The sequence below is a fragment of the Trachemys scripta genome, chromosome 1, assembly GCF_013100865.1.
Source record: "Trachemys scripta elegans isolate TJP31775 chromosome 1, CAS_Tse_1.0, whole genome shotgun sequence".
NCBI lineage: Eukaryota > Metazoa > Chordata > Testudines > Emydidae > Trachemys > Trachemys scripta.
The window spans coordinates 34,513,343-34,657,521 of NC_048298.1; positions in this window are offsets into that span (position 1 = coordinate 34,513,343).

Sequence of the window (144,179 nt, forward strand, 5' to 3'; positions counted from 1 at the left end):
CACACAAGAGAGAGTCCCCAGGGGCTTACTCATGCCAAAGACATTAAATCATTAGAGAGGTCAGGATTACAGGGATTCAACCTTCCACTGACACCTGATTTTTCTTTTGGGGTTTTATCCATTTATCGCCATGATGAACTTCTATAAAGACTTCAAAACATCCCCTAATCCTGATGGTGGAAAATATTATTGCTCATGTATGGAAAAAGAGTTCCCCACTAGAGACTAGTCCTGCAAGGTGCTGAGTGGTCTCAAATCCTATTGACTTCAGCAAGTGTTAAGAGTGTGCAACACTAGTTTAAAGGATCCAGTCAGCTATTTGCTGGACTGGACCCCTACAGCCCATTGACGTCTAAAGTCCCATTGATTTCAATGGGCTTTGGATCAGGCCCTTAGTGAATCAGAATGCATAGGGTATCTTGAAAATCAAACTTATGTCATCGTAGTGAAACTCTGTTTTCATGTATTAGTCTCTGTAGTGAAAATGTATTTTGCTTACCAAATTGATTTTTAAGGAAACATCAAGGAATGAAATAGAGCAGCACAGGCTTATTAAAACAAATGTGAATATGACCAGCCCTGTACCCAATCTATTACTGTCACTACAACTCTCTGTGTCCACCATTCTTATCCTACATGTCAACCTACAGATACACAAAAGTAAGAAGAAAACTTCAAGTAGGTTAAAGTAAGCAATATTGCTCCTGGATATTTATTGTACAATATAAATATGGTTATGTACCTATATTAATGCTAAAGCATGTGTTGTACACCTCTACCTCAATATAACGCTGTCCTCGGGAGCCAAAAAATCTTACCATGTTATAGGTGAAACCGCATTATATCGAACTTCCTTTGATCCACCGGAGTGTGCAGCCCCGCCCCCCTGGAGCACTGCTTTACCGCTTTATATTCGAATTCATGTTATATAGGGTCGCATTATATCGGGGTACAGGTGTATTTATGCTTAACATTTGGGCATTGGGAGTTTAATCTCTTTTTTTTGGATCATTAAAAAAACAGGTTTACATGGTAATTCTGCATTAAATATAGTGTTAGTAGAGATCTATTTTATTTCCAAATTTACCATTATGCCACACTGCCTGTTGAGACACATACATAAAGAGTAACTATCACAGGCTTCCACCCACAAGAAATACATGTAAGTAGGTTATAGCACTGGACTGAAACTGTTTTTAGAATTCTATGACTTCATCAATCTTTAAGAATTCATAATGGGCATCAGCTTGCAAATGAATAGATATCTGATGAAGTGCGAGTTCTCCCCTTAGCACCACCAGTCTCTAGCAAGTAGGGTTTACCACCATAAATGTGCACAGTTGACAGTGTTTTCTTAGTTCAGGCTTCTTATGGAGACTAAGGCTATGGCTACACTACAGAGTTTACAGCAGCAATGCAGCTGTAGCGTTGCTAGTGCAGATGCTCCAGGCTGAAGGGAGAGAGCTCACTGGTCAACTTAATTACTCCAGCCTCCAAGAGCAGCAGTTGCTATGTCAGTGGGAGAAGCTTTCCCACCAACATAGCGCTGTCCACATCAGCGCTTAGGTCAGTGTAATTTACATCACTCAGGGGTGGCTTATTCACACATTTGAGCGATGTAAGTTATATTGCAGTAAGTGGTAGGATGTACATAACCTGAGTCTCTTCTCAATAATGCAAAAAATTATATCCATGCAGGTAAGGGTTAAGGTAATTGGTGAAGAATTATAGGGGAAGCTGACACAGCAATCAGCAGCCAAAATGAAGTGTGAATAAATATATAACTTATTGCCCTCAGTACATTCTCTTCAACAGCTGCATGTGGAGACTACAGACTCTTTCAGACCAGAGTAAAGGTTTGGTAAACATAGTATTGTTAAAGCAGTATGGTTCCCACAATATTATTGTTCCACAATATGAAAATGCTGCTGACATATTTTATTCAGAGTGCATTTTAGGAGAGAAGAGCTTAGAAATATGGAATTTACATTTTAAAACGTTTTACAAATAATCTATAAAAATGAAGTAATTTAAAAAAAAAACGATTAGAGGAACATCAGTTGTTGTTAGTGAAAAAATTAGAACAGTTAAGCTTACAGGAAAAGTTAAGAATGTGTGACCGATGTGATTTATGAAGCATGGACTGTGTAATCTATTTAAAGTTTGGTGCTGCTATGTATTGCTAAATCAATTGTTCTCACACAAACTATGACCTGAAAAAGCAGTAATGTCATTTACTAATAGTTTCTAACAAGGGGTTCTAGAGAAACAAGTTTGTGACTCTTAAAATAACCATCTCAGTAACGTTAAATAACAGTATGGTAGACACAGTGATTAGGTAGTGCTAACTGTAGATCATGAGATGAAATTATCACCTCATCTGAAAATTCAAGTGGACATCAAATGACTGTTTTATAATATATAGCAGGGATCGGCAACCTTTGGCTTGCGGCTCACCAGGGTAAGCACCCTGGTGAGCCAGGCCGGTTTGTTTACTTGCCGCGTCCACAGGTTCGGCCGATCGCTGCTCCCATTGGCCTGGGATGTGCTGGCCGTGGCTTCACGCAGCCCCCATTGGCCTGGAGAGGTGCTTACCCTGGCGAGCCGCATGCCAAAGGTTGCCGATCCCTGATATACAGGAAAATACCTGGGGGCAAGCTGATTTTTAAGATGTGCAGAGATTCATGAGCTTAAGGCCTTGTCTACACTACACAGTTTTGTTGACAAAAGGCAGCTTTTGTCAACAAAACAGTGGAGGTGTACACACTGCAATGCTCCTGCTGCCGATTTAACGCTCCTGCTATGCCAACGTAGTAAAACCACATAGACGAAAGACATAGAATACACAAGAGGGCGTGGATCTCCTTGGTCTGTGGCTGGGACTGTGGGGAGAAATCACTCTAGGAAGGCAGGGGAGAGAATCACAAGGACCTCCCTACACTCTCCCACCCCCTTCCATGTATCTTCCAGGCCCACAGCAGTACCCAGGGCACTCCACCCTGTGAGAGATTAAACACAATGACAGTGGCACATGCATAGGGCCCTAGGAAATCTGCATTAAGGAGAACACAGATGGAATCACGGAATCAAAACATTAACACAGAATCCTGCCCTCCCCAGCATTCAGACCGCAGCAGCAGGCAGGGTGGGCTGCAGTGCTGAGCAATGTGCAGTCACACTTAAGAGCGTCAAACTGCTCCGGGGTTGGGAGCCTCCTGTGCTGTGCCGAGCTGGGTCAGGGGGGTTGATGTTGGGATGTCCCCCTCCCCCCACCAGTGTACCCAGTCTCCACTGAGCTGGGGTGGAAGGGCTGAGGGGCGCCTGTCTGTGCGCCAGCCTCTGGCTCAGGAGTGGTTGCTGCTGGCAGCTTTCCAAACAAGTGTGCAGGCTGGTGAGTGCTCTACTTAAAGAGACAGCGTGCGGACACACTCACTCAGGCACACACATACTCCCCCCAATACACACACTCCCCCCAATACACATACACACACACTCCTCCCCAACACATACACATACTTCTGTGGACTTCTTGTGATACCATTCAGCAATGTTAGTTTGGTGATATTACCGAGTGCTACTTTAAAAAGTGATTTAAAATGTGTTACTTTTTGGGCACACACAGCAATCATTCCAAGGTTCATAGCATGGTGAAAACAAACAATGCCAGACTCTACACTACAGCAACACACATTACTGTGACTCAGTGTTAAAATGCTCCTTCAAGGCCTCCCTCAGCTGAATATCCCCCCCCCCCATACACATTCACACAGACACACGCAAACACATACACTGAGCTCTTCTGTAGCCTTGTGTTCATAATGCACGGGACAATACTGAAGAGCAGTGCAGGATCCATGCTTTCTGACAGAGATGGCTGGCTCATAAGATACCAGAGCAGTTGAAAAGGCTGGAATCCTAGTAGGATGCCCATAGAATGGTGGGATTAAGAAACTTGCATCATGTGACTCTGTACCTGCCCCATGAAGCGGTTGCACAGTGGGATAGCTACCCATGGTTCACTGCTCTCTGTGTCGATACAAGAGCTACTACTGTGGATGTGCTCCACCAAAACAAGGGGCATAGAGTGGACATGCAACAGCAGTTTAATTACAGCAGTGGCTGTACATCAACATAACTTAAGTTGACTTAACTTCGTAGTGTAGATATAACCTAATATTGTGCTCTAGAAAATGAGTCTATATTCCTAACATTTATTTTATATAGCATCTTTTAAGTACTGCTGGACATAGACTGTTACAATGCTTTAGGAGTTCACATTTGTTACCGGGTTGGTGAAATCTAATTATAGAACATAAAAGCAGTTTGGGGTGTCTGTCCTGCTTTTTGACAGGGTGCCTTGAGATTGGCACTGATGGTCATGAACCACTGCATATAGTGTGACATGTTTTCTGCTTAGCCCGGTGACAACACATGAAATGCAACCACTTCCTCTGAAAACAAATCTCAGAATTAGAGCTGATTGGGAAACAACTTTTTTCCCTGTGAAGGTTTTGATTAAAATGAAATATTTTCAGATTTATCAACATTCTTAGAAATGTTTATTTGTTTTTTAATTAGAAAACCAAAAACCCCCAACTTGAAAAAAATTAGGTTTTTGGTAGCAAAAACAGGTTTTCCTTTTTGATGAAACCCCAAAATGTTTTGACAAACAGACATTTCATTACCATTTTGTCAAAAAAGCTAATTTCCTTTAGGTCATTGGCCTGCTAAACCCAGGGTTGTGAGTTCAATCCTTGAGGGGGCCACTTAGGGATCTGGGGAAAAATCAGTACTTGGTCCTGCTAGTGAAGGCGGGGGCTGGACTCAATGACCTTTCAGGGTCCCTTCCAGTTCTATGAGATAGGTATATCTCCATATATTAAAGCAAACAACTTAAACATTACCTTATAGCAGGGGATAAAGATATTCTAACTGCGATTAATGCATACAGCAACTTACAAGCATTTCATAAAGTCTAAACACTGAACACATTGTTTTAAGTTCAAGGTCCATATTAACCATACTAGCACACAGGACTGATTTCCACCAATTAATTTGTCAGTGCTTGGCTGAGGCACCTGCTTCACCAGCATCACAAATGTAGGGTGAGAATTTCAAAAGATTCCAGTCAGAACTCATTTATCTGAATTTTCATTAACCAAAACTCTCCATTATGCAAAGGCAGACTCTGCCCCCTAAGTCTTTTTGAAGCTTTAGTCCTGTGGAGCATATGTACTCCCATCCTGTGCTGTTCCTAAAAAGCTACACAGAACAGAAGATATAGTCCTGCAGAGCTTATCAGCATGGTGAGTCAAACAGCAGTAGATCAAAATGCACCATGGAACTTCTAGTGTGCATTAGCAGGGCTCCCTCAGACAGAATAGTGCACTGTAGATGTACACCCTATCTTGCACTCATTAACTGTCCATAAAGACAAGCCCTCAGAAGCTCCTTTGAACTGAACAAGGATTGTAAAGTAGCATTGGAGCTTTTGAACTCCATAAGACTGAGCTATTCAAGACCTCCAATCCTGAGGTCTTTGTACAACTCAAACCTGCAACGCTCTGAGGCCTGGTCCACAGTGAGAGTTAAATCTTTTTTTCCAGAGGAATATTCTTAACATTTTACCTGAAGGCATGATGCCCACTCCTGGTCACTGCATGCATCATGACTTCAGCCACTGTCACTCATATTGTCACAGCCCCAAGGATATCTGTCACAATATGGGGCTCCATGGTTTAGAGTTGCCTACCTTGATGAGCGCAAATAGTGGAGTAGTTACCATGTTGCAATAGTATATGGATAACATTATGGCTGTGATGCTGTTCTGTGAAATACTGTAATTAGCATCCTGCTACTAAGTGGATCCATTAGTATTTAAATCAGTTCACAAATAGTTTCCATGAAATTAATGCTTATCTAAGCTTTACATCTAGTCATAGTAATGCTATGATTTTGTACCTGATATATGAATATGCAGCTTAACAAGGGGAAACTTTCTAAGGAAAAGGTAAATACATATTGATGTTTAAATTTAGTCAAAGGAAACTAATTTGAAAAAGAATTCAGGTTTCAAAATCTGGCCTCTATTTATACATGATTTGCACATACAACTTCTGTGCAATCTAATTTCTGCACACAAACTACAGCATTGATAGAAGCAACACTCATTTATTTGCATGCCCAAATATGAGTTCAAATTACTACAAATTACAAATTTGTGCACATAAATTCTGTAATTCATATTTAGAAGTGTCAGTACAAAACAATTGCACACACAGGTGATTTGCTGGCAGAGTTACATACAAATGAGACTGAGCTGAAAGCATGGCCCTATGTTTCAGGCTTATTAAAAGAGTTAATCCAGAAGAAGGGGCATGTTCATTTGAGAGGAGTTTCCTTTTCAGAATTTCAATTAATTCATTTAGAACTAGATTGTTTCTGGGCCTCTGTGGCCATCCAAAGGAGTAAAAATCCATGAGCTAAACCCTAAAAAATAGCCCATTGGTACCATTTTGTGGGCAAAATCTCTTCCTTCATCTTGAATAGCACCATGTCAACCGATGATAAAGTTATGGTGGATCTTCCTGTAGACTAGCTTAGTGGTAGTTGTTAGCCGTCAATTTTTGGGAAAAAAATCTAATATGCAGATTTTTATTATATAATGACTCAAATGAAAGGAAATAGACTTTAGTTATATTTTATTCAACACATTGTAAGCAAAAAGGAGCATTTTGGTATCATGTTAAAGACATTCATTTCAAATGTAAATCTACAAAATATATAATTAAACCATTCCCGCCACCTAAATACGTCATAATGTAATAGAATTGTCTCACCCCACATTTTTGAAGATTTTGCAGTTCTACTAATGTTATTGTAACTTTAGCACCCACGTGGCCAAGATGGAGTCTGCTCTGCAGGCAGCTCTGGCCAAGAGAAGGCGCACGCAGGAATGCAGCAGGAGAAATCCCTTCCACCCCAGGGGCACCTGTTCCAAACACCCCAGAGTGAACACACACACACACCGGAAAAGTACAGTGGATATAACAAGGGAAATATTTATTTACAGAGGGATGAGAGGAGGAAAACAACAAGGGGAAATATAGGGGGAGCAGTAAGACAGGGCTGCATCCAAGCCAAGGCCCCACAGGCCCAGTGGTAGCACAGTCTGGAAGGGCAGACACTGAGCAATGTGTCTGCACACAGAGTTCAGGAGTCCTTAGCAAAGTTCCAGTCCAGTGGTGAGTCTTGGGTGCTCCTGGTCGTCTTCGGCGCCAGTGAACTTTCCCCCAACAAACCCCTCCGGTGCCCTCTTCTGCCGCTCTCTGCAAAGTCACACAGAGCGACCACCTCCCCACTTAACTATCTAGCAACCTCCCTCATTGTTCCCAATGCAGAGTCACAAGCCCCAGTACTCACAGCCCCATGCAGCTCTGGGCAGCCGTGATACTGGGTTCAGCTCCGGCCTGTCCTTCTCGGGCGATTCCTCCCTGGCACAGTGCTCCTCTTGGCTCCTGTCCTGGGCTGTCCCCGATCAGCCCTGTCCTTCCCAGGCTTCCGGCAGGTTCTCTGCTGCTTCACTTTTCCAGGGCCTCAGGCTGCCTCTCCCGCTTCCTGGAGTTCCAGCGCTGCCCCCTGGAGTTTCCCTCCTTTTTTCTTATCCCCCTTCCCCCTTAGGAAAAAGGTTTAAAGGCCCATGCTCTCTAAACCCCAAAGGGGTTACATTATTGTATTTTCTGCCATAACTACGTTGAAGAGGGGCATATCAAGCCACAATAATATAAAAGGAATAACCCACTAACAATCAAGTATTCAACTGCTCACCAGAATGTCATCTCCATTTGTATCATCATCCAAACTATCACATCCTCCTTATCCTCATTCATGTTCTCACACATTTGTAGCCTACATGCTGGAGAGCATTCAAGGCCATTTGCAAGGCACTGACAATCAGGTAGTTTACATTTTTGGTGCATTTACAAGCCGTCAACTGCAAGTCTAACTCAAGGGCAGGAGGGCCTTTCATCCATTGTATTGTTCGCTCCTGCCCTGTTTCAGAGCTGAGTATGACAGGAAACGTCTCCAGGTTTCTATCCCAGACAGCAGTCTGGTAACTGGAACACAGAGCATGCAGGTAGCAGCAATCTTTGCAAGGAGACAGCTGGTCAGATTCACCATGTCCCTTCTTAGCTTGAAACAGCTGATATCTTAGCTTATTAACCTCTGTCATATTTGACTGAGCTGCATATATTCTACAGGTGAATTGAAAAAGAAGGAGAAGAGAAGGTCTGCAGATAAGACTCAGTGTTGCCTTAGCTCTGCCAGTGGTCTCTGAAGATTTTCTTTTCTGGTGATCAACTTTAGGCCAGTCACTTTGCCATGTCCTGCAAATGCACTAACAGAATCACACCAAGTGAATATGTACATTTCTAACAGGGTTGTGCAGACTTCCTTTCCTAGTGATGTGTCAAGTTTGCTTACATTTAGGTACCTCATTCAATTTTTGGTACCAGATCTTACATAGATTTTGCCAATGTTCCTGAAGAAAGCAAGGAATTATAACATCAGTGCCCTCAGATACAATAATAACTGACTCGTGGTTCTTTGATGCATGTTTTGCATGCAGCATTATCCAAGGGTCTGCTTCTTCTTGTGAAGAGGATAAGTTCAGAAAGTTTGAATCTCCTTCTCTGGTAAGCTTGTTACAATATTCCTGACATATCATACACACATTGTTTTCTCATCTAGTTACTCCAAGAAATAGTTTTTTTTCCCCCATTCATCACATATGAACTCAATGAGAGTAGTCTTGCGGTAGAACATCCAAGAATGCACCTCCATTGTTGAAGCTTGTGGCCGGATACAATGTTGTTCAATAGCACTCCAGAGCTTGACCTTCTATTTTCCCTCTCTGAATTTTTAGTGGAAATGTCTTTGTACACATCAAAGATCACATCTATCCTGTCACTGCCAGTTACATCTTCAAGGTCAACATAAAGATGGTCTCTGACAGATCGCTCTATGTTTTGTTCTCAACATTTATTTTGTGTACAAGAGCCATTCCATCCATGGTGCAGGCAGAAGGACTAGGGACTGTGTAAGCTGTTACTGATTTCTCAAGATTCTTTGCCACGGCTGATTTGCCTGTCTCCTTCATGGTCCCATCAACATTGGCAAGAGCCCAGGGCAGTGATCCTAAGGGATGCTGCAACACTTCCCTCATGTGCAGATTCCTACTTGCTGATACCAAACATATGGCCAAAAAATCTTGTGATCCACCTTTAATATAACCTCCTTGTCTGAGGCTTTTATTTTCCTGCATTTCCTTATGTCACTGAAAGGCTGCCAAAGCAAAAACTGCGGACAATCATAGAAGTTCTGGGTTGGTGCTGTTTCTAGACTGTTATGTCTGAATGCTGTGTAATCACCTTCTCCTTTCCCTGTAACAGATCCTCTCAAACATCTGAAGAAGCTACAGAACCAGTGGAGAGACAGACTAATTCATTTGATTCTGAAAAGGGATTGATCCAAGTCTTTTCCTCTGTATATGTCAGTGACTGCACATCTTTTTCATCTCTGTATCACTGATGGTTCAAGACCTGCATGAAATATGCCAGGTGTCTGGACTCATACCATTTTGCTAAGACAAGTGCTTCTGTATTCCGCAGTTAGGTAATATCCTGTTCATTGCCCCAGACTTAAGAGTGAATCCTGAACCTGCTGTCTGTGTATCTTTATTGACCATCTTCTCAATTACCTGATCTACAGAAATTTTTCCAAATGGGTTTGATGAGCCCATGGGTACAGAGAAGCCTCCATTTTAGTATGATCATACACCTCAGGATATTCTATTTCCAACCATGTCATTTGTGTGTAGTACACTGGCCGATATCTTGCATAATTATGTTTGTTGTAAGCAAAACACCCGGTAAGATTTTATCATGACTACATTAAGAAACCAGTCACCTTCTCAGGATGCTCAAATAAGCCCAACAACCACATCAACCAATGTAATTCATCCAGAATGATGATAGGTCACCGTTTTTATGCCTCAGGAAGTTCTGGTATGTGTTGAAGAGCTGAAAGATCCAAACACAGGATGAATTTTTGAGGACATCATTCAACTGGTCCTGTGCAATATGGCCAGTCAGCTTCTCTTTCTGGATTAGTGTGTCATTGAGGCTTTGGAGGAAAACCACTTGGTTGACTTGCATCCAGGTTTAAAAGCCTTTCCAGGTTAATCTCAGCAGGTTCTTCCAGTACACTGTTGATGGAACCTTCAGCAATAATACCGTACTCAACTGGAAGACCTCTGAGACCAGCATCTTGGAATCTTTTCCCAATGATTGATATCATATTGAATATTGTATGAAATGCTCCCATTCTGATATTTATGGATTTGAATGTTTTGTTATTCTTCCACAGTATTTCTGAAGCCTTGGCATACAGGGCTTGGTCAAAGACATGCATTCTCTTTTTCAAATCATGTTTTTCCAATATTTTACAGAGTCTGATTAGGGATTTCACAGGCCAAGAATACCTCCATTGCTGGCACATTCATGATCAGCAAATTCCCAACACTGTCCTGAGTCATACTGATCTTGTTGTATGTCTGGATGTTGAAGCCAATCCAGGAGCTGACTGTCTGGTTATTTACATTTGTTTGCCTGACCAGCGACCAAACTTGATGCTTAACCCCGAATGGCCTCTTCATATTCTATCGCCACTGGTTCCATCACAGGAGGGCCAACTCGGTTACCAGCATTATAGGGAGAAAGCAGTAATAGCAGAGGAGTGATCCTGAATTTTTTTCATTTTTTTGGTCAGCATCTGGAGGTTTCTTGGGTTGTCCAAAAACTGGTACCTGAGGCTGCACTGCAATACCATTTATTCTGCACCAGTGAGTGTCTCCTCACGTCTGTCAATGTTAACGTATGCCAAAGTTGTAGGCATGCAAGGCAGAATGTTGGCTGGTATTACCACACCTGACTCATCCTCATTAGCTAGCTTCTGTAGACCGAGATCAGTGTCCATTTCCTCTAGCTGACTATAGGATATCCCATGACCTACTCAGCTGAGTATCTTAATCAACTCTGCATTACCTGTGAAGGATTACACCACCCATGGTAACAGGGTGTGCTTGTCAGGTTTCTGCAAACCTCCATCACTGGGATATATGTAATCTTCGGGAAAGGACTGTATGAATCTTTGAATTCATGAGGATGGTGTAGGCTCTTTTGTGTCTCCGGTTAAGAATACTTTGAGGAAGTCCATGAGAGATTTTGGCATTGGGATGTAATCATTATCAAGCCTTTCTGGTTGTGGAGTCCATGATTGATAAGTGTTGGATTTCTTCAAAACCAACCATATGACCGTGGCACATAACTTCAAAACCTGATCAGGGTCTTCTGACAAAAGTTAATCCAGATGAGAGGCCACTTAGAGTCTCCTTGACTAACATTGCTTTACACATGTTGTCGGGTATCATCACAATTTTGCCATTATCTTCTGATATAATCTCCGGACTAGTATGAAATTCTGCTTCTTATTTTCTCCAAATGTGTGCTTTTCTTTGTGACTTGCATAGTTGTCTGGTTCATAAGAACTCCCATTTCCCCCATGGAACGGGTGGGGAATAGGCAGAACCACAGCTCCACCCTAGCACTCCCACAAACTCACTGAAAAGTACAGCTGTGTCAATGAAGGGTGTGGAGGTTACTAATTTACAGATTATATAATCCAGCACCAAATTCTTAAGTCTCCAGAGCAAGAAGGAAACAGAGGAGGAATTGTGGCTCAGGGTACGTCCAGACTACCCGCCGTATCGGCGGGTAGCGATCGATTTATCAGGGATCAATATATCGTGTCTCGTTAAAATGCAATATATCGATTCCTGAACGCGCTCCCCGTCGACTCCGGAATTCTACCGGAGCGAGCGGCGGTAGCGGAGTCGACGGGGGAGCCACGGCCGTCGATCCCGCACCGTGTGGACCCCAGGTAAATCGATCTAAGATACTTTGACTTCAGCTACGCTATTCACATAGCTGAAGTTGCGTATCTTAGATCGATCCCCCTCCCGCCCCCCAGTGTAGACCAGCCCTCAGAGACACAATGCAGCACAGGGCTGTTCCGGGGGTGATGCAGATTATGTCCTGCTCATCACGCAAGACTGTGTCTAGAGTTGCAGTCTAACCTTTGATCAGGGCAGAAGAGCTGTACTCTAAATGAAGCAGGCAGGGTGAAATCCTGACCAAACTGAAGTTAATGGAAATTTTGCTATTGGCTTCAATAGAGTCAGTATTTCACCGCCTAAGTATAAAAACAAAGCAGACAAAATGAGATCGAGAGCAATGGTTCATTGTGCCTGCATATAACTACTGAGATATGCCTTTTTATTTTATTTAGGGCTGATGAAGGGATTAGCCTAAAATCCAGTAAGTAATCAGAATGACATAGAGTATTATTTATGTCACTCCATTGCTATCAAAAAATTGCACTTTTTTTAACCCTTAAGACTCTCTATTTTGAGATAGTCTCCTCAGAGTGTCCTTCCCAGTCCTTCATGACAGCAATAATTTTAAAAGATATAGGAAGGGAACTAGGCAGTCAGTATACACATTTATTTTATTTTATTTTCAAGTATCTACAAATACTTTCGATGCTCCAGGCACAGCAGCTTTCATCAAAGGCAAAATCTTTATATCAGATGGAACCCTTTCAAATGCAGAACTCATTGTACTCCATAGCTAATTTTATTTAAATCCACCGCTGTTACAACAATGGTGCTCTGATCAGTATTAAATATTTTAATTGGGTTTATATCTTATTGCCACCATTGCCATATAGCACTTTCCTATGCACTTCGATCTACTAATTGTTCTGAATCTGCAAGTCTTTTGTTTAGCTTCAATATTGTTGCACAGAGTCAACAATAACATACAGCAGTGGAAACTTAATGAATTCTGATTTCTTTGTTTTGTGCTGCCAATATTTCTTCTCACTAAGCTTTTATATTTTTTTTCAACAGTTAATTTATTGCACTGGTGACCTGTTTGATCCTAATTGCTGCCGAAATGTTTAATCATTTTGAAAGACAACATTTTTTAGCCATTCCTTACACTGAGGATATTGTTAATGTTTACTGTACCTTACATGCACTGCTTGTTTAATTAAAGACTAAAGGGTAAATACATCCTGCCCCAACCAAAATGGGTATGGAGGTCCACTGGAAAGCAAATTCAATGTGTTTCCACTGCACAAAGGGGACCAGTATTTGGAGAAACTGTGTTAGACTGTTTCACCTCCTTGCACAATGCAAAATTCAACAACTCCCAGCTTGCTTGTGTTCAAGTGGACTGTGGGTAGGTCAGGAAAGGGACAAGGCTGGAGGATCCGATGTTATATAGAGCATCCCCCACTCCCATGAAAGGGGTCACCTTAGGGCTATGGACAGATATTTCCGGGACTCATCCCTGTGCTCTAGTATGAGAGATTTGGTTCTAAGAGCTACACCCTGAACATCTTGGTCAGTTTTTATTCAGTCCTGGCCCAGGCCTAGTCTTGGTCCAGGCAAGCTCTAATTTTGTTAAGGTCTACATATGCTTTTTATTGCAGTTAACAGAAAGTGCAGTTCATTCACTATTATATTTTAAAGTATATTAATTCACTTACATTTGAAATTGAAATCTAAAATCTAGTACTACCATTAAAATTTGATAATCCAGAAGAATGTTCTTCTAAAATGGATGACATACAGGCATTTTGGGTGACAGAGATGTCTAACTGTGGGTGTCGCAGGGCAAGTACACCCTGTCCCCTTTTGGAACAGGGGGAAGGGTGTTATAGCCCTGTGGCTGAGTCGCCTGACCACCCTTAGCCTCAGGGCTGCATGGCCTAGTAGCCAGAGTCAATGTGACTGCTCTGTCTTGCAGGGTTGCACAGCCTAATGGCCAGAATCAATACAGCTTCCCTCCTTAGCAGGGCTGCAGGGCCTACTGGCCGGAGTCAATATGACTGTCCTTCCTCACAAGGCTGCATGGCCTTGTGGCCAGAGTCAATATGGTTGTCTTCCTTAGCAGGGCTGTGCTGTTTGATGGCCAGAGGAGGGATGGGCCACCACCCAGGTCGGGGGGAGTGGCCAGGATATGGGGACTCATGCCCTCCCTACTTCACTAGGTCCCAGCTCAGGGCCCTGTCAGCAGCGAGTGTACTCACCACTGGGTTAGCAGGGATCTGACCAAAACACACTGACTTAGTGCCCGGTCCTACACCCAGATCAATGGCTAGTCCCCCCAGGCTACTTCCTACCATGTCTTCCAGTGGCATCGTCCACACATCTCCTGGGTCTCCAGCCTGTGAAGCTCCCAATGGTTCCAATGTCTCCTGCGTGTCTGTAGGTAGCTGAGTATCCACCTGGGTCTTGGCAGACTTGGCCTCCACGGTCTTGGCTCTAGTAACTCCCAGGCAGAAGCCTGCAGTGTGCCTCCTCTCTTTTCAATGGTCCACCCTGACTGAGTTGGGTTGCTCCCTTTTATACTGACACTCCAGTGAGGCAGTGTGGCGTCCTCTGCCCAAAGTAATGGAATAACCCCTCCTTGTCCATTGCGGGGCAAGTACACTGTGTCACAGTGCGATTCATAAAAATCAGGGTTCTACTTTATGCACTTTTAAACCACAAGAAATATGTACTCCATGGTTCTCCAGTTGAGGAATCCTGTCATGGGAGGGAACCAATGAGACATGGAAGAACAAATGCCCTTAGTTAGGAATCATCCTCTGATAGAAACAGAGAAAGCTCATTAGTCCTCATTCACTGAGGAGGTCACTTCAGTTACATTAGACAGGATTGAAAAATTACAGATATAAACTCTCATGCTTCAGGGCATAAACCAACCTATGACTGATGGGTTTAGGAGAAAATGTCCATGTTATTCTATAATTGCCACTTAAGGAGGCTGTTGCACCTTCCTGTAAGGTATGGTCACTAACAGAGACAGAATACTGAAATAGATGGACCTTGGGATGTTCTTGTGCTCCTATTTTAGTTTTGTTTAAGCTAATTAAGGATAAGTTAAGAAAGATTGTTTGGCTATACCAAAAGGAGGACAGGAGACATTACATATGGTTTTAATCAGGCCACAATTTTATTATTAGATGTCTGGAATTACCTGGCAGATAAAAGTGTACAGTGCAGGTAACCTCGTGTTCATTTAATAACTTCCCGGGGGGCTTCCACCAGTCCCTCCCCCCCTCTTTTTCAATCCAGGTCCCCCAGCCAACCCATTGCTGGGACCTTACAATCCATTTACCCCCGCTCATAGGAGGGTTAAGGTAGTTATAAGAAAGGGGGGGTTGCTCCCTTCTGGACCAATCATAGAAGTCCCTCCCACATTCCATTCCTTTAACCAACACCTCCCCTTTAAGTCCTTTACCAAGCCATTTATCTGCCACTCTACAGCTTCCCTATGGAGTACCTGCACTGGACATCGACCACAAGGAAGCCTCAGCCATTGACTCGGCTGACGTGTGAAAGGGGGCTTCATCACATGGGCAGCAGTTTGACCTCTCTCTCTCTCCTCCCCAGCCATAAAGCACTGTTCCCTTCATTTGGCTAGCTAGATAAATCCCCCTGCCCCCTGCTTAAAGGTGCGGTGTGGTAAACATGCTGTTAATAGTTTGAAGTGCTCTGGTTTAAGGCTTTAAGAAAGAGGGAAGCATTTTCTAGTGTCCTGAGCACAGCACATAAGGGCAGAAATTCACAATTTCTAATCCTTGTTTGGACGGACTCCTCCAATTTCCTTGGGCAAATCATCTAACCTCTCTCCTTCATCTTCCTTTTCTGTACAATGGAAATAATAATATTTACCTCAGGATGCATTGTGAGAATGAAGTTGCCAATTTTTGTATAGCATCTTATAAATGAAAGAGGTTCTGAGTAGAATTTTTAATTTGGGGAAGTTGCAGCAATGTAGAGGTACTGTGCCCTATTTTTGTTTTGTTTTTCAGCTAGCCCTCTCTTTCTCTTGCTAGTACTAGGTAAGACTACAGTGCCTAAAACAGGGTTATTTTACAGTGCGTTATAGCTCTTTTACTGTAGGCTGGAGAGCCTCTTGACTAGAGAACCATCATTTTATCATTCTTTTGATTGAGCAGCTACTAGCTGAGGATATCTCAGAGGTGCATTACTTTCTACTATCCATTTTAAATAATGGCTTGAAACATATTCAGGGAAAGAAAAAAAATGTTGCAGTGGATTGCGAGTCCAAACCCCAAAGATGCCAGCAATCTTTCTCTAAACCCGCTGAAAAGTCATAAGATATTATTTAAAATTAAAATACTTTCAAGAATTACAGCAAAAATGAAATACACAGTATAAAGGAAAAAAGAAAGGTATAAAGGGGCACCAGTATTTACCATTTACACAATGTATGTTAATCCTGGAGTCATTTTGAGGTTAATTACTCAAAAGCTACAAGTGGGGTTAAAGCTGCTTTTAGAATTATTGATTCCAAATGCTTTTTACTTGCCACATTCTTTAAATTAAGGTTCTGGGAAGGAGTTTCATTCTAACCCAGTTGGTGACTTTTTCATTTTCAGTTATCTTCTTTTGTATGTTGACAAAAGGTATTTAAGAAGTGTCATGGAGAAATCCAGTCTCTCAGAAGATGATCGATTATCCAGGGCCCGATGAGCTGGTATGCCATGCACAATTTTATCTTGTTTAGCGGACATCTACCCAACACCAATAGAGCACATAACATTCTGGAGATGAATTATATGAAGGAGTTTGGGCAGATCTATCAGTTATTGTATGTCCCATTTGGCAGGCATTGATTCATCAAACTGAGGGACTATCAGAATATGACTCAGGCTTTTGTTAGTGGAATACAGCACAACTGAGTATGGGATGTAGAGTTGAGCAAATGACAAAATTAAGCCCATCACTCATCAAATACTGAATGATCTTCACACTGTTAGGGGCCCAATCCTACCAGATGTGAACCTTCTGTGACATGCTGAACATCCTCAGTTCCTTTTGCATCAACAGGAGTGTTCAGCAGCACCTGGTAGGATTAAATACTGGAACCCTGAAAAGAGCTTTCACTTTCTAATGAGTAACAGACTTCGTCTTATTTGCTTATCCCCTACCAGCCTTTTCCTCACATGTTCCATCAGTGTGTGGCTTTAGAGGATGCTAAACCAGCTACCTTCCAAATGATAAACTAAACCTAGGTGGCTCATATTTACAAATTATGTGTAATAAATGTATGTAGTGAGTTAAGAGTGGTTTAGGAAGGGCAGCATGAGTGGGTTATATTATGCAGGGCAGCAAATATCATTTTTGGTCCTGAATAGCTGTTACCTGACTGCATGCTACAATGATAACAAGTACATTAGCTAAATTCTCATTGGTATGCACAGACATGGAATGCCAACAAAATTATTGCTGTTTAAAGGCCCTGATTCACCAAGATACTTAAGTATGTGTGTAACCGTAAGCTTTTGAAAAGTTCCATTGATTTCAATGAAAAAACTATTGTGGCAAGGATCAGTGTCAATTATCGTGTTTATGGGATATATCCAATTATGATTGAGATGCACATTTAATCTGTGCAATCAGAGTTATCATGGTATAATTAAGAATTTCCTTTGTACCAGAAAACAAGTCAAATTTCTAGCTACAGTGCTCCAAATACATTCCAAATTACTGAGGCACAGGTAACATTTATTACAACTGTTGTTTAAAACTTCAGCTTTTTGAAATTGAATTATTTGCATGGGTTTGTCAGCCTATTTCAGTGACAGCACTGTTTGAAAGAGGGACAAGCACTCGTGTATCTTATGTTAGACCTTAAACCCAATTTTGAGCTAGGGCATGCAATCTCTCCATTGTAGTGGGGCTGCTAACTCCCATCCTACTTCAATGTGCTGAGCGTGTCACCTTGTGTTGCTCCTCATATCCAATGCCTGCAAGTCCCAAAGGCATAAACAAACGGGTATCTCTCAAATTAATGTAATTTCCTGTCAGACCATGACACCATCCTATCTTATTGTATCGTCTCCTCCTTGCTGTGACAGTTACATTGTATTAGTTTCACATTCCGTTATCCATCTGGAGAAACCTTAAATCAAATAATTGCCTCCTGAGGTAATTCTTTGATGCCAATGGAGTTACACCAGAGATGAATTTGTATCAAAATATATAATCTTAATATGTATTTATAAATGTATAACACTGAACCTGTACTCATTGATTCTGGGGTGTAACTTTTGTAACTGAAACAATTCAATATAAAAATATGAATTTATAAGCACAGTCCTCATGTTCCCCTAGATTTTGCTTGAGAGCAGGACATTTAAGTCATCAGATCCCTGGTTTTTAACTTGGTATGACATGTTTTCACAGCAAATGCATTTGAAAAAGGAAGAGTACGTATTCTGTCCCAATTATTGCAAATGTTTGTCCTTAGTTGTTTCCAAAACATTTTTGTTTATTCCATGGCACCAGACAGGATACATTAACTGTCACCTGCAATAGCAAATACAAAGTAAATCACGGATGGAAATGGTTTATAACAATTACTCAAGTGTCAGATGGGGAATAAAGCCATGAGTAGGCGGTGGAAAATCTGAAGAGGACATTATGCTTTGGCAGAGATGCGAATACTGCCAAATTGAACCTTTTTAATATTCCTCCTATTTTTAGGAATGAAATAAAATAATCCAAGTGCATAGAAAGTGTCCTGTCATTGACAATAATTGCCATCAGCTCTTGACTGCTGTGTTCCTTTTACTTTTGTTTTACTTAGTCATTTGACAGACACTTATCCTGTATTGAGAGATACCATACATAGACAACTGCACCTTTCAAAAGGAATAGCAGATTGGATTAACTTCCTTGCAGATATCCAAAATAAATACCAGGCAGTGAGGGACCTGTGACCACTGAAAAGTCATTTTAGTGCAGTTTAGTTCAGGGACTTTGCCACAGTTAAATCCCATATGGATATACCCCTGAATACTGTGGCTTCTCAGCAAAAATAAAGTTGCAAGAGCATTTTTCTAGCAGCAAAGCATAGGCTTGATTGACTTGTACTGATCTGGCTCATCTTGCAGTCATCCAGACTGTAAGTGCTTGAGGAAAGGATTGTAGATGTCTATAAAGCACTCATAGCTCAATTCAACATGATGCTGAGCACTGTGCCTCTGATTTAGCGAAGCACTTAAACATGTGCTTAACCTTAAGCACGTGAGTAGTCCTTTTGTTAAAGGACAGCATGAGTGTTTTGCTGGATCAGGGGCAGAATGCTCAGCACGTTGCAAAATCAAACACATTGTTGATAATATACAGGCAATAAATATCACACCGTTTTACTACAGAAATCTATGGAACTGATCTAGATTGAAACAACTGCCAATACCAAAAAACCACCAGGCTGCAGTGTAGGTAAGGACTCTATCTGTTGCTATTGCTGTAGAGCTTTAGCTTCATTTTCTTTCTGAGAACTATCATGGTCTATATTGCTAAAGCTCTCTTGGACTTGGAATTATAAAACAAAATCCTTCCCAGAGCTGTGGTGCAGGCAGGCTGCATTAATGCACAATGAATTAAAAGCATGAATTGAAATACTGCCTTATCTGCTATGTTAATTGATGCACATTTGGTTTTCAAACCAAAGAAAAACATTTTAGAGAGTCTTGATATCATGTGCTCTTTTTTGCTTCATCCTCCCCTTTTCATTGGCTTACGTTCTGTTTTAACAAGTCCTATATTTCTAGGCATGTAGTTCCGCACTGGGGACTCTGGGTGCTTAGGGTAACCTCTCTGTCCATGCAACCCAATTTTGAAGATTTAGAAAAGCTAATTTTCTAAAATTGAGATCCTTGCTACCCTAGGAACCAATCTCAGCCAGTTTCTTATCCTGAAGTGCCCCCTTGTGTTTTGCTAATGGAAGCAACCGTTCCCAGTTTCACTGTGTGACATGCAGAGGCTGGTGGTAGGCAAATATTTATCAAAACACCTGCTGGCATCTTTTGAAAACAGTGTTAAATCATAGCTCGGTGAATATAGTTACACTGTATGGTTTTTGTATAACTAGAAGCTACATATGCTGCCATTCTCATAATAAGTGTGCTTTACCATGGCATACGACTCGGAGTGTTTATTCTGACTCTACACAGATACAAAGATTTTAGAGATGCCATAAGGTTTCGGTCCACAATATGTAAGGATGAGGGTTATCATCAGTTTGAACTATAGTGATAAATTTCCATCAGTACACATAAGCTTCTCTTCTGTGAATCAATAGCAGGGAATTTAGAAGATTAAGTGTGTTCAATGAATTGCACATTAGAGTTAATCTCACAGTCTCTAGTAAACCTTTTTCTAGCTAATAACATGTTCCCTCAATGAAAGTAAAATCAGTGCTAACACAGCATAGCTGCTCTTGATGAAGGAATCTCGAGAACAGAAATGGATGAAATAATTTTTTTTAAAAGTGCTAAAAATACTATGAGCTATGCTGTTCTTGTTTCATTTCTGGTCACCCAAAACTGGTCTTGAGGTGCGTCAGCACATCAGACACACCCTGAAGAGATAGTGGGGATCTTCTGGCTATCTGCTAATGCAACAGAGAGAAGAAGGTGCCAACCACCCATTTCCTATGTAAAACAAAGAGGAGGTTCAGACCTGTCAGCTCTTCCTCATGTTAGATTGCTCAGGAAAGGGGTGAGGTGCAAGAATTGACCCTGAAAATGCCAGAAACACATACAAGTTTGAGGATGGTAGAGGATGACACAGGTCACTACCTTCCCACACCTGCAGAGCACAATAACAGTTGGGGGTCTGTTGAGGAAAGAGGGGTTGGAGGTGGAAAGGAAACATGGGCCACTGGGACTCATAGACTATAAGGCTAGAAGGGACCATCATGATCATCTTCTCTGACCTCCTGCACATAGCAGGCCACAGAACCTCACCCACCCACTCCCGTAATAGACTCCTAACCTCTGGCTGAGTTACTAGAGTCCTCAAATCATGATTTAAAGACTTCAGGTTACAGAGAATCCACCATTTACACTAGTTTAAATTTGCAAGTGACCCGTGCTCCATGCTGCAGAAGAAGGCAAAAAAAAAAAAAAAAAACCCAGGGTCTCTGCCAGTCTGACTAGAGGAAAATTCCTTCCCCACCCCAAATATGACTCTTTCAAAGGTTTGGATTATTTGGAGCATTGGAGAAATAGCTGAAATTGGATTGTAAGCAATCTGAAACAAAGATATTCTTTTGTGTGTGCGTGGTGGGGAAGCATACAGTGCCAAGTGCCATGGGACCCTTATTAGAGTCTCTAGTCTAGACACTACTGCAATATTAGAATAATAATAAATAAACTTTTCAGCTCATATCCAGACAAAACTGACTTTCTGGAACCTCAGTCATTGCCTCTTGTAGTTTAAAAAAAAAAAAAAGACTTTATTATAAAGAAAGAAAAAGTAAAAGAATCACCTCTGTAAAATCAGTATGGTAAGTACTTTACAGAATAACAAAAGATTCAAAAACACAGAGGATTTCCCCTCTAGGCAAAACTTTAAAGTTACAAAAGCAGGGATAAACCTCCCTCTTAGCACAGGAAAAATTCACAAGCTAAAACAAAAGATAATCTAACTCATTTCTTTGCTATTACTTACTATTTCTACAATACTAGATGCTTAATCCAGATATGCATAAGGAGATGTATTTTTCCTGCCCTGGTTCCCTGCTGACTCGAAGAGAACAAACCAAAGTTACAAACAAAAACCTTCCCCCACAGATTTGAAAGTATCTTCTCCCCTTATTGGTCCTTTTGGTGAGATGCCAACCAGGTTATCTGAGCTTCTTAACCCTTTAGAGGTAAAAGAGGAATTAACCGTTTACAGGGTAAAGAGGGATTTTATGCTACCCTTAGTTGTATGTTTATGACAGGGGCAATTGAGGCTAATCGCCACTAATAACACCACTGTTGTCAGCCACATTGTAGACACAGGGAAGTGGGGCTAGATGTATGGCAGAATTCAGTACCAACCGCAGCCACCAGGGGATTTCTGGTCTGACAATAGCTGCTCCAACAATTGGAGGTTGGAATACACACCTGGCTGCCACAGTGGTCTCCTGGCCTTGCAGTACAGGCAGCAGAGGGAAGAAGTTCTGTGGAGCTGTTTCCCATTAGCTCCATAGAGTCAGAAAAATGGGCTTCTCCAGCTACAGTCTTACCCAGCTGCCTCTGCTCTCTGCCTCTCAATGTCTAGGAACATCTAGGTGGGTTCTGAGCAGGGCTGGGGTTGTGATCTAGGGAACAGGGGAGCTTCTCAGCCTGGTGATGGCGGATGGCAGGGATTCTGAGCCCAGGGAAGTTTTTTTCTGAACCTGGAGGATTTGGGAGAGATCTGGGGTGAGCCTGGGGGAGTCAGACAAAAGAGGTTTCTGAGCTGTTAAGAAGTTAGGTAGGAAGAGGAGAAGCTCTTAGGGTATAGTTATGTGGGGATGTTTCTGAACAGGCTAGGGTCAGACTGAAGGGAGAGGAGGGCCTGCGGAAACTTTAAGTCAAGGAAGGGATGGATTAGTGGGGAAGGTTTGAGTTTAGGGAGAATGCAATCAATTGGTGAATGAGGGCATGGGTGAACTAGTGCTGTAGGACAGCAGGAGGACACAGGAGAGTAAAGACTAGATTGGAGAAGATGGAACTAGGAGAGAACCCTGGTGGCCTCACAAAATATTAAACTCTGCCCTTTCCTGTAAACCATCCCAGGTTTTCTTTCTGAAATAGGAATGACATGGCAGATGGGAGAAGGCACAATTTTTCTTCACACCTCAGCCCTCCCTCCAGTCACCAGTTGAGTCCACCCCCCTTCCAGAGTAACAGAGTCCAGTAAAATGTACATCCAAAGTTTCCATAAGAGAGTCTTCAGCCCACCTCCATCTCCCTGTGGGCTGCACACCCATGCCTCAGGGCTTATAATGTCTCTGTCCCCCTTATCTCTGGGGCAGAAAGGGTGCCCCATTCATGGGGGTTGGCAGATTGGCAAGAAAGCTCAGGTCCTCCCTCTCTACTGAATTTCAACCCAGGGCTCTATGAAGGCAGTGATAGAAAAACAACCAGGAGTGCTTCAGGGCTGCCTCTCAGGGCCATTTCCTACAACTTACTTTCCCTGTCCAGGGTATGGTCAAAGTCTCAGAAACCATTCAGCAGATGATGGAATACAGAATTTCCTAGTCCTATGGAAAGCCTAGAACCTTCTCGAGGGCCTGGAGTACCTGCCACTTGCAGACTTCTACCCTACAGCCAGGACTCCTCCTGTACCCTTACTCAGACACTCTCAAGAAAGGTCTGTTCTATCTTGTCTACCCCTCTTCTGAGCTGTCCCCCCACTTTTAAGCCCCTCCTCCAGCTGGAGCAGGCTCTGCAGGTGCAGCGGGGTGGGGTGGGGCTGGCTGGCCCCAGAAATGATCCTTATCCCCTTCTGTCCCAGTGTGGGATTTGTATACACCATCACATTTCCTTATTCCTCTACCAATAAAATTTCTTGTGACCCTCCGACCATCCCCAATCACAATGTCCCCCAGTTTTTCACTTTGACAATATATTCAGCCTGTAGGAGGTATATGTTTGGAGGGACGGGTGGGAAGGGTCAGACTGCATTGGTGGCTGGTGCCCAAAATAAGTGGTGGTCACTTCAGGAAGCAATGTGTATACACCTAGGATCAGTGCACTTTGCGGGTAGATTGATACATTCTTTGCTGATGTGATTCATCTTCATGGGTCTCTCAAAAAAAATCACATGTCTACAACACATGAAACAAAAATTGTATTCTGTTAACTTGTCAGCTGCCAAATTGTTCTGGCAGGTTTAAAGCGGATTAGGTCTCTTGAAATCTACACATAACAACAGCAGTTACATTTAGGGGGGAAATTTTGCTCCCATTTACACCAGAGGAGTTACTCTGAATTTACACCAATGTAAATGAGAGCCAAATTTGGCCCCTAGCATCTACTGCTAATGAGATATTCCTTGGCACACAGTATGATACGAAAATATTTTGGTGTTAACATAGGGGAAAGTGCAAAACCATGTGTTAATAGGGAACTTGGAATAAAATTCATTGGAAGTCTTTATGCCAAATATGAAAATGGGAAGACAGAGAAGCAGTGAAAAGACTAAACTTGACTAGCACCCAATTAGACTAAGAATTAATGGGGCAAATTAACAATGACGAAACCTCTTCAACTAGGAATGAGAAAAGATTATTAAAACAGATCTCTGTTAAGTGAAAGGTATAGATCCTGCTAATGCAAAATAGATGGTAAAGAAATAAACCTGAGGAGCCCATATTTTGAAAAAGGGAGTCTTAATAAAATGTCCAAATTCTCCATTAAGTGGCTCAGAATGGCCTCATGAATGACCATTCTATGCACGTAAGTGCAGATTGTAGTTACCAGGTGTGAGATTTGAATGCCTTGCAAGAGATCTCATGTTTGAAAATTAGGTCATGTTTAGCAGTAATTTAATTGTGTGAGAAATGTGTATGAATTTTACCCGTTTAAGAGCATTCACCTGGTGTTAACACTTTTGATATAGTACTTTTTGTCTCATCCTCCACCCTCACTTTTCTGCCTTCCTTTCTTTATTTTAAAAGTCATTACTTAATGGCAAAAAAGCTCTGGTTTTATACAATTTTTCAGAAACATCAATCCTCTCCTACTTTCACAGTCATTATCATAGACAATATTAGTGTCAGAAACTTTATTTGATCTATGTTCCAGTCTATTTTAACAGGACTTTAATTAAGTGTACATTGCCATTGCTCTATGGTCTTCTAGTAAAATATTCATGATGGATCCCAATCTATTTGATTATTTTAATGTACAATGAGGAGGCTATTACATATGAGTCTTGGAGGTGGAAGCTACCATGTACAATAATAATTATTAAAACAAATAATAATAAGGCACAAACTCAAAATGTACCAAAGAAAGTCTTCTGAGTCCCATATAATGCAATCATACTGGGGCAATTCTCAACAGGCACAGAGCTTACCCCTTTCATCCCCAAGAGCAAACAGGTGGATTTGGGAAGGAAAGCAGAAGACTGGCCCCATATGCAGTGCTGGGTCCAACTGCACCGCAATTGCCTGTAACATACAGAGGCTGGTGGGGAAGCAGAGGAGGAACAGGAGATGATCTGGAAGATTCACCAATATGTAGATCCTTTAGTTTGTTGCCATGCCAAGGGGCAGATAGGTGCTGCAGAGCAAAAGATTTATACGATCTGAAGAGAAACCAGAGTAACCCAGAAACCAGTCTGGGATGAACTTCATGAGGTGACTGTGATCATTCTATATCCTGAAGAGGGAAGGGAGCTGCATACTGGGGCTCTAGCATTGCTGGCCCACAACAAAGAGAGCCTGAGATGTCAGCCTTTGAGAACTGTGCTCTTTCTGATCCTTTTAAATATATTTTTTTCAGTCTTCTCATCTGATCCTGGAAAATGACAGCGGTTTTCTCTGATTATACCTTTCTCGTATGTTTCATTTTGCTCAAAGCCATCTCTGCTGTAGTAACTCAGCTACACATGCCATTCCTTTCTTCAGGCAAAATATCCAGCCTTCCTTTTAAGCAAAAATTCCTATGTGAGGATCCTACAGCTGGATATTTAAGTCCCAGTCATTTTCCAGCCAAGTTTTAATCAGTGAAATGCTAGAATTTAAAAACTTAGTGCTCATTAACAACAGAGAAATTGCAAAACCCTTATACTGCTCTGTAAAGAAATATGGGGGAGAAGAAGGGAATACATTTGAGATTTGTCTGGTAAAAACATGTCAGTTTCCTAGGTTTGACATTCTGCAGCATCTATTGAACTATCTGTCTAGTCACACAGTTAGGCCTGTAGTATCTGAATACTTCACAATTCTAAAGTTATATTAAAAAATGTCTCCAAGTTGCTTTAGTATGCATACTGCATACATTATTTGTATTTTTATGCTGATATAATATTTCAAGATAATATATGTATTGTACTGTCTTCTCTTTCCTCCCCCCACCCCCCGTTACTTTGTAACTGCAATGTATTTGAGAGCACTGAAGATGATGAAGTTCCTGGTCATTCTAATCTCCTAAACTTCATAGTCCTGGGCCATCTGCTTAGAAAGGTGAATTTTCCAGGTTCTTCTCACATTTGTGAGAGACATTTCCATTGTTCCTGAAAAACATAACTGCCATGGGAGAGCATGGTCACAGAGAAAGAAGGGGTCCCTCTGGTTGGTTGAGCCATCTCATAGAAGGCTCTTTAACATGAGGATAGAGATGCTGAATGTGGTCTTTTATTCAATGAACAGTCAGTGAATTAAGTGGAGTACCAGGCTTCTGAGTTGCTAGGTAAGCAGGATGTTAAAGCATTTGGCACTTTTTCAGACTTGGCATTTTCATTTCTTTATACAACATATTGCTACAGTCAGGCTAGATGGGTCAGACTCAGTCTTTGCCTCAGAGGAAAGGGCATATTCACCAGGTCTGGTGAGAATGAAACAAATCATTCCTCTCCACTGTAGCAATATTTGCATCCAGGAAAAATGGGAAATCCAGCATGACTGCTTTGACAATCTGTAATCTTGGCACGGTTAGGGTATAGGCAAGTTCCTTGAACTGTTTCCCCCTTCCCACCAACATCACTTCTGGTTTTGCTGGACTGAAGTAACATGTCATAAAGATAGTATCATGAGGTAACACACCATCATGCTATGTGTTCCACCGTGTAACACATTGGTACAAATGCATTGTCTGGGTACTGTAACTCCACTAAAATCATATTAGAGACACAGTTGGGTGTGGTAATATCTTTTATTGGACCAACATCTAATAACAAATTGGTCCAATAAAAGATATTACATCACTCACCTTGTCTCTAATATCCTGGGGTCAACATGGCTCCCACAACAGTGCAAAATAACCAAAGTCATATGGGATTTGTCATATTGGGCTAAATTCAGCCCCAGTGTAACTCCATTGAAGTAAATGGAATTATACCAATGATGATTTGGTCCAGTAGACTGGCATGAGAAGTTCTTTAGGTGACAAACCATCAAATAATTCTTTTAAAAGAAAGAATTTTTATTTTTATCAAAGCAAATTATAGAATGCCTGAAACTGGTCTAAAATTTAGAATTACAATAGCATTAGCAATCAGTGCACAAAATAATTCCCATTAACAAGGTATAATAGCAAGTGGTCCTCTGAAAATAGAAAGAAACAAATTAGTTCCAACCTTAAAACTGTTATTGCCAATGGCTATGGATGCAGAGATTGACTTCAAGCCATTCTATCAAGAAATGATGCTGTTTTCAAGTAAAAGGGAAAAAAAGGTTAGTTTCTATCAACAGAAAAATCTGGTTCTATTGCTTCCTGAGAATGGCTTGCTGAAAGGTCTCAATGCTGTTATTTTATACAAGACACAGAAAGATCCGATTATTTGGGCTACACCTAGAAACATTTTCATAGTAATTGGGAAATGATGCCATAGGTGAAGTGATGGCAGAAATGTGTTAAGTTACCAGTGGGAAATTAAGCTGCCTCCAGATGTGGCACAACCCAAACCTGCCAACAGCAGGTGTACATGTGAGCATGAAAAATGAACAATCACCTCTTTATTCCACTCCTGTCTGCTAAAGTAAATCTGAGCAACACAAACAACATCAAAATATGTGAGTGCAGAAATGGATTTTCATTCATTTCTGATGTATAACGGAGGATTACAACCAGCATTATAAAATAAGGTGATTCACATACTGCCGTATACATGTACTTTATAAAATACAATATATTTTGCAGCCCTGAGGGTGCAGTAGCAGCCACAGAATGGTTCCCCACTCTTGCTGCAGCTTGGGGAAAAGGAATGATTCCCCTCCTGCCCACCAGAGAACTGTACTGCACACAGGATGGTTGGTTGGATTATGTGTGCACAAATGAAAACTGCTTTTTCATATGACCCTCATGCTGGGATAATATGTCCCTCATGGGGGCATTATGGCTTAGTGAAAGGAGTACAGGACTGAGAAAAACTATGTTATATTCCTTTCTTTGCCACTAGGTGACATTGTGAAAATCTCTTCAGTGCTCCGTGCCTCAATTTCCCCATCTGTAAAATGGGGATAATGATCCTGACCTTCCTTTGAAAAACACTTTGATGAAAAGTGCTATGTAAGAGCTAGGCATTATGATGTATGAGACAAATAATTTTGTTTCTAATACAAACAAAGGGTGAATGGAGTCTATTTAATTACAAAGGGGAAATCCTTGTGTCCCCTCCTTCCTCTGCCGCTTTGGTTACAGAGGGACTTGACCTCTGCACAAGTGGAGTGGTTCCACTGTACAAAGGATTAGGAGGGGATATAATACAGCAACTGTGCAGAGGACAGCTATTCCTAAACTTCCTGCAACTCATCATGGAACGTAGTAGAAGTTAGGGGCATGTGGGTCAATGGATCTGTAACTACTGGATTCAATTGTCAGTCCTCTTCCTGTGAAGGTGGGGAGAGACACCAACTACAGGGGCTACTGCAGCCCTGAGGCCATAGTAAGGCTGCAGAGCAGCCCTACTAACTGGCCATGACCTGAAGAATAAGATTTCCCCCTCCTAACTCCCACAGAATGCCCCAGTGCACAGAGTACATGCTGGGATGAGGATTGCACACACAGTTTTTATCCACTCAAAATATTCCTCATTCCCACTGCACCTGAAATGTACATTTTTCAGGAGTGGTACAGCAAAAACCTGGGAGCACAGAGCCAACACACCAGGAGAGAAGCATAGAACATAAGAACGGCCGTACCAGGTCAGACCAATGGTCCATCCAGCCCAGTATCCTGTCTATCGACAGTGGCCAATGCCAGGTGCCCCAGAGGGAGTGAACCTAACAGGTAATGATCAAGTGCTCTCTCCTGCCAGCCATCCGCACCCTCTGACAAGCAGAGGCTATTAGCCATTCCTTAGCCATCCTGGCTAATAACCATTAACGGACTTAACCTCCATGAATTTATCCAGTTCTCTTTTAAACGCTATTATAGTCCTAGCCTTCACAACTTCCTCAGGCAAGGAGTTCCACAAGTTGACTGTGTGCTGTGTGAAGAAGAACTTCCTTTTATTTGTTTTAAACCTGCTGCCCATTAATTTCATTTGGTGGCCCCTAGTTCTTCTATTATGGGAATAAGTAAATAACTTTTCCTTATCTACTTTCTCCACATAACTCATGATTTTATACACCTCTATCATATCCCCCCTTAGTCTCCTCTTTTCCAAACTGAAAAGTCCTAGCCTCTTTAATCTCTCCTCATATGGGACCCATTCCAAACCCCTAATCATTTTAGTTGCCCTTCTCTGAACCTTTTCTAGTGCCAGTATATCTTTTTTGAGATGAGAAGACCACATCTGTATGCAGTATTCAAGATGTGGGCGTACCATCGATTTATATAAGGGCAATAATATATTCTTTGTCTTATTCTCTATCCCGTTTGCTTTTTTTGACCACCTCTGCACACTGCATGGACGTCTTCAGAGAACTATCCACGATGACTCCAAGATCTTTTTCCTGATTTGTTGTATCTAAATTAGCCCCCATCGTATTGTATGTATAGTTGGGGTTATTTTTTCCAACGTGCATTACTTTACATTTATCCACATTATATTTCATTTGCCATTTTGTTGCCCAATCACTTAGTTTTGTGAGATCTTTTTGAAGTTCTTCACAGTCTGCTTTGGTCCTAACTATCTTGAGCAGTTTAGTATCATCTGCAAACTTTGCCACCTCACTTTTTACCCCTTTTCCCAGATCATTTATGAATAAGTTGAATAGGATTGGTCCCAGGACAGACCCTTGGGGAACACCACTAGTTATCCCTCTCCATTCTGAGAATTTACCATTTATTCCTACCCTTTTTCCCTGTCTTTTAACCAGTTCTCAATCCATGAAAGGACCTTCTCTTTTATCCCATGACAACTTAATTTACGTAAGAGCCTTTGTCAAAGGCTTTCTGGAAATCTAAGTACACTAGGTCCACTGGATCCCCCTTGCCACATGTTTGTTGACCCCTTCAAAGAACTCTAATAGATTAGTAAGACACAATTTCCCTTTACAGAAACCATGTTGACTTTTGCCCAACAATTCACGTTCTTCTAGGTGTCCGACAATTTTATTCTTTACTATTGTTTCAACTAATTTGCCCGGTACTGACGTTAGACTTACCGGTCTGCAATTGCCGGGATCACCTCTAGAGCCCTTTTTAAATATTGACGTTACATTAGCTATCTTCCAGTCATTGGGTACAGAAACTGATTTAAAGGACAGGTTACAAACCCTAGTTAATAGTTCCGCAACTTTCATATTTGAGTTCTTTCAGAACTCTTGGGTGAATGCCATCTGGTCCCGGTGACTTGTTAATGTTAAATTTATCAATTAATTCCAAAACCTCCTCTAGTGACACTTCAATCTGTGACAGTTCCTCAGATTTGTCACCTACAAAAGCCTGCTCAGGTTTGGGAACCTCCCGAACATCCTCAGCCGTGAAGACTGAAGCAAAGAATTCATTTAGTTTCTCTGCCATGACTTTATTGTCTTTAAGTGCGCCTTTTGTATCTCAATCGTCATGGGGCCCCACTGGTTGTTTAGCAGTTTCCTGCTTCTGATGTACTTAAAAACATTTTGTTATTACCTTTTGAGTTTTTGGCTAGCCGTTCTTCAAATTCCTCTTTGGCTTTTCTTATTACATTTTTATACTTAATTTGGCAGTGTTTATGCTCCTTTAAGAGTAGGTTAGATAAATGTCTATCAGGGATGGTCTAGACGGTATTTGGTCCTGCCATGCGGGCAGGGGACTGGACTCGATGACCTCTCGAGGTCCCTTCCAGTCCTAGAATCTATGAATCTATGAATCTTTATATTTACCTCACTAGGATTTGACTTCCACTTTTAAAAGATGCCTTTTCACCTCTCGCTGCTTCTTTTACATGGTTGTTAAGCCACTGTGGGAACCAACAACCAGGGAAGCCAAGTATGTTATTCGGTGAATTGGTAATGGGATAGCAGAGCTAAGACATTCTGAATGAAAGTGAGTCTGAACCTGTTCAACAGCTAGCCCTGCTGAACCAAAATTATATTCCTTAAACAGGGCAATTTCTTTACTGGGTATTCATAGCAGAAGGTTCTTCTGTTTTATGAAGTGTTTCATGGACAAGAAAGCAAGATCATGGATTTAACACTTCTGACTCTATGGTCCAACAGACTGAGCATTGAATTAACAGGCAGGAAATTCTAATTTCCAGCCATAATTGTGATGCTGACTTGCTGTGTGGCTTTGGGCAACTCATTCCACTTCTCCACATTTCTTCATTTTACCCATTTGTAAAAGGGGACAATATCTGCTCACCCCACAGGGTGAAAGTTAATCATTTAGAGCCTGGTTATCGCTCCATGACTCACATTCAGTATTACCTTTCCCCAAAAGTAGAGAGTATTTGCAGATTAAGGTCCTAACAAATATGAACAAAGACAGCAAAATCTGTCCCTAAATGTTGATAGAATGCTTTGAAAATGTAAAATGCTAAATATCATCATTTCTATTAATGTGCAGCATGGAAAATGTTAATGACAAAGAAGGAGAAGTCAGATCATAAGAAAAGCTTCCAGATCTTTTTGGAAACTCTCAAGAGAATGATATGCTTTTAATGGAGGTGAGACTATATATTTTACAGATTACAACATGCTGCTAGATAAGACTAGAATTCAAAGAAGACAAATGCCTTAATGTAAAATAACTGAAGAAAAGGCAGACACCATTGCTCAGTATATTGTGCTGTACTCTATAAATGGTTCCAAAAGACCTTTGCTTAGATGAAAATATAAAAAACAAGACTTCTTAAAAATATAATATCCCGAATCCTTACTAAGAAAACAAAAAGCACAAACACATAATGGCATGTTGGAAGTTTGGTTGGGGTGTGATCAGAATGAAAGAAGGCATAACTGATGATATGTGCCTGTTGCTCTGCAACACAGCTTGAGATCCAAAAGCTATCAAACATGCAACTGCATTTTCAACTACTAAACATGACCTTCTCAAAAACTTCAGTGCACAGACCAAAGCATAACAAATGCCTTCAAGGTCCACATTAACATGTACATGTTACCAAAGGTTTCAAAAGCTCCAAATCAAAGCAAAACCTTTGGTGTAACAGGCCTTAATGCCCTGGATACCTTTATTTTAATTCTCTGTCAAAACAGTTAAATGCTTCAAAATGGCTGGGTTTTTTGATACTTAGAGAAAGTCCCAAAACCACAGAGCTTGAATCCAGAACCAAACTTTTCCAACATTAAGGGATGTTTGCACCTGGGTATTGATACAGTCTATTGTTGATTATTATTTACTATTTGTATTACTGTAGCACCTAGTCATGCACCAGGACCCCCATTGTGCCAGGAGCTGTACAAACACAGAACAAAAGAGCTTACAATTTAAATATAAGATGCGACAACAGATGGAGACAGACAGGGAGAACATAAGAACGGCCCTACTGGGTCAGACCAAAGGTCCATCTAGCCCAGTATCTTATCTTCCGACAGTGGCCAATGCCAGATGCCCCAAGGAAATGAACAGAACAGGTAATCATCAAGTGATCCATCACGTCGCCCATTCCCAGATTCTGGCAAACAGAGGCTAGGGTCAAAAGAATAATAATGAGACACCATTGATCAGCAGAGCACACAAGCAGCCTAGTGTTGTCAAGTTTTCGTCAGCATCACAGGAAAAGAGTTTTGAAGAGGGATATGAAGGCGGATAGTGAGGTAGCCAGGTGGGCATTTATGGGGAGTTTCTCCCAAGCATGAGGGGCAGCATTTAGTTGCCTTGATAAACTGAAGTTATATGTAAAAATCCTTTAAGTTAAACTCCGCATAGTCTCCTCTCCCAGCTGCACAATGGAGGAGCTGCAGCTCTGATTCCAGCCTCATGCCATGCTACATTACAGTGCAGATTCTCCAGAGATATAAGTGATGCAAGAAGAAGGAAAGGAGGAACTGGTATTCCTGATAAGATGAATATAAAAACCTTCCTTTAAAAATGCTTCCTGCAGTTCCAACACTTGCAATGGAAGCACAGCTTCACCTAGATGTGGATTCAGAGGTCGCTCCCCGCCATGGGCAGCGGGTGGAGCCCCCCTTAGGGGACGCTAGCCCAACTCTGCCCCTCCCACCCATGGACCCCCATATATAGCTGAAGCCCTGAGACCCTCTGCCCCTCCCCCGTGGCCGGAGCCATGAGTTCCCCCACCACCACCTGAGTGCCCCACCCCACCTTGACCAGAGAAGCGCCAGGCTGGTTGGAGGCCCTAACACTTCCCTCCCCTTGGCCGGAGGAACCCAGGCAGGCTGGAGGAGTGCCCCCCGACTCGGCTGGAGGAGCCCTGGGCCCTGAAACCTATATGGGGCATCATAAAGCAAACCTTCCCACCAAAACCCTGCAACCGGGAATTCAACAGCTGAGCCTCCCCTGGCCTATTATACCCACCGCCCATGCTCCCTCCATGACTGATCAACTCTGCCAACTAATACAGAGAAAAGGGAAAGGGGTGGCTCTGCCCCTCTAAGCTCCTTCTGAGGTGGCTTATACCATACTTATACTATACTTATATAGGCAGGGGCAGGCCAGAAGAGAACATTGAAAGCAATTGTGGCTGGCCCCTGAGTGAGTGGGGGGGGGGAAATTTGGATAAAGCAACATTTTATCTCCCCCTTGCACACCTGTGCAGCTGCTGGCTGTAATCTAGCTCTGTATTGGCCCTTCCAGAGAAGTCGTACAGGACTAGTGAGACTTCCACAGCCTCACATCTTCAGCAACAACTACACAGGGGCAATCCCACAACCAACTTGTGGCATGGAGAAAGATTTTTTTTCCCCTCTCAGACCCTTTTTGTAGAAGCAGAAAAAAATATGGTTTTGTTCCTTCATTTACAGTTGTGCTTCTAACATCCCCAAACCTTTCTCAATCCCTTGTTAAATTTAGATATTTTTTCTAACAGAACTTAAAAACTAGTTACTTTCCACAATTATTTATTATTGGTCTATTAACTTGTAAAGACTCTACCTTTATATCAAGGCCAAATCACTAAAATGTGGAGCAATCATTCTAAATGCAATTTGAAAAAAACAATTTTCAGATGACCTTTAAAAATAGAAAAAGCAATATTAAATGGAAGTGTGTTTCATTGGCTAAGTGCAAATTGCCTCAGGATTCTAGTTATTGCATAAGGTTCTAACTAGTAGTAAGTCAAATATCCAAAGTACATCATATGAGTGAGAGCAGAAATATTGCATGGGCACCAAATGTAAAAGTTTAAACTTCATTATACTTTTCATCTCTCATGAGGTTAATAACAACCTCAACAAATTACTGCGACATTTAACTTTGTATGAATCATTTAATGGCACATATAAAGCAATTTTTGTTATTCTTAAGGAAATGCTCTGGCTATAATCAATACCTGGGTACATTCAGAAATGGTACTGGTTTAGTACAAATATTATCTATTCCTCTATGGCCAGCACACCACCACTCTCTGGGAGAATGTATCCATTTCTCATTTATAGGGTGGAAGAGAGCATTTTTATGGTGAATAATCTAATAAATGTTAAAGGTCATTAAAATTCTTAGCAGATTTTAAAAAGGCCAAAGTGATATGAAAGGGAAAGTTTTTACTAAAGTAACAACATCATACTAGTTTCAGCAATAGAGAAAAAAGTGGGTAACACTGGAAAGGTTACACTTTTGGAACCATGATAACAATATATGATTCTGCAAACTTTTACACTTGCTTACTTGGTCCTTACTCACATGAATAGACCCATGGAAGCCATGTAAGTATTCATGTAAGTATAGGCTTTCAGGATCTAACCCGTTGTATCTGGTTCAAGAAGGTTGACCTTATACAGGATATTGGCGAGCGGAGAAAATCCTACAGAGCTGTGCATCAAACGTAATTAAAAATAAATCTCTCTAGGGAGAACTTTCAGATCCTGAAACTTTAGAGGAGGTTCTGAATCTGACAGATAAAGATAAAGAGACTTCTTTTAAAAAATGCCTTTGTGGTTAGCAGAAACAAAAAAGAAACTTTCGGCAAAGAGAAGGCAAGGAAGGGCCTCAAAATATATTTCATGTACAGAATAAGAGTGTAGCCACTTCTTCCCTTGCAAAAGCTGTTAGCACTGGAGTTTCTCTAAGGAGTATAATTGCTGGGGAACAAAGTTGCCAGGGCACTACAGTATAGCACAGAGGGAAGCCTAGTGTTTAAAAACACCTTCTTACATGGATTTTCTGTATGAAATGTATATCTTATTATTGGTAATTTCCCCAGCATTTATAAGAGCTAAGGACACATCAAGAAAATGACTTACATTTTAATGTGTTATAGATTCTATGACAGAAACGGTTGCAAAGTATTAGTAGATTTGGTTTAGCGATGAAGACTTTAAGCACCATCAGCCATTTAATGTCAAGAAAATAGCTGCTGCAGTAAAACTACTGAAAAATGGAACTCATGGCAGCTATCTAACAAATGAGGGAGTGTGGATTTCTCTGATGCAGTACTATCAGGAGTAGCACCCTACTGATCTTACAAGTCTCCCCATGTCCACATTGACCATAGCCAGAATACTTGCAGCACTCTTTCTAGGTCCTACCGTTCTATCTCTTTGACTAAATGTTTAGCCCACTGCCTCACACTTTCTTTTTGCTCCCTTGAGGCCCAATGTCCATTTCTTTCTCTTCAGGTAGGGTGACCAGATGTCCCAATTTTATAGGGACAGTCCCGATTTTTGGGTCTTTTTCTTATATAGGCTCCTATTACCCCCTACCCCCCTGTCCTGATTTTTCACACTTGCTGTCTGGTCACCCTATCTTCAGGACACCTGACAGTGTTGATTCCCACTCACAAGCATCACAATTACAGTGGAAATAATGCCAAGCGTATTAGAAAAACATAAGAGAAAATTCACAAAATAAGTGACAATATAAACATGTTTCAGATTAATACTGTTACAAATATTGCTAGACAGGCAAACAAGTATGTTATGTTATGCGGTATGATAGCATTGATGATAGAATGATTACAGCTCCAGCGTGGCTCTTCTGGAAACCACATGGCTGACTAATGAACACATCAATTCGCAAACAAAGCTGACAAATCCAGAGGCAGTGCAAGCCCATTTGGGGCTCAAAATAGGAATATTTTGGTCCCCTCCCTTTTCCCTCACCCATCCCCTAAAAATACTAATTCCATTATTTCCACAATTACATGATTTAGTTGGGGTTGGTCCTGCTTTGAGCAGGGGACAAGATGACCTCCTGAGGTCTCTTCCAACCCTGATATTCTATGATTAAAAGAAACCAAAAAATACGTCAACAAAACACATGCTAGTATTCTCATTAAAAAAGGCATGTTAAATAAGATGAATGGTATTGGGGGGTGGGTCATACTACATCAGGGCCCCCCTTGAGATACTTTGGGCCCTAAGCAATTGCTTAGTCTGCCTATGTCTAGTGCTATCACTGCACAAATCAGACCACAGACAGTAAACATGCTTGCTATTCAACAGTTCTGAAGCAGTGGATGAAGATGATATACACACCACGGTACCCAGCTGAGCACCTCAGTACATTTTTCACGGCTTATTTGCTTTGACATTAGCTGCACAAATAATGACCTTCAAGCCCCGAAAACATGAACTCAATTTAAAAACCCAGAGCAGATAGTTATGAAGTCTAAAAAAAATCTAAGAGGAGCTAGCTTATGTACAAATTATCTTCGTTCTTATTTCTTTAATAACGTATGGTAAAGAAAATTAGTACACAGATTCAAAAAGAGAGTGTAATCAGATACCCTGTTCTTCTTGCCTTCTTCATAGGATTCAGTGCTTAAAAGATTTCAGACCAGAGAGTTTTATACCCAAATATTAAATTCCAAGAACCAGAAACAACTAAACAGAAGCACAAATCCAATTTAAAATTACACCTTGGTTGGAGACTTCAGAGAAACAATCTGTTATAGAAGCATTGCCTGGCCATGCCACAAGAAAAACAGGAGGCCTTGGGTGTGGCTTAATTAGACTGCAACTTTATTCACTTAAAATATCTGGGAATATCCAGCAACAAATTATACAGTACAGGACATCGTTGTTTCCTTAATCATTTCTATATAATCCCCAACCAGGTCCCAGCTATCCTGCTGCTGGGACCCTGCCATCCTCCCTTCACAAGAGGTGAAAGGCAGCTAGGAAAAGGAGGGGCATCAGCTTCCTGCTGTACAAGATGTAGGAATCCCAAAGCCCCCTTATTTAGCTCCCTTAAGAGATGTTTTCCCTCAAATCCTTTTCCAATCCATTTTATGCAATAACCATATGCCTTCCATACCAAGTACCTGCACTGGCTATCTGCTACAAGTTTTACGTAGTAATTTGCGACATTATAACCTAACTAACCCACTCCACCTTGGCCAATCTAGCAATAAATGAAAAATTCCTTTCCAGCCCCCAAGGGAAAAGGCAACTAGTGTAGTGACCACAGCAGGTCAAGAGGAGGCCCGATCCTTTCACCAAATTAACAGGTTGATGGGTGGGTGCGGCCAGCCCTATGCCAATAAAAGAGGGCCTCTCCATGGCTGCATGAGGTATAAATACCCTCCCCATACTCTTCCTTTTAGTAGAGTGACCTGACCCAAACTGTTCCAGACCTTCCTGGCCAACCCCATAAGCTTTCCCACTCAGCCACCCTTTGTAGGAAAGCCCTGAAGGGGGCAATGCCCATTTTCTTCCAGCTAGCTAGACAAAGATGCCCCATATGGAAAGTTGCAGTGATGACATTTTAAAATATTTTCCACTGTAAGTGAGGGGCAAAGGCAGCCTGCCACCTGCTTAAAACTTTGGCTGGACAGGATAAAACAAAGAAATTGTCACCTTTTTGATACCCTTTGAAGTATATGAGCCTGAAGATTTACCCAAAGGAGACCGAGTTTGTCATGGAAATGGGAAGGATTTAATAGAACATATGACACTTTCTCTTAATAACAAATGTTGAAAAAATCTGTGTTCTGAAATCAAGCAAGAACTGGATCTGTCAGATTAATAATTTATATACATCTCAAATAGCAAGAAGTTTCTAAGAATGAACTTAAAAGCCTTTAATAGTCTAAGGATCCCAATCTTGCAAATCCTTCTTCATGCTGATAACCACACTCCCCCTTGCAAGAGTTTTCAGCTAGAGCCCCAGGAATCCTATTGTGCTTCCAGGTTTTAAATTTCCAGCATAAAGTCTAATAGCATTCAAGTGCTGTATGCCCTCCAGGAAGGAGGCACCCATCTACATAACACTAAATGGGATGAAAGGTCATTGTTCACATTCAAACATCTACCATTGGTGTTCCTTTTGGCTATGTCTACACTGTCGCTTGTCGTGGCAAAGCTTTTGTCTTTCAGAGGTGTTAAAACCCACCCCCGAAAGACAAAAGTTTTGCCACAACAAGTGCCAGTGTTAACAGCGCATTGTCAGCATGAATGCTCTCCTGCCGACAACGCAAACTCCACTCGTTGGGGGTGGAAGATTTTTGTCAGCAGGAGAGACGAAAAACAGCAGCTACACTGCACGACCTTTAGCAGCATGGCTGTAGCAACACAGCCATGGCTTGAAAGATTTCACTGGTTTGAAAGATTCTACTGTTTCCTGCAGAGTTCCTCATTTTAAAAATAGGGAATATATCCAGAAGTTCCATTTCTTTGAAAGAGTCTGCCAAAGTGTGTATACTCCATATAATGTTGTAGTTGAACATATTGTAATAAAGATGGATGGAAGGACTGTAGAACTGACTAATTAAATGCATCATTAATGTGCAGTGTACTTCTAAAACATAACCTTTCTGCTCACAGTTGTGCCTCCTGAAGTAGAATCCTATGAGGCACAGTTAGATCGCTATTGTTGATGCTTTTATAAAAGGGCCATCAGCCATCAGTGAAAGCAAAATTGAAGCATAATCTATTTATTGATGAATTACATGAAGTCTCTTACATACATGCAGGATAAGGGATTTTCTAGGCTAACACTGGAAAACATTTCTTTCAGCAAAATATAGCTAATCTCTCAAAAGACAAACTTCCATAGCTTATGACCAGAGCTTTGTATTTCCCTTCATGAACTTCACTGCACCACTATTACACCTCAGGGTCATGGAAAATTAAATTTGGACTCTGACAATCCAAAGATCCCATCATTTCATAAAACTGGTCAGCTATGACAGCACTAACCATCAATTCAGAAAAGTAAGCTTCTCTGCCATAGCTGGTATCTGCAGTACATTAAGTGAAATGAGGAAGTACCTGTCTGTCAATGAGTTTTCAGTATATAAAACAGTGATAAGATATTAAAACTGTATCTTTTCCATTCATTTGCTGTGAATTAGGAGATGTTCCAAATTACCCAAAGTCATTTGTTTGACCAGAATATTGTAATATCTACAACTTCAAGGATGCTGAACAGGACCATGCCCCCTTCATTGCAGTTCCATAAATAACTATCAGCTATTTGTGACATTCTGTACCTTGGGAGAGAATCCTGTAACCCCCATATTCTTCATTTTCATATAATCGTTATCTTACATATAAAGCATGCCTTGTAACGTATCAGGGGAAAGGTCATAATCTGGTGAAAGTCATTTCTCTATCCATATATGTATATCATTCATACATATGAAGTTATGAGAATTGTGTTGTATGGTTGTCACTAAAATATGCTGTAAATTGGGGAATCAGCCAAATATTAGCTCCCCAGAGGCAAGAACAAGGAAAGTAACCAACACCCGGGTGAGGTGTCAATCAACCCATCAACAAATATTCTCTCGCAAGGGAGCTACAATGCAATGACTCATCTGCTTGAGGCCACACCAGGGGAATTGCTCAACCTTGCCTGGAGACTCAGCAATGCCCCCCGGACATGCCTGGACTTGTGTTTTTCAAGCACATGGATGGAGGGTATAAAACCGAACACAGCGGGCCCATGCTGGGCCTTTCTCCTTCACCCACCTATATTGCAAGCAACAAGGACATTCTGAAGACTCCAACTGAGGAGACTGGCCCAGATTTCAAGGGTGAAATCTCTGTACTATGAACTGCAATATCCAGTGGGATGAGAAAAACTGCTTAGTCTAGTTGTTACCCGGTCTAATAGGGTTGAGAGTTTAGACTGCGTGCTTATGTTTTATTTCTTTTGGTAACTAACTCTGACTTTTTGTCTGTCACTTAATATCACTTAAAATCTATCTGTTGCAGTCAATAAATTTGTTTTATTGTTTATCTTTACCAGTGAGTTTGTATGAAGTGTGGCAAATCTGCTCATGTTTTGCAAAGGCTGGTGGATGTCCACTTTCCATTGATGAAGTGGTGAACCAACTGATAAATTTGCACTACTCGTCTTGAGCAGTGGAAGACGGTATATTCCTGAGGTACTGTGCTGGGAGCTGGTGGGATTTGGCTCTGGTGCCTTTCTCTATGTGATTCATGAGTGGCTTTGGGAGCATTCATGCAATATAGCTGGGTGTGGGGCCCCACATGTGGTTGTGCTGTATGATCACAGAGCCTGGAGGGGCTTGCTGCTTGTCACTAGCAAAGCATTGCAAGAGACAGCCCAGGCTGGAGAGAGTTCAGGGGCACAGCAGTCCCACAGTTCCAGGTTGAACCCCGGGGATCCCATCCCACTATTGTTATACATATTCCTAGGAATTATCAACCCCCAAACAAATGTTAAACATAGTAGATTATCAGCGGAGAGTATATCAGGAAATTGCATTATAAAATCAAAATAGTATAAAATGTAAAACACTTCAGTTTGCAGCTATGGTACCTTAGTTACCAGAAAACTGTGTAGTTCATCTCTACTTTTGAAATACTCGAGGTTACATTTTCCATGTGTTGTGTGAGAAATGAGGCATGCATCTCCCATCAATGTTAATGGCAGTTGAACAGATAGTTCCTAGTACAATGAACTGAAAAGATACCCTCTGGAATAAAGACTTAACTCCTGGCTGATTTATTAGAGCTCTGGAATATTAGCAGATATTTTGAATCCATGGTTAATTCACATACTGTAATTCTCTTTGTGACTCACAGATGTTCTGAATTTAAAAGTGCTAACTCGTAGCACTGCTGCTGTATTTGCAGTTAGCAGCACTAAATTCTGACTCCCAGCCTCTTAGGAAATCAGTCTTCAATCCCACTGTGAAAGTTATTCACCTGGGTTTGAGTTTTAAATGTGTGGAAATATCAGCCCATATTCTTTTTTTTTTTTTAAAGCCATGCTCCAAGGATGCTCATATTGAAACAACCTGTGATTTCCCAGCTGTCTTTCAACACCTTTCCCCCAAACCAAACTTCCCCCTTCACATGAGATTTCCACCTTGAAAGTTAGAGTTCATCCTCAAGAAAATGTACAAAGATTGGTTTACTTTCAAAACTGTTTAGGTTAATCATGGCTATAAAGACTAAGGAGCTTCAGAGAGGCATCAAAAAGCTACGTCCATAGGTAATGGTGCAATGACAGATGAAATTCAGCATAGACAAATGCAAGGTAATGCACATTGGAAGGAATAATTTGAACTGCTTAAAACATTGTGAAGTTCTAAATTAACTGTAACCACTGTGATCCTAAGAACACCCCAATGCCAGTTGTCACATCGTTGTCATGATACATACCCAAAAGATAGTAATATATCATTGGAAAACTAATAACTCACTGATCATTAATATTCTTGTGTCATATATGTATGGTAAATCCCCAAAGCACTTTATAGATACGTGCTGGAAATAGGTTCTTCAAATGTATTTGGCAAGCAGTGCCTAAGCCATGCCTGTTCCAGATAAAGGAATGTGATTCCACCTACTTGAAAGTGTTTCCTATGTAAATTAAGCAAGGTGTGACCAATATAAAGAAAAGCACATTTACATGCAAGGTAAATAAAGCCATCTGGAGAGCAAGTGGGGAAAGATGACCACTTAACAAACTTGTCAGAGGATGGAGATTGCCCCCCCTCCCTCCCCAGCATGCATTCCTGCCTCTTGAAGCAGGGTCAGTCAACTTTGGGAAGATATGAAAACAATGAAAAAGACATTTTGGAATCCTTCATGTGAAGAGACAAAATAACCAAGCACTTTGAGTTGTGTGAAGGGTTCTGTCAGGAAGTCTGGTCAACCATATTGGAAAAGAGACTTGGTGAGAAGCATTTCTTTGAACAAAAAACCGTAGCTTTTTAAATCAGGTTTTAGTCTTAAAAGTCCTAATTTTGTTTATTGCTAATGTTTCAAGCAACCAAACACATTTAAGCAACCCATTTTTTTTCTGGAAATATGGGCATTTTGACATTAAATTGAACATAACAAGAGCAAAAAGAACAGGAGTACTTGTTGCACCTTAGAGACTAACAAATTTATTAGAGCATAAGCTTTCGTGGGCTACAGCCCACTTCTTCGGATGCATATAGAGTGGAACATATATTGAGGAGATATATATAAACACATACAGAGAGCATGAACAGGTGGGAGTTGTCTTACCAACTCTGAGAGGCCAATTAAGTAAGAGAAAAAAACTTTTGAAGTGATAATCAAGATAGCCCAGTACAGACAGTTTGATAAGAAGTGTGAGAATACTTACAAGGGGAGATAGATTCAATGTTTGTAATGGCTCAGCCATTCCCAGTCCTTATTCAATCCTGAGTTGATTGTGTCTAGTTTGCATATCAATTCCAGCTCAGCAGTCTCTCGTTGGAGTCTGTTTTTGAAGTTTTTCTGTTGTAAGATAGCCACCCGCAGGTCTGTCATTGAATGGCCAGACAGGTTAAAGTGTTCTCCCACTGGTTTTTGAGTATTATGATTCCTGATGTCAGATTTGTGTCCATTAATTCTTTTGCATAGAGACTGTCCGGTTTGGCCAATGTACAAGGCAGAGGGGCATTGCTGGCACATGATGGCATATATCACATTGGTAGATGTGCAGGTGAACGAGCCCCTGATGGTATGGCTGATGTGATTAGGTCCTATGATGATGTCACTTGAATAGATATGTAGAAGCAGATAGTTGTTACTAATTATGCAACATCTTTGCATGGTTATATTGCTCATCAGCAGAATAAAAATCCTAAATAATTAACAGAACTTCTTTAAAATGTATGATGGATCATATATCAAAGACAGATCCTCTGTAATGTTGTTTGCCTCTTAAAGATAAGTATTATCTTAACATAAAAGGCCATGTCTTTTTTCCACTAAGCAGATTTGCTTTTTCTTAGCTGGAAGCCTTTGTTCTGAATGTTTTATCATGATGAAATGTCCTGTAATGAATCTGGCATTTTGGTATTTTTATACATTAGATTACCCATTGTCTTAGCTATTGTCTGCAAGAAGTGTTGCTAAAAGTGCAGGATTCAAATTGTTGTTCAAAGCATTTTAAACTGTATGTGGCTGGTTTTTGATGAGCTGTCTTTTCTTTTAATTTGCTGGACATTTACTGCAAAGACGTGAATGTCAAAACCTCTTTCTTTTCTGACCCAGTATGGCAGTGGAAATTAAAAGTCCATCTCTCAGAGAGGTTTTCTCCTGCAGTATTTTAGATATATGGGGGGAAAATTGGTTGATTAAAATGTCAGTACATTTATTTTAATAGATTTTGTTTAAAATATAATGCAGGGGACTGACTGCTGCAGGAGATTTGTGATCAGATAGGCAGTCTTTCACCTGTAGGTTGCCAGTTTTAGTTCGGCCCATGTGAGCAATGATCAGATGTTGGCAGATATGAAGTGAGCTGGTGTTTTTAATCCAGCTCCTGCTAAATACTTGCCCATATTAAAATATATATATATATATATACCACCACAAATGGCAAACCTAGAAACCGAACTCTCCCATTGAGGGCAGAGCCCTCCTCATGAGGCTTGAGAAATACTAGCAAAATCACATGGCGTGCACCAGCAATGCTGTAACCTTTTCTTTTGCAAACTGTTTCTACGTACACAACTTTAGTTCTTGTGAATGTTCCTGTAGCTACATCCCTGAAGACTGATGTCCTCTATGTACTCACAGAACAAGTAGGGCACAAGCAGAAGCAGTACACATTTTCTCACCCCTGTGCCGGAGCCTTGGATTGGTGGCATCCATCTATAGAGCTGAAAGGGTGATTCAGAATCACCCATCAACTCAGAGCTGAGCAAGCTGAGGCTTCTTGACCGAGACTGAGTGCATGGGTTCCAATTAGTACCAGAAGAATGAGACAGTGAGTATCACTATCAGTCAGGAAGTGGCCAATCACCTAGATACCAAGGTGATAAATGGAGAGAGAGAGAAAAAAATAAAACCACTGAGCCAAATTCATAGACGTAACATAACAGCTGTCAGAGGGTAACAACCAATCCCCCATGCTGGATGCTTTTCTCTGTTCAAATAAAGGCCTCATCACTTCAAAAAACATACAAAGCTTATTCTAGTGAATCAGACAAATCTGATTTTTCAGCAGAATCATGATTGGCACTTTCAGCAACATTTATTTAAAAATAAAACTTTTTTTTTTCATCTGAAACTATTCAGATGAGATTCATGCTGGAAATACATAGGTTTACCTATGTGATTCGATTACATTAGTATTAGATGTTTATAATACTATAATAATAATACTGATATAATATATACCAGGGATTGGCAACCTTTGGCATGCAGCTCACCAGGCTAAGCACCCTGGTGGGCTGGGCCAGTTTGTTTACCTGCCGCATCCGCAGGTTCGGCTAATCGCGGCTCTCACTGGCCATGGTTTGCCACTCCAGGCCAATGGGGGTGGCAGGAAGCAGCGGCGAGCACATCCCTCAGACCGCACCGCTTCCCACAGCCCCCATTGGCCTGGGACGACAAACCGCAGCCAGCGGGAACCGCGATCGGCTGAACCTGCGGATGCGGCAGGTAAACAAATCAGCCCGTCCCGCCTGCGTGCTTACCCTGGTGAGCTGCATGCAAAAGGTTGCCAATCCCTGATATATACTAGTAATAATAGTATATATATGATATATACTAGTAATAATAGTTTATAATACTAGTATAATAATACTGATATAACATCAGTAGAGATGTTAAATTTTGCTGATGAATGAACTAAACACCTGCTACCTGAATCAAAATAATCTAGTAAACATAATCCGTGTAATCCAGTTACTATATAAACCATTGCTAACAAAAAGTGCCCATTCTTCATAAATGGCCTTTATCTCTACTGATACTCAGCATAGAAAAAACACGAAAGCCAAGGAAGCTTTTTAAAGAGTTGCTGACAACATTTAACAATGTTCCCTGAAGTCATATTACCAAATCAAAGGTCTCTCATCAGCACATATCTCATACTACTGCCAACCTCACAGGCCACATAGAAGATATGTGTGTACAGGAAATTTGAAAACAAGGTGTTTTGGGAATCCGGAGCAAAAATATTTTTTTCTGATCTATATCCAGAGTAGAACTGCAGAGAGTTCTTTACTGGAATTGTGCAAAATGCCCATAACAAATTTACACAGGCAATTGTACTTAAATACATGGCCTAAAAACTCTTTAGGGCAATCTGTGCATATATAGCACACTTAGGAAGAAGGTGCTATATATACATAGTAGCACAATGATTTGGATGGGAGCCTTTAGGAGTTACCACAAAACAAAGAGAAAACAAATCTATCGTAGCTTAGGAATTTATATGTCCCCTATCATCGTACTATCTGAGCATCTCACAGTTATTAACATATTTATCCTCACAACACCCACGTGAGGTAGGGAAGTGCTATTTTCCACTTTTTACAGATGAGTAACTGCAGCATAGACAAAGGGACTTGCCCAAAGTCACACAGGAAGTCTGTGGTAGAGCAAGAAATTCAATTTGGGATTCCCAAATCCCAGACTAATTCCCTAACCACTGGAACATCTTTCCCCTCGTGATCATGAATTAGACTATGCGCCCATTAAGCGCCATAAAGAGACTCAGACCTTTGCACTAGTCTGCTTACATCTGAATCTGGCCCATTCCACTCTTGGTTACACCAGTGCAACACCAGAATTTGGCCCCATATCTGCATACAGTATCTAATGAATATTTTATAGATTAGAGATGCCATATTATAAAAACAGTAGACAAATAAGGCACTCCAATGCAAATATGTTTTGTTGCGTGCTTGAAGTTAATAACGATTCAAGATTGTCAAATAGCAGGCTCAAATGGAATTATTTAATCAAAGATTGACAATCTGAGATTAGTACAACACTATACAGAATACAGAAAGAATAGATGCATTACCACCCTTGGTGTAAGGTGAAGAGATGGCCTCTATATCTCTCTTATGTAACTGGTGGGTTGCTGGCAGTTTGTACTCCCTATCTCCCTCTGGCTTTTATAGGGTGTGAGACAGAGAAACTCCTTTTCTGAAAGAAAATTGCTTTCCCTTGATTAATTTCACTATTTGTTCATTTTTTTTACATTTTCATTTTACCTAATTACTTATGGAATTTTTTTATGGTATCTTTAGGTTATATAATGAATAAGCTAAAGGGAATTCTAATCTGGTTATTATTACTGACAGCTGTGACAGCTATGACAACCAGCAGTTCTTACTGAATTAAAAACATCTTTCTGTAGATCCTTATTTCATCAATTACAGAAAAAAATCTGCAAAACAAGTACTTCTTATTAGTCATAGAACATAATTATATAATGAGCACTCCCTTATCAATCAGTCTTGTTTGTACCATACTTCTGTGCAGGGCCGGCTCTGGCTTTTTTGCCGCCCCAGGCAAAAAAGCCTCCAGCCGCCTTCTCCCCTCCCCCAGCGCGGCAGGGGGAGGGCGCGGGGGGGGGAGGGCGGCCGGAGCCCCGGGGGGAGGGCGGCGAGCCCCGGCTGGGGCTCTGCTCTCCCCGGCGGCCGGGGGGAGGGTGCCGGAGGGGGAGAGCAGCCGGAGCCCTGGGAGGAGGGCGGCGAGCCCCGGCCGGGGCTCCGCTCTCCCCGGCGGCGAGTCCCGGTCGGGGCTCCGCTCTCCCCGGCGGCGAGTCCCAGTCGGGGCTCCGCTCTCCCCGGCGGCCAGAGCGCCAGAGCGCTGTGGGGAGGGCGGAGTGCCCGGCCGGGGCTCCGCTCTCCCCGGCGGCCAGAGCCAGAGCGCCACACCGCGCCGCCCCCCTCCAGGTGCTGCCCCAAGCACAAGCTTGGTGGGCTCGTGCCTGGAGCTGGCCCTGCTTCTGTGGACACTTTTATCATCAGTTTAAGGGGCTTTTCCCTAGACATCTATATTCCCATAGACTGGGAGGCACCAGCAGTACAGCCCAATACTTGATCTCATGAAGTTCCTGAATACAGGTGACTCACGGGTTAAAAACCAACATTCTTGGCCTTAGAATTCAGACCTACTCTGCTAAAATTGTAAAAGATTCTGGGGGGGTAGTGTCTATGCAAATGAATTTAATATACAAGAAAAAGAAAGAAAAAAGAGTTAATATTTACAATCAGGTACTAACCGCTTTAATACAATTATAGCTTCCAACATTACTCAGTATGAAGGTACATGCTAGTTTCTCAGAAAATGTCATTGAAAAAAGGTAATTTTGTATAAAGTTCCTGAATTCCCAATTACCCCAAATGTCATGCCACAAAAGAAATGTTTACTACTCCTTTTAAAACTGATCTCACCTTTAAGTTGCACCTTGAGACAACATTTAATAACATTTCATATTCCATGATGTGATTTACATAGCACCATACTATTTACATAGCACCATGACAAAAAAGAAAAACAATTATTAAGATATCATAGCACAGATGCACAAGTCTTTAATTATAATGAAATGGGAAGTTGCCACTTTTTGTTTTTCACTCTGTTACACCTTTTTTCACCATTCTGACCATTGAAGTCAGTGGATTTATGCTGGAATAAAACTCATGCACGCAGTGGAGAACCAGGATTTTAATTTATCACTAAGGCTGCGAGTTTGTCACAGATTCCGTCCCACTTTCTGGGACCTTCTGCAGCGGCCTGAGCAGCTCGGGCAGCCCCTGGGCCATCCGCACCAGCCACTGCTGGGGCCGTTTCGGGCCACCATACCCTCCCCCACCCCCAACAGCAGCAGGAGTTTGGATGTGGGAGGGGGCTGAGGGCTGGGGTATGGGTCACGGGAAGGGGTGAGGGGTCCAGGCGGCGCTTCCCTCGGGGGAGGGGCTCCCCGAAAGCTACAACATCCCTCAGCTCCTGGCGGAGGCATGGCCAGGCAGCTCTGCGCACTGCCTCTGTCTTCAGGCACCGCCCCTAGGAGCTGAGGGAGGGGGATGTCACCCGCTTCCATGGAGGCACATAGCTAGGTAGGGAACCCCACCAACTCCCCCCCACCAACACCAGCAGGATTTCCGGGCTGCATGCTGCCACCTGCCCTCCCCCTCCCCCCAGCACCTGCAATGCCCCCGAGCCACCCAAGCTTTAGTCAGGGGTATATAGTACAAGTCATGGACAGGTCATGGGACGTGAATTTTTGTTTACTGCCCATGATCTGTCCATGACTTTTACTAAAAATAGCCGTGACTAAAACATAACCTTATTTATTACTACTTTTATTTGCTCGACATTTGTGCATTGTAGAGAGTTCTAATGGGATATACAGCCTTTCCTCTCTAGCTCAACAGACTGAATTTAAGGGAGTAATGACTCTGGCCCCATTCCTGAAATGGAATCTGCTAGCATGGACCCATGTCTGTGCAGAGTCCCACAGACTTCAGCAATACTCTGTGAGCAAATCAAGATAAAAGTCATGATTATTTCAGTGCTATTCAGTCCCCTGTGTGAAATGAGTTGGTGCTCTCACTGCAATTCCTAGCTGACAGGCATTCAGCTCACAGAATTTGCTACCATAATTGGATCTCTTTGCAGCCTTTTTACACAGTGGGCCACAAGGTACTACTAACACACCTATCTGACACAGCAGGAATAGATTCCCAGTACTACCGTGGCTCTAATTGTTCTTCTCCAGCACAACTCAAAGAGTTGCAATGGTTAATTGTTCCTCCTCTCCAAAGGTCCTTGTCTCTGGGGTCCTACAGGGATTCATACAATTTCTCTTCTCATTAACGTCTACATGAGACCACTGGGAGAAATTGTGAGACACCATAGTCTTAGATGCCAACAGTATGTCACTGACACTCATCTCATTCTCAATTGATAGAACCGTTGCCTCTACTAAAATGTCAGAATACCTACACGAAATCATCTCTTGGATGAAAGTAGCTGGTTGAACCTGAATCCAGGAAAATCTGTAGTGATGCTGGTTGGAAAAGGGAAGTGTTCTGAAGAATTGGCCAAATGTCCATCTTCCGTGGAAGATATATAGCCCCCATTTGTCAAAGTGGTGAAAGCATCTGAATCCTATTGGACTCCTTACAGAGCTTGGATGACCAGGTAGCATCAGGTTCTAAAAATGCCTTCTTCCATCTTCAGCTTGCTAGGAGGCTTTGTCCCTTCCTCCCAGACAAGGGCCTGGCCACACTTATCCATTCACTTGTCACTGCTAGGCTGGATTCCTGTAACCTACTGTATTTGAAGCTGAATGTGAAGAGCATGAACAAGCTCCAGAATGTGGCTTCTAGCCTTCTCCATGCCTTAGGCCACCATGAGCAAATTAGGCCTGTGCTCAAGGCTCTCCACCGGCTCCCAATACAAGTTAAAGGCCATGGTCCTGATTTTCAAAGCAACTATTGAATCAAAGCCCCGCTTTGATTCAAAAGCAAATGTTGAGCTGTGAATGCCAATCAGAGGTCAGACTGTCTGACAATAGGGCAGATACCCCAAACGGGTTGTATGTTCTATATTTAGATTTCACCAAGCCAGTAGCAAATGTGCACTCCTGGATCACTATACCAGTCTTACCATGGAGTAACAGACAGTCCCCTTATGCTCTCCAGCCTAACTTGCCACCCAGGCAAACTGGACTTAGTGATAATGGTCACATAAACCAAAAATCACACAACACCAGGTTACTCCCACTCCCAAAGGATCGGTCACTTGCCCCAGATCAACGGGTACTTTGGATCTCACACCAAAGACAACACTGACAGCTAATTCTACAGTAAACTAATTATAGTTTTATTAGCTAAGAAAAAATAATGAATTATTGAGAGGTTAAATCAGGTAAAATATAACAACAATTGAGTCAAAGTTTGGAAGTCCAAAATGAAAGCAGTTGATATAATATACTGCTAATTTCCCAAAACTCTTTTTAGGAAACCCAGTTGTTTCTGGGGATCCCCACTTTGCATTTGGTATCTTTCCTGTAAGAGTCCAAACAGTCAGAGATAAAGGATCTTTTCTTGAATCCATATTTATATCTTCTTCTCACAGAAAACAAGCTGACAATCTCTCTAACCATGTGGGTTTTCCTTTGATGCTGATGAGTAGAAAATGCAGAGTGCATCTGTGAATTCCCATCGTTGAACACAATGGCCCTCACTTTGAAGTTAGCACTCTTCTTCATTTACATTTCCAAGGCTCCAATCACATTTGGTAGGTAATTTAATTACAGGCATATACACAATGTAAAAGGTAATGTAATAGTAAATAACAATCCTTCATTAGTTTTCATGAAGTTTACACACCAAATACATTCTCATCTTAACGCTAACACACACTTCTGATCTCAGGTTTACTAATTATGGGGATATACATAATGTAATATGATAGCAATCAAGAGGTTATAGATAAGAGAAGACAATACCATTAACATTTCCTTTGAACTAAACTAACACACAAGTGAATTGGCAGGATTATACTACAATACCTTTTGACACTCCTTTGATTTCTATTAGCATATGAGTGAATTAGCCTGCAGCACTGTCCTGACTGGTACCAACTTAGACAATGTCACACTATAAACCACCAGGACAGCTGCACTACACTGAGATAACACAGATCTCAAAGCCCATAGACCCATATGTTCTCTTTGTCTGAGAGCTGCAGACAAAGCATTCTTTGTCATTGCGATCTGGTTATGGAACAGTCTTCCAGAGAAAATCAAGTGAATCGGGAGTCTGACTGTGTTTAGGAAATGCTGTAAAACTGCCCTCTTCAAAATAACCATTCCATCATGAGAATGACACTCCCAACATGGAGACACCTCTTCTACTTTTAAACATCTAACACTAAAAAAAAAAAAAAAAATCCTTCTCCCAAACAGAGTTTTGACCCTGAAAAGAGAAAATTGCCAGAGGCTCCATTAAGTCCACTAGGGATTTCACTATGGCTGTTGATTTTACATGGAAGGCACTCAGATATGATGACGATGCGCAGCAGTATAAAACCTTAAGTTAGATCAATAGAGCAGGATACTAGGCTGAAGGCTAACACACAAAGAGGAGGAGAAGGAACCAACCTGAACCAGACATTTTTATCCAGGATCAGGGTTGGACAGGAACATGCATGTGTCAGGACACGAGGAGAATAAGATAAGATGCATGTATGGATGCATGAATAAGATAAGATGCATTAGGAGACTCCCTTATGTCAATGACTATAAACAATGAAGAATTCAGTGGAGTATTTTAGAGAACCAATGTTTTTAATGAGACTCCTTCTTCTGTAGTTAAAAAGCTGGATAGTTGTGAGTTCAGTCCGATATGTGACTGGTTTTAAAATTTCATTTAAAAAATCAAAAGGCTGGAGTCAAAAATGAGGCCTTTCTCTGTGAGAAACACTTCCTGACTGAAGTGTTTTTGTTCTTCTTTCTCACAGGTCATTCAATTGAGATTCATTCTGTCCAATAGCTATAGTGTAACATGTGAACTCATCTCTTACATTGTGCCACTTGTAGAAAGAGCCAGAAAATCATCCTTGGATTTATAGTGTTTCTTCTTGGCAGGTTATGCCAGCTGTCTTTGAAATGGGAGTATAAGTTTTAGTCGGTTTACATGAATTGGTGCCAGTTTTGTTTTGTTTCTTTTTAGACAGGTTTCAGAGTAGCAGCCGTGTTAGTCTGTATCCGCAAAAAGAACAGGAGTACTTGGAGTGCTAAGTATAAGTATGAACCTACTGACCGCTATACTTACCTACATGCCTCCAGCTTCCATCCATCTACATGATCCATTGTCTACAGCCAAGCTCTAAGATACAACTCCTCAGACAGAGACAAGCACCTACAAGATCTCTATCAAGCATTCTTAAAGCTACAATACCCACCTGCTGAAGTGAAAAAACAGATTGACAAAGACAGAAGAGTACCCAGAAATCACCTACTACCAGGGCCGGCTCTAACTTTTTTGCCGCCCCACGCAAAAAAGGCAATTTTGCAACAGAAAAGCTTCAAAAACACACTCCAATGAGAAACTGCTGAACTTGAATTAATATGCAAACTAGATACCATCAATTTAGGCTTGAATAGAGACTGGGAATGGCTGAGCCATTACACACATTGAATCCATTTTCCCATGTTAAGTATCCTCACACCTTCTTGTCAAACTGTCTGAATTATTCCAGCTTAGTACTAATGTGGACACGAGAACGAATGGATATAAACTGGCAGTGGGGAAGTTTAGGCTTGAAATTAGACGAAGGTTTCTGACCGTCAGAGGGGTGAAATATCGGAACGGCCTTCCGAGGGAAACGGTGGGGGCGAGGGACCTGTCTGGTTTTAAGATTAAATTAGATAAGTTTATGGAGGGAATGGTTTAATGGTAAAACACATTAGCTGAGGAATACCGAGCAATAGCAGGTAAATAGTATAATGGCTAACAAGGGTCAGGCTGGAGACTCTTGCCTACATGCTCGGGGTCTTACTGATCGCCATATTTGGGGTCGGGAAGGAATTTTCCTCCAGGGTAGATTGGCTGAGGCCCTGGAGGGTTTTCGCCTTCCTCCGCAGCATGGGGCAGGGATCGCTAGCAGGAGGGTTCTCTTCCAATTGAAGTCACCAAGACACAGGATTTGGGGACTTCATCAGCAGAGTCAAGGGAAAGGTGGGGACGGTTTTGTGGCCTGCGGCATGCAGGGGGTCAGACCAGATGATCATAATGGTCCCTTAAAGTCTATGAGTCTATGAGTCTATGAAATGGACTATCTTGATTATCACTACAAAAGTTTTTTCTCTCCCGCTGATAACAGCTCATCTTAATTAATTAGCCTCTTAGAGTTGGTAGGGCAACTCCCACCTTTTCATGTTCTCTGTATGTGTATATATATCTCCTTACTATATGTTCCATTCAATGAATCCGATGAAGTGGGCTGTAGCCCATGAAAGCTTATGCTCAAATAAATTTGTTAGTCTCCAAGGTGCCACAAGTACTTCTGTTCTTTCTTTTTAGAATATTCTATTGGGCGTTGCTAAGTACCAATTTGTGTTTCAGATTTCTCAGTTGTCAGAATGGTATCATAGGTACTGTGAGAATGTTAGAGATCTTTATCTTTCTTTACTAGGGTCCCTCATGACATCTCAAAGTTCTTTGAATGCTGGGTTTTATATATAGGGCCAGGAAAGAATTACATGATGTTCTCAGTGCTCATGTTTATAGATACAGAGTTATAGGATGTTCAGAGTCTAAGTATATTTTTAAGAGATCATTAAAGCATATGTTAATGAACATTTTGTTTATATAGCTACATATAGACAGACAGTTTATTTTAGGTACTTCTAATGCTCCTATCACAGTAGTATCTAAGGGCTAGATTGTCACTAGGACTGCATGCCCATGTAGGGAAATAAAAGACCTTGGGTCTGGGACACATGAGTAAGTGGGGTTGCAAATCTCCTCCCCCAGTAGAGGTGCTATGTAAGGAGGTGCATGGAAGGGGCAGAGCCTTGTGTTTACCTGCTGAGCTGGAGTGGGAGATGTTTTAATTTGCTGCTGCTACAGGCTAGCAACAAATTGCTACCCACCTCCACACCACCCCAAGCAATACAAAAGCAGCAGAGGTATTGTGACCCAGAAGGTAATTCAGTTTACACACCACTCCTTGCTCAGGGATCTGTCCAAAGTCCAAATTCTAGTCCTGGGTGTTCATAAAGGTAAACCTGTTGGCGTGGTAGAAAATTGCTGCAATTGGAGTTGCTCATGGAGCTGTTCCATCATGGCTTCTTTCTGCAGACCTCTGGGAGAAAGAAAAGAGGTCAGACATGGCATCATCAAGTTAGTTAGCAATGTGTCATCAAATCAGGAATAGATAGTAAGGACAAACAGACACAGGACAGAAACCCATACACACATCAAAAGCTCTGTCCTAGGCAGGTCATACCTACCTGTGTCAGAGAATTGAATGTTTTGCTTCTTTTACACTTTTGTAGCTTATCTTGCCAATAAACACCCCTGGATTGAATTTCATAGCGGATGGGTAGGTGTGAGAGAGGGCAAAAGAGAAAGAGAGAAGGTGAGTAAGGATCTATGGGTGTGTGGTGCCAGTGAGTGATTAGCTGCATGGGAATATGGTTAGGATAAGTGGGTGCAGGGATGGGCATAGGGTTTCAGTGGCAAAGAGGATATGATGAGTGTAGAAAGGTAGTAAAAAGGAAGAAGAGAATGGAATAGGAAGGAGATATTGGGGAAATAGAAAAGATAATGGGGAAATTAGAGAGTAAAGAGAACTATAAGAAAAGAATCTATGGGGTTGGGGGAGTTTTCATGAAGGAGGATATGGAAAAAAGGAAGAAAGAGAGAGTGACAATTTCATTGGAAGTGAGACAGACTGGAAGAGACAGTGGTGGGAAAGATATCAGGATTCTGAAGAGAAAATAGAAGGGAAGAACAGTGAGAAAAAAGTCCAAAAGCGAGGCAGACTGTTCACTGAAGTTTAATTCCTAAATAAGATAGATGGACACACACTTTGGCTGACCATACAAATGAGAGCTCATCAGCAACCCACAAAATTCAACAACTCGCCTCAATTTACCAGGGTGCATAAAATGAGCTTAACACTGTCTCCAAATTGTTTTGTTAAATTAAGAGGAGTTGTGGGCTGCTCACAAAGATTTGTGTGGCTATGCCGAAAGAATGACAGGAGACATTAGACATGGGTTTAATCTGGCCACAACTTTATTATTAGATGTCTAGGACTTACCTGGTGGATAAATGTGCAGTGCAGGTGAAAACCCCCACAATTCACCGAGGGGGTGGTGGTGTGAGTGCTTTTTCCACCCCCCGCCCCACCTTTCCGTTCATGTCCCTCCAGCAGATCCACTGCTGGGAACCTCCAATTCCAGCCAATTGCAGGGGTGGGGGGGAGGCTTCTACCAGCTCCCCCTCCCCCTTTTCATCCAGGTCACTCCAGCAATTCCCTTGCTGGGATCTTACCAACCCCCCCCCCCTCGTAGGATGGGTTAAGGTGGACTATAATGATGGGGGCATTGGCTCCCTGCCATACAAATCAGAGGAGTCCCCAACTGCCCCCAGCTCATTCAATTACCAAGCACCTCTCCTTAATTCCTTTTCCAAGCCATTTATCCCTTCTTTTGTGCCTTAATTTATGAAGTACCTATGCATGAACAGAGCCCACCTGAACCTGCTGCGAGGAAGGCGCAAACCCCCACACTGCACCTGGCCAATATGATGGTAAGGGAAAAATTCCTTCCCAGCCCCCCTTAAGGGGCGGCTAGCATAATACCCATAGCAGATATAGCTAATCACCCGGCATATTTCTGACTTAAATAGGGAGGGAGTGTGGGTGCTGCCTGGCCTCCTCCAAGTGATGAGGGGAGGATCCAGGCCCAGGCTGACCTCTTTAAACCGCTCATTCCTAGGTGGTGAGTCATCCACCACTCTGACTGCTTTTCCAACAGTTTTACATCTCCCCTCCTCCCCACAAGCCAGAAAGCACTGCCCTCTTCTTCCAGTCAGCCAGACAAACCCACCCCTTGCTTAAAGTGCAGGGTGGTGAATTTCCCAGGTATTTGTTCCTGCTAGTGCTTCCCTAGACTCGTTTGTTAGTACCAAATGGCGATGAATTCAGTCCTCAATTTGCCAGTGTGCATAAAATGAGCTTAACACTGTCTCCAAATGGTTTTGTTAAATTAAGAGGAGTTGTGGGCTGCTCCCAAAGATATTTCCCAGGTATTTTTTCCTGCTAGTGCCACCCTAGACTCATTCAATAGCACTGAATGCCAATGAATTCAGTGACAGTTGTGCATTCTCAGTACCTCGCAAGATCAGGCCTTAGAGAAAATGATGCTGAGAGGGTGGCCATGTTTTAGGACAGCAGTAGAAATTGTCTAAAGTGACTGTAATATGGGAATGTGACTGTAATATTAAACATCCTCCTGAACCAGCTCAAAGAGCTCGTCTTGAATATGGTCCAATTTGTGGCAGCTCGAACTGAATGTAATGTATATGTAATGATAGAGGTCTATAAAATCATGAGTGGTATAGAGAAAGTAAATAAGGAAGTGTTATTTACTCCTTCTCATAATACAAGAACAAGGGGCTACCAAATGAAATTAATAGGTTGCTGGTTTGAAACAAACACAAGAAAGTATTTTTTCATGCAATGCACTGTTAACCTCTGGAACTCCTTGCTAGAGGGTGTTGTGAAGGCCAATACTATAACGGGGTTCAAAAGGGAGCTAGATAGATTCATGGAAGATAGGTCCATCAATGGCTATTAACCAGGATGGGCAGGAATGGTATCCCTAGCCTCTGTTTGCCAGAAGCTGGGATTGGGTGACAGAGCATGGATGATAACCTGTCTTGATGATAACCTGTCTGTTCATTCCCTTTAGGGCACCTGCCATTGGCCATCTCAGAGGACAGGATACTAGGCTTGATGGACCTTTGGTCTGACCCAGTATGACTGTTCTTATGTTCTATATATTTCAATATTATTAAATGTTGAGAAGGAATAGACCCCATGCTACTACACAATATTCTCGGATGTGTTTACTTTTTCATATACATAACCTGGCTTTCCCTGGAAGAGCAAGGACACTAAGGAGACTGCAGAGTAAATTTAATCAAACACAAACTATAGATTTTTATTATATTTAGGGCATTGCTTTGATGCTGCCACATGTTCTGATCCTGAGAGATGCTAAAAACCTATTGCAAAGGTAGTGCACTCAACCCCCATTAACTTTCATGGGAACTGAAAGTGCTCAGCACCTCATCAGAGTGAGTCCTGAAAGAGCAAATTTATCAGAATTAAATGCAAAAGAATGCATCAATACAATATTAGGGCCACAGCATTAAAATCACAAATATCCATGAAATGCCAAGTTAGTGCCAAGTAGTTACAAACACTCCGCTGCATTGTACATTTTTCTTGTTCTAGAATATAAGCACGACAAATAGTAATACAGTAAGTTATACAGTGGCTAGCCAGGAATAGATATGTAAAACTAAAACAGTATTTTAAGATTCTATTTCTGACTCTCAGTAACTGTGTAACAATACATATATGCAATGTTGCTGAGTTAACAGTAATGTTGAAACCTTAACTTTTGACTACCCTTAATTTTTGCAGTTTCAGCTGGAGTCTTAATGCTGCATTAGCATACATTTTACATTTGTCTTCCAGGATTATAACAAAGAAAAGAAAAAGAAAATAGAAATTGCCTATGCCTATGTTAGCATTTAAGTTTCAATTTTGCTTTGAAGATCAAACCTTCCTGATGTAAAAAGAGTTAGAGAAAACTTGGTGATTACATTTCACAGAAATTTGTGAAAACATTGTATTAGCTTTCAATTCTCAGGAGTTTATACCTCCTCAACCTTTGCTTTACATTTTGAGGTCTAGGGGCTTACTGAAGTCAATGGAAGTTTCTCCACTGACTTCAACAGACTTGACATCAGGCTTCAAAAGCTGAAACTAATTCAAAGCCATTCACCATCACGTGGTTTCTAGTTGACTCATGTTTACAAAACATCACTCTGTTCATTCTGCTTGTACCTTATATCCCTTTTCCCTCATCTTTATTTGTATTGTCTAGTTCAGGGGTCGGCAACCTTTCAGAAGTGGTGTGCTGAGTCTTCATTTATTCACTCTAATTTAAGGTTTCACGTGCCGGTAATACACGTTAAAATGCCCCCATGCACCCCCCGGCTCTCCCCTCACCTAGGGTTTCCATATTTCAACAATCAAAAGAGAGGAAGGGGGGGGGGGGAAGAGCCCAGCCCCCATCTACTCCCTCCCACTTCCCACCCCCTGACTGCCCCCCTCAGAACCTCCAACCCTGCTCCTTGTCACCTGACTGCCCCCTCCTGGGACCCCTGCCCCTAGCTGCCCCCCAGAACCCCACCCCCTATTTATGTACAGGCGTGACTACCTGCCCTTTCCTGGTTACTATACGCAGCCAGTCCGCATCCACATCCAGTAGTTAAAAAAAAAAATAAACTAATAATTTAAATTGGAATTTCATCCATTAATAAGTATTTATTATATAGTTAAAGCCATTCTATTGAAGGACAGATATTAAATAACACTAAATATATTAATGTTCAAAACAATATTAAAAATTTGAAAATTTAGAGCATGGAAACCAAAATAGCTAAAATTTAGTTTTGGCAAGATACACGGAATGGAAACTCCGGGATCTTTACCTGTCACTGAATATAGCCATCATACCAATAGTGGAATATAAAACAAGTCTACATATACTCTCCTTAAAATTTTTACTTCTGTCCATTCCCAATAATTGTAACAAATCATTATTACCTTCACTCCACTTGCCACGCGCCCCAAGCACAAAACCAAAGAAGTGGATATTTTTACCTCCCGTTAAGTTTTTAATTTCTTCCTCTAACTCAAGATAATAAGCCACCTTCTCACTGTGGGCTTGTTCCAAACTTCCGGCATTATCCTCCCATCGCACTGTAACATCAACCACCACTGCTGTATCTCCTTTTATAAATATAATATCCGGCTTTCTTAACTCACCCTTACTATTTCTCAAATGGGGCTCTATCATTGCCTTCCACTCTAATTTACCAACCTTATCTACAACTGCAGACACTACTCTATTATGCCTTTTTATCCTAGCATTCTTAGTCTTATAACATTGTCCTGAGATATGGGGAACAGTCTCCCGCACTTTACCGCACCATCTACAAAGAGCATTCACACCTCCTCTTCCTCTTGCTAATGTCTCCCTAGTAGGATAAATGTTTGCCCTAAGCTGCAATGCTGCGATATACGCTGACGATTTAACTTTACTAGAGTTTCTAAAAATCGAATTACTAATTAAATCATTTTTAAAATATTTTATCCCTATTCCCTGACATCTCAGTTCCGACCATCTTAAAAATTCCTCTTCCCTCCATTTCTTGGGATGAGATGTTACTGCACTAAATGACAATATTTTATCCACAAGATTTTCTCCTGCATATAGATAAGATAGGTCCATCCAATCATCTCTCGAGACAATATGTCTCCTCCATTTACGAATTAACATATTTGGGATTTGCACTAAACTTAGTGAGAGCTAAACCACCATCCCTACCTCTAGAATAAAATATCCCATCTGTGGTACACTGAGGTAAATGTAAAATCTCTTTAACTATTTTTCTAACTAACACATCAAGATTGTCTAAAAGATTAAAAGGGGGTTCTATTAAAAGAAGATTATAAAATAGCTTCGGTAAGATGTATGTCTGTAAAATTAATATTTTTTGGGCCGGTTTTAATGGGGCCTTAATTAAATTCTCACTCCAATCTTTCAATTTTTCTTTAAGTACCGGTCCCCCTACACCTATCCAGGGATCTATTCTAGCTCCTAAATATTTTTCAAAATCCCCTGGTTGAACATATTCAATCTCCTCTGACCCTATCTGCCAATTATCCTTAGGGTTAACTACATAGGTTTTATGTTTAGTTAAAATATGAAAGCCTTTCGTTTTCTTCACATTAAGAGAGAGATTAGTATTTTTATAAAACTCCTCTAAGATACCCAAATTTTTGACCATTCCTTTATATGAGCTACTTAAAATTGCCACATCATCGGCAAAAGCCAATGACGTGACACTATTACCCTTAACATAAAAACCACTTCCTTCTACTTCTAATCTAGTTAAAAGGGGATCCATAGCAATATTAAACAAAATTGGGGACAACGTGTCACCCTGCTTGACCCCCCTCCTAATTAAAATAGACTCAGTAGCTTCATCACCCACCCATACCCTAGTTGTGCAATTATCATAAAGGTCCCTAATAATATCTATAAAATGTTCATCTATACCAAATCTTCTCAACCCGGCTATTATATGTCCGTGTCCCACAGAATCAAATGCTTTAGCCAGATCTACGAACACTATTGCAATTTCATTCCCATTTCGTTTAGCCCCTTTAATCAAATTATCTAATATAGCAATATTTTCCTCACACCCAGGGGCGGATATAAACCCTTTTTGTCTACTACATATCTTAACTGTTTCCACCAGTCTTTTTGCTAATATTTTGGTATAGATTCTAATCCAAACTGACCCAATTGTCAATGGTCTCCAAGATGTTAACTTCTTCATTTCCTCCTCATCTTGTGTCTTTGGTATTAAAATCGTTCTATTTTTCTTAAATTCATCTGGTACCTGTCTATTTAGAAACCATATATTAAAAATTTTTGTAAGTATTAAGGAGTCTAAATTAAAAATATCCCACAAATTGCTCACTTTTACTTTATCTGGGCCAGGAGCACTATCTTTTCTTATTTCTCTTAAAGCTATTCTAATCTCATCCACAGAGATCGGACTCATTAATATATCATTATCCGCATTCTCTGTGGATGATGGCCACCCTCTCATATTACCATGTCCAATTGTTCCCAAAATATTTACATAGTATTCCTCAATTTCTTTCATAGGGATATCACACTTAGCCTTATCTGGCTCTCCCATTATAATGTGAGTCAATCTTCTTCTATCCTTATCAAATAATTGTTGATAGAATTTATACTTAGCTTTCTTTGTAGCATATCTCCTAATTGCATTAAATTGCTTCCTTCTCCCCTCCTTTCTCATCTTCCCTTTTCCTTTATTCCTCAACTCTATTTGACTTTCATTTCTAGGGTCCTTTCCCTCTACTAATGAATAACATAATTTTTCCAACATTGCCCATCCGAGAGCTTTTGTTAAATCCTCCTTTAATAATCCTTCAATTTCCCCTAAACTATTTATTATTTCTCTTCCCTCCCTACTTTGTTTTCCCCGTTTACATATTTTCTCCACTAAATCCACTTCTGGATGTCCTTTTAGTGGGAAAATCCTCTCTCTTGGGGGCGGAATTTATAATATATTTACTCTAATGTCCTCTACCTCAGTCACTTCCTCCCTATCTCCTGTTACCACTAACTTCTTCTTTGCTAATTCTCGTCTTTTATCTGATATTTGTTTATTCGTTTTGGTCCTCATCTCGCTCTCAATACATTTATTTATATTCCTTTTCCCAATATATTTCCTTTCCAACTGTATAAGCTGCGCAACCTCATCTTTGGTCCATATACGAGATCTAGTCGATCCCTCTTTGATCTTACTTTTAGCAGCCATATCTTCTTTTCTTTGCTCATTCCTCACAGCAGGGTGTCTATGTCTACAGTGTTGGCTCAATCCAGATCTAGTATGAAAACCAAGCCCACAGACCGAGCACGTATGGCTCTTCATTGGGGTATCCACCTTCTTGGGTATGCACTTGGGGTAGTGGCAAGATATATTATGATATTGAGAAGATTTTCCACATTTACTACATACAACTCGTATGGCTTTACTTTTATGAACCACATTAATGTGTTTGGCCCATTTACCAAATGTTGGTAATATCTGGGGACATATTGGACAATTAAAACTATCAACGGGATACTCTAAATAAAAAACCCCATCCTTCCACGAACTACTTTCTAATATATTTATATTACTACCAGTACTGTTAAGATCCTTATTACGATCCCTATTAAAATCACTACTTGGTCTAAAACTATTTAATAAACTAGACCCATTAACTAAATGAGCATTAAGATATCCCGATTCCCTAACATATGGATCATCAAATGTACTTAAATACTTAAAATCTGGATTAAAATTGTCCATAGTTAAATCATTAAAAGTGTCCCTTGTAAAAACCATCGGTAAAATAGATAAAATCTCCTCACCATGATCATCACAAACATTCTCCTCTACCTCCTCTCCATGCTCCACTGGGAGGACTTGATTCTCACTCTCATTCTCATGAGACTTCATTATAGTCCACACCATTTTATCCATTGGTCCAGCGACCCTGATCACACCCCTAATATATTTAACACTGTCAGCCGGGGCATCAAAGCCAACAGCGGGGGCGTTATTAACCCGGTCCAGCGCCAATCCGGTATAAAAATATAAATTACTTTTTTCCATAGCTAAAAGATTTACCCTTCTCAGGGGGAAACTAACCCTTTCCAGGGGGAAACTAACCCGTACCTGGGGGAAACTTACCCTTTCCAGGGGGAAACTAACCCGTGCCTGGGGGAGACTACCCTTACCAGGGGGAATCTAACCCTTACCAGGGGGAGTCAACCCGTACCTGGGGGAGGCTACCCTTACCAGGGGGGCATCCATGTGGCACCATATGGGGCTGCCCAACCCCATCCCACACCCCACTGAATGTGGGATGTGGGTTCGTCCTCCGCAATCCGCCTGGCTATCCAAGCCAGTTACCGACTCTCACCACGAGGAGGTAGCGGTTGGACTTGCAATCCAGAGGCTTTCCTCAAAGAGGGGTCCCAAACAGCATAATGTCGAGCTCTCACGGGCGTGTGAGAAAAGGCTCAGATCTTGGTAGGGGTTGCCCCTATTGACCGGGCTCATGCCCACCCCCACCTCACCGATAACCCATTCTCTCACTACCCTCAGGCAATGTTTCCGTCCAATCTCGACAGCTGAGAGGGTCCAGAGACACATGGAGAGCCATTAAGAGAGCCTCCCTGTTCCTTGTTCCCTGACTGCCCCCTCCTGAGACCCCCCCCACCCTAACTGCCCCCCTAGCACCTCCTACCTGTCCCGACTGCCCCAACCCTTATCCACCACCCACCACCCCCAGACAGACCCCCGGGACTCCCACGCCCCATCCAACCACTCCCTGTCCCCTGACAGGACCCCCAGAACTCCTGACCCTTCCAACTTCCCCCTGCTCCCTGACTGCCCCCCAGGACAACCCTTACCATGCCCATGCCGGTCAGACGCTGGCTCCACGTGGAGGCAAAACACGCTGCCGGGCTGCCACGTGCACAGCCCCTCCCCCGCAGAGTGCTGAGGCAGCGGGGGGGGAGCTCTGGGAGGGGCGTCAGTGGCGTCAGCTCACACTTCCAGGAGCCGCGGAACCCAAGCACAGTGAGGGGGCAGCCGGGGGGTGCGTCTGCAACTGGTCTGGGGTCCCGGCCACCAGCCCCGCTCTGCCTCCTGCCGGCCTGGGGTTCCATTCACTCAGCCGGCAGTGGGCTGAGCGGGGCTGGCGGCCGGGACCCTGGCTGGTAGCCGCATGCCAGGCAAAATCGGCTCGCATGCTGCCTTTGGCACGCGTGCCGTAGGTTGCCGATCCCTGGTCTAGTTAGAGTATGAACTCTTTGGGGCAAGGACTCTCTATTACCTTGTTGGACAGTACCTAGCACAATGGAGCACAGTCAAGGTTGGTCTCTACACACCACTGTCATAAAAATAATAAATAGTTATAACTGTCAGTTTGTGAAACTATAAACTTCAAGTAATTCTTGGCATGAAAACACAAGTTATCCCATATTTGTTCAAAACTGGGACAAGATTTGCATGAAATAGCCCTGAGTTTCGTCTCTAAGATTAACAAACCTCAGCAAACTTTTCAGTTAACCTGAAAACCTGAGCTATAGCAAAAGATGCAGCTAGACAAAAATGTGGTGTTTGGCATTATTGCAGATGTTTTGCACAGCTTAGATCAGGAGTGGCCAACCTGTGGCTCCAGAGCCACATGCGGCTCTTCAGAAGTTAATATGCAGCTCCTTGTATAGGCACTGACTCCACGGCTGGAGCTACAGGCACCAATTTTCCAGTGTGCCATGGGGTGCTCACTGCTCAACCCCTGGCTCTGCCACAATTCTAATATGGATTTATATAGTGGCATTATAATATTTTCTGGTTTATTATCTATACCTTTCCTAATGGTACCTAACATTGTAAGCATATTGATGATTGCTGCTGCACATTGATTGGATGTTTTCAGAAAACTAACCACAATGACTCCAAATCTCTTTCTTGAGTGGTAACAGCTACTTTAGACCCCATCATTTTGTATATATAGCTGGGATTATGCTTTCCAATGTTTTCCATTTGTCAACATTGAATTTCATTTGACTGTTGCCCAGTCATCTAGTTTTGTGAGATATCTTTGTAACTCTTCACACTTTGAAGTTAACTATCTTGAGTAATTTTGTATCATCTGCAAATTTTGCCATCTCACTGTTTATCCTTTTCTCCAGATCATGTATTAATAGCACTTGTCCCAGTACAGATCTCTGAGGAACACCACTATTTACTCCTCCCCTTTGTGAAAACTTAATGACTCCCTAACTTCATTCTGGGTCATAAAATATATGGAAAAAAAGTTTACAGTCTTGCCCTAAATAGGAATGCAGTTAAATAATGACTGGAGCATATATATCAGTAATGGACAGGTAGGAAAAATTACAAGAATATTATAATTATCTCCCAAAACAAGCACTAGGAACCCAGAAATTCAGAGTTAAAGAAAAAATTACAAGAAATACAAACATGCTAACAGATAAAATGAAGTTAAGGCATTCAAATGGCCTATAGTGATATCATGGGAACAAAGAAAATTTCTCTTTAAAAAACATTTAAGTCAAATCTAGGTTGCTCCTTAATTATAAGTGCATGGTTATTAAATGATATTAATAGAGGGAAGAGTTAAGGATGTTTGGGTTCTTTAAGTGTGCATTCCTGTACCTCACCTTACCATGTTTTGATTTTTTTGAAGTTCAACCTTAACTGAATTTTACTGGGTTTGTAATGTTTGCTTTTTCATGACCAGTGCCTGTTCTGATAATTTAATAGGTCAAGTGGTAAATAATACATTTTTTTCTGTAATACAGTTCTGATAATTTGAGAATTTATGTAACTTAACAAGTGTGATAAAACTTTTATCTAAGAATTTAAGAAAACGTTTATCTTAAGATTTAAGAATTCTATTCAAGTTGCACCATTTTTCAAATAGAAAACTTTTAAATCAATATAACAGTTCATAAATGTCTCTGGATCTATTAGTGATTGAGGCAGTTGTAAAACAAAGTGGAAACTGTTATTTTCAGTTATCAAGTTACATTTTATATTAAATAAAATACATTTTCCATTAAAATTTGTTGCCAGGTTCATGTTATTACATACAATAAAAATAACACTATGAATAATGCTATTATGCTTTGTTAGCTTATTAACTTCTTAAATCGTTCTGCCATTAACATGTCCCTTAGTGTACATTTTCATAAAATAAAAATATAAAAATGGCTCCCTAACCTCATTTTGCTTCATAAAATATTAGTAAGAATAGCACCACATAGAAATCAGTTATGTTTCATGCTATTACTCTCTTGTAGAGTTGCAATTTTGCAAGGTAGGCTTTTTGGAAAGAAGCAGTTGGATACACATATTTCTACAAAGTATATTAGTATGTGCCAAGATCTTGACTTGCAAAACATATAATTAGTGCAGTGTTTTATTACAAATCAAAGACAGTTCTCATTAACAGAATTATTTCCAGTTTATTTATAACAAATACTTCACACCTAATTTTTTATACTGTTGTTACACTAATGCAACTTCACTGGAGTCAAACCTGATTTACACCAGCATACGTAAGTTCAAAAATAAAAAATAATAATAATGCTGATGGGACGGTATTTCTTCCACAGCAACTGAACCCCACATAGAATACTTACTGTCTGCCCAAACAGCTCAGGCCTAATGCTCCTCTCACTCATGCCTATATAAATGAGGACTATCATAGGTACTTAGATGGTCCCCATTACCATAGCATCTGAGCACCTCACAACCTTTAATGCATTAATGCTCACAACATCCCTGTGAAGTAGGGAAGTACTAATTTCCCCATTTTACAGGTAGGGAACTGAGGCACAGAAAAGCCAAGTGATTTGCCCAGTGTGACAAAGTCTGTGGTGGAGCAACCATGAACCCAGAACCTTCAAGTTTTAGGCTAATACCATAACCTTGTGTGACACTGTGTAACAAGAAAATTGACGATCTGCACTATTGTGGTCACCAACATTACACACTTGTGATAAATCTGTACAAAGCATGCCTGTAAGATAAGTTATAATCTACTACGTATTATTATCCTGTTGAAATGTGTGTATCACCATTGTGTATGAAGTTATGAAATTTTACTGTATGCTGTTATAAACATGTTGTGTTCCTGGGTAATACACACAAGATAGATTTACATGTGATGGATCATGAAGGAGAATCAACTCTTCCAGTGGACCCCTCCCGAGGATGCCCCAGAGAGCATATGGACAATGGAGGCCCAGTGACTTAGCAGGACACGTAGAACATGTGATCCATGACTCCATGTTTGAGCCAATATTCTCCATGCATGTGAATTGGGGGTATAAATTGGAGACTGTGACATCTCCTCCTTGCCTCTTGCTCCATGTCTTTGAACTGTGATTTCCAACAAAAGGGGAATTTTGAACAATGGACTGAAGACCCTAATATTTGGAATGAACCAGAGAGACTTATTGCAAGCTAGCAGATTTAACATCACTGCTGTTACCCTGATCTACAGACTCCGAAATCAACTGTAATGTATAGGATTCACTTTAACCGTTTAATAGCTCTCCTCTTTTCTTTTATTTATTAATAAATCTTTAGTTAGTTTACTAAATATCTGCTACCAGTGTCGTTTTTGGGTGAGATCCTGAAGTATATTTTGACCTGGAGTAAGTGGCAGGCTCTCTGGAGTTGGAAGCATCTATGTGTGCATATATGTGATTTCAGGTTTTAATAATCATTTATCACAGAAATCTGGTTTGTCTGGGTGGTGCATGACAGGCTAGAGGGCCTGAAGGGGACTGTCGGTGGCTTCATAATAGAGAGTATAGTAGTGAAAGCACACGTTTGTTACTGGCTTGGTGAAATCTTATGATAGAATATACCAACAGCTTGAGGTACATGCCCCATTTTCTGGCAGTCAGACCTGAGACTGGCGCTCTTAACTGTGTCCCATACCAGGCAGCATGACACCCTGGACCATTCTTCCTCAGTTATTTTCTCCAGTTGCTCTCAGTGCAACTGAACTGAAGGCTCATAAGGAAGGGCACAGCTTCCCAGCAGTGGCTACCAAGGAACAAGCTCACTTAGAACTCCAAATAGATGCATGTACTTTTTATTGGAAACTCAACTGTGTCCATGACTATCCAGCTAAGGAATATGTGATCCTTGGAGTATTGAGCACAACTCCAGTGAAGGCACTTACACCAGCATTGAATTTGTCCATTAGAAGTTTTGGTTCATGAATCTGTGCCACGCATAAAGACCTTGGACCGCACCATTGTCACCCTGACCACCAGAACGATGCTAGAAAGGACTCTGAAAGATGCCATCCACTGCCACTATGCCAAGAACCTTAAGCGGAAGCCAGACCAGGGTAAGGTGTTGGAGTTGTCCAGCAAGTGGGACACCAGCAACCACTTCCTCCCTGGGGGCAGCTCACCAGGTTCGCCGATTGGTGGTTCGTCCACCAGGCCTGACTCAACTGCGTTCCCCTCAACGGAGCCGTCCGCCATGGAAACCAGGACAAGCGCTGCAGGAAGTGCAGCTAATCCAATGAGATCCTGCCCCATGTCCTGTGTGGATGGCCAGCACCACTCCAGAGCCTGGCGTCACCGCCACAACACCATCCAGAACTGGCTGGTGAAAGCCATCCCGCCATCCCTGGGGAAGGTCACCATTGACTCCGCCATTCCCGGAACGGACAGCTGACATCGTCGTGACCGACACGGAAAAGAAGAAGTCTCATGGTAGATGTCATGGTGCCATTTGAAAACAGGTCGCTGGCCTTCCTCGAGGCCTGAGCTCAGAAGATGTTGAAATACACCCCGCTGGCCGACACTTTGAGAGCCCATGGCTACGAGGTCCAGATCCACACCCTGGTCGTGGCAGCCCTTGGCATGTGGGACCCCCACAATAAGCCGGTACTGAGAGCATGCAGAGTCGGTCAATGCTACGCCTGGCTCATGAGACAGCTCATGGTGTCCGACACCATCAGGAGGTCCAGAGATATCTACATGGAACACATCACAGGACACCATCAATACCAGGTCGAGTAGTCAAGACTGCCGGCCAGAGAAATAACCCACTTCCTTTCCTGATGAACCAAAGGATGCACCCCACCCATATACTTACTTGCTACACCAATACTGACTTGGACTCTAAACATTCCATGGGTGGCGTACCCAAGCCCACTTATCCACTGATGTTTTAAAAACTCCTGCACCCCAATCTGGGTCTATGCTGGTTATGTGCTATGTATGTATCTCGTGAACCTTGTAACCGATACTTGTAATTCCTCATAACCCAAGCCTGACCCCAGATGTACACTACCTTCCCTCTTAACTTGTGTAAATTTGACTTTAAACATTAACTTTAATAAAAATTTTAATTCTATCATATCTGGAACAAAAAATAAACCTGGGGGAGGGGGATGTTTTCACAGTATGCACTTCTGTAATAGCTGTGAAACCAGGTTTCTCTATTTCTTGTTTAAAACTAATGAATCTAATCAAGAGAAACTGGGAAGGAACTAAATTTTGATTATATTCAGTAAAACTAAACTAGAATGTGGCTCAAATGTGTAAATGTAAGCACAGATGTTAAAGTAAGGCTTGGGGCTTATAACAGCGGTCGCTGAAAGGTGAAAAGGTATTTTAAAGTGCAAAGCTGCTATTAAGCCTCAACCCTGTACAACAAGCATGAATCACTTTGAGAGAGGCAGTAGCTTCCTGATATTTGGAGAACTGGTTCCTCTGAAACACACTTGAATAATTTGGATCAAACTCCAAAGGTTGTGATTGAGTTTGCAAGAAACAAAATGTCAGTTCTTTGAATTATATTATGTCTTGCTGCAAAAATGTAAACCAATGCTTTAGAATGGTGAGGCTGAATGACATTAATTATTTGCCACTTCCCTATTCAGGTTGGCAATTTTTATAGCCTCTTTCCAGAGCTCATGATTGCACACCAGGCTGTCATGCAGATCTCAGAGATATGCTCATATCCAGTCCACATATCAAGTTTTTGGTCTCCCACTTGGTCATCTCCCATCCACGATCATTGCAAGAGCCATCCTACCAATATAGCTCCCACGTCTCTACTGGATATACCCATATCTATGTAGCCTCGCCACCATTTGTCTTCAACTGGAACAACCTGCATTAGACTCCTTACTACCTCATTTTGTTTCCTATCACAGAGTGTCCAACCACTTGACCATCTCAACATCTTCCTCTCCATGATTGAGAGCATACTGATTTCCTGTCTTTGTGGCTAGTCACGTCTCTGTTCCATACATTAGGATGAGTTGAATACAGTTTTATACACCATCCTTTAGCTTTATTGGTATCTTTCTGTCACAGAGAAATGGGGTCAGCGCCTACCATTTGCACTAAGCAGCTTTAGTACGATACCAGGCATCGCTCAGGAGGGCAGTATCATCAGCATCCATTGATCCTAGATATTTAAAGTCTTTCACTTTTCTAAGCTCTCTGCCTGTGATACCCTTTATGGGGAGTCCTCCTTCCTCAGTTGTTACATCCTTGGTCTTACCAATATTCAATCTGTTTTCTGCCCTCTGAAAACTATGTTGCCACTGTTCAAAATTGCAGGGCCTCACAATCTTCCACATATATCACTAAAACAACTGCAAACAGCATGTTCCAAAGCAGCTCCCTTTGCATATTCTCATTAATCGCATCCATGACACCTGCAAACAAAAAGGGTCTCAACACTGACATATGATGCAGGCCAATGTTTACTTGAAGTTCTCTACTGTAGCCCTATTTAGTTTTGCCTACGGTAATCATTGCATTATTAATTGTTTTGGCTAAGCCTATGATGAGATTTCATAAGGCTGGGGAAAATCCTGAAAACTGTCACCCTGAGACAACTTAAAATCCTGACCACACTAATTACATGTAATTACCTGTGAGAGTGTCTTCCCAACAAAATGCTTACTAAACCTGGCAAAAACTTGGAATTTCTGTGCTATGGGAAATTCTGTCATTCCAAAATTTCCTTTTGTACCAAATGGGAATGAAAAGCCAAACTTTGAAATTTCATGCAAAATAAAAACGCTAAAAAAATTGTTTATGAAATAACTTTATCAAAATATTTCTTTTCAATAAGGTCAAAGCACTTCATTGCAACTTTTTTATATTTCACTATAGTCAAAAACTATAAGTCAAACACATACAATTCAAACTGATAAAGTTGAAATTAAGCACTTCAATAGTTTTTCATAGAAAATGTCAACAAAATTGATCCACCCTGAGAAAGATACTGATTTCAATTAAAATTAAAAAGGTCGTAGAACAGTTTTTAAACTAAGGGTTGGGGGAAAGCCGAGAGGTGTGGAGGAGCATGTGGTTCAGACATCCCTTAGGGGAGGATCTATAAATGGAGATTCCCTATGTCCTAATAAGGAGGAGAGGATGGAAAATGATAAAATACAGGGAGGATCTGATGAGAAATAGTCAAATGAAAAAAAGTCCCATTCAATTACGTCATACAATAGGGGACAGCCAAAAAAATGATAAGTTTTTAAAATGCTTATATACCAATGCTAGAAGTCTAAATAATAAGATTGATGAACTAAAGTGCCTAGTATTAAATGAGGATATTGATATAATAGGCATCACAGAAACCTGGTGGAATGAGGATAATTAATGGGACACAATAATACCAGGGTACAAAATGTATTGGAAGGACAGAACAGGTCATGCTGGTGGGGGAGTGGCACTATATGTGAAAGAAAGCGTAGAATCAAATGAAGTAAAATCTTAAATGAACTAAATTGTATTATAGAATCTCTATGGATAGTAATTCCATGCTTGAAAAATAAGAATATAGCAGTAGGGCTATATTACAGACCAGGATGGTGTTAGTGACTCTGAAATGCTCAGGGAGATTACAGAGGCTATTAAAATAAAAAACTCAATAATAATAATGGGGGATTTCAACTATCCCCATATTGACTGGGTACATATCACTTTGGGAAGGGATGCTGAGATAAAGTTTCTTGACACCTTAAATGACCACTTCTTGGAGCAGTTGATCCTGGAACACAGAAGAGGAGAGGCAATTCTTGATTTAGTCCTAAGTGGAGCATAGGATCAGGTCCAAGAGGTGAATATAGCTGGACCACTTGGTAATAGTGACCATAATATAATTAAATTTAACATACCTGTGGCAGGGAAAACTCCACAGTGGCCAACACTGTAGCATTTAATTTCAGAAAGGGGAACTACACAAAAATGAGGAGATTAATGAAACAGAAATTAAAAGGTACAGTACCAAAAGTAAAATCCCTGCAAGCTGCGTGGAAACTTTTTAAAGACACTATAATAGAGGCTCAAATTAAATGTATACCCCAAATTAAAAAACATAGTAAGAGAACCAAAAAAGAGCCACCATGGTTAAACAACAAAGTAAGAGAAGAAATGAGAGGCAAAAAGGCATCCTTTAAAATTGGAAGATAAATCCTAATGAGGAAAATAGAAAAGAGCATAAACTCTGGCAAATGAAGTGTAAAAATATAATTAGAAAGACCAAAAAAGAATTTGAAGAACAGCTAGCCAAAGACCCCAAAAGTAATAGCAATTTTTTTAAAATACATCAGAAGCAGAAAACCTGCTAACCAACCATTGGGGCCACTGGATGATCGAGATGCTAAAGGAGCACTCAAAGATGATAAGGCCATTGTGGAGAAACTAAATGAATTCTTTGCATTGGTCTTCACTGTTGAGCATGTGAGGGAGATTCCCAAACCTGAGCCATTCTTTTTTGGTGACAGATCTGAGGAACTGTCCCAAATTGAGGTGTCATTAGAGGAGGTTTTGGAACAAATTGATAAACTAAACAGTAATAAGTTTCCAGGACCTGATGGTATTCATCCAAGGGTTCTGAACGAACTCAAATGTGAAATTGCAGGACTATTAACTGTCATCTGTAACCTATCATTTAAATCAGCTTCTGAACCAAATGACTGGAGGATAGCTAATGTGATGCCAATTTTTAAAAAGGGCTCCAGAGGTGACCCTGGCAACTACAGGCCAGTAAGGTTCACTTCAGTACCGGATAAATTGGTTGAAACTATCATAAAGAACAAAATTATCAGACACATAGATGAACATAATTTGTTGGGAAATAGTCAACATGGTTTTTGTAAAGGGAAATCATGCCTCACCAATTTACTAAAATTCTTTGAGGGTGTCAACAAGCATGCGGACAAAGAGATCCAGTGGATATAGTTTATTTAGATTTTCAGAATGCTTTTGACAAGGTCCCTCACCAAAGGCTCTTAAGCAAAACAAACAGTCATTGGATAAGAGGGAAGGTTGTCTCATGGATCGGTAACTGGTTAAAAGATAGGAAACAAAGGGTTGGAATAAATGGTCAGTTTTCAGAATGGAGAGATGTAAATAGTGGTGTCCCCCAGGGATCTGTACTGGGCCCAGTCCTATTTAACATAGTCATAAATGATCTGGAAAAAGGTGTAAACAGTGAGGTGGCAAAATTTTGCAGAAGATACAAAACTACTCAAGATAGTTAAGTCCCAGGCACATTGAAAAGAGCTACAAAAGGATCTCACAAAACTGGGTGACTGGGCAACAAAATGGCAAATGAAATTTAATGTTGATAAATGCAAAGTAATGCACATTGGAAAACATAATCCTAACTCTACATATACAATGATGGGGTCTAAATTAGCTGTTACCACTCAAGAAAGATCTTGGAGTCATTGTGGATAGTTCTCTGAAATCATCCACTCAATGTGCAGCAGCAGTCAAAAAAGTGAACAGAATGTCGGGAATCATCAAGAAAGGGATAGATAATAAGACAGAAAATATCATATTGTCTCTATATATATCCATGGTATGCCCACATCTTGTGGTCACCCCATCTCAAAAAAGATATATTGGAATTGGAAAAGGTTCAGAAAAGGGCAACAAAAATTATTAGGGTTATATAATGGCTTCAGTATGAGGAGAGATTAATAAGACTGGGACTTTTCAGATTGGAAAAGAGGTGCCTAAGGGGAGATATGCTAGAGGTCTATAAAATCATGAGTGGTATAGAGAAAGTAAATAAGGAAGTGTTATTTACTTCTTCTCATAATACAAGAACAAGGGGCTACCAAATGAAATTAATAGGTAGCAGGTTTAAAACAAACACAATAAAGTATTTTTTCATGCAACGCACTGTCACCTCTGGAACTCCTTGCCAGTGGGTGTTGTGAAGGCCAATACTATAACGGAGTTCAAAAGGGAGCTAGATAGATTCATGGAAGATAGCCATTGATTGACCTATTAGCCAGGATGGACAGGAATGGTGTCCCTAGCCTCTGTTTGCCAGAAGCTGGGATTGGATGACAGGGCATGGATCACTTGATGATAATCTGTCTGTTCATTCCCACTGGGGCACCTGCCATTGTCCACTGTCAAAGGACAAGATACTGGGCTTGATGGACCTTGGTCTGACTTAGTATGGCCATTCTTATGTTAATCAAATTAGCATTTTCTTATGGAAAACGGTTCCATTGGAAAAATTTTGATCAGCTCTAATGCTTACCTACACTTAAGAATTCTGAATCCATCAACTATCTTGTGCATCTGACCTCAAGCAGAAAATGGAAGCCGGTTTCCAATTTCAGCTCTCTTGTAAATGCCTCCAAAGAGCAGAGGAAAAAGATGACTCTCCAGCCCAGCCTCCCATCTTACTTTGGCACAGATCTTGCCCCTGGTTCTGTGAGGCCCCTTGGGCAATGGAACAAGTGTGGTTCTGCTGCGCAAAAGTGGATGAGTAGGATTCATAGGAACCATGCAGGAAGTATAGACCTCCTTCATGTTGCAGAGCTCAGCTGCATAGAGGCCCATGCATGGAGGGACAGGTAGGAGCAAGATTGAAACTGGGGTATGGTCTGCTGCCTTTGGAATCCTCCTTTTCTCACTCTGTCCCCATGAGACAGGCAAACGAAGGGCCACAAAATCTACTCCAGCCTACGGAGTGGCTCAAGAGCCACTCCTCATCTTGGGAAAAGGGTTCTACCTCCTATATGTCAGGGACCAAGCCAGCCTGCTTGGGCTGAGGATTAGCTCATTTGGGAACAGTATGGGTACGTCTACACTTACCTCTGGGTCCGGCGGCAGGCAATCGATGTTCTGGGATCGATCCCGGAAGTGCTCGCCGTCGACGACGGTACTCCAGCTCGGCGAGAGGAGTACGCGGCATCGACGGGGAAGCCTCCCTGCCGCGTCTGGACCCGCGGTAAGTTCGGACTAAGGTACTTCGAATTCAGCTACGTTATTAACATAGCTGAATATGCGTACCTTAGTCCAAAGTGGGGGGTTAGTGTGGACCAGGCCTTTGTATGGCTCATTAGATACACAGCCTCCTCAAAGTGCTGAGAGAGGTAGAACTGCTGTTCAGTGGCACTGTTAAGTGTTAGACTAACAACTGTGACTAGTAACTGAACTCAGCTTAAAACAGAGGTCCCTATATGGAGGATAGTTATTGTTATGACAAACAATACAAAAAACTGTAAACAAAGAAACAAAAAGTCCCCTCACTTTTGGCTACAAAACCAAATGGAATTCCAGGTTATCCTTGGATAAGTCACCTTAAAACATTTTCACAGCCTGAATTCTAGATAGCATCCACTTTTTATACCAATTGTTTATACAATTTACTTTACATTAAACTGGCCTTCAAAAAAAAACCCTTCTAACTGTGATAAAACCCAGAGAAAAACAATTTCCTGAAGGTTGCTAGTTATCACCCTGAACCACTGAAATGTAATCTTCCAGTTAGTCAATTTCTTGGAGTTAAGAAGATCTACCTAGATGAGTCAGAATTTAAAAACAATCAATAGTCCTACATGATAGATTCCTTCCTAAAGATTACAGGGTTTTTGGATTAATCAAGTGCATCACAAGACAAAGAACTCTGTAGAGGTGAAATGGTCAGAATAGATGCAAAAATAGTTATGAATATTAAAAATAATCCAAATAGCATGAATTGCAATTATATTATTTGTAGTATAGTCACCTCTATTGAGTTTCATGAGATTTGTGTAATGCTACTGTCAAGGCTGCTTCCCCACTCTGAACTTTAGGGTACAAATGTGGGGGCCTGCATGAAAACTTCTAAGCTTAACTACCAGCTTAGATCTGGTCCGCTGCCACCGCTCCGAAAGTGCTAACTTCACATGGTTGGTCAAGTCTTCCCCCAGCAGCATGGGGATGGGATAATTGTCATAGACTGCAAAAGTCCACATTCCTGACCAGCCCTTGTACTGGACATGCAACTTGGCTGTAGGCAAGGTTACAGACTGGGACATGAAGGGTTGAATTGTCACTGGAGCCTCCGGGTTGATGAGTTTGGGGTCCACTAGGGATTGGTGGATAGTCGACACTTGTGCCCCAGTGTCCCTCCACGCGATAACCTTCTTTCCGCCCACTCTCAAGGTTTCCCTTCGCTCCGAGGGTATGAGAGAGGCATCTGGGCTTGGGGATCTTTGGTGTGATTGTGGTGTAATGAACTGTAATCGGTTGGGGTTCTTGGGGCAGTGGGCCTTTATATGTCCCAGTTCATTACATTTAAAACATCGCCCTGCTAAGGTATCACCGGGGCGATGTTGGTTGGTGGAGACTGGTGTGGTGGGGTGAGAAGGCGTCTGGGGTTTCCTTTGGGATGTAGGTGGGGCCTTGGGTTGTCCCCGGTGGTAAGGTTTTGTTTCGGGTTGCCCCTTCTGATATTCGCTCCAACTGCTACTAGTTTTTTTCTTTTCTGCCACCTCCACCCATTTGGCTCCAATCTCCCCTGCCTCGGTTACAGTTTTGGGCTTCCCATCTAGGATGTACCTTTCTATTTCCTAAGGAACACCCTCTAAAAACTGCTCCATTTGCATTAGGAAGGGCAACTCTTCCGTAGATTTAACATTGGCTCCTGATATCCAGGCATCCCAATTTTTCCCAATGTGGTAGGCATGTCAGGTAAATGACACATTGGGTTTCCACCTTAAGGCTCTGAACCGCCGACGGGCATGCTCAGGTGTTAGCCCCATTCTGATTCTGGCCTTGTTTTTAAAAAGTTCATAACTGTTCATGTGTTCCTTAGGCATTTCAGCTGCCACCTCTGCTAAGGGTACACTGAGCTGCAGCCTCAGCTCTACCATGTACTGGTCTATAGTGATGCTGTATCCAAGGCAGGCCCTTTCAAAATTTTCTAAGAAGGCCTCAGTATCATCGCCTGCCTTGTAGGTGGGGAATTTTCTGGGATGGGAAGTGGTACCTGGAGAGGGGTTGCTAGGATTGGCTGGTATATCTGGCCTAGCCCGTGCTAATTCCAGTTCATGCTTCCTCTCTCTTTCTCTCTCCTCCATCTCTTTTTCTTTCAGCTCCATCTCTTTTTCTTTTAATTGGAGCAGTCTCTGATGTTTCCTTTCATTTTCTTCTGCTTCTAGTCTGGCCAGTTCTAGTTTGTTAGCTACGTCCCTGGTACTCATTTTCCTGTTTTCTTGTGCTGGGTCACACCCCCTCTGCAGTTCACTGAAACTGGGATGCACTCAGCTCAGGCAACAGAGACTTTCTAACTAGCTATCCCTGAGAGGTAGAAATTAAAAAAAAACAATTCAGCTTGTAAATTCCTTTTGCCAGCTGTTTGCTCACTGCTTGAATCCTTCTCTTAACAAAGACCCTTGTTAAAAAAACTTAACACCTCTGCCTTCAGGCAAGGAGAGATAAGATATGCATCTACCTTCAGCTAAGCTTTCTAAGCAGCTAGAAAGGAGAAAAAAAATCTTACTGGCTTTTAGTTTAAAATTATCCCACCTCTGCCACCATGTCAAGGCTGCTTCCCCACTCTGAACTTTAGGGTACAAATGTGGGTGCCTGCATGAAAACTTCTAAGCTTAATACCAGCTTAGATCTGGTCCGCTGCCACCACTCCCAAAGTGCTAATTCCCTTCCCTGGGTAGCCTTGAGAGACTCTTCACCAATTCCCTGGTGAATACAGATCCAAACCCCTTGGATCTTAAAACAAGGAGAAATTAACTATCCCCCTCCTTTCTCCCACCAACTCCTGGTGGATCAAGATCCAACCCCCTTGGATCTAAAAACAAGGAAAAATCAATCAGGTTCTTAAAAAGAAGGCTTTTATTTAAAGAAAAAGGTAAAAAGTCTTAACTTCCCTTTATAGTTATGACAGCTACGTAAAATTATACAATTTTACACATTATGCTTACAGGCTCTGTTAGGTCATTTTACTTCATGAAATATAAAACAAGGATCAGAGACTTCTTTTTGGGAAACTCTTGTCCTGTTTCTTGTCCACTATTTTCGTGAATATCCTTGTGAATCATAGAATCAAAGAATATCAGGGTTGGAAGGGACCTCAGGAGGTCATCTAGTCCAACCCCCTGCTCAAAGCAGGACCAATTCCCAAATAAATCATCCTAGCCAGGGCATTCTCAAGCCGGGCCTTAAAAACCTCTAAGGAAGGAGATTCCACCACCTCCCTAGGTAACGCATTCCAGTGCTTCACCACCCTCCTAGTGAAATAGTGTTTCCTAATATCCAGCCTAGACCTCCCACACTGCAACTTGAGACCATTGCTCCTTGTTCTGTCATCTGCCACCACTGAGAACAGCCGAGCTCCATCCTCTTTGGAACCCTCCCTCAGGTAGTTGAAAGCAGCTATCAAATCCCCCCTCATTCTTCTCTTCTGGAGACTAAACAATCCCAGTTCCCTCAGCATCTCCTCATAAGTCATGTGCTCCAGACCCCTAATCATTTTTGTTGCCCTCTGATGGACTCTTTCCAATTTTTCCACATCCTTCTTGTAGTGTGGGGCCCAAAACTGGACACAGTACTCCAGATGAGGCCTCACCAATGTCAAATAAAGGGGAATGATCACGTTCGTCGATCTGCTGGCATGCCCCTACTTATACAGCCCAAAATGCCATTAGCCTTCTTGGCAACAAGAACACACTGTTGACTCATATCCAGCTTCTCGTCCACTGTGACTCCTAGGTTCTTTTCTGCAGAACTGCTACCTAGCCATTCGGTCCCTAGTCTGTAGCAGTGCATGGGATTCTTCCGTCCTAAGTGCAGGACTCTGCACTTGTCCTTGTTGAACCTCATCAGGTTTTTTTGGCCCAATCCTCTAATTTGTCTAGGTCCCTCTGTATCCGATCCCTACCCTCTAGTGTATCTACCATGCCTCCCAGTTTAGTGTCATCTGCAAACTTGCTGAGAGTGCAGTCCACACCATCCTCCAGATCATTAATAAAGACATTAAACAAAACCGGCCCCCGGACCGATCCTTGGGGCACTCCGCTCGAAACCGGCTGCCAATTAGACATGGAGCCATTGATCACTACCTGTTGAGGCCGACGATCTAGCCAGCTTTCTATTCACCTTACTGTCCATTCATCCAGCCCATACTTCTTTAACTTGGCGGCAAGAATACTGTGGGACTCCGTATCAAAAGCTTTGCTAAAGTCAAGGAATAACACATCCACTGCTTTCCCCTCATCCACAGAGCCAGTTATCTCATCATAGAAGGCAATTAGGTTAGTCAGGCACGACTTCCCCTTGGTGAATCCATGCTGACTGTTCCTGATCATTTTCCTCTCCTCTAAGTGTTTCAGAATTGATTCCTTGAGGACCTACTCCATGATTTTTCCAGGGACTGAGGTGAGGCTGACTGGCCTGTAGTTCCCCAGATCCTCCTTCTTCCCTTTTTTAAAGATAGGCCCTACATTAGCCTTTTTCCAGTCATCCAGGACCTCCCCCAATCGCCATGAGTTTTCAAAAATAATGGCTAATGGTTCTGCAATCTCATCCACCAACTCCTTTAGCACCCTCGGATGCAGTGCATCTGGCCCCATGGACTTGTGCACATCCAGTTTTTCTAAATAGTCCCGAACCACTTCTTTCTCCACAGAGGGCTGGTCACCTTCTCCTCATACTGTGCTGCCCAGTGCAGCAGTCTGGGAGCTGACCTTGTTCATGAAGACAGAGGCAAAAAAATCATTGAGTACATTAGCTTTTTCACATCCTCAGTCACTAGGTTGCCTCCCTCAATCAGTAAGGGACCCACACTTTCCTTGACTTTCTTCTTGTTGCTAACATACCTGAAGAAACCCTTCTTGTTACTCTTAACATCTCTTGCTAGCTGCAACTCCAAGTGTGGTTTGGCCTTCCTGATTTCACTCCTGCATGCCTGAGCAATATTTTTATACTCCTCCCTGGTCATTTGTCAAATCTTCCACTTCTTGTAAGCTTCTTTTTTGTGTTTAAGATCAGCAAGGATTTCACTGTTTAGCCAAGCTGGTCGCCTGCTATATTTACTATTTCTACACATTGGGATGGTTTGCTCCTGCAACCGCAATAAGGATTCTTTAAAATACAGCCAGCTCTCCTGGACCCCTTTGCCCTTCATGTTATTCTCCCAGAGGATCCTGCCCATCTGTTCCCTGAGGGAGTCAAAGTCTGCTTTTCTGAAGTCCAGGGTCCGTATTCTGCTGCTCTCCTTTCTTCCTTGTGTCAGGATCCTGAACTCGACCATCTCATGGTCACTGCCTCCCAGGTTCCCATCCACTTTTTCTTCCCCTACTAATTCTTCCCTGTTTGTAAGCAGCAGGTCAAGAAAAGCTCTGTCCCTAGTTGGTTCCTCCAGCACTTGCACCATGTGATTTTATGCAGAAGCATTTTTCTTTTAAGTCCAAAAAAGAAGACAGCACTGGAGAGGAGGAAGAATTTGTTGGAGTCATCAGTATTTCTGCACATGTGCAGAAAGCAGAGCAAGATACTCGGAATGGCCCAGAAAAAAATTCAGAGGGGGGTGCTCAGTACCTTTCTTACAGAAACCATGGAAATTTCATTAAAGGAAAGCAGTTTGGCATGTCTTTACATGGCCTCAATCTGTGGGTATGTCTATGCTGCAACTGGAGGTGTGATTGCAGTTTGTGTAGACATACACATGCTAGTTTTAATTTAGCAAGCTCACTAAAGATAGCAGTGAAGACATGGAGGCATACACCCATGCACAGGCTAGTACATATCAGGACTCCAGGCAGCATTATACAGCTAAAGCTGAAGCCTGCACTGCTGCGTCTTCACTGCTATTTTTAACAACACTAACTAGATTAAAGCCTAGTGCGGGTAGATCTACCCGAGTTACAACCACACCTCCGATTGTAGCATAGACAGACTCCAATTGGCTCAGCCCTCAGAGTCTGGAACTAATTTTTTTTTTTAATATATTCAACTATATATGCGCTATAAGAGTTGGCCTCAGCTGAACAATCAAAATGAACAGTCAGAAGATGTAGCTGTTTTCAACACAGCATCTTATTTTTGGCTACAGAATTCCTACTAGACATACAAATTCAGGAGAGCAAATCAACTATTAACTGAGAACTAGGTGATGCTAGCTAGAAGGATCCACACACCAGACTTTCTTCTTGCTGAAAAGAAAGTGTTTGGTTATGGACAGAGAAATTGCAGTTTCATCCCATCCCAAATCCCATCTGGGAAAATGCAGAGTTGGGGCTAGACTATAGACTGAGAACCTTTGTCTCTGAAGCAACTCAGGCTGTAAAGAACATATCTATGTGGGTGTGTTAAAATGTAAATCTCATGCTGAAACCCTATATTGTGATGCAGAGGTTACGTCCATCAATGTGCACTATATTAGGTGCAGAAACAGTTTGTGAACATCCGTATAGGAAGAACACATTGGTACACTTACTACCCAATAGCTTTTGTTAAAAAAATTATTTAACAGTTTGCAAGAAGAAGTTAAAATATTTCTTCTTTGTATTAAATATAAATATTTGTATACTAAGCAGTATTTTCTCTTTGAAAGTGACTAAGAGCTGTTAAGACCAATGTTCATAGTTTTGAATCCAAATAGCCCCGAATTTGACTTTCTGCAATGCTTTCAGACAAGACAAAACTCTGGCCTGTGCTGCAACAAAAGCTTAGCTGAGGTGCAGATGGGGGAAGAGTAATGGCAACATACAGTATTGTCCCACTGTTCCAATTACATTGTAACTAACACCTATAAGAAAACAGACACTGATCATTACAGCTGGGGATCAAAAATTATTCACACAATTATTTTCCTCTTTGAAACCTGTGGTTGTGTTGAAATAGAAACTTTCTGAATGAAAATGAAATAAGTAATTTCAACATGTTATATTTTGGCTTGAAACTAGTCAAGTTCACATTTTTCATTTTGATATGTCCAATTTGAAACATTTTGTTCTGTACAAATATTTTATGTCAACTTTCTGTTTTAATCCCAAATGGAAACTATTTGTGAAATGCCAAAATTTCCTACTGAATGAGAATTCCATTTCCTCACTAGCTCTACTGAGTATACATTTTATATTCTACATGTTTTTACATGGGTCCCTCACCCAATCAGGAACAGCCTGAGGATACTATGGGGAATGGAGAAGAGGAGATCAGTTGGCACAGAGGCAGCAGAACTTGAGGAGCAGGGACAGAACTCAGGATGAAGATCTGGCGCTATATTTTTTGCTAACTTGGGGATAAGATTACTTACTGCTCCAAACTCCCTTGTTTCTGTGTAAACATCACTTTCATGCTCACATCTCTTAGAGAAATACTTTCAAAGCCCAGAAAAATCACCAAACAAAAAAAAGTTTTCAGTTCCCATCGTTCTTATGGCTGCACTCATTTCTAACTCCATTAATTTAGCCATTGGTCAAACCAGAACATGTTATTCAGTAATCCAACCATGAAAAGTCACACTGAATAATATAAATAATTCCTTCAAAGCTCTTGTGGTCTGTTGATGTTGATGACATATTGTATGACACAAACCCAGCAATGTTGCATCGAATCAAGGAAGAAGATGGTGTCCTGGGGAAAAACAGGTTGGCTTATTTAATGTAGTTTACTTTAGTGAGATATAAGGTTGGAAATAGTAGTAACACTTAATCCAAGGATATAATACATTTGTCTAAAGAGTTCTTCTCCATTGTCTTGGAACCTTTAGTGATGACTTTTTCTTAACCTCCAGAAACAGGCCCGATAAACTCTAAAATACATTACCTATGATTAGAGCTGGGTGGGAAATGTTTTTCCTATCCTGGGAAAAATTGAGATTTTGAGAAAGTCAAAATCTCAAACGTTCTCACAAAATAACAAACCAACCCCCTGTTTCCTCACCCCCACCCCCACCAAAAAAAAAACCTATTTGGGTCAATTGAAATATTGTGTTTTGATATTCTGAGGTGTTTCATTTTGATTTTGACCTATTTTATTCATTTATTTTTAACTGCACTTAGCTTAAATTTCCAAACAAAAAGTTGTTTTGAACAGAAAAAATGGATTTTTTTTTTTTTTTAATTCAAAATGGGTCATTTCAATAATTTCTAATTTTTTAAAACTTAAAAAATTCATTGAAACTGACTCTTTCCTAGTTTCATTTCTGATGAATTAGCATGTCTAATGAAAAATATTTTGAATGAAAAATTTGCAGTCAGCTCTAGTTGTGATGTTAACAAAGCTCTTTTCATTTCTTCTGATACTTTGTTTTAGATAAAGGCATTATGCTGAAGCGGACTAACAATTTAGTGAGGAATAAACAGTTGCATAATATGTATGTCAAGCACAATATTATTTAAAGTAACAATTGTGTAGTTTCAAGAAGAGACCCTATTGGCAGGGGTTTGATGGGCTTAACGATTCCTCCATATACATTTATTTGTGAGATGGTGTCTTTACAAAGTTACTTTTGTTATTTGCATGAGCAGAAGCTGGATTGGAGTAAAATCCTACTTGCCTTATTCACATGAGTAATCACATTGACACAAAAGAGTCAGGAAAGTAGCATCCAGATCTTGAGGTGAAATGCAAGTAATATCATACCACTTATTATGAAGAATGTTCCTTAACATACTAAGTTATGCATAGTAAGTTATGCCTTAGTAGAAGCTGAACTTATGAGTGTTTATTACTAGGTTCACCCCCACTTCAAGACAACATACAGTTTGAACAGATTGCTTATTTCAAGTGGGCATATATGTTACTTACCACTGCTAGTAGTAGTTATCATTTACTTACCTATGGGCTGCTGAAACCTAGAATACCATACCTATGAATCACCCACGGAGGAAGGCCACAAGCTAAACACTTATTAATGTTTGTCCTTTTCCCATGTATTGCAAACATGCATACACTTACTGACCCGAATTCTGTGGTAGCAGCATCCAGCAGAAATTTTGTTATCAGTTTCAGGATCTAGGGTGTGGTCTAAGCAGTCCTGAGAGAAACTTTAGCAGCAGCCAAAGCTGAGCAGAAGGTTTGTACTGATTTTTATGTTACCTTATTTGTCTGGACTAAACACAGCAGAGCTGAGAATGTCATCCATTGCTCATCAGAGGGTTGATGACAGGTCTCTTGGCCAAATAGTTAGCAAAAGGCTAAAACTAAAGAAACGAGTGTACATATAAAATACAAAAGTTAAGATAAAATACAGTGCATATCTTTTGACATACACTATATTTCTTCTGATTTGCTTCTAGTATAGCTTCAAAGTATCTTTTCAATGTTAAATGTTGCGCATTATGATGCAACATAAACATTTTAAAATGCTATACAGAACTCCAATGTGATTAACAAAATGCCCCCAAAAGAGAGGACAAACGACTTGCTGAACATATGAATAATTGTCAAGCCTAGTCAATGAATGCCTCTCTCAACATGTCATAACATTGAAACAGATTGTATAAGAGGGCCTGCCAAAAAGATTAGGTAAAGGAAAATTTCATGCAGTAAAACTAACGCATTAATTGAATTAAAATGAACAGGGGGACCAGAAAAAATGATCCAGTTAGAGACATTATAAAGCAAAAATATTGTACGATACCTAAAGCATCAAAACTTTACACAATATTACATTAAAATTAAGTTAAAGCACATTTTAAAAATATGAAGAGAGTCTGTTCATTAGCACTTATTCTTCAAGTCCTCAATTTATTTATTTTGGTAGCCTGCACACTCACACTGACAGATACCCAATGCACATAAAAATATTGAGCAGGGTGAAGTCATGCCTTATATCTGCAGAGAGTGTTGTGAAGGGTATGGCTGTTTTCCACAAATTTAAAGTTCCTACTATTTGTCTTCTATTTAAAGAGGCTTAAATCAGAGGGTAACCACTATGATAATAGAGAACTAGGACATTTCTCATAAGAAGGATTAATGTTCAATCTCGTCTCATGGGGATTGAGATAAGGGCCAAACTTTCATGTCAGGGTACAATGTGTGAGCCAAAATACATACAGTATATACTCTAGCAAAAACCTGCATTTGCCTACAGAAATAGGCACAATCATGTGCAAATCAGGTGACTATACAAAATACCAAGCCACCTGCATATGGAAGGCCATGTTTTCAAAATGGCAGCCTCCCTTTAATGAAAGCCATTTGTTCCTATAATATGTGGGCCTGCATTTGTGCACTCAACTGAATTGCAGAGGCAACTGTGAATATTTGAGCCTCTACCTGAGTAGAAATCATGTAGTTAGAGATGCAAGTTTCCTGATTTGCACCCACTAATCATAAGTGCCAACTCCATGAGTGCTCTGGGGTTGGAAAACCCACAGAAAAAAAATAGTGGGTGCTCAGCACCCAACAGCCACAGCTGATTGGCAGCTTGTGGGAGGGCAGAGAGTAGCTGGCAGGGGTCTTGGGGAAGAGGTGGAGTGGGGGCAGGAAGACATGTAGCAAGGGTGGGGCCTTGGGGGAAGAAGATGTCTGAGGGCAGGGTCTCGAGGCAGAGCATCCCCAGGGGAAACTAGAAGTTGGCCCTTACACCACCAATCATTTTGCATTTGCAAAAATTATGGTGCATATTTTCCAGGAACAATACAAGTCCATACCACAATAGACTGGTCCTCAATCCTTATAAAAAAACCTATAGCCTTGAAAACCCATTTGTACATGGAAGTGTAAGGAATCTTTTTGTGAGCACAATAGGTCCACACAATTTGTTCTGGTTTGAACAATTAACTATCTCGTTATAATATGCTCTGCATTTGTGCTTTGACTGTTAATGACATTAGGCAGACACAAAAATTGCCTAGGATAGGATACAGTGGGAGGGGGAGTGGAGAATTTTAAAACAACCAGTTAAAGAATCAATCAGATTTTTAAAAAGTCTTGGACTACAGTGAAGTTTGGTCTACGTGTGCATTGCTAACCTTAAATATAATCTCAACTTTCAATTTGAATATTTTATACATCCATCAATCATTGGATTCTTTATTTAAGTCAAAGTCCCACCAAAAATCAATGCTGCTATCCGCCTCAAGCTAGTGAGCAACAGCAAGATAAAATCTAGCAATTAGCTGATAAAATTACACTATAGGAGATTTTACATACAAAGTACAAAATGAACCATGGCTGTGATGCTTCTCACAGATACCAGGTGAGTTCAAAATGTAATTCATTTATAAATTTCAAACTCTTTAAAAGAAACACTGACTCTTGTAATGTGCTTCCCTGTACTCATCTTCTATTACACCCACTCAAAACAAAACAACAACAAACAACAAGATTTGAACACATCTAGAAAAACAACCTCAACAGCTCCAAAAGAAAAAAAAAAGCTTCACATAAGTCCCTGATTTATTTGTTTATTTCTTTGTTTATTTGTAAACTTTCTTTTAGGGTTTCAAAGACACCAAAGAGAGCCAAGATACTGGTGGTGAAATTCTGGCCTCATTGAAGTCAATGGCAAAACTACCAGAGCCAGGATCTCACCCTTAGTTTTTACTTATTGTTTTCAATGGAAGTTCTCCTGGGTATATTGAAAAATATGTTAAAGTTATAGGCTATGCATTTAAGTTACAAGGGGTTTCTTGGACCTGCTTGCAGGCTAGGGGGCTTTGTAGGGAAGCATGCAATCTGGATCTTGTGTAGTCAGTCTGCAAAAAGCCAGCCTAGAACAAGGTGGGTTGAGTTGTGCCTGTCTGCCTTAGGGAGCAGCCTGCTTTGTCTCTGTTTTTTATTCTTGAGTGTTATCATTCTTTAGTCTAAGAAATAAAGTAATGTTACCTTCCAAAAATAGTATTTAATGTTTTTAATATAGCTTCTGTTTGTATGCCATGAACAAAACAAGTACACATTGAAGACAGATCACAGAATTTGGCCCATTCTCTTTAAGTTATTAAACTCCACAAGACCCCAATAAACAAAAGCGAACATGCATTTTTGCTCCCCGCCCCAACAACTGTCATATACAAACAATGTCTAAACGGTGGGCAAGTTTCAACAGTTGTTGAAGTCAATTGAAAGACTCATTGATTTCAATGGGAACTATTGAACATAGTTCCAAACAAGCCAAACATAGTATATGGAGGGGTGGAAGAAGGGACACATGCATATATATGCATGCACTTGCAAGTCCCTGACTTGCTCTCATGCCAAAGCCGTGCATGCATTTTTGCGCACACATTTGGCAAATTTACACCTGAATGTTTTTTGGTAGAGAAACTCTCTATATATCAAACAGAAGGATTCTTTGTTATGTTAGTAATAATAGTTTCAAGCAGGAATATTGCTGTTCACTATATAACATTATTCTCTTATTGTTTAGTGACTAGAGCATCATAAATGAGGATGATGCTCAAAGAGCTGCTCCTTTCCAAGAAGAATGATACTGTTGTTTTTACCTGATTACTGGCTATTATAATGGCAAAGCTATTCTTGTAGACTGTCTAATTAGGTGGTTTGCAAAGGTTTTATTATATGTTCTTTATCAAATGACAGCAGCTAGAGAGATTAATAAAGCTGTCAGCTATGGGTAAATTCATAAGTGATTATTTCAATTTTTATTCTCAAGTGATACTTATTAACATATTGTCCTTTTTATTGGGGGAACTAAAGGGGAAAGATTAAAAGAGTTCTCAGTTATGTTAGATAGCTTCAATTTGTATAGAATAATATGTCCTCCCAGGGGACAGGTCCGGTAATAGGAGAATTTTAACTAGCTGGTAGACAAAGTGTTATTACCAGTGTGGACTGCGTATTTAGATGACAATAAAGAACATCATAAACTGTTCTGAAAAAGGAGTTCAGTTGCAAATTTCAAGAATATACCTGAAGTGAATATCTGCTACAAAGTGCATGCTGAACCCTATTAACATATATAGTTAAAGACGTGACAATTTCTAACTACTTACAAATATATTTAAAATTACAATACACTTGTTCTGACCAGCATAATAAGTGACTATTACAACAAACTATAACCTACTTCTTCAAGGAGGCTTATAAACAACAGTCCTTTAACTAAAAATAACCTATTAAATATCAAGCTGTGTGTGTTGCACTCCCAAAACAACTGCATGAACTGTGCTAATAAGCGATGGTCACATAAACACCACTCTATACTGGAAACCTACTGACCGCTATACTTACCTACATGCCTCCAGCTTCCATCCTGGACACACCACACGATCCATTGTCTACAGCCAAGCTCTAAGATACGACTGCATTTGCTCCAATCCCTCAGACAGAGATAAACACCTACAATATCTCTATCAAGTGTTCTTAAAACTACAATACCCACCTGCTGAAGTGAAAAAACAGATTGAAAGAGCCAGAAGAGTACCCAGAAGTCACCTAATACAGGACAGGCCCAACAAAGAAAATAACAGAACACCACTAGCTGTCACCTTCAGCCCCCAACTAAAACCTCTCCAGCACATCATCAAAGATCTACAATCTATCCTGAAAGATGATCCCTCACTCTCACAGATCTTGGGAGACAGACCAGTCCCTCGCTTACAAACAACCTCCCAACCTGAAGCAAATACTCTCCAGCAACCACACACCACACAACAAAAACACTAACCCAGGAACCTATCCTTGCAACAAAGCCCGATGCCAACTCTGTCCACATATCTATTCAAGTGACACCATCATAGGACCTAAGCACATCAGCCACGCCATCAGGAGCTCGTTCATCTGCACATCTGCCAATGTGATATATGCCATCATGTGCCAGCAATGCCCCTCTACCATATACATTGGCCAAACTGGACAATCTCTACGCAAAAGAATAAATGGACATCAGGAACCATAACATTCAAAAACCAGTGGGAGAACACTTCAACCTCTTTAACCACTTAGTGACAGGCTTGAAGGTGGCAATTTTGCAACAAAAAAACCTTCAAAAATAGACTCCAAAGAGAGACTGCTGAATTTGAATCAATATGCAAATTAGATACAATTAACTTAGGTTTAAACAGAGACTGGGAATGGTTGGGTCATTACACTAATTGAATCTATTTTTCCATGTTAAGTATCCTCACACCTTCTATGGGTCATCTCGATTATCACTTCAAAAGTTTTTTTTCTCCTGCTGATGATAGCTCATCTCAATTGATTGGCCTCTTACAGTTGGTATGGCAACTTCCACCTTTTCATGATCTCTGTATGTATAAATATCTTCTTTCTGTGTGTTCCATTCTATGCAATCGATGAAGTGGGCTGTAGCCCACGAAAGCTTATACTCAAATAAATGTGTTAGTCTCTAAGGCGCCACAGTACTCCTGTTCTTTTTGCGGATACAGACTAACACGGCTGCTACTCTGAAACCTGCATGAACATACTGGCTGAAATGCTGGCACTGGGAGTTTTATCTTTGACTTCAATAAAATCCATTGTTTTTGAACTCATCCTTCCAATCCGTGACCTCACCCTCTTATTGATCTCTTAATTTAGGTACAAACCCTGCAACTGGGTTCAATGGGTATATCTACACAGCATTTTGAAGCAAGTTTCCAAGCCCAGGTTGACAGACTCAGGGTAGCGAGACTCATGGTAGTTCTCTAAAAACAGCTGTATAGGTAGCACTTTCAAGTTGCAGCTCAGGCTGGAGCTTGGGCTCTGAAGACACCTCTTCCCTCCCTCCCCCACACACACAGGCTTCAGAGCCCAAGCTCAATTTTAAATGCTATGCAGCTATTTTTAGAGCACTAGCACGAACCCTGACAGTCAAAGTCTATGGACCCAAAGTACTCCAAAGTACCCTGTAGACATATCCAACAGCGTTCTGCATTGGCGCATAGGTCTGCCAGCATGGATCTAGTTGCGGGATGGGGTCCTAAAATGTTCATGCTAGGGACTCTGTCTTTATCCCTCTTTTGAAAATACAGTGTAAACTTATTGAGCTATAATAATAAATAATACAGAAGCTGTTCACACATCAATCAAGCCTTCTACAGTGTTGAAGCAAAACAGCAAGAGTTATAAATCTTAAATGTTGATATTGTTAATTAATTAAAGCTAAATATTTTTGCTGGGAGTGCAAGTTATTTTCTTATACATGCAGTAATAGAAGAGAAACCAGATGCAGACTCATTTATTGTAATATCACATGAATGCATTGATAAAATACGATTGAAGGCATTTTATGTACTGATCTGCCTGTTTTACATGCATGTGTGTTTCTACTTGAAATATAATTGTCATGCTGTCTGGAGTGGCTCACAACTGTGAGTGCCTACTTCAGGGCAGACTGTCAGAAAACAGGACAGACACCCCAAAACTGGTGGTGTGTTCTATATTTAGATTTTACCAAGCCAGCAACAAATATGAAATCCTGGATTACTATAACAGTCTTACCATACAACCACAGACATCCCCTCAGACTCTCCAGGCTATCTTGTCACCCAGACAAACTGGACTTTGTGGTAAAAGGTCATTTATACCAAACATCACACCACATCAACTTGCTCCCAGTCCCAAGAGACCAGTCACTTACCCCAGATCAATTGGTACAGTAGATCTCACACCAAAGACAACACTGGCAGTCAGTTCTATAATAAATTAACTAAAGGTTTATTAGCTAAGAAAAAAGAATGAGAATTGTTGAGAGGCTAAAGCAGGTAAAATATAGGTACAGATGAGTCACAGTCTATAATTCCAAATGGTGGCAGTGATGTAATAAGCTGCTAGTTTCCCAAAAGTCTCTCAGGGCAACCCAGAATAACTCTGGAGATCTGTCTTCTCATTCAGTTATTCCACCCTATTAGAATCCAAACAGTCCAGAGATGAAGGATTCTTCCTTGAATCCATTCTGATAGCTTTTATTCCCCTCACAGAAAACAAGCTTACAGTATCACTACCCATATTGGCTTTTCCTTTGACTGAGAGCGACAACTGCATTTTGAGTCTTTGCCCTCCAATCATCACACACAATGACCACTTGCTTTGAAATTAGCTCTTTTCTGTTAAAGTTCTTCATTTGCATTTCACAAGGCTTCTTTCTCATCTGATGGATTATTTAGTTACAGGGGTATTTATAATGCAAATGTTTGCTGTTACATTATAACAGGATACAGATAAGTGAAAACAATGCAAGTAACATCCCATTAGTTTTCATGACGTTTAAACACCAAAGACACTCTTACACATTTATCACTTTGATCTATATTAATGCACAAGTGAATTGACCTGGGGCTTCGGCATGAGCTGGCATCTGCTCTGCCAGCATCACGATAATAAACATTGTGTATGCATATTAATTTTTGTAACTTGGCAAATCATTTAGACCAGTGTTCCCAAACTTGGGACACCGCTTGTGTAGGGAAAGCCCCTGACAGGCCGGGACTGTTTGTTTACCTGCCGCATCCACAGGTTCAGCTGATCGTGGCTCGCACTGGCCGCAGTTCGCTGCCCCAGGCCAATGGGAGCTACAGGAAGTGGCAGCCAGTACGTCCCTCAGCCCGCACCATTTCCCGCAGCTCCCATTGGCCTGGAGCACCGAACCGCGGCCAGTGGGAGCTGCGATCGGCCGGACCTACGGACGGGGCAGGTAAACAAACCAGCCCAGCCCGCCGGGGGCTTTCCCTACACAAGTGGCGTCCCAAGTTTGGGAAACACTGATTTAGACTCTTCTACTCAGTTAACTGTTTGGCTCATTAAATTATTCATGCCTCTTGTGTTCACTTTCCAGCAACTTTTCCCAAATCAGGTTCTATGAGTAAAAATGTTCACAGAAAGCAAGTTCTGTTCACATGCACAAGTAGTTGTGCCAGGTAAGTGTGCCCATTCATTCCATCAGGGCACAGAGACAGTCAGTCAGCCTTTCCCCGAGCAGACAAGAGAAACTATATTCATCAAGTTAATTGTTCCTTCAGCAATACTAATTAGTGACTCAGGTGTGCCATTTAGGCACAATTCCATGGAAGGAGTGGTGCAGATCCCCAGTACGCAGGTAGAAGTTCAGGGAGGAGTTCTGTTTCAGGAATTCATCCACAATTGGCCCAATCCACAATGGCATCATGTTCACTCCTACACCCCTAGATGACTGCAGCTTTCTACTCATGCTGCAACAGCCCTGCTCCATGGCAGGCTATGGCACCACCTCCTTTACCCATCTCTGCTCCCTTTGGAGGACACAGTTCCAGGGAACAGGGAAGAAACAATCACTTTCCTCCTGAGTGCAGGGATTACAACTGTGCATGGGCCTTGCCTGGAGTGTGCAAAATGGAGAAGGTTCCTGCCAATCATATGTTTGCACACTAATGACTTAACCAGGCATAATCTGGCTCTTTGAATAGGGTCCAGATTTTCAAATGACCAGGTATCTTGTAGTACAGTTGACCATGCTGTAATTACTGAATAAACTGAACTTCTGTACTGTCAGTCTGGCTTGTGACAAGCACACCCAAAAAATTTAAAAAGCAAACAAAATCTTTGTCAGAGCTATTGCTGTCTACTTTAGCAGCCTCTAGACTTAAAAGACTTTCAGGGTGCAAGGAAGCATAACAGCAAGTGCTAGGACTGAATGACAGGGAATGGATCACTTGATAATTGCCCTATTATGTTCACTCCCTCTGAAGCATCTGCATTGGCCACTATCAGAAGACAGGATACTGGGCTAGATGAACCATGGTCATTCTTATGTTCTTAGGAAGCAATTGCTGTTGGGCTCCATAATATGAAAAGTTGTTGTGGTTTTTTGGGTTTTTTTTAAACACAGCTCAGAATTGGTCCATGTAATTTTGATTCCTCTTCCCTGCTTCTTTCCGCACAGACCCAAACCAAAAAATATAAAACCTTCCCGGCCTTGAATTTTAACAGTCAAAAATAAACCTTAATAGGGGCTTATATTGGAAACTCTATACCAAACATAACTATAACATCATGAACAGGGCTGTTATCCTATCATTCTTTCCAATGGGCCTTTTAAACATTTTAGTTTTTATTTTCATACCCTGTGGGACTCATTGGATTTGCTTTAGAAATATAATTTATACAATTTTGAATGCTATACCAATAATGTCAAATATAATTAGTTTTAGCAGGTTGCTAACATGACCTATAAATTCTTATTGGACACCACGGACAAAGCAACACACAAATCATTTTCCCTTTTATAACTAAGAAAATCTATATAGCCATGAACAATGTTTTTGGGTCAACCAAACAAATAATAGCAAAGGCTCTATCACAGTGTTTTTACAATGTTCTTTGAAAAAGGAGAATCTGAGCTATTTTTAGCATAAATCAGTATTTGGGGAGGGGGTTCCTTATCTCCTGAGTCACAAATTTTAACAAAAAGCTACACAACGCTCTTCGTTGCTCACAAAGAGTGAACTTTACTGTTGGGCAGAGAATCAGAACAAGGCCTATGTGCCACTGAAATCCATAAAGTGGGGATGTAGTACTGGCTAGCATTAACAGTTCTTCACTTTGGCCTTGCAACAGGATACACACAATACAGATTCTATGCAGATTCACAGTGGGACTAGTGCCTTTATAAGCACTGAAAAATATGTAAAATACACAAATATTAATTCCAAAATATAGACAGGAAACGTGTGTATTCACAGAAATGTAATTTTAAAAATGTTCACGGTAACAAAGTTTCTCTAGATCATTACATTAATCTATAGTAAAAAGAAGAACAGGAGTACTTGTGGCACCTTAGAGACTAACAAATTTGTTAGTCTCTAAGGTGCCACAAGTACTCCTGTTCTTCTTTTTGCGGATACAGACTAACACGGCTGTTACTCTGAAATTAATCTATAGTGACTCACGGACAGAGATTCCCAGGAGAGAAAGGACCCTTGTGATCATCTAGAGACTGACCACCTGTATAACACAAACCATAGAACTTCCCCAAAATAATTCCTGGAGCATGTATTTTTGAAAGACATCCAATCTTGATTGAAAAAATTGTCAGTGAGGGAGAATCCACCATGACCCCTGCTAAGTTGTTCCAATGGTTAACTACCTTTGCTGTTAAAAATTGACACCTTATTTCCCGTGTGAATTTGTCTAACTTCAGGTTCTAGCCATTGGACCGTGTTATACCTTTCTTTGTTAGACTGAAGAGCTCCTTCTCAAATATTTGTTACCCATGTAGGTACTTATAGAGTCTAAGTCTTATCTTTCTCTTTGTGAAGCTAAATAGACTGAGCTCCTTGAGCCGATCACTCTAAGGCAGTGGTCCCCAATCTTATTACACAGGAGGGCCATATAAACCTAAGCACAACTGTCTGTGGCCCAAACAGATTCTACATATTTTAATAAGATTTAAAGTCATTTGTACTGATTTATATTTTAAGTTAGGCTTGTTTTGTATGTTTTTAGACTGTACTGCACACAGAAACAACCTATTTGCACACTCATAAACTAAAATGATATAAACATGACAACAAAACGCTAATGAATCGGCAATTAGTATATTGTGTTGAAGCATGCGATATATTAGGCACCCCTGCTCTAAGGCATGTTTTCTAATCCTTTAATCATTCTCATGGCTGTTCTCTGAACCCCCATCCTTCTTGAATTGTGAAGATTAGAACTGGAGACAATATTCCAGCAGCAGTTGCATCAATTCCAAATACAGAGGTAAAACAACTGCTCTACTTCACTTGAGATTCCCCTATTTATGCATTCAAGGATCGCATTAGCCCTTTTAGTCACAGTGTTGCACTGGGAGCTCTTGTTCAGCTGATTATCCACCTCAACCCCCAATCTTTTTCAGATTCACTGCCTCCTAGGCTAGAGTCCCCTACCCTGTAAGTATGCCCTACATTTTTTGTTCCTAGATAGTTACATTAAGCCATGTTAAAAAATACATTGTTTGCTTGTGCCCAGCTTACCAAGTCATCCAGATCACTCTGTATTAGTGACCTGTCTTCTTCATTATTTATCACTCCCACAGTTTTGAGTCATCTGCAAAACTTCAGTGATGATTTTATGTTGTTTCTTCTGGGTCATTGATAAAAATAAAGCGAAGAGCCAATCCCTGTGGGTTCCCACCAAGGTAGAAACATACCTACTCAATGATGATTCCCTATTTACAATCACATTTTGAGATTTATCAATTAGCCAATTTTTAACCCATTTAATGAGTGCCATGTTGATTTTATATCTTTCTGAGTTTTTTAATAAAAATGTCATGCAGTACCAAGTCAATGCCTTACAGAAGTCTAAGCATATTATCATCAACATATTACCTTTATCAACCAAACTTGTAATCTCATATATATCTATCAAGTTTGTTTGACAGGATCAATTTTCTATAAACCATGTTGATTGGCATTACTTATAATACCCTCATTTAATTCTTTATTAATTGAGTCCCATATCAGCCCCTCCATTAGCTTGCCCAGGATCAATGTCTGACTGAAAGGCCTACAGTTACCAAGGTCATCCCATTTACCCTTTTAAAATATTGATATTGGCGTCTGACCATAGAACTCAGACCTAGGAGCTACTCATTTTTAATCCTTGTTCTGACACAGACCCTCTTTGTGGACCTAAGCAAGCGATGTTAACAGTACTTGCCTCAGTCACCCCATCAAGAAATCAAGGATACCACCACTCACTTACCTACAGATCCATAGATTTTTAAGGCCAGAAGAGACTTATGATACAATACACCGACCTCCTGTTTAACACAGACTACAGAACCTCACCCAGTAATTTCTGCACCAAGCCCGTACCTTTTGTATGAGCTATAGCACACAACTTAGAAAGGCCTCCAGTATTGATTTATAGACTTCCAGTGATGGAAACCCCATCATTTACACAAATACTTTGTGCCGGTGATTAATTACCCTCAGTATTAAAAATTTGTTCCTTATTTCTAGTCTTGAATTTGTCTAGCATCAGCTTCCAACCACTGGATCATGTTATGTCTTTTTCTGATAGATTTAAGAGTTGTCAGCTATCAAAAATCTCTTCCCTGTGTAAGTATTTTTAAACTTTGATCAAATCTCCTCTTAACCTTCTTTTGGATAAACTAAATTGATCTAGGTTCTTAAATCTCTCATTATATGGCATATTTTCTACACCTCAAATAATTTTTGCAGCAGTTTTCCAAGCCCGTTCCAATTTTTCAATATTCTTTTTGAAGGGTGGACCATAGAACTGGACACAGAAATAGTGTGACAGTCTCAATAATACTGTATATAGAGGTAATATGAACCTCCCTATTCCTACTTGATATTCCCTTGCTTATATAGCCACGGATCATATTTGTCCTTTTAGCCATAACATCACACTGGGAGATCATGTTCATCTGGTTATCAACCATTGCCCCAACTCTTTTTTCATAGTTACTGCATTCCAAGACATTCCAAAAGTTATTTCCACGCCTGCCCAATGTGTAATTTAATATCTATTAGAAGTGTATCTTATTTATAGTGATGAAGCAACGGATGGAACTGGGAGCTGGAGCTGCCACTGTCAGCTCTTCACACACATACACAGGGCTTGCTCCATGGGGAATGGGGCCAGGTAGGCACAGGGCACATTCCCCATCCCCTGAAAACCCTTTGCAGCCGGGACTTAACTGCTCCAGTCCTGCTGTGGTCTCACCAAGCTGTGGTTACCACAGCAACGCCCTTATAAAGTGACTCGTGGCCGTGCTAAATTGCTGTGGTAACAAGGCAGCTTGATGTGGCACTATTAGCTATACAACAACTTAAGCCTCATGCAGCACTACATTCTTTGAACTATCTGGCATTGTGTTTCATTACTGGAGAGAGTGAGTTGTGATATTTAAATCAAATCGCAGTTCGTCCTCAAATGTGTATAGATTTAGCAAAAAAATAAAATAAAATAAAGAAGAATACGCAAACTGTATTTTGTAGCTTTGGGGGATTCTTGGTTAGGCTATACTTCACATGCCTGGGCTGAGAATCCTTCCCATTTGACTGTCCCCATCATTGTTTACCACTCCACCATTTTTATATCACCTGCAAATTTCTTTAGAAGTGGTTTTATGTTTTCTTTCAAATGATTTATAAAGACAGTGAGTAGTACTGGATAAGCATAGAACCCTGCCGGAGTACATTAGAAACATCCCCATACAATAATGGCTCCACATTTATATGTATTTTTTATGACGTATTAGTTAACAAGTTTTTAATGACTATGGGCTACATTGATTCTGTATATTGCTGAAAGAATTAGAATGATTATGTGAGACTAAGTCAAATGCCTTACTGAGGTCTATGTATATTATGCCAACCCAGTCACCATATAACCTTGTTGAATCTCACAGGTATGTTGTGAAAGTTAGTTGGTTAGGGCCAGATTCTGATATATCCTTACTCTGGGTTAGTAGCACCTTACTCCCCAAGTAATCACTATTGCGAGACATCCTGGCCCCAGTGAAGTCAATGGAAATTTTGCCAGTAAGGAATTATTAAATGGGTGTGAGGTTGTCAAAACCTTATTTGAAGATTAAAAGTATTTTACAATGGCTAATTATTACTGGTAGATAATTAGAACTTTTTATTATGCAATTCAAAATAAGAAGTTCGACATTCATCAGTCTTTTTTAAAAAAAAACTGTTAGACAAATATATTTTGCAGAGGGCCATCTTTCAGAATAATTTAGAAGATCTCATTTAAATTCAAAAACAGCTGGTAAGGTCTTACATCCTTTAGATAATTCTAGGAAAACTTCTATCTTCTGTACCTGTGTGCATATCCTCAGACAAGAGCCACAAGAATAATTAAAGGATTAGAAAACATGCCTTATAGTGATAGATTCAAGGAGCTCAGTCTATTTAGCTTAACAAAGAGAAAGATAAGGGGTGACTTAATTAGACTCTATAAGTACCTACATGGGGAACAAATATTTGAGAAGGAGCTCTTCAGTCTAACAGAGAAAGGTATAACACGGTCCAATGGCTCGAACCTGAAGTCAGACAAATTCACACTGGAAATGAGGCTTATATTTTTAATAGTGAGAGTAATTAACCACTGGAATAATTTACCAAGGGTTGTGGTGGATTCTCCATCACTGACTATTTTAAAATCAATATTGGATGTTTTCCTATATAACACATGCTCTAGGAACTACTTTGGGGAAGTTGTCTGGCCTGTATTATACCGGGGTCAGACTAGATGATCACAATGGTCCCTTATGCCTTGGAATCTATGAATTATGGACAGACATTGCAAACAGAGGTACAGGCAAAACTGAATGATTCTTCATTAATATTAGGTAAGACACTATTATTAGCTGGATAAATATAAAATATAAGTCTAGAGAAAATTGTTTTGCCCTTCACTGAGTTGATCCAAGTGGGTGCCCTGGATGCACACACATTGATGGTATTGAGAAAGTTAATGCTTTTGCAGTGATTTGAGTAAGGCTTTGTTTTGCACTGTAACTTTCACAGATAAACAACTTGTGAAGCTGCATAATTGGGCACAGGTATGAATAAGCTGATCCTGGAAGCATGCTGAATGCGGAGCGCTCACTGACTGCAATGGGAATTCAATGTATGGAGGGCTTTCAAGATCTGGATCCAAACCAGTAATATTCATTGACAGAGATGAATTCTCAACTTTTATCAAAAGCACAAGTCAACAAGTTTTGTGCAAGGGTTCTCTATGCGGAATCAATGGACAGAATCTTCCCCAACCAAACTGCAGACTTCTGGATGTGACTACAGTCTCACGGCTCCAAGGAAGCTGTGCCCTGTGGACCTTCAGAAATCACACACCCATTGTTCACATCATTGTCCTTCAGCCCAAAGCAATGTGTCAGTTTTCTATCCCTAATGAAATTCTTCTGAATTGTGGAAATTGTGTGCACAGGCTCCCACACCCCACCCCAGCATATAGTACTGTGTGTATACCCACCCCTGTATATTATACTGGCTTTATATTTTTGACATGCCTTGTGTGTTTTGCTAAATTTTCCCAGAAACATAAGAATAAATTAAATATAGATACAGCATTTGAGCTCTCCACCCTTGCTTAAAGGGTACCAGAAGCTCCTTGTGAACTAAAGATTTTAAAATTATGAAGCTTCAAGGGATACAGATGGCTGACAGATCTGACTCACTATAAAGGGGAGCTGAAGGTAATGGTATGTAGAATTATCTACAAGGAGATTCTGACACTTGTAATCTGGCATTGCGTCTTTGCAGTTTAACATGTATGTGACATCACAGGGATGAAATGTCCATTCTGAAAATCTGGACAGGATGCAGTTAAAGTTAGACAGCCTTATTGTTTATAGATGAAAGGTTATTATTATTGTTGAGAAGCACTGCAGGGCCTCAAACCAAGTTAGAAAGACAGCACTAGCATTACCATCTCTATTTTGCCTAACGTGAAGGGCTATCAAAGGAATGACAGAATGCCACTTCCAAACACTAGAACTTTATTCTTCTTCAGACTTTTTGCTCTCATTTTATTTTAAAAATTAATATATTAGTAGGGTGACCAGACAGCAAATGTGAAAAATCAGGATGGGGCGGGGAGGTAATAGGAGCCTATATAAGAAAAAGACCCCAAAATTGGGACGGTCCCTATAAAATCGGGGCATTTGGTCACCCTACAAATAGTGTAATAAATCTCCACTAAGAAAACTATGCTTGGTGGTTACATATGTAGCCTGAACATATGCAAAAAGCCTGGAAATCAAGTTCAGCAGGGTTAGCAGCTCACATGCATTTGGGAGAGAATATCCACCAATTCACAGTTTCACCTACAGTCATTATTGAACCATCCAGTTTTTGTTTGGAGCAGAGACAAAGAGTTAGCTGGTTCCCTATGCATCTGGCCCAGAAGAGCCCCAATTTCCACTTTTTTCTGGACAAGCGGCCCCCTGGCCAGGCTGAGTTTATCCTGCTCTCATTTCTCCTTCACAGTCTGGAGAAGACAGAACCGGGTACTACCTTCAGAGTAGAGCAGGTTTTAAAAAAAAAGGAAAACCTTTCACAAAAAATATACACCAAAAGAATTGCCCTGTTTTTCATCCAAAGATTTTGAAATCCAAAATGTTTCAGTCAGCTTTGCTGCAGGGGTAGAACAAGAGTTGCACTTGAGGTGGCCATTTTCCTCAGATTAAAAACAGTCATTTTTCTTTCTTTGTTTTTTTTTATTTTTCCTCATCCGCCAACTTTCATGATGCCCCTGCGGTTGTCGGTTTTCCCTGCACCCACCCTTCAGTGTGTGCTTCTTAACCTGTTCTCACTAGGCCCTCCTTTGTTCTTAACTCCATTACTACCCCAAGGAGCCGCCAAGTCATACTCTACTTATTGATCCTCTCCTGTTGTCAGTCTCCTCCTCCTCATTCTGGGTTCTCTTTCTCACCCACCCGCCACTGGATTTTCTTACCTTCTTTTCTGCTCCTCACCCCCTTTCTGTCTCACTCCCACCTAGTTCTGCCCTGGCCTGAAAAGATTTTGAAAGCATTAAGACTGTTTTTTCTCCCCTTCTCACCCTCCCTTTCTTCTTCTGGTTCTCCTATACCACTACATTTTAATTTTATATAGGGCTTGTTAAGGGTCTAACTCCCATTTGTGACTTGAAAATCTCCCCTTTTGTTGTTAACTTAAAAAAACAACAAAAAATAAACACACACACACCCTGGAAAAAGGTTCCCCAACCCCAATACTGTTCCTTTGAATGCTACACATCAATCTCATTCTCTGGAAAATTGACAGGAACCACATGCAATGTGGGATGATGCAAGTGCCTCCACCCAGCTCTGCCTGCAATCACCTCCTCTAATCAGATTTCAACTACAAACTGCAAGTGCATAGAGCTTCTATGATACCCAAGAATGTTCATGAGTAAATAGGTCACCAAAACATCAGGCCACATTCTGCCCCACTCTTACTTATATTGACAACTACTTTACTCTGCAGTTGCCCCCTTTTAAATCAGCAGGATCTACTCACCAAAGGGGTTAATTTTATCATTTGTGAGAGCCCACATATCAGTTAAATCTCACTTAAAACCTGAAAATAAGGTATCAGTGGGAGGCAAATGCGGCATAGTCTTAGTGCAGACACCCTCCACAAGATGGAATTTCACTCAAACCTGTACAATTTATGACAGAGGGCAGAATCTACTCTATGGTGAATATAGGCAGGTTTTTCATGACAGTTTGTTCACATGTAGCACTTGTAGTGAGGAAGGGAATGTACTTTGTTTGAACTCACGTTACTTCTTCATCACTTTCTGGTTTTTACCATTTTATTCACAAAATTCCTGTGGAAGCTACTTTTAATACTTGAGTTTTATCTTTATTTTTCTTTTAAACTAGAGACATTCTGTAGCAATTCCCTGGTGGCTAAGAATTATGCCTTTTAATTAGTAGATCCTGAATTCCTTCTTATGAGAGTCTGTAGGCCATATACTCTGACAAATCATTAGATACTTATAGAAACTACATCTGTACTTCACCTCATATAATCATATTCCAACTCAAATAACACATGCAAGGGGATCAGTTTTTAGCTTAAAACTAGTTACTATCGGCTCGCCAAGTGTATAGCTACTAGTGTCAAGGATGAAAAGTAAATGTTATAACAAATCCCAGGTAAATAACACATACAGGCATATCTCTCTTTTTTCCCACTTTTACAACACAGAGCCAAGTAAATTAACAGAAGTACCTCAGAAACAGTCCCTGCTGAAAAACCTCTGTAGGATTATTACTAAAGTTCAAAGTTTCTTGTTGAGTCTGGACTCCTTAAATCCTAGGCTCTTTTATTGCCTGCATTATTATCTTTGACCCCAGCTACTGATTAGAAATACACCTGCAATTGCCATTTTTTCCCACTCCTGGCTCACCACGAAATTTATATTCCCTTCCTTTATTTCTGCTCAGAGTAATGCTGCTGGCTTGGAATTGGAGATTTGGCTCTTTGCTAAACCAGTTCTTTTCTAGACTTTCTTGCCCAGCAGGTCCCCTTGTTCTTTCAGTCGTTCCCCCCGTCCCCACACACAAATAATCAACACTCTTCCTAGAAAGTCCTGAATCCTAAACATTCTATCCATCGGGCGACACTGCTGCTCTTCCTGCAGTGCAATAAATCTTCAGGACACATGGAGTGTTAAGATTATAGCACAGTACTGGCTGGTACCTCTGCCAAATGCAGGCTTGCTTCCTTCCTATATCCCTGCTGATCTCTTCTGAGGGCAGCTGAGCTGGCTCAGAGCAGTGGGACTCAGAAACTCTTCTGCTGGAAGAACAGCTCTGCCTCACAAGAGTTAGGAGGAGAATGAAAGCCTAGTACCCTAATCTAGATCTGGGTTTGCAGGTCAGCATATAAATACTAACACACATAATCCATACTCTACAGCTTTCTTTAAAGCAGTGCTTTTCCCACTACCATAGTTAAAACTGTTTCCATTATAAATTAACCTAAACACAGATGGTATTGTTACATTAGATGATAGCTACCACTCCTTGCTGAAATATTACTGCAGCAAACATGGCTGCTTCCTCCTTTCTTCTCAGGAGAAAGAAATCTGTAATAAAATAGAACCACAGTGCACGTGTTCTGACAGTTGTGTAGGTCACAGTCTAGTGTACCAGAGGGAATATTGCTCTGATGCACCGGAAACCTTTGCTGAGAAATGTGGTTTGTGGGCTTGATTAATTAGCATTTGCTTCTAACAATAAGCTTTTCAAGAGCTCATTTACCCATAGAGCTGCAGTGAAGTAACAAATTCCAACTGCAAATAGGGCCAGTTGGCATGAGGAACTGATACTGAAAAAATATGGAATTTGCATTTTTACAGAGAATCTTTAGTTTTTACATTTTGTGACAAAAATAAAAACATATTAACTAAATTTTTACTGAAAGTACCAGTGTCATGTATTCAATGCATGCAACCTGCCCATTTTGTGGGAGAATTCTGAATGTGCTTTAATTTACATAGCTAAATATTCTCCAATAAACTGCTTCTGGCATATAGCGGTAACTCAAGAGCATACAGGAGTTCACATTTTAATGCATTTCAAATTTGGCTTCAGCCTACAGATGTGAGTAATTAAAGTTATGAAAAGATACCGAAAACTGTAAAAATCACTCCTAAAGACTCTCACTGAGTTTGGCAAGGACAAATTTCACATTAATGGTAATGTGTTGTTCTGTACTGTATGCAGCAAGACTATAGATTACATTTGAAGGCAGACAAGTACAAATTTCAATTCTATTAATTTTATTTTAATATAATGATTGATGGCACTGGTAGGCTTTGAACTTGTTTAACAATTGAAAATATCAATACAAATTGTATTCAATGAATACCTGTAAATATTGTTGCTAGGAAAACTAAAATTCAGTGTTTAATTTTAATCACAGAAAAGTGTGGATTTTTATTTTTTTTAAACCAGAGAATTTTGGTTTTTTTAATCACAGAAAACTAGGATCCCTGCTGATTTAGAATGCTGGTCTAAAGTATTGAGGTTATAGAAATATTGCACTGGTCTTTAGTAGTCTCTTGTTATTATATCAGCATTAAAGTCGATGGTGTTATACAAGAGGTAAATTTGGCCTGGTGGGTCTTTATATTTTGAGTATTTAAAATATCTTCAGATTCTTTTCCCTATGAAAAAGTTTAATTTGGAGGAAAATAGATAGTTTACAATTTGATAAGAATCATTGGACCAAATCCTGAATTCCTCACTCAGTTGCATTCAGGTAAACTCCTATTGTACTCTGAATAAAAGCTGAAAGCCAAAGTCTACCCTCACTGCATGTGGAATTTCCATTGATGTACCATACTGTAGGCCAGGGGTCGGCAACGTTCGGCACGCAGATCGCCAGGGTAAGCACCCTGGCGGACCGGGCCAGTTTATTTACCTGCTGACAAGGCAATGGGCCAATGGGGGCGGCGGGAAGCCGCGGCCAGCACATCCCTCGCCCGCGCTGCTTCCTGCCTCCCCCATTGGCCTGGGACGGTGAACTGCAGCCAGTGGGGGCCGCGATCAGCTGAACCTGCCGCATCAGCAGGTAAATAAACTGGCCCGGCCCGCCAGGGTGCTTACCCTGGCGAGCCACGTGCCGAACATTGCCGACCCCTGCTGTAGGCATAATCTACCAGGAAAAAAAAGCCAGTTCAAAGGAAACTGATCATTTACACTTACATAGACACTACTAAGGGACTATTACACTATGCATCCAGCCCCCCTCTTCCAGCATAGCAAGAGGAAAGGGAACATGGCCAGCACTACACTGACCTTTGGTTATATTAAATACCACCATATTAACTAATCAGGAGACATGCTGGGGTTGTAAGATAACAAAACAAGATCTTATATTACCATAAACCTATGTTTGGCCTCTCTACTGGTTCATTGCTTAGTTACTATGGTGATGTGTGCTATGGGGAGGGGAAAAAATGAAAGAAAAACACAAAGCTAGACTGATAATTATAGACCCTGACCCTGAAAACTGCCCCATTTTGGTGAACCCCTGCACCAATAGGAAGCCCCACTGATTTCAGTGCAATGGTTCACCTATGTGGAACATCTTCCAAGGGTCCTAGTTGTTCTAATTTAATCAAGATTGTCCAGACTGCATTTTATGGGCCATGTATATCATAGCCTGCCAATACAGTCACTCCTTGCTTAACATTGTAGTTATGTTCCTGAAAAATGCTACTTTAAGTGAAACGATGTTGAGCAAATCCAATTTCCCCATAAAAATTCATGTAAATGGGGGGGTTAGGTTCCAGGGATTTTTTTTTTTTTGCCAGACAAAACACACACACACACACACACACAGTATAAGTTTTAAATAAACTAGTTGATACTATACACAGCAATGATGATTGTGAAGTTTGGTTGAGGTGGTGGAGTCAGAGGGTGGAAGAGGGTGGGATATTTCCCAGGAAATGCCTTACTGCTAAATGATGAACTAGCACTTGGCTGAGTCCCCAAGGGTTAACATGTTGTTGTTAACATCACCTCACTCTCTACAAGGCAGCACAAATGGAGGGAGGAGACACAGCATGGCAGTGGCTTAGGGTGACCAGATGAGAGGAAGAAAATATCAGGACACATGGGGGGGGGGAGGCGGAGTTAGGGTTAGGGTTGCCAGCGGAGGGGGAAAAAAAAGCCGGCGGAGCAAAATGTCGGGACACGGGACAAACACCTAAAAATCGGGACGGTCCCGATTTTATTGGGACATCTGGTCACCCTACAGTGTCTGCAAACATTGGAAAATGAAAGGGGTGATGAACCCATGCTATCCCACTATAGCACACCACTCCCTCCACTTTCCAAAGTGCCGGGGGGGGAGGGCGAGTGTGAGAGAGAGAGAGAGAGAGAGAGAGATACATTGCCCCTTTAAGTAGGCTGACCCCATTCTAAGTAGACCTTTTTAAGTAGACCTGCAAGTTGAGACAGCAGCTGCTGCCAGCAAGATCCCTCCATCCTGAGCCCTGTCATGTCCCCGCCCTGCTCTATGGAGATGGGGTACAAGAGTGGGGGCAAGAGCAGGGGGAGGGTGATACCCTGACATTAGCACTCCTCTCCCCCCACCCCCAGACAGCAAGCAGGAGGCTCCCAGGAGCAGCTCCAAGGCAGAAGGCAGGAGCCACACACAGCAGTGGGGGAGAGGGTCACCTGAACTGCCCAGAAATTGATAGCCACACAGGGAATTTTGGGGAGCTGATGGGGGGCTGTTGGCCCACCCTGGTTCCAAGCCCCCACCAGCTAGCTTCTATGGGCTGCTCTTTCTGCAAGCGGTGGACAAAGCAGGCTGCCAAACAACTTTATAAGGGAGCATTGCACAACTTTAAACGAGCATGTTCTCTAATTCAGTGTTTCCCAAACTCGGGACGCTGCTTGTGTAGGGAAAGCCCCTGGCAGGACGGGCCAGTTTGTTTACCTGTCCCATCCGCAGGTTCCACCGATCACGGCTCCCACTGGCCGCGGTTCGCTGCTCCAGGCCCATTTGGAGCAGCGAACCGTGGCCAGTGGGAGCTGCGATCGGTGGAACCTGCGGACGGGGCAGGTAAACAAACCGGCCCAGCCCGCCTGGGGCTTTCCCTACACAAGCGGCGTCCCAAGTTTGGGAAACACCACTCTAATTTATCAGCAACATAACAACAAAACAATGTTAACCGGGACGACGTTAAGTGAGGAGTTACTGTAAATATCGGATTTACAATGGCGCCATGGCGCCGGGCCCATGGTCGAAAGGGGCCCCGTCGCGCTCTTCTCCGCCCCCCCTCCCCGCTTTCTCCTGTGGGGTCAGAGAAGCTTGATGCTGCCGCTGCTGGAGATCCGTGGCAGCCTCTGCCTGCAGCCTGGTTCCTGCCCCAATCCTTTCCCCAGTGTGCTACGTTCCCTCCCCACTCCCTGCCGCCGATCAGCTGGATCAGCCTAGCCAGCAGGAGGGGGGAGGAGGGAGCCGCAGCACGCCGCTCCGGGGAGGAGGAGGAGGAGGAGAAGGTGAAGAGGCAGGGGTGAGGCCTCTCCCCTGCCTCTTTCCCCAGCGTGCTATGTTCCCTCCCCCCTTCCCTGCCTGCCACCGATCAGCTGGATCAGCCTTGCCGGCAGGAGGGGGCAGGAGGGAGCTGCAGCACACCACTCCAGGGAGGAGGAGGAGAAGAGGCGGGGGTGAGGTCTTGGGGAAGGGGCTGGAATTGGGGCATACCCCCTTCAGTCCCCTGCGTGAGTACCCCCATGACCCCAGCCCCCTGCCCACCCTAACCCCTGCACCCCCTCACATATCCCAAGCCCCCTGCCCTAACTCCTGCACCCCCTACACACCTCCACCCCCTGCACCCCTTCACACCTCCCCAGTCCCTGCCCTGACTCCTGCACCCCCCTACACACCCCCAGCCCACTGCACCCCCTCACACACCCTGAGCCCCCTGCTCTGACCCTGCACTCCCCTCACACCTCCTCAGCACCCCCTCACACACCGCCAGCCCCCTTCCCTGACCCCTGCACCCCCCCCCACCTCCCCAGCCCCCTGCCCTGACTCAGGCTCAGTGGTGGCCAGGACCCGCAGCCTGCCATTAAAAAAAAAAATCAGCTCGCGTGCCACCTTTTCCACGCATGCCATAGGTTGAGGACCCCTGTTCTGGTGTAGACCGTGTATACTATGTATACCGTGTGTACTGTAGTTTATGGTAATTTTCACTATACGCGATTTTCCTCTTATGTGCTGACCTTAGAACCTAACCCCTGCGTAAGATGTGACTGCACTGTATTCTTTTTTGAAAATTTATAATAAGCGATGCTCCGGGGGGGAGGGGAGACGCAAGGTGGAAGTTTCACCTAGGGTGCAAAATATCCTTGCACCGACCATGTTGTGTCAGCTGATGCCCACAGTCTCCAACCTACCTGGGAAGTACAGCAGACATGGCTATGCCCACTAGCTCCTCTCCACTCCCTAGTCCACCCATCACTTGCCCCGCCCCTAAGGCTTAGCCCTCTTACTTTTAAAAATGATTGCTTGCCCCTCTCCCCCCGCTCAAGCTTTTCTGGCAGCCCTGTTGCCAGGTATCCAGTTTTAGACTGGAAACTCCAGTAGAAAATGGGACCTGAGTATCCGGTTAGCAGTGCTGACTGGAAACTAAATGTCCGGTTATAGGAGTAACCACATTAGCCTCCGCTCCTCCCACTCCCAACACCCACCCCAGAGGGCTGGAAGAGAACCTGTCCTGCTGCTGTGGGAGGAGGGGCAGCTCAGTTCAGAGAGAGACAAAGAGAATGGTCTAGAACCAGGTAGGTACCCGCTCTATGTTGGCAGGGGTGGGGGGGGATCCTGTTTATCCCCTCCCCAGCCCTGCTGCGCTTGCAGTTTACCCCTGACCCCTCCCTTGCTCCAGAGACCAACCCTAGCTCCTGCCCCACTGTGCTTTTACCCCCAGCCCCTTTTACAATTATTCCCCAGGGGGGACCACAAATATGTTTGGCACCGGGCCCACAAAAAGTTAATCCGGCCCTGGTTACTGTACATGATGATAGTCTAATCTGTGAAAGTGAGGAGGATGTAGCTGCAGTTGGTGATCTGATTGCTTTTCAGAGGAAAAAAGTCAGCTCCCAAAATAACATAAGAAAAGCTATTATTGGCTAACGGACCTATCTCATCATGGGGGATTTCACAATGGACAATACTTAACTCATATCACCCCTTACATACTGTGTGAAAGGAACAATTTGCATTCTCCAGGATCAATGGGATTTCTTCTAAAAATCTTCCAAATCTGAATGTGGCACTGAATCAGTGCCAAGTTGTAATAACATTATATTTATTGTGTTCCATCAAAAAACATCCAGGTTACTTCAAGTTACATAGTTTGTTTTTTACATTATTTTCTGCTTGCAAGAAAGAAGATTCATTTTACATACTAATTGTACAACATCTACAATTCTGTTAAAAATAGTTGTACGGCAACTGGCTCATTACATGATATAATTTGTTGTGGGAAAAATAATATTTTCCAGCTTCAAAATTTGGTAGTTTTAAGGGGGTTTCTCTCCCCAGGATAACTTATATTATGAGATCTTAACAGAAAGATTTTGATATATTAATAAATTCTGCAGGACTAGTAAAAGGGAGATACAGCATGAGTCAGGTTACGAATACACAGAATATATTGTGAAACTCATTGTAAGTTAAAATTTTATGAAAATTATTATTTCTTACAGGTTTCCATTCTAACAGAAAACCAGGGATAAACATTTTTCATTTCAATACTTAATTGCTTCATATGATATCAAATTAATGCAGCAGCTCATTTGAATGCATTTAAACATTTGGTACTACAATCACATCACCATGCTGCACAAATGGACCCAAAAGGATGAATTGCTGGAGGAAAGATAACTCTATGGTCAAAATATTGACTTCAGGGTAAAAAAGGATGCCTAAAGTAGCATGAGTAAACGTGGTTTAAAGCTATTAAATAATCACTGAGTTTCTGTAGCCAAGAAACTTCATTTTCCCAAAATGCAGTTAATTATCTTTTCTTCATTAGCGGAAGCACCTAATTTAAAACAGTACCACCTTGAATATGGGACTACTGAATTTCTTGATTGTATCCTCAAATAGAATCTTATTATAAAGTTGCTTATCAGCCCCATCTTACAAAGCAGTAACATTATCTGTATATTATTTACATTTCTAAGTGCTCATTATAAATAAGCCATAATTCAGTAGAGAACAAAATTGGTTAAATTTCTTTAGTTCTAGCTCAGAGACTCCCTAATGGTGCATTTAAGAACTACCTAAGGTAGAGGGTTATCCTTTGTACTATTGCCAAAGAACCTTTAAAGCAATCTCTGAAGCACTATCCTCCCCACAGCCAAAGTAACAGGAACGTAATTTAATTTTCTCTGTTCCAATCTGGGGGCTCTTTCTTATACTGCAAACTGGTAAATAAATGTCAATACAAGAAGGGGCTGCAATTTGTATTCTTGTACTCTAGAAAGGTAGTTCATTGCTCCTAGATTTATTTTGTTTTTACAACTCTTAAGTTCAAAGAAGCTTTTTTAGTTATTTTTAGGGTTGAAAAATACTTCCCAAAGGCCTGTGTTTCTTAGTACTGTATTAACGCTGTGCACCATTTACTCAACAAATCAGTCCTTTTATAAAGAAGCTGGATTTATTCTGACAAAATGTTAACAAAAGTAAATTTCAACTAACTATTAATCCACATATATCTATATGCATCCGAAGAAGTGGGCTGTAGTCCACGAAAGCTTATGCTCTAATAAATTTGTTAGTCTCTAAGGTGCCACAAGTACTCCTGTTCTTTTTATTAATCCACAAATATTATGTTCAAGCATTGTTGAAAGTTTATGCCCCACGCCACCCCAAACTATTAACTTTACATTAATCTTACTCTTGAGAGTTCAAACCAGACCCATATTGGTCTTTTAGTGCAGTGGTTCTCAAAGGTCGTCCACCGCTTATACAGGGAAAGCCCCTGACGGGCTGGGCTGGTTTGTTTACCTGCCGCCTCCGCGGGTTCGGCCGATTGTGGCTCCCACTGGCCGCGGTTCGCCACTGCAGGCCAATGGGGGCTGCAGGAAGTGACGCGGGCCGAGGGACGTGCTGGCTGCTCTTCCCACAGCCCCCATTGGCCTGGAGCGGTGAACCGCGGCCAGTGGGAGCCGCGATCGGCCGAACCTGCGGACGCAGAAGGTAAACAAACCGGCCCAGCCCGCCAAGGGCTTTCCCCGAACAAGTGGCGGACCGGCTTTGAGAACCACTGTTTTAGTGTACTGGAGCATCTTTGATTTAATTCTCTCGTGTTATTATTTCTCTTAAGTAATAGAAACAATCCATTTTGAGTGAGAATAAATCCTACCGACATCTTCAAAAAAAGTGTTCCTATAGCTTGTAAGGTTACAGTTCAGAAAGAGTCTTCTGTGCTGCACCTGCATAATATGCACATTGACACAGTGGACAAAATTATCTACTAACATAATTCTATTGACTTCAGTGGAGTAGCATCAGCAGGGAAATTGACCCACAATGAAGCTATTTCATACAAATAGGCATTTGTGAGCACTATTTCCCATTTAGGATGAAATTTACCTTTGTAACATTTAAGCTCCATTGGTGGAGCTGCACAAAGAGATGGCTGTAGGTCAAGAAGCTACACATAGCATATGCTAGTATGGCGTCCTACTCTTGGAAAAAAGCTAGGGATGGGTCCTGCAGTTATAGGGCCAGTAAACCTGTAAGAGCACATGCAAATGGTCAAGAGGGGCAATGGCTACTTCTCCAGCCCATAGTTATAGGAAGACTACATTGTAGCTCCATGCCCTGCTTCCGGGTTGAGAGATGGATAGCATTTCTCCAGCCTCCCTATTCTTACTCAGCATAAAGCCTGATTACACTTACTTTAAAGGTGAAATTCACTTCATTTATTTCATGTGCACAAGTGTGCATCTGAATTATTGGACTGGTGGGATGTTACTAGTGGAGTTCCTCAAGGATCAGTCTTGGGACTAATGTTATTGAATATTTTTATTAATGACCTTGACACAAAAGCACAAGAGTGTGCTAATGAAGTTTGCCAGTGATACAAAGCTGGGAGGCTAGAATGGCTAGGATGTATTAGGCAAAGCATTTCCAGTAGAGCTAGAGAAGTATTAATGTCATGGTACAAGATACTGGTAAGACCTCATTTGCAATACTGTGTACAGTTCTGGTCACCCATGTTCAAGAAAAATGAATTTAAACTGTAACAGGTTCAGAGAAGAGCTACTAGGATGATCAGAGGAATAGAGGGCCTATCTTATGGGAGGAGACTGAAAGAGCCTGTCTTGTTTAGTCTACCAAAAAGAATACTGAGAGGAGATATGACTGCTTTCTGTAAATACATCAGGGGGGTAATTACCAGAGAAGGTGAAGATCTATTTAAGCCAAAGTTGGCAGAAGAACAAATGGATATAACTGGCTATGAACAAATTCAGGCTGAAAATTAGAAGAAAGTTTCTAACCATCAGAGGGTTAAGGTTCTGGAATAGCCTCCCAACAGGAGTTGTAAAGGCAAACAACTTAATTAGTTTTAAGAGAGCTGGACAAATTTATGAATGCAGTTGTATGACAGGGTTGTTAATTTGTTTGTGATGGTAGGGGGCAGGGCTTAGCAGCCCTCGGGCTCACATCCAGTTTATGTCCTATGTTCCTAAGCTCATGCTTCAGGGTTTCAGCCAACCACCCACAGAGGTCTGGAAGGGATTTGCCCCCACCCCAAATGTATTCTGGGAGGGCTTTTTCTTTTTAATCTCCTGCCTCTGAAGCATTAGGATATGGCCACAGCTGGAGATGGGTGATTGGAAGGATGGGAAATGGCTCTGAGGGGGTACTGAGTATTCTGTCTCTCAGGTCCTTGTCTGGCTAGTTCTTGCTCACACGCTCGGAGTCTAACTGATCACCATATGTAGAGTCAGGAAGGAATTTTCCCCAGGTCAGATTGGCAGAGATCTAGGGGATTTTTCACCTCCCTCTGTGGCATGCAGGTGTGGGTCATTTGCTAGGATTTTCTGGGTCTCTCTCACTTAATCATTTCCCTGCCATTGCAGGGACCTTGGCCATGGAAGCACCTTGGTCCCTCCTATTCACTGCCTGTGGCACATAATAGTCTAGTCTCCAGTGGGTTGTAATACTTTGATCTCATTTCAATTGATGGGTTTAGTGTACGGGTACTGGGTGGCGCTGGCAGCCTATGGTATACAGGAGGTCAGACTAGATGATCTAAGGGTCCCTTCAGGCTTTGAACTCTGTGAATATGTTAGGGCCAAGGAAGAGTGGTTGCAAAATGCTGTGCTCCAGTTATGCCCCGAGGGCAGAGGGTCCCTTTGGATGTGGGCAGCTGGCAAAAGTTAAACAACTCTGGGACCAGGGGCAAGAGCAGGGTCAGATGGAGACTTAGGAATTATCTACTTCCTCAACGGCACCACATCTTTGCTTTACCAGAACAATGTAGGTTTAAGCAAAGGCTTGGGGAACCTGGTGAAAAGACGGAGAAGCTCTTCACATGTAGGTTTAAGGCCAGATTATGATATCCTTACTCATACTGAGTAGCATCTTACTACACTAGTGGACATATTTATTTCATACTTGTGGAGGATGGTACTATTTAACATAAGAGTATCAGAATCTAGCCACTAATAAGCAGAGTTGTGTAGCATAGTAAATGTACTATAAGAGGAGTTGTATTGGCATTTTTTATTCTAAGTTGTGCTCATAAGAGTAGCTGGGACTTTGAAGCATGTTTTCAAAGGACTACAGATCATGCAGTTTTATGAACTATAAAAGGGCAAATTGAAGAGAAGCAATTTAGAAGCGAGCAAATTCTCAGAATATGTAATCTCTGTAATGGTAGGAAAATCCCAGGTCTTGATGGCCTCCTTACTGAATTATACGAAAGCTTTTAGAGACAAGGTCTGTGTAGAATGTATTGTGGGAGGAACTGTTCTAACCTGAGCAGCTGCCCAATTTTTTTGAGAAAAGCTTCCTTCAGCGTGTTATGTGAATCTGGGAAAGGTGCCCAATGCTCTAATATCAGCACCCACTTGCTTTACTTACTAGTGCTGACCAGGGGCGGCTCCAGGTACCAGTGCAGCAAGCGCATGCCTGGGGTGGCAAGCTGCGGGGGGCGGCGTGCTGGCCACCATGAGGGCGGCAGTCAGACAGCCTTTGGCAGCATGCCTGCGGGAGGTCCGCCAGTCCCGCAGCTTCGGCGGCAATTCGGCAGTGGGTACGCCGAAGCGCGGGACCGGCAGATCACCTGCAGAAATGCCGCCGAATCCGCGTGACCAGCAGACCGCCCACAGGTGTGCCGCCGAAGGCCGCCTGACACCCGTGCTTGGGGCGGCAAAAAACAGAGCCACCCCTGGTGCTGACTGTAAGATGTTAGCTAGTAGTTTAGTGGTAAACTAAAATCTCTTCACATATGCATAATTCCTCCAATCTAAACAGGGCTGACAAAGGCTAATCATGTCTGCAAATGCATCAGGCCATGTCAACAGCTTAAATTAAATTGCTGCTGTAACTCAGGGTGTGGGGGATTTTTTTTATTTTTTTTTATTTTTTTTTGGCAGACTTGGGTATCTGTTTAAGGGCCTAATCTTTCTCCCAGTGAAGTCAATAGGAAAGACGTAAGTTACACTTCAGAGATCTTTAGCTGTAGAGTCTGACCCTTTCCTATGACAACAGGTGCCAGCTTCCTCATTCCTTAGGGGTGCTCAATCCCCGCTCCGCCCCAGGCCCCACCCTCACCCCCACTCCCACTCCACCCCTTCCCCCAAAGCCCCACCCCACCTCTTCCCACCCCCACTCCACCCCTTCCTGCCCCATTCTGCCCCCTCTGCCAAGCACGCCCTGCCTCTTCTCCTCCCACACAGCACCTCCTGCATGCCGCTGAACAGCTGATCTGCAGAGGGAGAGAGAGCAGCTAATCGGTGGCGCCGCTGGTGGGAATGAGGCAGGCACGGGGGTGGGGGAGAGGAGCTGTTCATTGGGGCTGCCGATCTGTGCTGAACACCCACTATATTTTTCCATGGGTGCTCCATCCCCAGAGCACCCATGGAGTCGGCGCCTATGCCTATGACACTATCAGCAACAAGAGTAGTCTATATCTTTTTGGTGAGCTAGAGTACAGAGTGTTCCACCCAGAGGCTACAGTAGCGAATACCTTCTTCCACTCAGTAGCCTGGAAAGGGAGGTAATTTCCCCTGCCCCTTGATGGTCTCCCTAGATCACAGCCTGGTGATTCAGGAGAAGTGCTGGTTAAAACTGCTGGAAAAGTATTTGTAATCCTTTTTATTACTATAATCTAGCAGAAAAAAAGAGATTCATATTTGGTCACAAAATAATGTTAAGAGGGCATTATGTTCTACTCTGTCAGTGAAACAAATTCAAGGATTTAGGTCCTTCTTGGAGGCACATGCCCAACGAGTAGTGATGGGAAACTGTACCTCCACCACTAGACCCCTCACTTGTGGAGTCCAACAGGATCATGATTTCACCAGTCCTATTCAACATTTTCATGCATCCACTAGGAGAACTGGTCAGACAAAATGGACTTAAGTACCAGCACTATGCAGATTATACATAGCTCTAGCTATTCTTTGCCTCTTATGACCACAGCACTATCACCTTGATTGCCTGGTCTTTGGACAAGATCAGCTTATGGATAAAGAACCAGGGGTGCTGGAACAATTTTTATAGTGGGGGTGCTGAAAGCACTGAACCAAACTGTAAACCCTGTATATAATGGAAACCACTTCAAGCCAGGGGGTGCAGCAGCACCCCCAGCACCCCTAGTTCCAACAGCTATGTAAAGAACAGCTGGTTGCAGCTGAACCCAAGGTGGTTATATTGATGGGTAAAGAAAAGCCCTTTGAAGAGTTTGCAGCCAGGGTGTAGTCTCTTTTGGTTCACACCCGACTATTGGTCATTTGTAGTTTGTAATTTAGGACTGCTCCTCAATTCCTTGCTGATGCTAAGCTCTCATGTAGCAGCATCCTTGAGTAATGCTTTCTATCATCACTGGTTGAGTAGGAGACTCCATCCCATCCTGACAAACAATGGTCTTTGTCACCTCCCATTTGGTCTACAGCAAAGCAATATACGTGGACATGAAGTCATCAGCACTTAGGCAACTTCAACTAATACAGAATTCTGCAGTGCTTCTCCTTGGCAGCCTGGGCCCAGGATATCTAAAACATCACCTAAAGCACTGAGATAAGGACTATGATAGACAAATACACTTCACAGTCACAATGGAACTTTCTACCCACCAAGGTAAAGCTTCGCCATGCAGGAGACAGAGTTTTCTCAAGGGCCGAGCCAGGACTGTGGAATTAACTTCCACAGGAAATTAGGACCATTACAAGCCTCAGCAAGTACAAGTCACATTTCTTTGACCTGCCTCCTCTTGTATAGACACATAGCAGTATATACATAAAAAAACCCACTACAAAACACTCCACTGCACACACAATTTTCACTCTGTGGAGAGGATGAGATCATGATGCTTAATGCACTCCTGGAAGATACTTAGAAATTACACTGATTAGAGCAGTAAAGCACCTGCTAGTTACTTTCAGAGTTGTTTCACTGCACAACATGCATGAAGTGTTTCTGCTAAGGTCTAATATGATTGCTAAGTATGCTTTCTATCTTAGGTACATATAGAGCACCTATCATTTTGGTATCTATTATTCGTACTACAGTAATGCTTAGAGGCTGCAGCTGCGCCACGTGGCTGGCACAACACACATGTGGGTCAATGGACACTACTATGAACAGTTCCGGCTCCAGCGCATGTGCACCCACATTTGGAATCCACGTAGGCACCATCACTTGAAGAAGAAAATACAGTCCTTGCCCCCAAAGGTTCACAATCTAAACAGACATGACAAAAGGTGTGAGAAAGGAATTTTTATTAATAATACCCTATTTTCCAGTTGGGGAACTGAGCCGGAGATGAAATGGCTTGGCCAAGGCCACAGAGCAAGTCTTTGACAGAACTTGGAATCGAACTCAAGTCATATCCCAGTGCCTCTTGGAGCTGCGTCCTACAACAAACAAACATAGGCCTGAACAATATGTACATTTGAACAATATGCAATCACTTCAGGAGATATGGTCTGGCTTCTTGGAAATATATTATTGTCAAGATGATTGGTGGGGTTATTTACCTGTTTTGTTATCTTTTGGCTGTGTCTGGAGTTAATGTTCTGCTTATCTTACACTACTGTGGAGTTCATACCTAGGAGATGTTTCAAGCGTTTTCTGCCCCCCCCCCTTTTTTTTTTAAACTGTTATTATACCAAAAAAAAGTGTTTGTTTGGTCACAAGCAGAGGCTAGAGCTGTCATTCTCCACACTCCAATAACAGGGGAATGGATACTACCAATGCATAGGAGCTCATGTTACATGGGTTCACTTCCTATTTCCCCATACAGGCCCCAGTTCAGCAAGATGCTTAAGTACATGCCTAATATTTGGCACTTGAATAGTCCCATTAAAGTCAATTGTCCATTCACAGGTTTAAAGCTAGGCACATTCTTAGACAACTTTCAGAATGTAAAGACCTGCTCTAGTATTCTCATCCATGAAGGTTTATTGTTTGCCATAGAGATTCTTGAGGCAAGCTGACCTTGCCCACAAAAGGCTTGGCTTTCAGCAGAGACATCATCCGCATCTTTCTGAATCCTATGCATCTTGGAAAGCCGCAGATACTTTGGCTTGGTTCAAGCCCTTAATATTACACTTGACTGGTTTTTATTTATCTTGGTATGCCACTTAAAAAAACCTCTGTATGATACCAAGAGACAAATATTCATGTATAAAAGTCAAAATAAAAATAAAGTCTTAGCTCATGCTTATTAAAAACCATCAGTTCAACAATATTTCAATTCCATGCAATTACTTCTTTGTTGAGGCTACAGTATGTATATATTTCAAACTCTTGCACTGTTCAGGAGATATTTAGAAGACTACAGGACAGGCCCAAAAGGACCTACTACAGGACAGGCCCAACAAGGAAAATAACAGAACACCACTGGCCATCACATACAACCCCCAACTAAAACCTCTCCAGCACATCAACGATCTACAACCTATCCTGGAAAACAATCCCTCACTCTCATAGACCTTGGGAGGCAGGCCAGTCCTCACTTACAGACAACCCCCCAACCTGAAGCAAATACTTACCAGCAACTACACACCACACCACAGAAACACTAACTCAGAAACCAAACCTTATTGCCTACTCTGTCCCCATATCTACTCTAGCAACACCATCAGAGGACCCAACCACATCAGCCACACTATCAGGGGCTCATTCACCTGCATGTCTATAATAATATATGGAAATACACCTGTCTCATAGAACTGGAAGGTCCCTTAAAAGGTCATTGAGTCCAGTCCCCTGCCTTCACTAGCAGGACCAAGTACTGTCCCTGACAGGTTGTTTTTTGTTTGGTTGGGTTTTTTTGCCCCAGATCCCTAAATGGCCCCCTCAAGGATTAAACTCACAACCCTGGGTTTAGCAGGCCAATGCTCAAACCACTGAGCTAGCCCTCCCCTCTACTAATCTTATATATGCCATCATGTGCCAGCAATGCCCCTCTGCCATGTACATTGGCCAAACTGGACAGTTTCTATGTAAAAGAATAAATGGACACAAATTGGACATCAGGAATGGTAACATACAAAAGCCAGTAGGAGAATACTTCAATCTTCCTGGACATTCTATAACAGATTTAAAAGTAGCCATACTTGAACAAAAAAACTTCAGAAACAGACTTCAAAGAGAAACAGCAGAACTAAAATTCATTTGCAAATTTAACACCATTAATTTGGGCTTGAATAGAGACTGGGAGTGGCTGGCTCACTACAAAAGCAGCTTTGCCTCTCCTGGAATTAACACCTCCTCATCAATTATTGAGAGTGGACTACATCCACCCTGATCGAATTGGCCCTGTCAACACTGGTTCTCCACTTGTGAGGTAACTCCCTTCTCTTCATTATGCAGTACATAATGCCTGCATCTGTAATTTTCATTCCATGCATCTGAAGAAGTGGTTTTTACCCACGAAAGCTTATGCCCAAATAAATCTGTTAGTTTTTAAGGTGCCACCGGACTCCTTGTTGTTTTTGTGGATACAGACTAACACAGCTACCCCCCGATACTTGACACCATGCAAGATCTAACACTGTACCTTTAAAATTTCTTCTCCATATCTCCAAGTATATGAGACAAAGTAATCTGTGTGATTCACTAGGATTAATTCTTCCTACTCTCATAAAATCAACATCATCATCCATCCATGTCCTTACTGGTCAGTCTCTTGATCTTTTTCCTAGTCAAAAGTGCATCATCTGTCTGAGTCTTCTTCCTTCCCCCATTTTTTCAAATCAAACTTTAATTCCCAAGTTTGACTTAACAAGCTTTTTCAATGACATTTCCAACTTTAGTTCTTCCATTATTGCTGATTCTATTCACTGTGTCTTCTGAGTTGTTTCTTTTATCATTGTTTTTAAAAGTTCCTCCTGCAGTTGCTTCAAGGTTCCTTTAATACGGTCTCCGGCTAAAAACAATTGTGCTTTATGCGCCTAAATGAATAGAAGGTATATCGAAACACAAGCCATTAGACATTTTTCTAGCACCGCTTTTTAATTAAAATAATCACAATAATTCAGTGGGGAACCACTGCAAATACCAGCATATGTTCTTCAGTGATGCTAGCCTGTTTAAAGGGGTGGGGGAAGCAATGAAAGTTGTATTTTGCTGCACTTTGGGTACTACAGGTATCAGTAATAAACTGCTGAAGACAAATCCCCATTTATGGACATTGTTATTAAAGGGGCACTAACATGTCTTTAAGGCCTAAAATTATATGTACCAACTTTAGTTCAGTTTGCAAAAAGACCTCATGTCACCCCTTGCCTCTGCATGACTGCTTGGTTTATTCCTCTGGGTTGGCAGACAATACAGTTTATCCCACTCCCCGTCCCTTCCAGCACAGAAGAGCAGAGAAGACATGTGAAGCAAAGAAATAGATTCACAAGGGGGACTTAGGCACCTAAATCCAACATTTAGGCACCACTGGCATTCACAAAACTACAGTGTAGCTGCTACCTAACCCTGTGCCTACATTTCCACCAATAAAGTCCCATAGGCACCTAAATTTCAGCAGCTGGACATGTGCACAGCTATCTCGTGTCCTGCAGCACCCGGCAGCTTGACACCCAACTCACACCTAATCCCCAGTGGGATTCATAAACTAGGCACTCCCTGGCCTATCTCGCCTTTGGGGCCCAATCCAGTAAGCATGCCTAAACCTGCACACATAATGGCTGGAGGATGAGGGGGCTCAGTGGGGCTCCATTTCTTCAGTTGAAGCTGTTCCACTTTGTATAAAATAATTAAATGTTCAATAGAGCAGGAACCCAAATCTTCCCCTTCCCAAGAAGGTCCCCTACCCACTGCACTCTAGAGTCATTCTCAGGTGTTCTCTCTCTGCCACAATAAATATTTAAGTATTTTATAGGAAGTGGAACAGCTTCAATAGACGAGACCAAGATACCCACTCCAAATACACCATGGTCCACTGGTTAGGGAATTTACCTGGGAGATTTGGGTTCAAGTCCCTGCTCTGCATTAGACAGAATGGAGATTTGAACCTATGTCTCCTACTTGCCTGGGGAGTGCTCTAACCACTGGAATATTAGGTAGAAGGGCTACCCTTTGCATGGGAGTTTTGGCCACATCCCTTTCCTTGGTGTTATCTGGTGACTAGCTTCCACAGCTCCCAGCTAAGTTTACTGACACCCAAACCTCCCCAGGCATTCTATAGGAGTTTATCTCAGGGCTGTGAATTCCACTAGGTAGCAATGTGTCTAAAAGTTGGCATTGGAACACCTAAGTCCATCTTGTGAAAATAACTCACAATGTCTTATACATTTATACACCTCTGATCATGAAAAATCTCTTGTAACATTGAGCATGCAAATATTTAGTGCGGATAGTAGCAATGTCATCAGTACAGGATGGGTCTTCTGCTATCCATTAAGTTTTCAAGTCAAAAGTTCAGTTTACAACATCGTGTCAGATGAAAGCCAAAAACTATCATTCTTTTAAAAAAAAACAATTTAGTAAATATCATCACAGTGAAAAATAGATTTCGTGGACTGGAAAAACTGCAGGTCAAAAGGGCAGTCCTCATGCTTAAAGTTTAACCTGTTGTCAAGGGTGGTCCTTCTCAGGTAACTGACGGATTCTATGCCAGGCTTTCTCGCCTCAATAATATCCCTCCTTGGGGCTGGTTTATTATCAAACTTTTGTGCAAATGGTTCAAAACATAAGTCCCAACACCTACGGTATGTCTACATTTGAGTTGAGAGGTGTGGTTGTCAGCTCAAATGTAGACAAACCCACGCTGTCTCTACTTGAGCTAGCAGCTAAAAACAGCTGCATGTGCACAGAGATGCAGATGGCTGCTTGGGCTAGCTATCCCAAGTACATGCCTGCCCAACCCCGGGTACGTATGTAGACAGCCATCCTGAGCACCACCCATGCTGCTGTGGACACACTGCTACCTTTAGGCACCAGTTCAAGCAGTGCTAGCATGGACATGCCTATGCCAGCTAGGAACACCTCTCAGCTCAAATGTAGACATATACATAGTCCATTTATCACTCCAGTGCAAGCAGTCATTAAAATCCCATGACATCTCATCTACTGATGTAACACATACCACATGCTGGCATCTTCTGCCACCCCCACACTCTTTATTTGTCCTCCTCTGTCCCTCTGCCACCACAGCCCTTCCCGTTGGAGTGCAGCCCCACTCTTCCAATGTGAACCCCCACAGCCTCTCTGCTGGGAAATCATCCTCCCCAGTGGCACACCCCTCGTTCCCGCTAGGACCAGCTCTCTTGTGTGCCCCTCTTATCTCTGCCAGCTCTCACCTGCCCTTTTTTCCTGACTGAACCACTGTGTTCTCTCAGATTTTCCCAGGACCATTACAGCCCCCAGATGCTGCCGTGCTCTCTTAAATAGCCAAATGAGAGCACCTGTTCTGGAACAGGAGAGCTGGACTTACTTTATTTACTGGGGCCAGTCACCCAGTGCCGCATCTGCCTAACACTCCGCAGGATCAGAGCCTAATATACTACTTGAAGAAGCCTTCAAAGTGTATGCATTGAATGGTTCTTTGCAGTCAGAGTGACCTAGAAAGTGCTGAGAATACAGGAAAGTATGCAATGGCTAGTTAAGCAATAAGACACTATAGGACAAGAATTATGGCATATTATTTCATGCCTGGCATGTTGTTAAGGGCCAGTGCCTTCAGTGTAATGAGGTGTGGAATAATACATCATTATTCACACACAGGAGTCTTTTATTACAATTATAAATTTTTATTGTAAAATGCAATTTAAAAAAAATATTTGTATATGTTTATTAATAAGGCTCATAAATTCCAACCCATTGTTTTTATTACCCTGTTAGATCATTCAATTTCTCCCACCTATTTTGTAATGACAATTAAGCAAGCCTTTGATTAAAACAATGCCTGTGAAACTCAAGATATTTCTGACTCCTAGACCCTTTTCATTAAGCATTAGAAGGATTTCTTTTTATTTCAATCGTCATTTATTTTCCTGTCTCAAAGGGCTTCATTTTTTTTAAAAAATAGGACTTTCAGGATTTCTCATTGTCTTTCTAGTTTATAATCAAATAAAGGTAAAGTACTGTTTTGTTCCCCAAACAAGATACAGTGCACCTCCCTTTGGAGATGCACTGGCCCACCACCCCAAAGGGCACCTGAGCCATGGCCCTGCCCGTGCTCCACTCTGAGGCCCCACTCCCTCTCGTCCTCTTCCCCCATGGCCCCGCCTGCACTGCTCTTCTTACCCCCTGTTCTGCCTTTTCCCCCAAAGCCCCACCCTCGCTCTCTCTCTTCCAGTCCCCGCTTTGCCTCTTCCCCAGAGACCTACCCCCGCCCGCCGCTCGTACCTCTCCACCCTCTCCCCCAAGGGCCCTCCCAGCTGCCCGGGGCAGAGAGGCCCAAGCGGCAGGTGAGGGGGCCCTCAAGGGAGGGAGCAGAGAGTCACAGGAAAGGGGGGCTTGGGGAAGGGGGCAGAGAGGTGCGAGCAGTGGGGGGGGTGACTCGGGGGAGGGGGCCAAGCAGGAGCGGGGCCTGGGGTCAAGCGAGACTGGAGCAGGAGGCGGGGCCACAGTCCAGGCATCAGTGTCCCCCCTACTTCTAGGGAGCTTCCGGCGCTCATACACAACCTCCCCAAATGCAGGAGTCAAATGCCGCCCATGGCTCAATCTTTCTGTAATCCTCTACTGAGCTTCATCTCTTCCAAGCCCTTCAACTTAAATCCTACCACAAACCAATACAGATCACCTGTTTCTCATGCCAGTTAAATGGCAGACAGTAGGCATCTTCTCTGTCATTCAATGTGGCCATTCTGCAATAATTCCCCCATGCCCTCTTTTTCAGCCTCACACAACTGTTTCCTTTAAGCGATGGGCTGAATGAGTTTGCAAGGCACATGGACAAACCAAGGCACAAGGCAGGACTTCTGGACAGATGTCCATTGCCAAGGCTGCAGCTGGATCTGAGGGATTTGAACCAGCATGAGAATAGGGCCAAGTGTGGGGGGTGAGCCATGAAACCAGACAACCAGCAGTAGTTTAAAGGGTAGAGGGCAATAAGAACTGTCATGACATTGCTCACAAAGAACACTGAACAGATGCAGTATCCAAAGAGGCAGCAAGTGGAGAAGGCCAGATGTGAACTTGTGTCCATTATGTTATTGGGCATATACTTGCAAATAAATATACTTGCAGAAATCTACAGGAATTTGCAAACAGAAAAAGACTTTGATAATTGTATTCACCAAGCAAGACAGTCTGGAATGCTGCTATTTAAATTAGGCCAAATAGAATAGTATATCCTTCTCAGAGTCCAGCATCAAAAGTGTGTAAAAATGTAGATATGTCTGATGCTTCTCAATGATAAAAAAGTAGCACTGTAGTGATCATATTTGCTCATTTGTATAGTCCCACAGAAAGGGTTGATGCGTAAACATAAATACCAGTTAATGCTTCACTATCTTAACTATTTAAAGTTAAGATGAGCCAGATCCTGCAACCTGTCTCATGCCAGTTGATCTTGCTTGACTTCAGAGGAGTGTGGTTTTCAGGGTTAGGCCCTACATTTGGGGAAAAAGTTATTTCTGGGGGGATATTTATTTAGGCTTGAATTGTAAAGCAGTTAGGTTCAAACAGAATAAATCCACAGACTGGTTCTATTCCTGATATTCTTGAGCAGATTGAGTCCTAATAGCAAATTGACATGAGGTCTGACACTTTTACAGGACTCTACAAAGTAGCCTAGGGATTGGGAGTTTGTGGGCGTAGCTTTGCTTGATTATTGCAATTGTTTTTATTTGTCTGAAATCAGGCACTACAGAGCTTGGAGGAAAAGTTCTTGCCTGAGACTATTTCTTTAGAAATCTAGAAAGGACTCACAAGGACTGTTCAGCTGTTTCGTGACAAGAGTTACCTACAATGTTTCCCTATAGCTGCAAATTTATGTACAACCTCGAGTTGAAATGACAAGAGACACCCATGGGAGGCTGTTTGGAATGGATTTTAATAGTATAGTTACAGCAAGCTTTGCATTTAGAACAACATAATACAAGAATGATTACTAAGCAAGGCATTTTTCATGAACACAACACATCCAATCCCTTTTAGATTATATCATGAAAGCTAAAACTAGACAATTTATTGATCTGAGAACTTTGGTAAATACTGTAATCTTGCATATGTCAAATTGCCTTCTTGAATTACTCCAGTTATATGAGTGAGCGGAGGGAGGGGCTACTTTGAAAAAATGCTTAATAGAATATAACTGGAGCAAAGTTTACACTTATGTTACAGCTATTCTTAATACACTGAAAATAGGAAATATTTCAGTCATTATAAAATAGCATTGCATGTCTCCTGGATAAGAAAATAAGGAACTTTTCTCCTGCAGACACAGCAGATATTATTCAGAGGACTTCATATATTCTCCTTAATTTTAATACATGAATCTAGAAAGTTAATCTTCAGAAGAAAATTCTTAGGGCTTTATCCTTTCCCTGTTTTTAACGCAATTTGAAAGATAAGTAAGTCATATTGCCATTGTCAACCCTCTCGATGCATCTCAGGCCATATATGTCCAAGGAAGGTGTTACCATCAACAGAGGATATACTAGTGGGTGTTATATATTCAAATCAGCAAGCTACAATAGTAGACTCACTTCACATTAGTTAGAGCATTTTCTAATTGTCGTGTGCTTAATATAAGAGCTATCCCCAAGCACTAACTATGGGCCCAACTCATATAAATACAAATACATACATATATAATACTAAATATAAAAGGAACTAGAATGTATCTTTCATAAATATTAATTTAAATATTTCTCATGTTCAATATATGGTAATTTAGGATTTCCTGTTGAAGATTACCATATAAATAAGATACTATGGCTAAGATTGTTCTCATGAAGATTTTGCAGAATCAGCTCCAGTATATATGAAGTAAGACTTTGGCCCTTTAATTTTTGTCTGTCTGTTTCTTCAATAAAATATAATTTTTCACCAAGATTTTTTAATCACTATCAAATTATGACAAAAGAAAATACCACCTGTTGCAATCGCTCAGTTTTCTTTGTGCATTGATTACATATGCAAATGTGATTAAACTAAGGAATAAAATCCACTAATTACAGATGACAGTATAGTTAGCTAGTAGAAAAATACTTTGCAGCATATCAAAGGAGCACTTATTTTCAGACAGGTTAGATATCCTTACAGATACACAAATGCTTTAATCCCAGTTAATCACTTTGCCTACAGTCCTATTCACTGTTAAATCAACATATTAAGTCTAATTTTTAATAGCTAGATTTTGAATCCTGGTAACTATACAAGTACATTAATTTCTTTGTAAACATGCCTTAATTAAGGGTGTGACTAGACTTTACATAAATCTATCAGGTATGTGCTAAGTACTGATCTCCTACTGTTCTGGAATAACTCATGTGTTCATGTAATCGGTTATTAAATTAGCTCTTTATTTTAGGATTAATTTTCTCAGTGCACTTGAATACAACTTCAACATTGTTACTACATCATTTGTAACTTTAGTTTTAAATGGAAGAATAAGCAATATTTCACTATGTATCAAGCACGAATTTTGTCTTTTAGAGTCATGAATTGCACAGCCATGCATGGGTGGCAGGTGAAGCTTTTCCCAGAGGAGGCTAGTTCCCTGACCCGCCTCTTCTGCCCATGGCCTGCCTACGCTCAACCCGGCTACACCCCAGGCCTCCCCAGCTCTGCCCCAGGCACTGCCCCCTCCCCACTCAGCCCCCCCACACCCGTTGATCGCTGCATCCCTCCTCACCCCCCATCCGCCGTGTCCCTCCTCACTCCCACTCTCCCATAAGACTCCCCCTTGCCCAGTCCCATCTCACCCCCTACTCGCCATCTGCCTCCTAACCCACCCACCCACCAACAGGGGAGTGGTGTGGAGGAGAGGAGAGAGATAACAAGTAGCAGGGACCTCCAGAGCGGGGAGGATGGAGCGGAGGAAAGGAAAAAGACTCACCAGGCAGCAGCAGCAGACTCAGGAGGAGCAGAGCAGGAAGGGGAAGAGGCGGGGCCACCATGACACAGGTATCCTGCGGCGGGTCGGCGCTGGCTGCGCCAGGGAAAGCTTAGCCTCCCCTGGCCTATTTACCCACTGCTCATGGAGCCATGCCTTCTACACCAAACTTTCACATATGTATATTTTGGATATACTATCAAAATAATTAATTAATAAAAGACTCTATTAAACATATTGATAGACAACTGAAAGAGAAGGAAGGAAGGAAGGATAACATACTTAAAAATAAGAGCAAGGTTGGTCCCTTGTTCCTCTATCTTCTGAGGTCTTGCTAACCATGTTAAATGTTTGCCAAATAAGAAGGAAGAGTCTTCAAGGAAAGGATTTATACTGCAATAGCTTTAATTTTTTTTAATAACAACCTTCATGTGACCTCTAAAAGGAATCATTTATCACTTCACTGTACTAAAAGAAATGTGTAGTGTACCCTATTAGGCCCTTAGGTTTTTGTGCCCAGAGATACCTGGATATTGGAACACTCACTTATAGAAAATAAAAGGATTTATTGAAACACTGCAAATAATAACTCCAGCACACTCAGGCAGGGCTTAACTTCCTCCTAGCTCTCCTGAAAGAAGACAGCAACATATTATGAAAACAAGACAATAACTTAGCACTAAGCTACAGCACTGCCTAATGATGGAGTTGCTCTCTGCACTGATCATAACGATGTTTGAAACAAGGAGATCACCACAAAGCTGCACAGACATTATATCTTATCTTTTTTTCTTTTCTTGATTTATTTCTTGATTTTACTCTTAAGACTTTTTTTCCTTTTGACAAAAAAATAAAATAAAATAAAAAGGCTCATGGCTTGGAAACTTTCTGATACTCTTTTGTAACTGTGGATTTCAAGCATCTAACTGGATATCATCTAAAAGAATGTACTTAAGCCAGTACTTTGGGAACTGAAGACCTTTAGAGTCATTTATAACTGTCTGGCATTGTCCCCAGAGAAAAGATGGAAATCAATGGAACTGAAGAGCTAAATGGACTTGTCAGTTCTCTGAACACTGTTGAGATTCATGATCTAGATGAGTGGCCAAGGATGATGAGGAGAGTAATGAAGAACAAAGGAACCAGAAAGAAGGATCATTGAATCATTCCTGCTTTATTCCAGTTTTGTTTTCCTCTCTTTTTCTTCCATGTTGTTTATCTGCCTTTGTCCCTGGATGATTTGTTGTAATTATGGTAAATGGTTGGAATTAAGGGGAGTTACTCTAACTGAATTGTTAGACCTTGTGCACTCACCCTTCACAAACAATCTTCTCTGAAAGCCATGGCTCTGTCTGGTCTGTACAGCAGCTAAAGGAATTGGAATTTATCTCTGTGGGCTAGGTCCGAAGATTCTCAATGTGGGTCATCGCCTTCCTGTAGTTGCATGGGGCAGAATCAAAGCTGACTGGATGGCTGAAGGACTAGGCCCCACTCACTCACTTATTTTCACCAGGCTGGCTCAGGGGGCTGGAGTGCAGGAGGGGGTGAGGGCTCCGGCTGGGGGTGCAGGTTCCGGGGTGGGGCCAGAAATGGGGGGTTTGGGGTGCAGGAGGGGGCTTCAGGCTGAGGCAGGGGTTGGGGTACAGGGGAGCAGAGTTCTGGCTGGGGGTGCAGACTCTGGAGTGGGTCTGGGGATGAGGGGTTTGGGATGAAGGAGGGTGCTCCAGGCTGGGACTGAGGGATTCGGAGGGTTGGAGTGGGATCAGGGCTGGGGCTGGGAGTCAGGGCGCGGGAGGGGGCCAGGGGTGCAGGTTCTGGGCAGCACTTACCTCAAGCAGCTCCCGGAAGCAACAGCTCCTATGTGGAGCGTGGCCAGGCCGCTCTGCATGCTGCTCCATCCACAGGCACCACCCCCGCAGCTCCCATTGGCCATGGTTCCCAGCAAAATGGTACTACAGGGGCAGTGCTCGGGGAAGAGTCAGCATGCAGAGCCCCCTGGCTGCCCCTACATGTAGGAGCCAGAGGGGGGACATGATAGCTGCTTCCCAGAAGCTCACCCTGCTGAGGTAGCAGAAGGAGGAGGAGGAGGAGGAAGGAGGATCCAAAGAAGAGGAGTCTGTGTTTCAAGGCCATGTTCCTCCTGCTGTGTACCCCTACCAAAGAGTGCAGAAGGAGCGGTTTGCGCCTTCTACGCTCCAGTCTCCTCATCTGCCATGACCGGGAAGGGTTCTCTTTGGCCTTCTTCTCTGACCCAAGACTTGGTTCCCCAGGAGTTCCCCACCAGTGGGAAGACTGGAAGCCAGGCCACAGAGATTTTGGAGAAGAGTAGGAAGATGAAGAGAACTGTCCCAATGCCAGAGGCAGATTCATGAGAGGACAGTAGCCCGTCTCGAGGAAACCATTAGTAGGACCAGCTGAGTCCAACATAGACAGAGCCAGAAGCAGCTGGTAAGATTGTTTGAGGCATGCGCCCTGCCACATTCCAGGTCGGATCATCCCCACTCCCTTCCCTCTTTGGGTAGTTCAGTCTCCTTCCCTTAGCCCTCAGGGCTAAGCACAGGAATTGCACATGGGGAAGAAGAAGGGAATATCCCCCTAAGGAAGAAATTCCCTCTTGAGTTAGGGGTTTCTCAATTTGGCATCGTCAGAGGCCATCATCTTGTGTGCTTCGGGCAGCAGCTGCAGTGTCCCTTTGCAGGCATTCTATCCACTCTCAGAGGGGCAAGGAAAAAGAGAGTCCGGTTAGCTGAAGAAGTTTGCAGAACTCCTCATCTCACTCAGGTTCCCAAACTGCAGGAGGGCTTTACCAGGTCTCCTGCTCAGAGCAACAGCAAAAGAAAACAGCCAAAAATGATTTTAAGCATTACAAGGCTTTTATTTAGCCTCAGGAGAGTGCTGCCACACTAGATTGCTAGAAACCCCTTCTGATTCCAAGGTCACTGAATAACTCACAGGCAACTAAAGGAATAGAGAAGTTAGCAGAAAAGGGCATAAAATGCCTGGGCTAACCAGACCCACTTATGCTGTGGTCAGCTATGCCAGTACTACCAGGCTAACTGAATAATGCAGGTCAACCATGCCTAGTCAACCCATTCATCCAGTTTTAAAATCTACTGTCCTGTTTTTCTATGGTTTGTCTCCTATCTGGTACTGAGACAAAACTGGATGTAGGACAGCTTTTTGAAGAGCGCAAGCCCCTGCCGGCATGACCTTCCACGCACAATACATGTGAGATCACACCATCCAGGGCGGGTGACACACTCTTCAAAATGGTATCCTTCATACAGTGTAACCTTGTATGCATAGTGTGTGTGAGGTCATGCCAACAAAGGCGGGTTCATGTGGATGGGGGCAGGCCCATGCCATTCCCTGAAGTACTGGAATGTTCGGTATTCTGCCAGGCTAGTGGGACAGTGCTCATTGAGGGTCAACCCTGCCCCAAGCAGCCTTCCATGCAGGACTGAGAGGGAGAGCAGCCCAGACATGGAGGAACAAACAGGTGGTAAGGGCTTTTGACAAATTTACTCTGCCCACTTTAGTAAGGTGTGAATCATAAGAACATAAAAACGGCCATATTGGGTCAGACCAATGGTCCATCTACCCCAGTATCCTGTTTTCCAACCGTGGCCAGTGCCAGATGCTTCAGAGGGAATGAAGAGAATAGGGCAATTATCAAGTGATCCGTCCCCTGTTGTTCACTACCAGCCTCTGATAGTTAGAGGCTAAAGACACCCAGAGCATGCAGTCATATCCCTGATCATCTTGGCTAATAGCCATTGAACTCATTTAAGGCTATGTCTATACTACCGCAGTAAGTTGACCTATGCTATGCAACTCCAGCTACGTGAATTATGTAGTTGGAGTCGACGTACCTTAGGTCGAGTTACCGCGGGGTCTACATCACGGTAGGAGGGGAGGGGGGAGGGGGGTCGATGGGAGAAAGTCTCCCGTTGACTTACCTTATTCTTCTCTTCAGGGGTAGAGTACAGGGGTCAACTGGAGAACGATCTGCTGCCAATTTGGCGGGTCTTCACTAGACCCACTGAATCGATCACCAGTGGATCAATCTCAGAGTGTCAATCCCAGCTGTAGTGTAGACCTGCCCTAAGACTATGTCTACACTACCACTTACATTAGCAAACTTATGTTGCTCAGGAGTGTGATTATTCAACCGTCCTGAGTGACAGAAATTATGCCAGCATAAGCACTAACATGCATAGCGCTATGTCTGCAGGAGAGCTTAATCCTACATCCTTGTTCTTCAGTGTTGTCAGTGCCATGGATAAAGAGAAAGGGAGAGATAATTTGGTGCATCTGCTCTTTCTTCTTATAGTTCTTTCTCTTCTTTGAGAATCATCTCCAGCTGAGGTTTAGGAGACAGAAAGTCTGTGTGAACCAGCTGTTTCTTTGTCAAGATGTAGATTTTCATTCACATCCTCTTTCCTGCCAAAGAATGGCCACTTAATCGGGCGATAGTCCATTTGATTTTGTTAACACCTGGCTGAGGTATCAGCTAATCTTTTGTCTCTAGGGACACAGGCACTGACTCCGTGGGTACTCAGGGGATCAAGAACCCATGGAGAAAAAATAGGGGGTGCTCAGCACCCACGGGGCTGGCCAAGGCTGCTGCTCTGGTGGCCCTGGAGCTAGCCACCAATCAGCTGTTCAGTGGCCGGCCCTAAGCTCCTGATAGCTCTTCAGTGGCTGCCCCGCCAATCAGTTGTTGAGCTGGGCTGCCCCGCCACTCACTCCTCTCTGCCCTCTTCCCACATCACTGACCTTAAGGCAGGAGGGGGCATAAAGTAGCCAGTGGTGAGGGGGAGGCACTCAGGGGAAAGGGTCTTGGGGGAGGGCGCAGAGCTGGTATGGGGCACCCACCGGCAAAACAAAAAGTCAGCACCTATGTCTGGTTTTTGGCTGCTCTCCAGACTTGGAACATGTCTTAGTAATAGCATACAGTCAAATCTTATACCTTTACATACAGTGTTGCAACACATATTTTACCAGGCAATAATGATTAGCAAATGACGAATTTTCAAATGATCCCTCACAAGGCATACTTCGTACGAAATTTATCAGTCCTGTAAAAGAGGTGAACATAGATTGTCACAGTGGTAACAGCTAATTTAGACCCCATCATTAGTATGTATAATTTGAATTATGTTTTATTTTACATTTATCAACATTGATTTTCATCTGCCATTTCGTTGCCCAGTCACCCAGTTTTGTGAGATCCTTCTGTGACTCTTTGCAGTCTGCTCCGGACTTAAATATCTTGAGTAATTTTGTATTGTCTGCAAATTTTGCTACAGCACTGTTTACCCTTTTTTCCAGATCATTTATGAATATGTTCAACAGCACTGGACACAGTACAGGTCCCTGGGGAAACACCGCTATTTATCGCTCTCCATTCTGAAAACTGCCCATCTATTCCTACTCATTGAGTACGTCTACACTGCCCGCCGGATAGCGATCGATTTATCACGTGTAGTGTAGATGTGTAGCTCTCCCGTTGACTGCTGAACTCCAGCTCAGCGAGAGGCGGAAGAAAAGTCGACGGGGAAGCTGCGGCAATCGACTCCGCGCCGTGAGGACATGAGGTAAGTCGAACTAAGATACGTCGACTTCAGCTACGCTATTCTCGTAGCTGAAGTTGCGTATCTTAGGTCGATGCCCCCCTACTGTAGACCAGGCCTTTGTTTCCTGCCTTTTCACCAGTTGCTGCTCCATAAGAGGACCTTCCCTCTTATCCCATGACTGTTTACTTTGCTTAAGAGCCTCTGGTGAGGGATCTTGTCAAAGGCTTTCTGAAAGTCCAAGTATACTATATCCACTGGATCACTCTTGTCCACAATTGTTGACCCCTACCTGGCCCTCCCACCACAAAGAATACTAATCGATTGATGAGGCATGATTTCCCTTTTTCAAAAGATGTGTGGACTCTTCCCCAATAAATCATGTTCATTTATGTGTCTGGTAATTCTGTTCTTTACTATAGTTTGAACCAATTTGCCTGGTAGTGAAGCTAGGCTAGCACAGATTTATAATACATTTTAAAAAGAGTCATCTGTTCGTTTTGGAGCATCTAGTTCATCTTAGAGTGATGACAAACCCAAAGGCCCACAAAATCTTTCTGTCAGCTGAAAGCCAGAAAAAGATCAGGTCAGTGATTACCCTCCTGATGAAATACCAGAGGATGTCAGTAAGCACTCTAATGAGTGTTCTAGGGATGATCATGTCCTGCATAGGGCTAGTGTCCTGGGCAAAAATGGATCTGAAGACTCTGCAGGTCTTCCTGCTGTCCCATTCCCAGCCATTTTCGGATTTTTCCATCTCAAAAAGTGGACATTCCCTCACTTGTGATGAATTGACTGGAATAGTGGGTGAATCCAGAAAGGTTCCAGGGAGGAATGGATATGGTGGAACCAGAGAGGTCTGTCCTTGGAACAAAAGAAAAGCATACGTTTTCTAGAACTGAGGGCAATAAAATATGATCTTCCACAACTGGCCCCAGCATTGCTGAACAGTCATATACTTATAATGATTGACAATATGTCAGCAATCATTTACACAAACCATCGGGGAGATATGAGTTCAAGGATATACAGAAGGAAACAGCTTCACTCATACAGGAGGCAGAGGCCCATCTACTGTCTATCATGGTCTTGCTTATCAAGGGTACTAGAATACAAAATGCCAATGCACTGAGCAAAAGGAAAAATTGATCAGGCAGAATGGAGTCTTCACAACAAAACCTTCCAATTAATCACCAGATGTTTTTATTTTATGTTTTTATTGCATCCAAGGCAATCCAGAAGTCTTGCCAATACTTGACAAGAAGGAGAGAGACAGAAGCCCTAAGCATTGATGTTCCGTCACTCAAGTGGCCAACAGGTTTATTTTATGCCTTTCCCCCGGTGCCCATCACCTCTGTGGTAATACAGAAGATCAGGAATGAAAATGCTGAAGTAATCTTAGCAGTTCCCCATTTGCTCTGGAGGCCTTGGTTTCCTAACTTGGTGAACATGTCAGTGAAGTTACCATTTTTCTTGAATCAAGGCTGGATTTGTTATCTCAAGGACCAGTTCTTCACCAAGCTCCAAACAAGTTAAATCTAGCAGCTTGGCATTTTAAAGGAAGTTTCTAGAACAAAAGGGTTACTGTGCTAGTCTCATTGAAACTGTTGGCATCTAGGAGAAAGTTGACAAAGACGTCCTACTCGAGGATTTGAGTAAATTCAAAGCTTGGTGCAGAGGAATATGTAGTATCATGTAGCCAAAGTGTCTCGTGTTCTGGAGGTTTTACTAGATAGTTTCCATTTCAGGTTGCAGGTAAATACCTTGAAAGTTACATGTTTCTGCACTGTCAGCAATGTTGTGTGGATCCAGAAAGTCTGCCATTTTCCACCATAAGGACATATGTCACTTCATTAGAGCAATTCAGCTATTTGAGCTTATGAAATCAGTTTTATTGTACTACCTGAATATCAAAACAACCTTTTTGATTGATATCCCCTCAGCAAGAAGGGTGTCAGAGTTGGGAGCTTAGTCAACCGATCCATCCTTATGCATCTTCCATAAAGATAAAGGTGGTTTTGTGAATGGATCCCACCTTTATTCCAAAAGTACGTTCAATTTTTCATTCAGCACAATAGATCTCAATGCTGTCCTTTTGTCCACATCCTTCTTACCCAAGAGAGAAAATATGGCATTTGTTGGACGCAACAAGGCAAGCCTGAAAGATTTATCTGAAAAGAACCGACCTTAAGAGAAATAACAGCCTTACGGGTCTTATTTCATCCCAGGAAAAGAGGTGGTAAGGCATTTAAATCATCAATCTCATGGTGGATATGCTGATGCATTGCTGAGGCGTATAGAGCATAACAACTCAATCCTCCAGTGAGCACAAGAGTTCACTCAGTATGAGCAATGGTGGCATCAAGGGCTGAGAAAGGACTGGCACATTATGAGGAAATCTATAAAGCTGCAACACTGTCATCCCTGCATACTTTTACAAGAGAGGTACTCAGTCTTCAGCCAGTTCATGCTGTGATGATTCCTTCGAGTAATCACTTTCTCTAAGTGACATTGTTTTATTCCCTTCCTAGGAATTTTGTCACTGAAGAGAAAATCCCACACTGAGGATCCCTGGACCTAGCCCTAAGAGAGAATAGGAGAATTTGTGGTCACTTACCTGAACATTTTCCCTTCTTCAAAGGAATAGGTCCACAGATCCAGCCTTGCCTGGAAATCCATTAAGGAAGGCCTGTTTAACTTATGATTAAAGTTCTCTGCTTGTTCATAAAGATTTTTGTTCATTTTTTCTTTTCTTTGCAAATTGCTGACACAGGGCATGAGATTAGTTTTTTGTTTCACAATCCAGATTGCAGAAGGGCTAGCTTTGGAAGCATCTCAAACTGAGGGGGTCTTGGGAAGGTGGGGACTAGTCCCTCATCAGCCACCCAATCAGCTTTGTTTCTGCCCCTTATAGATACAGAGAGGCAATAGGTCCACAGACCCTCAATATGCATTATTTCTTTGAAGAAGGGAACGTTTTCAAGTAGCAACCTCAAATTCTCCCATTTTAACACTCAGTGGAATTCTGCTAGTAAAATAAACTGCAGTCAAACACTGGAAATCCATCAACTTCATGAAAAAAAACTAGTGAATAAATGAATTACACCTAGACAAAAATACAGCGACAAGCTATAAAGAAATGCTATCTGTCTTTTCTTTTTTGAGTAAAGACCTTGATTGATAGTACAAGGTTATTTTGTTCTGTCATTGTTCTGTCATCACTATAATTATCAGCTCAATAGTGCTGGGATTTCTAAAGTGCAGATCATACAAAATATTGTTGACTGGATTTAGGTCTTTTGGTTTTTCAACACTAAAAAAAACTATTAAGTAGTAAGATATTAAGGGGGTTGTGCTGTTTCCACTGAGAGACAAGGTGGTGATGCAATATCTTTTATTTGATCAATTTCTGCTGGTGAGAGAGACAAGCTTTCGAGCTTACAGAGTTCTTCTTCAGGTCTGGATACAATACTACATACAACTGTTTCCATTCTCAAGCATGCTTTGTATTTCAGAACTTTTAACAAAAATGTATCAGAAAACTGAGCTAAATTCAGAAGAGATCATGTTAAAGTTTTCCCTAATATCTAGCCTAACTATAAGGATAGTTAAGCACTGGAACTGGTTACCTAGGGAAATTGTGAAATCCCCATCATTGGAGGTTTTTAAAAATAGCTTAGGCACTGGTCAAAGATGGTCTAGGTCCTACCTCAGCGTGGGCAAGAGGAATAGACTAGATGACCTCGAGGTCCCTTCCAGCCCTATATTTCTATGATTCCATGTGAGTAATACAATCTACTACAAACTCTGAGTCTGCATAAAATGGGATCTCACAGAAGAGATGATCTTTTTCACTAAAGGCAAATTAGTAATCCTCCTCTGCCTTATTCAGTCTCCTCTTTACTACATCACAGGTTTCTTTGCAATAATTCCAGGAGTTTGAAGGTTTGTTTGCTTGGTATATAACTCATGCCATATTTATTGCATGCAGTCCACTTCTATGTCCATTTCAAGCTTCTCATTAGAGTTTTTCTATTAAACCCTTTGGACATGAATATACATATCATAGAATCAGATAAAACAGTCAGCAAGGCAAACTGACTATGACAACATTGAGATTCTGTTCTCACTGCAATGTAACCTATATCCTGATGTTTCACAGATTACAAAGGGATGTCAGTGTAGAAGTATGACCCTGGATGTGCAGTGGGAAGGAAAAGATGCTATTGCTATATTAGATTTAGCTGAGACAAAACTGTGGGGACAAGGTGAGTCAATCAGTCTTCAACACCGGGGGGGAACCAGATCAGCTGAAGGCAACTTGTATGGGAGAATTGGTAGATAGGCAGAAAAGAATAGTGATCTTTGCCCTCTAAAATCTTAAAAAGCAGCAGCAGCGACTGAAAAGGTAGATGAAAGAGCTGGCAATATGCAGGACAGAGAAAGGGGGAACCCAGCTTCCACCCCCATCTAGTGCAGCAGCCTCCCAAGAGGGTAGAGTGGAGTATAGATACCTTAGAGAGAGATACAGAGGGGAACACAAGAGTACAGAAAGGAAGTATCACAAGGGAGGGAAAGGGTTCCCTGGGAAGGCTGAAAGAGAAACGAAAGGTGGGATACCCAAGAGAAAAGTATGAGGAGAGAGGCTTCAGGAGAAGGAGAGGGAGGAAAAGACAAGGTCAGACTGGGAAAAGACAATGAAATAGAGTGGAGGACAAAGAGGGTGGGAAATAGAGAAATGCAGGAAGAACAGTGGGCAAATGGGAGAGAATAAGAGAAGTAAGGGGAGGAGAAAATATAACACAGGAGAAGGCCAAGGGGTGAAGAACACAGAACAAGGGGAATCAAAATACAATTCAATAAAAAAGACAGGAGCTGAGGGAACAAGGATGATGCTTCTCAGTTAGAGGGTTGGGTGTTCTCCCACTGCTACTTGGCTGCTTTCATCAGCAGAACCTGGCCCTGAAGGAGAGGGCTATATTCAAGCATGAGAGGTTTGTATTGGAGTAGGAGACGGCCAGGGCTGACCAGGTAATAGGTGAAGGAAAGGAAGGCCTGACTCTAGCAGACTGCCCAAGTGGATGCCAATTATCCTTTTGCTCCTCTAACAGACCCTGAGTTCCACAATAGGGAATAGAGGAATAGACAAGTGGCTTAAAGGTATGTCTGTATCTCTCCAGACACGTCATAGGCAACATATGAGATACTTTGAGAATTGAAAATTCTCCTCTCCATAGAGGCTTCACTTATAGCAATGCATTCCATGTATAGGGCACCTGTCTGCCAAAGTGCTTTCATTCTGAAGGAAATCTAAAATGTAATAGTTATCCTACAGGCAATGGAAAGAGAGTGGACCTGCACCATACCAATTATACTGTTTCTCAGAGGGATCCATTACAAGCACTTAACCTCCTTCAATTCAGCATCATAAAGGCAGTCTGTGTCAAAAGCTGAAAGCTACTAGCTGAATTCTGAGTTACAGATCTTCACTCTCAAGGATTTGGAGGAGCAGATGTATGACTGATGCCTCCCATAATGATGAGGAAACTTCTTTGAAATGTTAAAATTCACACTGCCTGTTCCATACTTATATATTTGTACATGATTCGTAGACAGCTAATGATGAATGCAATATACAGAGATAAACAGTTATAGTAATATTTACTTTCCAAAACCACTATCTTTTTTCAGAAAAAAAGGAAATAATCATAAAAATTAATGAAAACTCTTCTATATTTTACCTTGGATTTAAACTGCTTTTTATTCCCCCCAAGTTGTATTCATTAATAAGAATGACTACCTACTGGTAATTAGGTCTTTATAGCTTTTCATACATCTCTGTCACTATGCTCTTGGCAAAATAATTGGAGAGGGCAGCTATGTGGGACACTAGACAGACCTTGGGGAAATAGGATTAACTCTTCAAGTTCATGGGAAGGCAATAAGCCTCCCTCTCAGCCCTTCCAATGCTATTTCTCCAGCCTGCAGGCTGGAAGGGAGGTGGTGCTGGGCCAACCACATCCCTATGCATAGCATTATAGCGATTGGATATGTGTAGTCACAGATTCCAGGGCTCCTCTCCCTCTTCTGTGCTGATTTATTTGAGTCCGGCATGGAGCTACCCACAGTGGATCAGAGGATAAAGAGGAGAGGCCACCCTGCAATGCCAGCCCCATCAACAGGCCCCACGCAGCCCCAAATTGGGGCTTAACAGGCAATCTTTACGCCATGGATGAATTTACTCACTGGGTTGGATTGTGGCATACAGTCTCACATTGCTTTGGGAAGGAACAATAGCTAAAGAACACCAAAGAACACAGGAAGAGTGGGACCCATTTTATTTAATCTATTTATTACTGACCTCGGAACCGATTGCAGGAGTGGACTGATAAAGTTTGCGGATGATACGAAGGTGGGAGGCGTTGCCAATTCTGAGGAGGATAGGGATATTCTGCAGGGAGACTTGAATGAGCTTGTGAATTGGAGTATCAGAAATAGGATGAAATTTAATAGTGAAAAGTGTAAGGTGATGCATTTAGGGATGACTAACAACAATTTTAGTTACAAGCTGGGGACGCATTGGTTAGAAGTAACGGAAGAGGAGAAGGACCTAGGGGTTCTTGTAGACCGGAGGATGACTATGAGTCGACAATGTGACGTGGCGGTGAAAAAAGCCAATGCGGTATTGGGATGCATTAGGCGAGGTATATCTAGTAGGGATAAGGAGGTGCTGCTTCCGTTGTATAAGGCGCTGGTGAGACCTCATTTGGAGTACTGTGTGCAGTTCTGGTCTCCCATGTTTAAAAAAGATGAACTCAAATTGGAACGGGTGCAGAGAAGGGCCACTAGGATGATCAGAGGAATGGAAAACCTGTCGTATGAAAGGAGACTAGAGGAGCTCGGGTTGTTTAGTCTGACAAAACGAAGGCTGAGGGGGGATATGATTGCTCTCTTTAAATATATCAGAGGGATAAATACCAGGGAGGGAGAGGAATTATTCCAGCTTAGTACTAATGTGGACACGAGAACGAATGGATATAAACTGGCAGTGGGGAAGTTTAGGCTTGAAATTAGACGAAGGTTTCTGACCGTCAGAGGGGTGAAATATTGGAACGGCCTTCCGAGGGAAACGGTGGGGGCGAGGGACCTGTCTGGTTTTAAGATTAAATTAGATAAGTTTATGGAGGGAATGGTTTAATGGTAAAACATATTAGCTGAGGAATACCGAGCAATAGCAGGTAAATAGTATAATGGCTAACAAGGGTCAGGCTGGAGACTCTTGCCTACATGCTCGGGGTCTTACTGATCGCCATATTTGGGGTCGGGAAGGAATTTTCCTCCAGGGTAGATTGGCTGAGGCCCTGGAGGTTTTTCGCCTTCCTCCGCAGCATGGGGCAGGGATCGCTAGCAGGAGGGTTCTCTGCCAATTGAAGTCACCAAGACACAGGATTTGGGGACTTCATCAGCAGAGTCAAGGGAAGGGTAGGGACGGTTTTGTGGCCTGCAGCATGCAGGGGGTCAGACCAGATGATCATAATGGTCCCTTCTGACCTTAAAGTCTATGAGTCTATGAGTTAACTGCAGTGTGTGTTGAGGACTGTGCTGAATTGCAAGCTATCACTTCACTATCCTGCTCCTGCTTGCAGGCTAGGATGCTCTGTAGGGAAGTGTGCATGGTGGGTCTCAGCCTAGGTGACCAGATGTCCCGATTTTATAGGGACAGTCCTGATTTTGGGGTCTTTTTCTTATATAGGCTCCTATTACCCCCCACACGATTTTTCACATTTGCTGTCTGGTCACCCTAGCTCAGCAATGAGTCTGGGTCAAGTCAGTCTAGAACAAGGTGGGGTGAGTTTAGCCTCACAGTTTTAGGAAGCAACCTGCTTTGTCTCTTTCTATTTGTGGTTCTTGTGTGTTATTCTGAATTCTAAGTAATAAAGTAGTGTGGCATTGCAACTTGCCAGTAAGAGTATTTTATATTTTTTATCTAACTTCTCTGTGATGATGCCATGAACATAACATCAACTATTGCACCTTCCTTGACTAGCGTGCCACATCTGTTCCCCTCTGCCCACCAGTCACTACTCCGAGGCTAGTACTTATGCTGTGGACGAGTGGCTACTTGTACCCCTTCCTTTCTTACACGTTCCTGCAGTGGCGAGGCCCTAGCTCTCTTAATGTGCATGGCCTCAACTCATATGTCCTGCAACAGCTTAAATAACCATAGCATGGGGTTGGGAAGAGGATTAGGCGAGTCTTGTTGCATCTTTCTGGGAAGATTTTTAAACCAAGTGCAGCCAAGTTACCTGATCCCCAAATCAATGCATTTTGCCTGAGTAAGAAATGCATGATCAGGCCCAAAACAGATTGACCCTCAGAACATTAAGATAGGCTGTATTTTTCCAACAGAAAAATTATGCCTGTGTTCTGTAATTTGAGTTCAGAACCTCTCTCAACAGTGTAACTCTTCATCTTTTTCTTCCCCCTATGAAAATTGTTCTAATAGGATTTAAATAAATCAGTGTTTGGCAGAAGCATGTTAAAATGGGGCTATGGAAGTGCAAACAAAGGCAGAATTTTTTTCATATCCCTGTTGAATTCAAAAGCAACTGAAGACATTCACTCAGACTTTCAACAACGAAGAAAAAATGCTTTACATCAGAGATCAAGCATGGAAAATTTCAGCCCCAAACATGAATATTCTAGAGTGTTTTGAGTGTTTGAAAGCAGCAGGTTATACTTATAATGAACCACTTTGGAAACCTTAGGACCTGATCCTGAATGTGTCTTGCAAACACTTCTGAGAACCCTCGACTGTCATTAACTTCAATGGCAGCTGAGGGTGGTCAATGTCTTACAGGATTGGGCTGTTAATTATAGCTGAATTTTCAGTGCCTGCTGTAATACAACTACCTTTGTACCCTTGTACATGACTTCCTGGTCCACTTATTGGGGGGCTAGCATAAGAAGCATGATCCTCAAAATGATGATGCAGGAAAGATCTTAGTAAACAGAATTATTTATTATTCCTACCTATAACTGGCAGAGGGTACAGAGAAGAGCTGATCAAAATATGGGGAAATGAACAATTTCAAAGTTGTTCCCATTTCACAGGGTTCAAGAGGGACCTATTTTCCATATTTTTACCAAAATCAGCATTCAAAATCATTACTGAAAGATTTAATGTACTGTAAAACCATGTTTACTTACCGCCAAGTAGGTTTTCAGTGAACAATCAAATTTTGACAATTACAATAAAATTTCAGCTTCAATTTTAAGTAACTAAACCTCATGCCAAAAGCCCTGGGGGGAGCTCAGTGCTGCTCTCTCTCTCTCCAACCTCATCCACCATCCTACAGCATCAAGCCCTAGAATTTTAAGTTCCTCAGTGCAGGGACCATGCCTTCACTTTATATCTGCTAGCACTACAGAAATAAATAATAATAATAATAAGCCCATTAATAAGACTTTATCCTGAAAACACCTCTATTGGTTCAGATGTACTGTAACTTGCTGAGACAGAACTTTCATAAGATCACCAAGATGCATTTACCTTGCAATAGAGCTGGGCAAATAACTAATTTGTCTGCTGGGACAGGAATTTGACCTGGGGTCTCTCTCCCCTCTAGGGAAAGCCCTAATCACCAAGCTGTAGAGTCATTCTTATTCCCTACCTGACTGACTAGCCAAGTCGTTTATATGAAGTGGAACCACTTCAACAGGAAAGATGGAGAAAGCCCCCACCCCAGAAAGCCTGGGAATTAGGGGACTTACCTGAGAGAGGGGAGACCTATATTCTAACCCTTGTTCTAAAGTGGGCATTCAAATATGGGTCTCCCACTCCCTGCGAAAGGGCTCTAACCCCTGGGTTAAAAGTTGTAAGGGGAGCACCAACACCACAATCTCTGCCTCTGAAGAAGGAAAAAAAAATCTGACCAAAATTATTCACCATATTTGTATCAAATGCACAAATAATTTTGAGTCAACCAAAATCATAATTTTTGGCGAATAAACTATTTGGCTGAAAAATTTCACCCAGTTCTACTTGCCTCAGAGGTCAGTTTTTACTATTCCCTTCTCTGTTGTCTTATTCCTACATGGTACTTTTTTTCTTTCTGCATAACATCAGTGCAATTTCCTCAACTAAAATGTAAAAGAAGATGAAGTGTAATTCGTTATACAAAAGCAATTAAATAGCATCCTGCTGATATCCCAGCACAGATGCAGCAATAATTGAATGATCGAGTCCTTTCTCTGTATATAAAAAACTGGAGAGAGCAAAGAACTAAGAGATATAAACAATTTAAGACCACCTTCTTTTTTTCCTTCCTGTTCCAACTTCCAAGTAACACCTGTGTTCAAAGATAATGAAAATGGGATATAATTTGACCAAAATAGGTCATTTTAACCCTCTGCTATGATGGTCTCTAATCACTTTCATATTCAAGTAATGGAAACCTTAATGGTCTTAGCAATATGTGAATTATTGAAAGAACCAATTCTCCTTTTTTTACAGCTATATTTATTAGGTTAGGTCCATAATCTGACTGGTTTCAAAACTGTCATAATCATCCTCTGGGGATTTTAAATATCCAGCCCAAAAAAATCCACTTTAATCAAGGAACAAAAATAAAATACCACAATTATATTTGCTCTCTTCTCTATCTGCAGAGTGTACTTGCACTTTCATGTAGATGGATTTGAACTAATAGAGTGAAATTCACATCAGATCCAGCTCCAGCGTAAACATACCCTATGACTGTTTTGTAGCAAGATGCACAAGAAACAATGTGACTTTTTCCTAAAACCTCACTATCAGGAGTTTAACAACAAACAATCTCACCAGATACTGAACCAGATTCAGTTCCAGGTTCTTCGGTCTTCTCCAAACAGAAACCTGGATACAGGGCCTACAGTGATGGTAGGTCCACAGAGAAGGGGGTTGCAAAAAGTCCGCACACCTCCCTCTCTGTTTGGGAGCCCAGACTCAGCTAACGCAGCTCCAGAGTGAGTGGCACTGACTTGTGAAAAGACATTGCCAAGAGTACTTTGGAAATGTGCAGATTCAGTATACCCCCTGGACAGCTTCAACTGGTGAGATTTCTAAGGAAAAGTAAAGCTGCCTTCCCATTGTTTGCCGAATGACACCTGAGAAAGGGCTTTCGCAAAGGTGATAAGGGTGCAGGCTGGTGAAGAGGGAAGAGGTCTTATTCCCATATGTAGGATTTAAGTTCAGGATTGGTTAGGTTAGATATGTAAGTTACATTTTGAGTGCGTTCTTATTGTTTTTACCCATTCATGTGTGATATGCAATACAGAGAATGCAAAAAATGTGAGCAATACAAGTGGGAGAATGTCTGTGAAAGGCATTTTCTGAGAGAGATGCAAACTACTTCAGTTTGCTCAACTTGACAGATAAATTGGCATTATCTGAAGTATGATGGGGCCAGATCTTCAGCTGCTATGTCGGTGTCGCTCCATTAACTTCAGTAGTGCTATAATCATTTACACCAGCTAAGGATCTGGCCCCTAGTGTTTAATATCTGATTACATTGGTGCAGTGTTTCTTGTGGTTTTGATCCAGTTCAAGAGTACCATTCATGGCTAAGTAACCACTGAGATGGGGTTTATTACAATATGCAGCTGTACTGTGTAACAAAGCTACCATAGAATAATTTATTTGCTATTGGCTTTTCAAAAGTTGTTGCCAAAAGGCCTTTGTTTTTATTTGGAATCAGCTCTCTTTTAGTTTAGAGCATAAATAAAAAGGATCTGAAACTGAGATATTTATAGCTTTTGCCATTCTATAGATCAAACATGGTTCTATTGAATTAATAAACTTCTCACATTTTCCCAGCTTTGCTGGGCAAATACTGTATAAATAGTAGGAATAAGTCTGTAAACATTTATGATAAATGGTAAAAAAATAAAATAATTTAAAAAGTGTCTCCATGGATTGACAGGTTACATACAGAGCTTCGGTTTGAAATGTGTTGAACTATCTGAGGTTTAAATCCTAAATACCCAAGTTTTTAAAAAAAAATTAGGACAGATATGGCATAATAACTTATAAAGAATAGCTACAGAGCAAACTCACTAGCTATTTTTCAAATCTAAATGTCTCTGCCATTTCAAAGTATTTACTTCCCCCTCTCTCTCCTCTCCAACATACACAAAAGCAACACCGTTCATTAAGGAATTTATCCTGATCGCAGATGCATCACCTACACTGGAATGACCTCTGTTCCTGCAGAAAAGTTGCTTGATTGGGTACTGCAGGTTTCTAAAACACATTTAAAGTCAGATAAGTGAAATATGTCTAACGTGCTTGTGTTTAAAAGCAATAAAGATGAGATGTGGCTTGGCCTGATAGTTTTAACTCTATGCACCTGTGCTTCATATACTTGATTGCAAGTAGAGTATATTTTTAAAAGCACATTTCTGGTGCACTATGCAGCATGTTACACGTATTTACCATACAAGCCTCCTTAGAGACACACAGGGTTAAAACCCAATGTAGCGGTATGTATGGGTTGGGAAGAACTGAATTATCTAGGACAGGGATTGGCAACCTTTGGCAACCTTTGGCACGCGGCTCGCCAGGATAAGCACCCTGGCGGGCCGGGCCGGTTTGTTTACCTGCCACATCCGCAGGTTCAGCCGATCGTGGCTCCCTCTGCTGGGGGCTGCGGGAAGCGGCGCGGGCAGAGGCTGGAACTGAAAGGCAGAGGGTGGAGAGGCAGAAGCAGTTTAGGATTCCAGTTGCCCCCACACTCAATTCTTAAATACCTGCCTCAGGCAAAACCCTTCTACTCAGGCTTTGCTTGTGGGATCATGGTTTAGATGATTAAGCTTTCATTGGATTAAAAATGAACCATTAAAAATGAGATGACATGTTCACATATACATCCTCAATTGCCATCAATTCAACATACGGTGTTGTACAGTGACTCAAGGAAAAAAGCACTTGGTAGGATTAGCCTGGATTCTTCAAACCACCATTTTGCCTCTTTCCTAGCTCACATACATTCTAGTATTCCCCAACTGGCAAAGCAATCATTTATCCCTGCTCCTCTCACTTACACTCAGGTATCAAATACCAACACAACAGACTTGATCCTATGGGAATGCACATCCAGCAAGGTAAGAACACAGAGAGCACAGGCAAACCCATCCCTGCCTTAAATGGAAAAAAACTACTGTGCAGCCATCTGTTTACTTCTACCTGGTAACAGAATTGAGGCCAAAGAAGAAAGCCTGTAACTAAGTGCTTCACTAGTATGATGCAGA